Below are 144179 nucleotides of genomic sequence, written 5' to 3' on the forward strand. Positions count from 1 at the left end.
TTTGACCTTTTGTCTGTAATTGTCCACCTCAATTCAAGTTTCTACAAAATCTCTGAGTTTGGTATCCAACTCCAACAATGCTTCTTCTATCCTGAAGGCCTCATACTTATCTTTGACCTTTTGGTAAAAGCTTCTCTCGTTCTTCATCTTCAAAAATATCCAAGCATGCATCACTGTACAACTTTTTTGCTTCCAAAATTTTCTCTTGGGCTTGGTCCTTGAGCCTATGTATCCCATCATGCAATGTTTCCATCACTTTATTTCCCTTTGCAATCTTTTCTATCCAATCATCAATCATGTCTAGCTCGTCTCCGGTATATACATCAATCAGAGTGTGGTACCTTTGTCCTTTTATGGCCTGTAGAGTTTGCAAATCCTTGCTCCAAACTCGTACCTCATCCATAATACTGAAGTCTTACCTTAAAATTGCCACGATCTTATCAACATTCTCTTGTGTAGCATGTAATAACTTTAGACTTCCTGTAATTATAGTGACACCCCTATCCTCAAGGTTGTCTCGCCAATCCTGACAAGCTCTCAAAAATGGACTGAGTCGTACACCTTCCCCTTCTTTAAGAATGGTAGTCAAAGTCTCCTAAGGGCATTCAGAATCAAGAGGACCAATAACTTCAGCTAAATATCCATTCAAGATCTCAACTTTCCTTCGAAGTGCTCTGATTTCAATCTCATCATGTTCCATATGGTTAAGAACCTCCTTGAATCCCATAGTCATCATCTATCGAGAAGTATCCCATGTAGGCTTTCCTAACAAGATATCCTTCATTTCATACTCCTGAAGGTTGATAGCTTCTTCATCTGTACCTTTCAGAGGGTGAGCCACCTGTGCAAATAAGTCCTAGTTCTGAGTAGTAGTAATGAATGCAAATGGTGTTGCATCTTGTAATGGAGAGTTAGGCTTGTTCTAAATCTCTGCAATGTCACAAATATCATCCTCTGAAGCAAAGAATTGATGCTTAGCACTTCTCATTATTTTCTTCCAGAACCATCTCGGGATATGTCTTTCTGTAACCTTGGCTCTAGATGATGTAGGGATGCATTCAACTACCTCCTTCCCTTTGTCGCTCTTACTCAGAGTCTCCTATTGTGAGGGTTCTTCTTCTATAGTCTCAGTTTCTGTAGATCTTGTAGTTTGATCCTCAACTTCCTATGGAGGCTGTTGTATACATTCTACTACCTGTGCTTCTTTTGAGGGTTCATCAATAACCCTTGGTTCTAGTTCTCCTTGTAATGATAATTCATGTTGAACATGTTCTTCTAAACTCAGAGGTGGAAGTGTCACTGAAACCTTATCTACCATCATAACCTGAGGTGAAGATGGGGGCATTGGATGAGGACCTTGTGTCTAAAGTGGCATCTGCATCCAATCTTGCTATTGAAATTCACCTGTAGGAGTATCTCTAATCTTATCTCCAACCAATTTTGTACCCACTGGCATGAAATCAAAATCTGGAATGGAGATAATATCACCACCTAGCTCCCTTTGCTCATTCACCCATCGTTGTACTTTGTCTTCCGAAGAAGAGAGTTCTATTATTTTAGCTTGGGTGGGTGGTGGGGTATTTGTGAGATTCTTCTTTCTTTCCAATTCTGTGGCTTTGGCTAGTTGGGTTCTCCCTTGTAGAGGCACTTGCTCTTCCTCCCCATCTGACTCTGTTTCATCCTCTTCTAATTCTTCCTCGAGAATGGTTTATGGAATAGATGGATTAGGCACTAATCTTTTACGAACTCTTTGCCTCTTGTTCATTCTAACCTTGACCCTCTTTTGCTTCTATGGAACCATAGGAGAAGCGGGCTCTTCATGCATCAGATGAATGGATGTCTCTAGAATCTCTCCTCTTCTTGTTGGCTTGACAAAATAGGAGGCAATGGAAAATCAACCTGGATATGAAAAATTCCAGGCTCTCGGGGGTCCTGGGGAGTAGATTCATGTTGCTACGAAGAGGCCTGTTCTTCAACATGCTCTGTCTAGATCCTCTGAGGAGAGGCTCTCTTCCTCTTTTATTTCTTCTTCTCTGAAGGATGGTAGTATCCCACTAGACGATCAAGCTGGTAGATTGTTTCTGGCCTGATAGGAGACTGGAGCGCAAAGATAGGAACTATGACTTTCCTCCCCTTTACCCTTTCTGGGTGAGCATGTGCATGGAATATTACTGTATCCAAAATTGGATCAAGTGGAAAGGGTTTCTTGATCCAACTCTTTGTCATTCTAATGACATGTCTTGCTCGATGATTAATATAATCTCCTTCGTCTCTATCAATTTCTACATTTAGGATGGGCCTTTTGCCAACTTTATCTATATTGAATAAGGGATCCAATAGCTCCTGCGAATCCTGTAACCTTATCTCATCTAGGATGGTCAAATGGAAAGCCTTCTCTGCTAAATACAAAGTCATTCTACAATAGTCCTTGATACGAACATCATATTCATTTGTGGCATTCATCCAATGATCTTCAATGGCATCTTCATGGTAGAACTCTTTTCCTGCCAGATTTTCCACTTTACTTACATTGTCAAAGAATGGCCAGGGAGAGTTATATGCTTTGAGAGGATAATTTTTCCATTCCCATTTGAAAGTCAGGATATCCTGCTTTCTCTTTACCTCGTATGCTCCTATTACAAAAGGCCAATCCCAACAAGGCCTTCGTTGTTTCTTGATCCTCTCATAAGCTGACTCAATTTAGTCAAAAAATTTCCATTAGAACTAACTTGTCACTTGGGTATCTTGGGAGCTTCTTTGGATGGATGGATGCACCACCAACCCGAATGTATGTGAATGTTCGAAACTGTATGAAATATGCACCAAGAGCTATGATCTGTGCCTTGGCCTCATCAGACAATCTCTTCCCATAATCCCCTTCGATGAATCGAATAATGGAAAAGATGAAGACATCATTCACAATCCTGCACTCTTTGCTTTGCAGCGAGAGCCTTCTTAACTAGCTAAGGATAAACTATATACGGCCATGCATTAGGATCCTGCATACTGCCCTTCTTCTACAACCTAGGATAGTTGGTGGCTCTTGCTGCAAGTAGATATACCACATAAGAAGTCATATAGAACTTCTTGTCCTTACTGTCCACAACTGATCACACAAGTTTTCACTAAGTGTGGTGGCCCAATCCAGTGGCATCTTTGTGTGTTTGATGGTCTCAATGAAGTTAACCATGAATGGAGCGAGATGACCTGCTACAGGCAATCCCATAACTCTGCTCAAGAGAATGATTGAATATCCAATGTCATCCTTCATGTATCCTCGAGTCATATCTACTTTATTGATTGTCTTTCCTCGAGATGGCTTCTCAATGAAGTATGAGGAATATATGATGTCAATGGCCTCCTGGTGATGATCCTTATGCCACCTCTCGGCTGCTTCATATGAAAGCCTGATAAACTGATCAACTCTAGGTAGGTGAAAAACCTTCTCGATATTATCAAGTCGTAGATCTAAGACCACTTCCCCAGTGATTCTCTTTACCACCCTTTCCTCAGGAACAAAATGTTGAGATAAGGTCATAATCAATTTAGCTGACTGAATGGTCCTAGAATGTGATGCTACATTTACTAATCTAGACCGGATTAAGGCGGATCTCAAAGAAGATCTTTCAGTTGGGTTGTTACAAACCCTCAAAAACTCTCCCAAGTGCGTGTGTCCAAGTTTTGTGTCATTGATCTTAGAGTGTTCATCGTGCAACCGTGACTTCGGGGTTACGCCTTGGAACTTGTACACAACTGGTTTTGTTGTTGATCCAAATGTGGACGCCATTTGATTATATTACTTGCACATCACAAAGAGAAAAAGAATGATTAATTATTGGATATATATAGAACATTAAAAAAATGATCTCCTAGAACTTATTTAATTTGCTGTGTTTTTTTATTTTTTAAAATTTTTTTTTTGGGTTTTTTGACTTTATAAAAAAAAACTAAATTTAAAAAAAAAAAAGAATGGGGGAGGGTTAAAGCGCGGTGGTGGTAGCCCAAAGGGCATGGCGGTGTGGCAACTGCGCACTCGCTCAAGAGGGCGCAGTGACAACTGCACGTACATCCTAGAGGGTGCGGGCCTAAAGGGCAAGCGCAACGCTGTGCCGCACATCCAAAAACGGTGCGATGGCAGTGCCATGCTACACGCCCCAAATGGGTGCGGCAACGGCAACCGTGCACGGCCCAGAGGGCGTGCACAACAACACACCGCGTGCGGCCCAGAGGACGTGCATAGCAATGCACCGCACATGGCCCAGAGGGTGCGCGCGCATCCAAAAGGGCACGCACAGCATCGCGCCACGTGCTTCCTCTTCTATTCGCGCACGTGCGTGTGCGCTAGGGCTGCATGGAGGTGGAGGGGGGAAGGTTTCCATACCTTTCCCTCCTCAGCTCTTCTTCAAGAAAAATGAATGAAAAAAAGGAGGAAGGGGGTTTTATAACCTCCCTTCCTTCTTTGTCTTTGCAAAGCGTGCACACCTCGATATGCGCGCACATGAGATTTATTTATTTATTTATTTTTTTTTTTTTTTTGACTTATTAATTCTAACTTATTTAATCAAGTTTTTCTTCTCCTGACTCCTGACTACACAAATATGACTAAATGAGTTCTAAAATACATTTGGATATGTTTTCAATGTTATAGAAGACCCTTTAGTGTTCTTACCTATTGTACATCCTTGGCAAGTTCCTTCATGCTCAAGGGTAAGTTTTCTTAAACATATAACCATCTTTTCCACAATAGGTAGTGCATGGAAGTGTAGATGGCCCAATGTTCTACGAAAAATCTCAAAAGTACTTGATAAATTAAGGCTTTAGTGGGGGTTGTATAAAGTTTGTAAAGATTTTTATACTATACTCTAATGATTTTTGTTGTCTTGATGTTAGAGATCTTTGGCCATGCAATATGATATCCCTCATCTTCGAAGGTTGAGATAGAGACAAGATTTTGTTTGATTCCTTGAACAAATAATACATCATACAATTGTAAGGAAATGCCCAAGTTTAGCTTATAGAGAGGAAGTCTCTGCTCCTTCAATATAATAACTACACTCATCTAAGCCAATGATTACCTAATCAAAATAAATTACTTTATAGAAACAGAATCAAATGTCCTATAAACCCAATAATATGTTGAGATGCACCATTGTCTATTATCCATATGCTATGATCAGTGGGTGTGTGTGACTTGAAAGGGATGAGTAGAATAAGGAGCTTCTAAATATTTTCTGTAGAAACTTCGTTAACTTAAATAATAGAATCTTGGGACTTTGGTTTATATTTGCATTGATTTGAATATTGACCAAATTTATTATAGTTATAACATTTGACTTTTCTTGTTTCCTTTCTTCTTTTAGATGTAGAGTCATTTTGAAATTCATTATCTCTCTTTCTCTTGAATTTATTTGTCTTCTTTAAAAAGTGTAATGTCAGTGTATGAGATTCTTTATTTGTAGGGCCTTTGTTGATTCCCTTTCTAATTAGTCATGACTCTTCTTGTATGCATTCAGCTTGTGTTCAATCAAACTTAGGAAATTTTGATCTTGCACTAATTCCTTTGACAAAAGGTTCCCAAGAGTCATAAGTTTGTTTAGAGCTATCATTGACAATTATTTGATATCAATAATATGGGCTAGAGAGTTGGTCTCTTAGTTCTAAGATCTTCATAAAATAAGAAATTATTGATTCCCCTTTAACCATTTTGATGTGGTTTAATTTTTGTTTCAAAGCATATGTTTAGCTAGTATTATTAATTCCATACATGTGCTCTAATTTCATGAATATTTCTCTAACAATCTTAAGGTTTGCAATGATTGGCACAATGTGATCCTTAATAGATTCTACAATCAGCCTTTTTGCTTCAGTGTTATTTTTCTTCAAATGTGATAATTGTGATTCATTTGTGAGTGAATTGTTATTTTCTAGTGGGAAGTTATCTATGTCATTTTATTTTAATGTCAATCTTATTCTAAAATTTCAATTTGTGAAGTTTGAGGCACCTTGTAGCCTATCCTCAACCTTCAATCCATTTTCCATCTTGACAATAGAAAAACTAAAGAAGATATAAGATCATATATGTTTGATTATGGTCTTTTAAACTTGCTCTAACACCAATTTGATTTTATATCAGACATGTGTGTGTGTGTGTGTGTGTGTGTGTGTGTGAATTGTTAGGATTAAACCATAGACAGAAATAACAATTACATGCAAATATAAACAATATTAGGAAATAATAAATTACATAGAAAAAAATACAAGACACCAATATTTAACGTGGTTCACACAAACCCTCAGCTATGTCCACCAAATATCAAGTTTAATATTATTACAATCCAATGATTACAACCTGATTACAATCCCTAATCCCTAATAGATCAATAGCATCATAAGAAGCAATTTTCGCATCACACCTTATCGAAAAATCCCTAACCCTAAGCTTTTTTATAAAAGTATTTTTGCTACTTTAGGGTTATAGTTAATTACAATATATTAGCCCAAATTCAATAAAATAGGCCCCAATAAAATAGGGCCCAATTTTTTTAAAAGAATTTTGAAGTATGTACAGTACTTCCCTAATCAATCATCACAATCTAAAAATCTCCCACTTGGAGACTGATTAGGTTCCACATTAGACAATAATCTCCCACTTGGAGACTGATCCTGTAGCAATGTCACTACCACATGGGGCTCTCATAGGATCAAACCACCCTAGACTTAGTTGTTCTTTTATTTTGTTCAATCTAGAAGACCAATTGAAGCCGAAGAGGAATTCAAATTCTCCCTTGTCACTACCACAATCTAACAATCTCCCACTTGGGGACTGATCAAGCTCCACACTAAAAAAAAATCTCTCGCTTAGAGACTGATCTTGTAGCAATATTACTACCACATGGAGCTCCCATAGGATCAAACCACCCTAGACTTAGTTGTTCTTTTATTTTGTTCAGTCTAGAAGACCAACTGAAGCTGAAGAGGAATTCAGATTTTCCCTTGTCACTACCTTTGTAAACATATCCGCTAGATTTTCATCTGTATGTATGTTCTCTAGCTTTAAATTTCCATCATCTAAAACTAACCAAATGAAGTGGTACTACAACTGAATGTGTTTTTTCTTTAAATGTAGAGCAGAATTCTTCGTAAAATGAATGGCACTCTGACTATTTATCAACAAATAATTATCCTTTTTTAGATGTCTCAATTCTTCCAAGAACTAAAGCCATACATCTCCTTGGTTGCCTCTGTAGCAACAACATACTCTACCTCTGTAGTGGATAAAACATTCACCTTTTGTAACCTAAAAACTCAGCTCACTATAGCCCCACCAATAATAAATGCATAACCATAGTACTCCACCTAGTATCAATATCCTCTAACAAAATTTAAGTCAACATAGCCCTGTAAATCAGTGGTAGAGCCCCCAAAGTGTAAACACTTACAGGATGTTCCTCTCAAATATCTGAGAATCCATTTTACTGCATTCCAATCCTCTATTCTTGGATGACTCATATACCTACTAAGGACTTCCATCACATGTGCAATATCGGGCCTTGTACACACCATAGCATACATCAGGCTTCTTACAGTTAAAACATATAGTACTTTAGAGATCTTATCATCTTCTTCTTATATCTTTGGACACATCTCCTTAGTCAACTTTAAATGACCAGGTAAAGGTGTGCTGACAGCTTTAGAATTCTCCATAGAGAAACATTGCAACATCTTTGCAAAATAATCAGCCTAAGATAAAGTCAATTTCTTGTTCTTTCTATCTCTACAAATTTTCATATTGAGGATTTTTTTTATTACCCCCAAATCCTTCATAGCAAATGAATGTGCTAAGTAGTGTTTTAGCCCCTTAATGTGATCCATGTTAGGCCCAACTACAAGAATTTCATCAACATAAAATAATGTAGTTGTCATCATCCAACCTCTTAAAATAAACACAATGATCTAAATGACACCTACTATATCCATGGTCATGCATAAAACTATCAAATTTCAAATACCATTTCCAAGGTGCTTGCTTCAAGCCATATAGACTTTCTTCAATCTGCACACTAAGTTCTCCTTACCTTTGACCTCAAATTCCTATGGTTGTGCCATATATATCTCTTCACCCAAATCACCATGAAGAAAGGTTATTTTAACATCAAGCTACTCCAAATTCAAATCTTCAGTAGCTACAATACTTAAAACAGTACAAATAGAAGTCATTTTAATAGCAGGAGAGAATATCTCATCAAAATGTATGCCTTTTTTTGTACAAATCATTTTACAACTAACCTGGATTTAAATATTTTCTTACCTCCATCCTTTTCTTTCAACCTCTAAACCCATTTATTCCATAAAGCCCTTTTATCTACAGACAACTTGCATAAAGACCATGTCTTATTTTTGAGCAAAGAGTCCATTTTGATTTTCATTGTAGACTCCCACTAAATCTTAGTATCCACCCACACAGCTTCATCATAACATTCAGGTTCACCAACATCTATTAGTAAATGATGGGGACACAACCCAACAACCAGAATAGACACAATAGAAAGGGGAAATTATATTAACTGAGAAAATAAGCTGGTACAAATAGTGCAGAGAAAATAAACTCAAAACATGCCCTGCGGGCTTACAATGGCATAAATCTGGAGAATATTTCTCCTTTTAGCACCTCTTCTCAAGCTCCAATCCGAACTGCCTTTTACAATGCCAGAAATCTCCTTAAATAGACCCCGGAGGGTTAAGGACTAGGAGTACATTCTAAAAAGTGCTAGTAGGCATCCACCGACAAAATAGAAGGTTCCGGAAGCTGCGTTAGAAGTCGGTGCAATTCTAGAAGAATCCAGAAACGGTAGCCGAACTTCCAGGAGGCATAACTTTTGAACCGTAACTCCGATTGACGAACCGTTTACATTTTCGAAAAGCTCTCGAAGCGCTCTATAGCCCTATGGACGAGCTTTGCTCGTCCCCCATTTTTCGACCCTTTTTGAGGTCATTTAATGCCCCAAACCTGACTTTGAAGCATTCTTAGGGGGTCTCCAAAACCCGAAAAATTGCAATAACTTTCAAACCGTGGGGCCTTTTGACCTGATTCTTTTTCTGGAATGCTCTAAATCTTGATTACATTCATCTGGCCAAGTCACACCTTCTAGGTCACCAAAATGATGGTCAAATTGCATGCTCCTATTTTTTCGGGATTTTCAAATGCATTGATAGTTGAACTACGAGAGTTGGAACCTTTATTTGAGCCAAATGGGTATCCAAAAATGTAAAGACATAAAATAGAAACTAAGTCTAAGTACATTTTTTTGGGTGACACAGGATTGCCCTTATACCTCTGGATGCTCCTGCATCAGTAAAATAGAGTACAAAGAGGGAGAAAATCTTTATGGAGGTCTACTTAGCCTTGTTGATCGTCTAACATTCACTGGGGTGTGTGGTATTTGTTGTTGGCGATTGTTGCACATCATGAGGAATTTCTAGAACATCATTGTTTGGAGTATCGTCCAACACTACATAATCATCTTCTTTCTTCTCATGTTGCTGCAAAATATCTTTGTACAACACTTTCTCATTGAATATGACATCCCTGCTTCGTACAATTTTATGATTTTTAAAATCTCAAAGCTTATAACCAAATTCATCAATGCCATATCCAACAAATATACTTTTATTTGCCTTAGCTTCCAGCTTGGTTCTATTTTCAAAATCAACATGTGGAAATGCTTCACAACCGAAGGATTTGAGAAAAGAATAACTCACCTTCTTACCACTCCATACTTCCTCTAGAATACCACAACCCAAAAGAATAGAGGGACCTCTTGTTGGATAATGTTGTCCTTGATGTCACACAAATGTCATATTAGTCATTAGTCTCGAGTTCACCGAGCTCAGACAGTCTGCAATGCAATTTACAATGTTAATCGAGCTAACTCGGTCATCAAAGGAAATGTGGAAGACAGTGTTAACCAAGCTAACTCGGTCAACAAAGGAAATGTGGAAGACAGTGTTAACAGAGCTAACTTGATCATCGAAAGAAATGTGGAAAACAATGTTAACCGAGCTAACTCGGTCAACGAAGGAAATGTGAAAAGTCAGTGTTAACCGAGCTTCACTTGGTCTCTAAAAGTTAGTTTCCACCGAGCTCACTCGGTCATCAAATGAATCATGGAAAAGTCAGTGTTAACCGAGCTTCACTCGCTCTCCAAAGGATAGTTTCCACCGAGCTCACTCAGTTATCTCAGGAAACTTAGTACTTACCGAGTTCTCCCGACGATTGAAGGATTGTCACGAAATTCGCCATATTCACTGAGCTCAATCGGTCAACACAGGAATTATTTTCTGAACAAAGTTCACTGTGCAGAGTCGACCAGTATAGGGATTTGCAAATTAATTACTTCTAGCCGACTATTGTACTTGTTTGTTTAGTCAGTGATTCGAGCCGACTTAGATATTCTGAAAGGTATATATGGTCATTCCAGTTATGAATTAAATGTGTGAAAAAAAGGAAGTTATGAATGTGAATTATAGTATGAAATGATAAGGCGAATGTTGAGCAAAGTCTGATGAAGGATCAAATGTGTTGAAGGAGCTGCAAAGTTGTATTTGATCAAGAAGGATTCAGTCAAGCATAACAGAGATTTGCAATCAGCAAAGATAAGTTGTACCTTATGTCAGGTCACTTCATTATTGCTTTCCAACCATTGTAACAGTGTATTCAAAATCTCTTAACAGAGTTGGTTTAACAGCCATTCAATAAATCCTCTAACAAGGTGACAGTTTAGTTGAATTGTTCTAAAAGACCTGTAGCAAGGCCACTCCTAACTAGGTGATTAAATCCTTTAACAGGGTCACATCTAACAGTGTGTTTTTGTAACTTTTAACAGGGTTGGCTCCTAACAGGGCTCACTTCAGAAGAGTTAAAAACAGTATCTAGTTACATTGGTGGTTTTTCCCATATTGGGTTTCCACATTAAATCTGGTGTCTCCTGTGTTCTTAATTGCTAAATTGCTTTGTGCATGATAACATATCAGTTCTTAATATTTGTCATTTGTTGTATTATCAAGTTTTAGCACTTCATATTAATCAAATCGAGGAGATATTCAGACATCTTAGGGACTGTGAAAGTTTTTGGAGTAACTGATTCACCCCCTCCCCCTCTCAGTTACTCTATTCTCATTTCCAACAATTGGTATCAGAGCTTTTGGTGCTTGCAAGAAAAGATTTCAAGGATCTAAGTCAAAGATCAAGATGTCTTACAAAAGAGAAATTCCAAAACTCAACAAAGATAACTTCTCCGCATGGCAAGGATTGATGAGACTTCATCTGGCTACTGTTGGTGATACTGGACTAAAATACCTTGAAGAGAAATATGAAGAACCTCCTGGCACATTGTCTGTCAATGACATTGCTGAAAAGAAGACTCACAACAATATGATGATAGACATAGCATCCACTCTCATTTATGAAGAATTTGATGACATTAAGGATTGCACAACTACCTTTGAGATGTGGAACAAGCTAAAAAAGATCTATGGAGGGGATGATAATGTAAGAAGAGTAAAAGAATAAAGTCTAAGAGGACAATTTGATCAAATGAGGATGAAAGAAGATGAAAACATTGCAAAGTATGTTGAAAGAGTTAAAGCATGTGTGAGTGCAATCAGAGCATCTGGAGGTGATATCAAAGGAGAAAGAGTTATAAGCAAAGTTCTCAGAACCTTGCTTCCTATTTATGCAATCAGAGTTTTTGCAATTCAGGAAAGAAGGTGTGAAGCAAATCATCAGATAAATCTTGAGGCCATAGTTGGAAGACTAACTACATTTGAACTAGATAACTTTGATAACTATGTTCTAGCCTCCAAAAACATTAAATCAGCATTTCAAGCCAAGCTCTCACTCAAAGGGAAAAACAAAAAGGAGAAGGAATCTCAGTCAGAAAGTGAAGATGAATCAAGCCAAAGTTCAGACAGTGACCTCAAAGTGATTGAAGCTCTACTAGCAGGGAAATACTCTAAAGGCAGAGGAAAATACAAAGGTAAAGTTTCTCTAATCTGTTTTTCTTGTGAAGAAATTGGTCATATTGTAGCAAGGTGTCCAAACAAGAAAAACAATGATGAAAAGAAAGATTACAAATAGAATGGCAAGAAAGACTTCATATCATCCAAAAACAAAGGTAAGAAATCATGCTTCATGGTTGAAAATTCTAAAGATTCTGATAATAGTGAAGATGAAATTGTTTATATTATCGTTAAAGATGATTCTGACAGTAATGAGGAAGATAAAATGGCACTTGTCTCTCATATAAGTAAGAATGATACATGGATTATAGACAGTGGTTGCTCACATCATATGACCGGTGATAAAACTAAGTTTGATTAGTTTGAAGACTATGATGGTGGCAGTGTAAGGTTTGGTAATAATGAACCTTGTTTCATAAAAGGAAGAGGAAGAATCTGTCTAACCAAAGAACTTGTATGTAATAATGCCTATTGGGTTGAAGGTCTTAAACATAATTTGCTAAGTGTGGCACAGTTACTCAATACTGGATTCAAGGTGGAATTCATGCATGAAAAGGAAAGACTGTTGAATGAGCAAGGAAAGTTGATAGGATCTGGCACTCAAACTAAAGGTAACTTGTTTTATCTAGAACTTGGTGAATGCTCATGTCTTATTGCTCAAATTGAAGAAAGTTGGTTATGGCATAAAAGGTTGTGTCATGTCAATTTTGATAACCTAGTAAAAATAAGCAAATTCAAGAAAGTAAGAGGCATTCCTAACATTAAGAAACTTGAGGTTGGTCTATGCAAGAATTGTCAGATTAGTAAAATGGGTAAGACTAGTTTTAAAAGTAAAAACTATCAGTCTGAAGATATATTAGAAATTGTACATACTGATTTGTGTGGACCCATTGGAATAGAAAGCTATATTGGAGAAAAGTTCTTTATTCTTTTTGTTTATGACTACTCAAGAATGATGACTGTCATGTATCTAAGGAACAGATCAAAATCATTTGAGAAATTCAAATGGTATTTGGCAAGAGTAGAAAAAGAAATAAGAAAAAGATTAAAATGCTTAAGGTCAAATAGAGGTGGTGAATTCATCTCACATGAATTCAACAACTTCTGCATTGAAAAAGGTATTAAAAGACAAGTCTCAGCACCTGGAACTCCTGAACAAAATGGAATAGCTGAAAGAAGAAATAGATTCATCATGGATTGTGCAAGAACCTTGATGATAGAAAATAACATTTCTATCAAATACTGGAAAGAAGCCATTAGCACTGCAGTTCATACCTTAAACCGAGTACAGTTGAAAAAGGACTCATTCAAAACTCCCTATGAATTATGGTATGGCTACAAACCCAATGTAAGTTATCTGAAAGTATTTGGAAGAAAATGTTATATTTTGAAAGAATCTAGAAAAGAAAAATTTGATGTAAAAGGAGGTGAAGGAATATTTTTAGGATATTATTGCAAAAGCAAAGTATATAGATGTTTAAATCTATCCACTCACAAAGTCATAGAAAGTGCACATGTGAAAGTTGATGAGTTTGCAGACAAATCTGAGGAAGAAAGCAAAAAGGTACCTGAAGATTACAGAAGATTTGTTTACATTGAAACAGATACTATACCCAGCATACCGTTCACTCAAGAATCCTCAACTCCCGAGTCATCAGTAACCGAGTTGCAAAAATTTCAAACTGAGCCACAACAAACATTCAGACACTACCGAGCAAGTGTCTACCAAGTCTAAAGCGCCCGAGCCAATTCTTACTGAGCCAGAACAGCCTGAACATGAAATTGAAACACAAGGAGATAGCAATGAAACTCATTCAAGAGGCAAAGAACCTGTATTAGCTAAATATGTCAGAAGACATCATGCACCAGATCAGATCATTGGAGACAAATCTAAAGGAACCTTGACAAGAAGCAAGAAAAATACTTGTTTACTTGTTGATTTTGAACCTAGAAGCATTAAAGATGCATTGGAAAATGATAGTTGGATTGAGGCAATGAACGAGGAAATAAAACAGACAGAGAATAACAAGACATGGACTCTTGTACCCAGGCCTAAAAATAAGAAGGTAATTGGAACCAAGTCAGTATTCAGAAACAAGTTGACTGAAGATGGTAAGGTATCCAGAAACAAAGCCAGATTAGTATGCAAAGGATACTCTCAAAAAGAAGGCATAGATTATGGAGAAACCTTTGCTCCTGTTGCAAGATTGGAAGGAGTCAGAACCTTACTTGCATATGCTTCTCACAAAGGATTCAAAGTTTATCAGATGGATGTCAAGTCAGCATTCCTCAATGGAATACTGAATGAAGAGGCTTACATTGAACAACCTGAAGGTTTTGTTGATTCAGATAAAAGGAACATGGTCTGCAAATTACACAAGGCACTATATGGTCTGAAACAAGCCCCTAGAGCATGGTATGAAAGATCGCATAATTATCTTATTCAGATTGGTTTTCAAAGAACTAATGATAACAGTAGCTTGTATATAAAGGAAGGACCAGATAATAAGATTGTCCTGGCAGAAATATTTGTAGATGATACTGTCTTCACAAGGCATGATGATCTTTACAAAGAATTTTTAGAACAAATGAACAAGGAATTTGAAATGTCTATGTTTGGTGAAATAAAATTCTTTGTTGGTCTCCAAATTCAACAAAATAAGAATGGCATCTACATCACTCAATCAAAATACATCAAAACGATATTGAAAAAGTTTGGTATGGAGGATTGTAAACTTATTGGAACTCCTATGTGTACTGGATTGAAACTTACCAAAGATGATGAATCCAAAGAGGTAGATCAAACATTGTATAGATCTATGATTGAAAAATTGCAATACGTAGTTCATACCAGGCCAGATATTGTCCTTGCAGTTGGTATTGTTGCAAGATTTTCAGCAAAACCAAGAGCAACTCATCTGATGGCAATCAAAAGAATAATGAGATATTTGAAAGGAACTAAAGATTATGGTTTATGGTACAAATTTGGAGGTAATTTAGATTTGAAAGTGTTTACTGATGCTGATTGGGCAAGAAACCTTGATGACAGAAAAAGCACAAGTGGAGGAGCATTCTTTCTTGGAAAAATATTGGTTTCTTGGACAAGGAAAAAGCAGAATTGTACATCCCAATCTACAGTAGAGGCAGAGTATGTTGCTGCAGCAGTAAACTATTCAAATATTGTTTGGTTTAAGCAGTTATTGCAAGGAATGAAGATGGACATCAAAGAACCAGTTGTCATGTTCTGTGACAATACTAGTGCAATCAACATATCTAAGAATCCAGTCATGCATTCCAAGACCAAGCATATTGCAATAAAATATCATTTTGTCAGAGAATTGGTGCAATACAAGGAGATCAGATTGGAATATGTCCATACAAAAGAACAAATTGCTGACATATTCACAAAGCTTTTACCTAAGGATGCATTTTTGTATCTCAGAGGTAAGTTAGGGGTCATTCCCCTATCTGAAGTCCACTAAAAATAAGTTCTAGTGATGCATCAACACATACAGGATTGAAGATCTATCTGTTGATGCAGTTTAATCAGTAATTATTGCATATGAATCAGTACTAAAGGTACATTATAATTCACTTAACTTCAATTGTCTTTGGCATGTGTTGTCAAAGAGGGAGAGATTTTACTATCATATCCTTCTGAAATTTGTGAAGATTTGAAAAGTTTGCCATGAAGTCCCTTAACAGAGGGAGACTATTGAAAGAGGGAGAAGTCTGTTATCTTGTTGAACTTGTTTTCAAATTTTCATTTTGTTATGACATGTTGTGTTGCCATCAATGCCAAAGAGGGAGATTGTTGGATAATGTTGTCTTTGATGTCACACAAATGTCATATCAGTCATTAGTCTCAAGTTCACCGAGCTCAGATAGTTTGCAATGCAATTTACAGTGTTAACCAAGCTAACTCGGTCATCAAAGGAAATGTGGAAGATAGTGCTAACTGAGCTAACTCGGTCAACGAAGGAAATGTGGAAGACAGTGTTAACAGAGCTAATTCAGTCATCGAAGGAAATGTGGAAAACAATGTTAACCGAGCTAACTCGGTCAACGAAGGAAATGTGAATAGTCAGTGTTAACCGAGCTTCACTCGGTCTCCAAAGGTTAGTTTCCACCGAGCTCACTCGATCATCAAATGAATCATGGAAAAGTCAGTGTTAACCGAGTTTCACTCGGTCTCCAAAGGATAGTTTCCACCGAGCTCACTCGGTTATCTCAGGAAACTTAGTACTTACCGAGTTCTCCCGGCGATTGAAGGATTGTCACGAAATTCGCCATATTCACCGAGCTCAATCGGTCAACATAGGAATTGTTTTCTGAACAAAGTTCACCGTACAGGGTCAGCCAGTATAGGGATTTGCAAATTAATTACTTCTAGCCGACTATTGTAATTGTTTGTTTAGTCAGTGATTCAAGCCGACTTAGATATTTTGAAAGGTATATATGGTCATTCCAGTTATGAATTAAATGTGTGAAAAAAAGGAAGTTATGAATGTAAATTATAGTATGAAATGATAAGGCGAATGTTGAGCAAAGTCTGATGAAGGATCAGATGTGTTGAAGGAGCTGCAAATTTGTATTTGATCAGTAAGGATTGAGTCAAGCATAACAGAGATCTGCAATCAGCAAAGATAAGTTGTACCTTATGTCAGGTCACTTCATTGTTTCTTTCTAACCATTGTAACAGTGTATTCAAAATCTCTTAACAGAGTTGGTTTAACAGCCATTCAATAAATCTTCTAACAAGGTGACAGTTCAGTTGAATTGTTTTAAAAGACCTCTAGCAAGGCCACTCCTAACAAGGTGATTAAATCCTTTAACAGGGTCACATCTAACACTGTGTTTTTGTAACCTTTAACAGGGTTGGCTCCTAACAGGACTCACTTCAGAAGAGTGAAAAACAGTATCTAGTTACATTGGTGGTTTTTTCCATATTGGGTTTCCACGTTAAATCTGGTGTCTCCTGCGTTCTTAATTGCTAAATTGCTTTGTGCATGATAACATATCAGTTCTTAATATTTGTCATTGGCTGCATTATCAAGTTTTAGCACTTCATATTAATTAGATCGAGGAGATATTCAGACATCTTAGGGACTGTGAAAGTTTTTGGAGTAACTGATTCACCCCCTCCCCCTCTCAGTTACTCTATTCTCATTTCCAACACCTCTATTTATCAAATATATAGCAATATTGAAGGCCTTCGCCCATATGTTTAAGGGCAACCCAGCATGTAACCTCATACTCCTTGCATGCTCCATTATAGTCCTTTTCATGCGTTTAGCCAGTCCATTTTCCTGTGGAGTCTTTGGAATAGTTTTTTGTCTACAAATACCATTAGTAGAGCAATAATCTTCAAATTCATGACTACAATATTCACCACCATTATCAAATTTGAGACATTTTAGTTTTGTACCAGCTTCATTCTCAACCAAGCATTTCCATTTCTTAAAAGTTTGAAATACATCAGATTTTTGTCTAAAGAAATAAACCCATACTTTTTTAGTTGTATCATCAATAAATGTAACATAATAATCAGAGCCACCAAGGGAAGATCCTTGAGTGGGTCCCCATACATCTTTATGCACAAGCTTTAATCTGCCACTTTTCTTTTCCTTCCCACTCTTCATAAAACTCACTCCCTTTTGTTTTCCACAGACACAACTTTCATAAAAATCCATATTGACACATTTCAGACCTGGTAAAACTTTCTTTAAATGAAGTAATACCATACCTTTCTCACTCATGTGCCCAAGTCTGTGGTGCCATAGCATTGTATCAAAATCTACAACAGTTATTTGTTCTCCCTGCTCAACTGCAACAGTTGTTCTCAAATGTTTTTTTTTCTCTGAAATAATTAAAGTATAAGGAATATTGTGACATGTACAAAGATATAAGGTGCCTACTGTCACACCTTTTTCTACTACAAGGGAACATTTTGAAACCTTCCAATTTTGATCATTAAAAGTAACTACACAACCCTCATCACCAAGTTACTTTGTTGAAATTAAATTCCTACTCAGCCTTCGAACATGTCTTACCTCATGTAATAGCCAATGATTCTCATTCTATAGCTTAATCTTAATTTTTCCTTTTCCAACAATCTAATAGGGTTTATTGTTGTAAGAATTTACCTAAGGCAATAATTCAACACCAAGATCAAGAAGCTCAATAGATAGCACAAGAAAGATAAATAGTGATCAAATGAGAATGGATATCAGATGATTGGATATCAAATACTTGGATGAATACATCAAAAAAGTGTCTTGTATATAAAGGCAACTGATATGACTAGGAGTTAGCAAAGAGATAAGCATAACAACTAAGCACATCTCCACCGAGAGTGGATTATCCTCCATTATGCATGAATGTACATGAAACAGTGAGAGGATAAGAATGCAAAGGTGTATCTCATAAAGAAATGTAGTAAACTACATGTCCTCAATTGGAGTGCAAACTACTGTGTTGTCTACATGAATATGAATATGCAAACTCCTAGGTGTCTATATGACAACTAATATGAATATGCATTATCCTAAGTAAACTTAAATAAAGTGTAAATAGTAAATACTTATTTACACGAACACCCCCCATTAAGTGCAACTTAGGGAAATGTACTTAAGCCCACAAAAGCTTAAAATAATGCAAGATGGGTCCCAACTACTAGGTCATGTTAGGTATCCATGTACGAAATGCAAGTTCAAATAAAATTCAATGCAATCTCTCATAAAGCAGATAAAGAGGGAAAACCTCATGGGAAAAACCCTCCCCCAAAAAGAGAGATGAAAAAATAAGATGCATGGATGGATGGAGTAATTAAGACCCCCCCATTACAACATACATCATGTATATGCAATAGAGAAGTATGAGAAGAACAAAACCACATAAGAGGAAAAGGTCCCCCCCATAAGAGAGAAGTAGAAGAAGAAGAAAGGAGACAAGGTAGTCCCCCCTCAATATAGAATGTTAATCAGTGATAGCTGCTCCAAGATGAATGTAGAAGTTGATCCATGATTGTTGAACAATGGTCCTTGCCTTAGGAAGAAACAATGTCATAGGTATATACAAGATGCTTCCCCAATGTGTAGAAAGAATCCTGAAGATGAATGATCTCTCTGAAAATTGCTCAATCGTCCTTGTGTTGATACTAACAGTTGCCCCTTCCCACACTATTGAAAAGAAAAAGTTTAGATCTAGCAAGGATGGATGTAGAACATATCCCAAAGAACCAATTGTCTCCTCAAATGATAAAGAGACCTCTTGGAACTGTTGTACATAAGGATCCACGGTCATATCAACCTTGTAAGACTGATCATGTAGAGAATGGACAAGAGGGTCAGAGTGTTCCCTCACAACAACTAAAGAAGGATCTTCTTCATCAAAGAGAAGATATTTATCATCAATAATGTCCCCAAATCTGCTATGTAGGACTCCAAAAACAAACCTAAAATGTTTATGAAGTAGTCATCCCCTGATTTTGGAACTGGAAGACAAGGTGTACCCAACTGTACTAAATTACACTAACCTATCACTGTAGCAATGTATGCATGTGGAATGTGTTGATGTTATGACCTTGTTCTTCATCTATCAGAAGGATAACCCACAAGTGATCCTGTTGAATCACTATCATTGTTGTTACTATTAGTTTCCACAATGTATGAAGAATGGAGAGGATTAGAGGATAAGCTAGGTGAACTTTCCTCAAAGTGAACATTCCTCTCTATGAATATTGGATGAGTCTCAAGATCCATAAGTCTATATGCCTTAACACTTTCTTCATATCCAATGAAAGTACAAGGCCTTGGTGGTGTTGCCTTGCATTCCCTTGAAGATATGTGTACCCATGTTTGACATCCAAAAACTCTAAAGTATTTCACAATTGGTTTTCTTCTACACCATGCCTCAAAAGGAGTCATTTCATCTAAGACATTATGAGGAGACCTATTAAGGATGTGATTGGCACTACTTATAGCTTCTACCTAAAGTGATGGATCAAGAGACTTAGCTTGAATCATGTAATTTGTCATTGACTTAAGAGTTCTAATCATCATTGTTGCAACACTTGTCTTTTGTAGACTAAATTTTATTGGAGTCTGAAGATCAATACCCTCAAGTTCACAAAAGTCTCTAAGTCTTGAGTTCACATATCTACTTTCATTATCTATACAAAGAACCTCGATGGCTTTACTTGATTGCTTCTCAACATGACTCTTGAAGGCTAGAAACTCATCAAACACTTTGTTCTTGCGATCAAGAAAGTAGACCCATGTGTAGCATGAAAAGTCATCAATGAAAGTGAGGACATAGCAACCCTTGCTAACTGATGTCACTGAAAAAAGACCTATTAGAACCATGTAAATCAACTCAAGAACAACGTATGCTCTCCAAGACTTCCCTTTATCAAACTTTTCTTCTAGATGCATATCCATTGAACAAGTTGAACATTCACCTATAGGAAAGTTGATTATAGGTAGACCTTTGACCATATTTTTTGAGCTAAGATGATGAAGATAATAGAAGGCAAGATGTCTGTACTGCTCATGCCATTATTTACTTTGTGATTGTGAATGTGTCAACAAGGCATGTGAAGAAGACTTAGGCACAAAGTGGGAGAAAGAATAAAGCCTTGTGTCATAATTAACTTTACCTATTGCAACCAATGAGCCATCCTTAAGATATTTCACACTATTACTGAATCAAGAAGGAATTCAATTTTATTTCCACCTCCATAGTGAGTGATTTGGTAAACTAAAAGGAGATTAGTGCTAAGGTGAGGAACATAGAGAACATCTTTGAGCTCTCCATTCTCCATCTTAACTTTTCCTTTCCCTTCAACTTTCACTTGTGTATCATTCCCTACAAAGATGTGAGGTACTTTAGATTGCTCCAATGAAGAAAAGTGTCCTTTGGAAGAATCCATATGATACGAGGCATCCAAGTCAAGAATCCATTCCCCTAAAGAACTTGAACTTCCCATAAGTGCTTGCCCTTTTCCCTTTGAAATGGATAGATTTGAATCTTTGGAAGCATTTGGCACATTGATTTTGTTCTTCCTAAGTAAGTTTTCCAACTCATCTATTCTCTTAGTCTTGTAATGATGCTCATCATGATTTGGTTTCTTGCAATATGTACACTTGGTGAAGGTTTTGCAAATGGGGTTGCAAGCTTTAGGTTTAACCATAGAGGAAACTCTATAGTTAAGTGTGCTCATGCTGGAGTAGTACTGGGATGGGTGACCTCCCGGGAAGTCCCAGTGCTTCACCCCTATGAGCATCACCTAGATCCAATGAGTGCTAAGTGTTCCATTTATTCTCATGAGAGATGGATTCATGTTGAATCACTACTCATGAAATATGGGTCAATGAGTTCGACTCAAAAATCACACACTTAAATCCTAATAGCAATATCACAATGTACAAAATAGTTTATCTTTCTTGTTGTTATTTCCCTTCTTGTTGGAAGAAGAATTGCCTTGTTGTGAGAAGGAAGATTGTTGTGTCTCTGATTATGATTTTGGCTTCTACTGTTTTTTCTTTTTTTTGGTAAAACTTTTTTCACCTTGATTTTTTTGGTTCTCATTACTAGCCACCAATGCCTTAGACTTTGATGACTTCAGAATTTCCATATCTATCAACTCGGATTGTTCCAACATCAACATTTCTACAAATGCATCAAATGAAGGCTTAGTGAAGGCACTTCCCATGGTCAACTTATGAGTGTTGTAACTCGAAAAAAAGATGCATACTCTAAAGGTAGCCTCTTCAAGTTGTGATGAATCAATCGATCATCCTTCATGGGATAACCACAATCCTTAAGTAGTGCTCTCAACTCGTTGGCTTTGTTGACATAGTCTAGAATTGTGTCAAAATTCTTAGGATCTAAGAGAAGTAGATCATCCACAATTTGGAATCCCTTTTCCTCATCCACCTTACCATACAACCCTTCAAGTTTCTCCTAAGCACCCTTGGCATCCTTAAGGCTAGAAATGTGGAAGAAGAGATCTCTATGAACATGACTCCTAATAATTCCTAAAGCCTAGTTGTCTTTAACTTTCTGATCAACTTGTGCATTAGAATCATTGGGTTTCACAATTGTACCATCAACATATAGATTTAAACCTTTTACCATTAGTCTACTCCATACAATATCTTTCCATGTAGTATAATTATCTAAAGTTAAAAGTGGAGTTTTAGGTGAACCCATGATGCAAAAATTAAAAGAAGCACAAGAGAGAAAGAGAGACACAAGAACACAAGAGACCCCCTCAAATTACTCAATCAAAGAACCCCCGTGCTCTCCTCCCCCCCCCCCCCCCCCCCCCAAAAAAAAAAAAAAATGATTCTTTGGTACTTTATATTTATTGTGAGTACAATAGTCACCTGCCAATTTTAGGCCAAAGTGGAACTGTGATTTTTGATATTTACAACTAAAAAATATGAAGCTGTATATGACTCAATAAGATAAGACACAAGACCTCTCAAGGATCTAATTAATTACAAGTGCCAAAATAGGCAAAAAATGATCAAATTTTGAAAATACAATGTCCACTCAAAATTACTCCAAACTAATATCCGATCTAGAAAATAGACAAAAAATTATCCACTTTCAAAAAAATAGCACCTGAATATGTGTCCATATGAGCCCGAACGAATCCTCCAAAGTTGTAAGAATCAAGATTGGTAATTTTCAAAAAAAATTACGAATAGAGATCACAAACAAGTTGCACCAATGGGTAGATCACAAAATTCTATCCAAAAACAAAAAAATTGCTCAAGAAAAGGAGTCCATATGAGGGAGATATTGATGTTTGAAAATCACCTCTATAATTATTTTTCCTGAATCACCATCATCGCACCTCCAAAAATCAAATGACTCTAGATTTCACTTTATTGTCCAATTTTTATGAAACAAAAGTCAATTTGGGGTTTTTTGACCTTCTGAATGTGATACCAATATTGGATTTGTGCTAGCAAGCTCCAATCTTTGCCTGCAAAAAAAAAATCTCTCCAATGGCTATGCAATGAAACTCCTATAGCTCTGATACCATGTAAGAATTTGCCTAAGGCAATAATTCAACACCAAGATCAAGAAGCTCAGTAGATAGCACAAGAGAGACAAATAGTGATCAAATGAGAATGGATATCAAATGATTGGATGAATACATCAAAGAAGTGCCTTGTATATAAAGGCAACTGATATGACTAGGAGTCAACAAAGAGATAAGCATAACAACTAAGCACATGTCCACCAAGAGTGGATTATCCTTCATTGTGCAAGAATGTACATGCAACAATGAGAGGATAAGAACGCAAAGGTGTATCTCATAAAGAGATGTCTACAGTAGACAACATGTGCTCAATTGGAGTGCAAACTACTATGTTGTCTACATAAAAATCATATGACTATGCAAACTCCTAGGTGTCTATATGAAAAATAATATGAATATGCATTATCCTAAATAAATTTAAGTAAAGTGTAAATAGTAAATACTTATTTACACCAACAATTGACTACAGTAGACATGTGCTCAATTGGAGTGCAAACTACTATGTTGTTTACATGAAAATCATATGACTATGCAAACTCCTAGGTGTCTATCTGACAAATAATATGAATATGCATTATCCTAAATAAATTTAAGTAAAGTGTAAATAGTAAATACTTATTTACACCAACAATTGACTATAGTAGACAACATGTGCTCAATTGGAGAGCAAACTACTATGTTGTCTACATGAAAATCATATGACTATGCAAACTCCTAGGTGTCTATATGACAAATAATATGAATATGCATTATCCTAAATAAATTTAAGTAAAGTGTAAATAGTAAATACTTATTTACACCAACAATTGTCCCCCAAATAAATAAGAGCAAAATCCTCTTGGACATAATCAATAAAATAACCTCTATAGGGTGTAGCATGAAATGAAGCACCAAAATGTAAAACCCATAAATCATCAACAATTTCTAAAGAAAGAAGCAAAGCATCCTCTTCGGATTTGTTACTTACCACATTTGTCTTCTTGTTCCCTTATGGTTTATCTCCTTCATTGTTCTTTCTAGTCCAACAATCTTTCTTCTTATGCCTTGATTTACCATAGTACCAACAATCTCTTGGTCCTCTGGATTGAGACCTCTTCCCCTTTGAATTTCCTCTTGATTTTCCACAATTTTCAAAATTACTTCCTCTCTCAATCATTCTGTCTCGACTTTGTCTGTTCAAAAAACTTCTTGATGTAGATCCCCCTAAGGTTTTCCCATGAGTTTCCTCAATCAAAATAACATTGATCAAATCAACATATTGTAGGGTGTTAGATCTAGAGATAGAATTACTCACGACCATTACTAGGCCATTCCAGCTTTTAGGCAAAAAACTCAAAATCAAGAGAGCCTTAATTTCTTCATCAAAATTGATACTCACAGAAGATAACTAACTAGTAATAGTATTGAACTCATTTAAATTATATGCAACAGATCTACCTTCTACCATTTTCATATTAAATAAATGCTTCATGAGAAATACCTTATTTGAAGTAGAGGGATTTTCATACAATTCTGTTAGGGTTTCCATCAGTTCTTTTGTCGTCTTTGCTTTTGTAATGTTAAATGTCACCAATGGTGCCAGCATAATCAAATGCTTCCAAGTGCCTTTATGTCTAAAATATCCCAATCCGCATTGTCATAGTTCTCTGGTTCTTGATTTTTTCAACCAATAGCTTCCATAAATCCTTATAATAAAGATAGTCTTCCATTTTCATCTTCCATAACTAAACATTTTTCCCATTAAACTTGTCAACCTTTAGCTTACCCTTATCTGCCATTACTCCCACTCAACTATGAGAATTTCCTATAGAGGATAACTAAAAAAATGTCTTGGCTCTTATACCACTTGTTAGGATTAAACCATGGATAGAAATAACAATTACATGCAAATATAAATAATAATAGAAAATAATAAATCACATAGAAAAGGACACAAGACACCAAGATTTAACATGGTTCACCCAAACCCTGGGCTACGTCCACCAAAGAGCAAGTCCAATATTATTATGATCTAGTGATCACATTCTATAATCCCTTACAGCTCAATACCACCACAAGAAGCAATTTTTGCATCACACCTTTATGGAAAAATCCCTAACCCTAAGCCCTTTTATACAAGTATGTACAATACTTCCCTAATCAGTCACCACAATATAACACGAATTTTATATAAGTTGAATGAAATATATGAATAATAATAAATTGAGTGATATGTATTATAATGGACTTATATTTCAACTTGCACTATTTGAATGGTATGCAGATCATATTGCACCCTTATAAGTTGAAGATTATAGTCTTGGCTGTGAATGTAAATATGATAGAAGATTTTAGATAGGGTGCAGGTGAACCTAATTATAGGTGCAAAACTAATGTGTCGTATATGACACAATTCCACAAGCATAAAGGTTAGAAATTGATAGGCTTAGTTTAGACTTAGGTAGGAATGATTAATGTGAAATATTAATGGAGGAATTTAATATATATTAAAAGATATTCCTTTCATTAATATTATTAGTGTAACATTATTAGTCCCTGCCTATATATAGGTAAGGAAGTAATGTTCCCAGTGGCACCTATAAATTAATTTATATCTAAAAACATTCTAAATTTCTAAAGTTTTCAATTTAGAAAAATAACAAAAATTCAAAGATCTTCAAAACTTTGCATTTGAAGGGAAAAGCATTGTGCAAATTTCATTTGAAGAAGTGCTTCCACTAGGCACTGAGATGCCTTTTCCTTCAAATGTTGTAGGATAATATAAATCGAGTCATATGAATTATAAATCTACAAGTTAAGGGGCTTTTAAATTGGACATATCTTGAACAATCTGTAGATTTAAAAAAACCCTATTTTAGCCATCACCTCAATCATACAGAGGCTTAAGAATGACAAACTAAACTGCTTCTTCCAAACGGTATTGTGTTAGTTTACACTAAATTAGGGCATTTGCTTTTGGATATTTATATCCAGAGAATGAAACTTATTTCAAATTAGGTAGTCTATAGATCTTTGTTCCTATTATTTTTCATAAACTTATTTCCTAAAACATAATTGCCTTCAAATCTAAGCAAGATGGAAAGCACTTATCGTGGAAATGTAACTATATTTTGTCGTAAAGGCTTTTGAACTATGGCTCTAAGGAAAGTTTTTTGGATCTCATTTCTACTTGAGATTAGCCACTCAGCCTCAGATTAGGAAAGGGTTGGGTTCCCTAGCCATGCTCAAGAGACAGTGCTTCAAACACCACTTTCAGGACACCATCTAAACTATCCCTCCTAGATTACTTAGTAAGACCCACAGTGCTCTATGGTTTGGTGGTTTGGGGTCCTTCCCTTTTAGACTCTGATTAGGCTATGATTGAGTGTACCCAGGCTCTGCTCCTTTGTTGGATTATTAGGTGCCATAGATCTACCCCCCACAATATTATTTTGGTTGAGTTTGGAGCTCACTTATTCAGGCTTGTAGCCATTTTTGACCTAATCTGGTTTTCCCACTGCCTTCGTGGCTTTGTAGACTTGGCTAAAGGCCAACACAGATACCCTTACTTAGCCTACTAGAGCCCATTGTTGGTATGCTTAGGCTACTATCCTACTGAGTTCAGTTGGGATCGACATTGACTGCCTCCCTCCCTATCATTTCTCATTGGACGCTTCTGCTCATCTACTCCCCTCTCAGCAGAAGTTGAACAGGCATGTCAAACTTGACATTTATAGGCAGTATATCATATGGACCTGGGTGGATCCTCCAAGGGGACTACGTTCGAGGATGGCTTTCTACACCAAGCAGTTCTTAGATATTCAGGATGGGATTATTGTATGCCCTGAGTACTTACACAAATACTAGACACATGCCCTACATATCTCCCTTGGCTCCTTCAGGGTGGGCTCACACAAGCTCCAGATCCAAGTCAATCACCATATTGCTAGAGAGGATCGAGTGTGTAGACTTTGTACCTTACCAAAGTTAGAATTGAAGATCCATTTCCTTTTCAAATGCCCCATATACTATGAGATTAGAGGGAGATTTTATTATTTGTTTAGAGATTGTAGATCCCTCTCATATTTTTTTCAGGTACATAGATCAGCGTTGCATCGTACTCTATATCCATGAGTCCTTACAACTTCATGACCATACTTCACAGCTATCATTTCCCAAGAGTCAAACCCAAGCATAGCTTATTATGACCTTCTTCTCACCCTTAGCTCTAGCTTGGAGTGTGAAGCGACCGCAGTTTCCCTAACATGGGCCATTCGAGATCTGTGAGACCCCATAGGGGATCTCTTCACCAGTGACACTCCTCTCGTAGCACTCAACTTCATCAAAGGGTCTCTAGTAGCCACTCTAATCTGTCACTGTTAGACTTTTTCCCTATGAGGATGGATACCTAATCTTTTCCATGATGTCTCCTACTTTCTTCTTCATTTTTTATACTTGTTCTTTTTTTGGACACCGTTTGGTGCTCCATTTGTCTTCTTTCTTCTTGGTGTAAGCTTCCAACCCCATAGACCCATGTTGTGGTCTTTTGTTGGACATTAATAAAATTATCTTATCTATCTTATCTTATATTGTATGATGCTTTGTTTCTTTGCTTGCATTATGCAATTCACTAACTAGTGTCATATACTAAGGTTTGAAGAAATGTTACTTGCAAGAGAAGGCATTGGGATTTAAGGGTGAATCATGGGCATTTGTGAAGTGGGCTTTAGGAGTTGCCTTCATTGATGGTTTGGGTTTGTTACACTTTGGCAGTTCAAAAGATGTTATTTTCATGGATTGTGCTTCAAATTAGGTTGTTGATAAGCCATCAACATCTGACAAATGCTCAACTAGATATGTTCTTCAAGGTTTCTCTGAAAATCTCTCTATTTTCTTTTTAAAAAATTGTTTTCCCTATCCGACTATGGTGATTTTTGTAATTTATGAATCCTTTTATTGTTAGATTTCTATAATTTGGTTTTCCGAACCCCGTTGCTTTCTTGATTAGGGTTTGCACTCCTTACATATAATAATATTATATTTAACTGTTGTATAAAAAATTGCATAGTTAAATAAATATTAAATATTTATATAAGATTTTTTAAAGATTTTTATATCTTTAAATAATGTTTATTTAATTTTTATATTTTTAATTTATAAAATAATAATTTTATATTCTAAAATATAAAATTTTAATTTCTATAATATAAATATAATTTATTTCATATAAATATATTATTAAAATTTGAATTTCAAAGTTAATTATTATATAATGATATATCTAAACATGTTTCATTTTTTTTATGTCTAAATTGTAACATATACAATAAGAAATGAGAATTGCAAATACTTTAGCATAGAAGTGTCACATTTCATTTAGAGTTATTTAGTACATTATAATTAAAAAACAAGAGACACAAAGCATCATAGTTGTTGCCATATGTGTCGGATGCATTGTAGTGGGCATATTTGCATATTAATTAAATAAGAGATAAGATAAGATAATTTTATTAATCTCCAACAAAAGACCACAGCATGGGTAAAGTTTAAATTTTATTTGAATCACTTATAATTAGATTTATATAGAAATAGAAGGCTTGAGATGAAATATTTATTGTTCAACACTTCATTTTTTGTGAAACATATTTTTCCCAATTTAATTTGGAATCAGTGGCATAAGGATGTCTTAAACCATGTGCAGGTAAACTAATAAGTATATTAATCTTGATGTGAAACTACTTGAAAATGTGACTTGTAATACATAGGTAGTGGCAATTGTGCATAAGATGGTAATTAATTTTAAATTAATTAATCTTACATACTTTCCTTAAGATTATATCTTATTCAAATATTAATTTGTATTAGTTTAAATAATACTAAATAATATTTATATTACACTATTTATTATATATTAAATATATAATGAATATAATTATAATTTGACATAAGATATTAAAATAATTCAAAAATAAATATATAAATAATTTGAAGTACTCAATATTTGTATTATATAATACAATATAATATTACTCATAACCGCCTTGCAATTGAGTAGTGTGCTTTCTATGAGAAATTGCTCTCTCTCTCAATGACCTCAAGGAGACTGTCTTTTTCATGGTGGATGACAAGGCTCCTTGGTATGATGGTTTCCCCTATGAATTTCACAAAGTCTTTTGGGATTCCATTGGGCCTAATCTTCACAAGTTCTACTTGGAAGCATTTCACTCTAATCTTTAGGTAACATTATCAACAAGGGAAATATCGAATTCCTGAAAATATCTACAATTTGAGGCCTATCACTTTGTTGAATTACTCCTATAAGATCATGGCCAAATGCTTGGCCCTTAAAATTTGGCATCTCTTACCCCTAGTTTTTTGTCTAGAGCATATAGACTTTATGAAATCTCATTATATCCTTAACAATGTAATTTTTGTTTGGGAAGGCATGGAGTGGGCTTGTAGGTCTAAGCAGCAAGCTCTCTTTCTCAAAATTGATTTTGCCAAAGCTTATGATCACACTGAATGGCCCTTAATTCTTGCTATGCTAAAAGCTTTAGGATTTGGACATGTCTTTATACAGTTTGTGGAAATGCTTTTTGGTGATGCTTCTGCTTGCATCACCATTAATAGAAGACAATCTGAGGCCTTCGGCCTTTACAGATCTATTTGTTAAGGTTGTTCTCTAGCTCCTATTGTGTACATCTTGGCTGCTGAAGGGTTTGGTTACTTTATGGCCCACTTCATCTACTCTGGTCATGTTCAAGGCGTTTCTCTTCCTAAGTCCTCCACTCAACTTGTCAATGGACACTTTGTTGATGATTCCTTCCTCGCCCTCATTGAGGACAAAGGCAATGTCTCCAATGCGCTCTAATGCCTGGATGTTTTATGTTTGGCTTCTGGGTCATCCATCTAGTGGCACAAGACACATTGCTATAAATAATCATTCCTTCCTGCTCCACCTTGGCTAGCTCAATACCAATGGAAATTGATTCAATATGGTGAAATCTTTCACTTTTTGGGTATCCCTTTTTCTTTTCAAGCTTCTACAATGGACCTTTGGAATATCGTGCTTGACTTGACAAAATCTCCAAAAAGTTGGACTATTGAATTACTAAGCCTCTCTCCTTGGCTGGCAAATTCCAAGTTTTCTACAAGGTCTTGACTACTACCTGTAGACACCTAAATGATTACACCGCTTTAGTAATCCTATTTAGTTATCTCTAAAAACATCATTAATTAAAATCCTATTTAATTAAACTTTTGCCATCCCCTAGCTGATTAATTTAATTAATCATCTATAGTCCTAATTGATAAATCAAATAACCTATCATTTATCAATTAAATCCTATTCTTCTATCTAATTCCAAAATTCCCATTTATTAAATAAATATATTTGATAAATAAAACCCTCAAATCTAATAACCCCTAACCTATCATAAATCCTCCATTTAGCCTAATCCACCCCATCCACCCATACTAACTAAGCTTAGTCACTAACTCACCCCACCCTCATTAAATGCCATCCACTTGCAAATCTCTAACAAGCCTAATCTAATCCTAAACCATCTCTAATCCACCCCCTAAACTTGTCACATTCCCAGTAAGCTTAAGACTTTCCTAAGCCAAGCAAAGTCAACAATCTCAACTCCCTCCAAAATATCCCAACCACCAAGCCATGAATGCTCTTACAAAAGCCATAAAGACTCTTACAAGCCCATTCATTGCTCTTACAAGCCATTATGAAGGGTCTTTATGAAGATATTATCCCTTGAGCCTCCTTTGTTGACTCATCCTTGCCCTTTCCTCCACCCACTCACCTTGTGACATGTGTCACTCCCTGATTGGTTGTAAGGAAGCACAATCCATGTGTTCTCCTCTGATGCAATCTCAACCCTCCTTAACCATTTCCCCATCCTTGCATCTTAACCCTCCATCCCTCAAGCCCTTAGCCTATAAATTGAATCCCCTCCCAAGCCATTTCATCACAACCTTTAAGCCAAAGTTATAATGCTAGTTTGAGAACCAAAAGTCATCAACCATACCCTTATAATGCCAAATTGAGAGCTCACAAAGCTACCAATTTTCCATTACCCATCCAACATCTATTGAAGCAACTTTTGAGCACTTGAGCATACATCCCAATCCTTAGACTCATCTACCAAGCAAAGAGCTAAATCCTATTGGGAGAATCCATTCATTTGGCTCACATTTCCAATTGGAGTTTCCTCTTTAGTCTCTCATTTATGCTATGCTATTTTAGTTTGTAAATGCTTTTGATTTCTTAAATTTAGTGTTTCTAACATACTAATATAGCATATACATTTTGGCACGCCCTGTGGGACCCCACTATGGGTCATTTAATCATCTATTTCTATCTATATATTGTTTTTTGCTAATAATCTAATGTTTCTTGTTGTTTGAGTGAGTTGTAGGGTTTAATCTTGTTCTTGTAGGTTAAAGGAAGCATTGGGGAGAAAAAACAAAACTTCAAAAATTAAATTCTAAATTTTTTCTAAAGAAAATTCGTGTGTTTTAAACTCAGTTCCACGCAGTGTTGTCTCTGCAGATTGACGTGTTCGACTGGACGATTGTCGTCTCTGAATCCTGAACTGTCGTCTCCGAAGTGAATCCTATCGTCTGCGCAGATCAGCGTCTCTGAGTTTCAGCATCTCCGCCTAGCTTTTGTCATCGTCTCTGCCTCTAACCATCATCTCCACTTGGCCAATTTTCTTATTCAAAACACACTCTGTCATGTCCGCTGCCACTAGCAGTCAAACTATCGTCTCCGCTACCACCAGCAGTCAAACTGTCGTCTTTGCCGCCGCAATCCGTCAACTGTCGTCTTTGATGCCACCAGTTGCCTTCTTCATCAGACTGTCATCTGCGAGTTTTGGCATCTGCGAGTTTCGACGTCTGTACAGATTGACGTCTCCACAGATCAGCGTCTCTGAATTTTGGCATCTCTACCTGATGAAATGTCGTCTCTGCCTGTTTATGTTACATTTCTGTTTTAGCATATCAGTTCCTGCACTTTTTATTTTTATTTTTTTAAAATTTTTTAAAAAGAGTATAAATCAAAATTTGACTTTTAGTGGTTTCGTAGGATTTAGACCATTCTAAGCATTCTCACGCCTAGGAAAAACAACAAAAAAAAGTTTTTAAAAAAAATTTATAGTTAAGCTTTCATTTTGGAAGATTTTGGGTGACTAATCAATTTGCTTTTTTTTGTCTTATTGCAGGTTGGAGCAACAGATTTAATCATGTTTTTTAGGTTTTTCATGGAATGAACTTGAATGGTTAAACACATTTTTCATTGAATGTATGTTGTTCAAAACACACTCTTGAATGCCATGGATTAAAATCAATTTTCCTTGAAATGTATGCTTAAAACAAACAACTCAATCTTGAATGCAAAAGATCAATTAACCATTGCAATATCTCACACTTCAATTTTTGGTGCATTAAAAAGAACAAACAAATCTCTCTTTTGCATGCAACTTGGGCAAAGTTAATTTTTGAACACTTAAAAAATTTGTTAATTTAAAAACAAATCAACAAAAATCAAATTTAGTAGTTTCTTCATTTGACTCACCCTCTTTAATCACCCATCAATTTAACCATTTGTTGCAATCTCAGCGCCATCCATGGGGATGGGTCCACCTAAGAGAGTGTTAAGTGTTCCATAATCAGATTCTACTTAATTCGCTTTTTGAGGGTTTGTCTTCAACTTATAAAAAATTTTCAATGTCAAAAAATCTAGATTAAATCGATCACACTTCAAGTTTGAATTTTAAAATTGAACAACTATTGACATGGAGGGCCTCCGGGCGCGCGCTTGAAAACGATTTTTACACATCTTTCTTTTTGGGCTTAAAAAAAATCACACCAACTCTTGAATGCCTTAAAGAAAATTAATCGATACTTGACGTAGAGAGCCTCCGGGCATGCAGGTTTACTTTCTTGTTGACCCTAACTCTTCTTCTTGTTCGCATTCTTCGATCAATTTTGCTTTGTTGGCGCATTTCAAAGTTGGAATTGAACATTGTCTCTTAAACATGAGTGCTTGCAAAGTCTAGATCAACACACAGAAGAGTCAGTTGGTAAAAGAACAAACGTGTTTTTTAGCCCAATGTCATCCAAGTCTTCTCTCCCCTTGTCGTCTTTCGAGGTCATCTTGGGTGCATAAGATTAGGATCCAAAACCTTGTTTCTCTTTTTAGGAGGCCTGCTTGGGGATTTCATCACCCCTTGGGACGACCTCAACTCCAACGTTTCGGCGGAGTATAAAGATCAGGAGGTGAATCCAAAGACACCTCTCTTGGAATCAAGATTTTGTCACTCGGGCTAAGCCTCAAGGAACTTTATACCCTTGAGAAGTGAAAGAGGAGAAGTGGGTTACTGCTCCTCTCGGCTGTGTGACATATTTTTGGTTTCATCTACGGATTTGGGCCTCACGTACCTTGGGTATATCGAGGACTCCCTAGCTAAACCAACTGTCTGCCTTGTAGACAACCATCTAGGATGTTAATGTGTTTGAACTGACTGATCAAAACATTTGTAGAACATACACACTCCTAGGCGCAAGTATCACATTCTGAGAATCAAAAACTTCTATCTGGTTGTTTCTATCTATTGCTTGATTTTTTATTTGTTGAATGAATGTTTGCCAAACTTGGTCAATCCTAGCTTAGGGCATACTTAGCATAGTCACTGCCTATTCCAGAAGTTAAACAAGTTGAAGAAAAAACAACCGAGATCTCTCAAAGCCAAGCAGATTCAAGAATTCATGTCAGAGCAACCCGAACCCAAACAGAAGTTTCACAAAGTCAAACTCAAACCATCTCAGGCATACCAAGAACTTTCAACCAAGAGAAAGGAACTAACACCAAGCCCTCGAATTGCCAAACTCCACAAAATAGAGGATAAAGCTACTGACGAAGCCCTTCAAGATGCCTGGTTAGATCGTACCATCCAACTTAACCAACATCCAGGAGTTAACAATGCTTATGCCTTACCAACTAGCTATGACTTTTATGATTAGACTCCCTTGTTTCTCCACATCTTCTTGCATAAGTTTCATTTTAGAGTCATCTTTGTAGGAAAGCTAGCCATCTTTAGTCATCCCCTTAAGCAGTTTAGCTCATCCATCTCATTTAGAACCAAACCATCTAGCCAGCAATCCAAAAAATCTTCACATCCAAGCCTTCAAAATTGTTGTCACTTTGCCAAAAGTTTGCCATTCCTAACATCTTCCAAATCCACCAACCTCACCAAGGTTATCCCTTTGATAGAGCTTTGTCTAGGGTAATCTAGCTTTGTCACTTGTTATCCCTCATCACCTTGAGCTAAAGGTTGGGATCCACAAGTGGTCAATCTCGTGTTCTTCCTAAAGGATCATCAGTCTATCCTTAAGTTGACACAATCACCACCAAGCTTGCACATAGGAAAGCAGACCTTTTTTGCTTTGGCAACATATCTTTGAAGTTAGCATCCCCAACCCAATCCTCCTCAGGTTTTTGACATATAGCTTTGGCTCAACCTAGGAAATCATTTGCATAGAAAAACCTTCCCCCCTTTTTTGCATCCATTAGCATTGTTGCATCTCATCCCTAGGAAACAGTCTGCATTTTCATGCCACCCGTCACTCGCTTAGGCAAGAAGAAGAAGGAAACAATGGAGCCCTATCATTTGGATCCAATAGCATCGCTCCCGTTGAGCACTCAACCATCCTTCAGCCTAGAGAATGTTATACCATCACCTACTGACATTGAAGCTTTCATGAACCAACCGGGAAATGCAGTATTGCTAAACGCCATTATAGACAAAAACAAGGAAACAATCATGGCTAACTTTTGAAGGGACAACATTGGAGCCTTCAACTTTGGAAGACCTCCCCCCTTATCAGATCCATCTTACCCCTTGTTTGAGCAACTCCCACCACCCATAGGCTCTTATGATTCGAATTATCCTCAATATGTGTCAAAAGAAGAGCCTCAACCTACCCCATATGATCCAACAGACCCAAACATACTAGCCTCCACTCAAGTTGAAATCTCCCTTCCACAAGCCAATCCAGCCACCACCACTCTAGCATTGGTCCATACCACTCCATCCCAAACCCCCTTCGCCCAAAACACCTCACCATTCACTCCCTTCACTATTGTTGTTGCTGCTCTCCAACCCAGCCTTCCAAATCCACCCATCTCCCAAATCAGTGCTAGCATCTTTGGCCAACCTCAGCAATATACAACAGGGATGCCACCCATGGGGCCAAATAATCAACCCTTCATCACCCCCAGCTTGTTTACCTCAACTCAGAACACAATTCCATCATTTCCACTAGGTCCTTGGAGCTCAATGCCATCAGCCACAAATCCACAAGCTACTACCCTCACTCCACAAAGCTATCAAACCCCACTAGCTACTACCAATGTTCTGCCAAGCTTTCAAGTGACCCAAGCTCCTGCCACCACTCTACCAAGCTTTCAAATCTAGCCACCAAGCTATCAAACCCCATCAGTTCCATTCCCAAGCTTTCAATTACCACCACCTCCACCACCAACCAATCCATTACCTCCTATTACCAACTATTTTTCTATGCCACTTCTAGGAGGAAATCCAACACCACCAACCACCAATTACTTGGCCTCTTTTGCCATGCAGACACCTTCCCAGATGGGGGCACAACCCACATATATTGGTCAAACTCCTCAAATCCAAAGTCAAGTTCCACAAGCTCCTTGATCCTTTCCCCAAGCTTCACAATCATCTTATACCTTACCTCCACAAAGCAATCCATTTATCCCACAGCCAGCTTATGTTCCTCAATCCCAACCTCAAATCCAATATCAGCAGCAACCCTCGCAACACATGCAAAAATATGTGCCCCCTCCACCTCAGCAACCCATCATCCACCATTCTGTTGCCCAAGCCATGTATAATCCCTACCAGCGCATACCTCAAAGCCATCCATATTCCATTGCCCCATCTAGCACATAACTACCTCAGGGCACTCCTACATTGGGGGCACCCCAGCCATCACCCATTAATTCAGAATGGGAAGCCATGAAGACAATCTTGAAGAACATCCAGGAGGGAAATGATCCAAAAACCTTCAAGTTTGAGAATGTGTGTCCTTACCCATTTGACAGAGCCATTACCATGACACCATTTCCCAAGCATTTTGAGACACCCAAATTTGACAAATTTAGAGGAAAAGGAGACCCTATCACACATATCAAAGAATTTTACATGCACTGCCAAGAAGTGGCACACAATGACGTCTTCCTCTTGCGTCTCTTTCCCAAAAGCTTGGCCGGACCAGCTCTTGAATGGTTTTATAGAATACCATATGGCACAATTAAAAACTTTGTTGAATTGTCTAAGGCATTTGTAGCCCAATATGCCCATCTTGTCGAGATAGAGCTATCAGTAGTTGATCTTGTCCACACTAAGCAAAACGGTGGAGAAAACCTTCCCGAATATCTACAAATATGGCAAACCCTTACCACCCGCATATCTTGCACCTTGCCAGAGTGCCATTTGGTGATAATGTTTATTGATAATGCCCATCCTAGCTTGGCTCACCACATGACCATGAACTGTTTGCAGACCTACAAAGATATCAAAGAGAAAGGAATGATCCCTGAGCAAGGACTCATTAAAGATGGTGTGGTCAAGATTTACAAGGAAGCCAACCAAAATCAATCACATTCCAATGACAAGTCTAGGTATTAGAACAAAAACAAGCATGTTGCAACAGATGGCGTCACTGACACCAGACATGTGAATATTGTTGGTCATTCTCAAAACCAGTCCAACCCACAACATCAACCAAACAATCAACAAGCTATCAACTACCAACAGTAGAATAACCAAAGCTATCAAAACCACAATCCAAGACCCAACTTTCAAGGGTCTAGCAATCAAGCTAATGCCATCAATGTAGCTGTAGGACAAAATCCCAGATTCCAACCTGCATCTAGAAATTATACACCCCTTGGTGAACCTTTGGATGTCATTTTTGAGAAATTAGTCAAGGAAAACCTTATCAAATTTCCTCCTACCCAAAAAATCGACCCAAGCCAATCCAAAGCCGCATGGTACAAAGACAATGAGTACTGCAAATTTCATAGGGTCAAAGGTCACACTACCCTCAAATGCATGAAACTGAAAGATTATGTGTAGGACCTCATTGATCGCAAAGAAATCACCGTTGGTGCCCAAACCTCTCCCAATGCAGGCTTATAGATCTATCAAAATGCTTTTCCTCCTCACAACAACCAAAATCCTAGAAAAGCACCTATCCAAGCCAACAACAACAACACCAACAACCGCCAGCCAAACCAACAGCATGGGAAGAACAATGACCACACTTCATCCTATATAGACTATGGTAGCCTCATAGGTTGTATATCTGAGAAAGAGCCTTTTGTCAATGTTATCAATATCTGAAGACCAAACAATGAGTGTGCAGTCACCACTCGAAGAGCGCGATTTAACATCACAGCCCCACTAGTTCCACTAACACCATCAGCTCCATCAAAAAGCCAATACAATATCTTAGAACACCTTGGGAACATGCTAGCCCAAATCTCCATTTTAGACCTTCTTCGCACTAGTCCTATGTACAAGAACATCCTTGACAATGCTCTTATAGAATCTCGTGTCCCTTCAGATATCAACGCTACTAATTTTCGTAATCTTCTTGAACACCTATCCTCCTCATGTGCCCTATCATTCAAACCCACCGACATACCCATGGTCGAGCCAGATCACACCCTTCCGCTTCGCATAGCCATCATGGTATCCAATTTTGCTGTAAAAAGAGTAATGATAGATAATGGATCAGCCTTGAATATTTGCACCCTAAAATTCATAAAACAAGCTGAGTATAGTGAGGCAAATATCATTAGTGAGGTTATCACCATCAAAGCTTATGACAACTTGGAAAGAACCACAGAAGGAACTATTTTGCTGCCAATCAAGGTTGGGCCAGTCATCCAAGAGACACTCTACCATGTTATTGATCTAAACCTACCATTTAACATCCTCCTCGGTCGCCCATGAATTCATGCCATGAAAGTCGTTCCATCCACTTACCATCAGTGCATCAAATTTTTGCATCAAGGCACTGAGGTAACCATCCATGCCGATCCAGAACCCTTTGCTTACTGTAATGTGGTTGAAGCTTCATATACAAACCATTGCCCTGGAATTGATATCAGCACATCCATTTCCAGCTCATCCCACACTTGTAATGACCCAGAAACCATCCTCGCCTCCACCCTGTCAACCGTGATGATCAATAACAAAGGCTGTGGAGAGTATAGTATGTCAGATGCATTTGCTGTCGAGGCATTCCCACTTGATCCACACGCCCATGGATGACCGACATATCACAAAGCTAAGGAGATTCCACCTCTTCGATACAAACAGTTTGGCCCAACAACCTTTGTATCCTCGAAAATCCCTCTTCATGAGGAGCTCACTTTGGATATCAACAATTGGTTACATAAGGATGCACCTCAAAGAAATCAAGCACGCCTTGATCACTTCAGCTAGAAGTATCCCCAAGAACATAAGCTCATCACTGACAAATGGAACTATCAAGGTGGTGGTCTTGGACCAGAAGAAAGAGGCATGCAGTACCCCATCGACGCACACAAGTGGGAATCGAAGTTAGGTCTTGGCTTTGGCATACCCACAACTGAGGGCACCAATACGGACGGTCACGCTTTTTTGAACATTCACCATGACCTTGTCGAAATCAAAGACATTCCTGAGGAAGTTGAAAAGAGAGCCTACGACGATATCCTAGACCAAATCTCCCTCGGAGACTCTGTTCTCCAAGAACTATCCATCCATTTCATTGACCTACCACTCGCCCATCCACAACTCATAGATTGGGACCAACCAAGCGTCATACACATTGATGAGTTCACATCAGAGGAAGCACTTTTGAGATTCATGGGAGCCGAAACTCCTCACAAGCAAACAAAGCCAGATTTTGCCTATATCTACAAGCTAGATCCCAAGGGGTATTTTGGAGAAAATCCCCAACCTAATTCCAATACACCCAAAACTAGAACTAAGGTGAATCCGAGACTAGCTAAGGCAGCAAAGAGAACCCCTCAGCAAGAAAATCTAGAGTCACAAGTAGAACATGAGGATTTAGCATTACCTCCTCAAGATAATCAACCAAAGATATCTTCTATTCTAATTGAGGATACTAGAGAAGTCAACATTGGTTCTTCAGAGATCCCCAGACTTGTTCATATTGCTGCATCCCTATCACAAGACCAAGCTAATCTCCTCTTTGAGGTCTTAAGAGAGAATATTGGCCGATTTGCATGGGCATATCAGGACATGCCAGGACTTGATCCAGAGCTTGTAGTTCATCATCTTGCAGTCGATCCAAAGATCAAGCCCATCAGACAAAAGCTTAGAAAAATGTACCCCAAGGTGGCATTATTGGTCAAAGCTGAATTAGAAAGAATGTTAGCTGCTAAGGTTATCCGACCTATCGACTACTCAGAGTGGATCTCTAACATGGTCCTCGTCACTAAACCTTCTGGTGACATCAGAATCTGCACTGATTTCAGAGATCTTAACAAAGCTTGTCTAAAAGATGATTTTCCCTTGCCCAACATAGATATGATTGTAGATCTTACAGCTGGACATGAAATTTTGTCCCTCATGGATGGATTTTTTGGGTACAATGAAATCAAGATTGCAGAAGAGGATCAACATAAGACAGCATTCACTACCCCTTGGGGAACCTTTTGCTACAACATGATGCCTTTTGGCCTAAAGAATGTTGGGGCTACCTATCAAAGAGCTATGACAGCCATTTTTCATGATCTCATCCATAGCATTTTGGAGGATTATGTAGATGATATCTTGGTTAAATCTCACACCTTCATGGATCATCTTGCTAACCTGGAGAAAGTCTTTGATAGGTTAGCCAAATATCATCTCATGTTGAATCCTAAGAAATGTGTCTTTGGGGTCACATTTGGCAAGCTTCTAGGCTTTATAGTTTCTAAATGAGGTATAGAGAGTGACCCAAGAAGGTCAAGGCTATCTTAGACATGCCTCCTCCCCAGACACTGCGACAGCTTCACTCTCTTCAGGGAAAGCTTCAATCCGTCCGGCACTTCATCTCCCAGCTTGCAGATAAGTGTACATTTTCACATTTATTGAAGAAGGATAAGAACTTCAAGTGGGATCCTTTATGTCAACACAACTTCGATCAGCTCAAGCAATATCTCACCAATCCCCCTATCTTGGTTCCACCAGTTCCCGGTCGCCCCCTAATTTTGTACATATCAACAACACCTACTGCTCTAGGGGCACTTCTAGCACAGCTCGATGACTACGGTAGAGAAAGAGCCATCTACTACATCAATAGAACCCTAGTTGGTTATGAACTCAATTACACTCCTATGGAAAAAGCTTGTTTGGCAGTTGTTTTCTCAACTCAAAAGCTTCGCCACTACATGCTAAGTCATACCATCCAACTAGTCTCCAAGATCGACCCTCTCAAGTATATGGTCTCTAGAACAGCACTTACAGGCCGTTTGGCCAAATGGGTTATGCTCCTTAGTGAATTTGACATCCAGTATGTGGACAGAAAGGCAATCAAAGGGAAAGCTATAGCAGATCACCTAGCTAATGCACCTCTAATAGATGCATATCCTTTGATCACAGAATTTTTAGATGAGCATATCTACCTAATTGAAGAACAGCCCCCATGGAAGCTTTATTTTGATGGTTCATACACATCTCGTGGATCAGGGGTAGGAATATTGTTGGTCACACCTAAAGGAGATTACATTCCAAAAGCTTTTAAGCTACAATTCCCTAGCACCAACAATATAGTTGAATATGAGGCTGTCATAGCAGGATTAAAGATAGCTACAGAATGGAACATCACTGAGTTACAAATCTTTTGTGATTCTCAGCTCATCATCAAACAAGCCTTAAATGAATATCAAACCAAAGATGAAAAGCTATTACCCTACAAAGAGCTAGTTGATCAGCTAACCCAGCATTTTACAAAGCTTCAGTTTACACAAGTGCCTCAAATACAGAACAAAGCAGCAGATGCTATGGCTACTATCGGCTCGCTCTTGGAAATTCCCCAAGAAGTTACACAGTATGAGTTTTTAGTTGAGCAGCTCCTCACACCCGCCTATGCGAATGACGATTCAAACCGTGTTTGTATCTTGGTTGGTCCCCAATCCCCTTGGTACCATGAGATTCACGCTTACCTTAATGATGGTATCATATCCCCTCACCTCACAAGTACCCAATGCCAAAACCTCATCCGAAAATCATCCTGCTATGTTATCATAGCCAATACCCTATATCGTCGGGGTTATCACGATACTCTCTCTTGATGTTTAGACCAAATCGAGGCCGCGATGGTGTTAAAAGAAGTACACTCCAAACTTTGCGGTGCCCACATGAGTGGTATTGTCCTAGCACGACAAATCCTTAGAGAAAGCTACTATTGGCCTACCATTGAAGAAGACTCCTGTGACCTTGTCAGAAAGTGTCTCCCATGTCAGCAGCACGCAAATCTTGTGCACGCTCCAACACAGGATCTACAGCCTATTGCACCACCTTGGCCTTTCGCTTGTTGGGGCCTTGATCTAGTTGGAACTATCACACCTCTCTCATTTGATGGACATAAATGGATAATAACAGCTATAGACTATTTCACTAAATGGGTGGAAGCAGTCCCCCTAGTCTCAGCTATAGGAGTTCAGGTCTCCAAGTTCATCTTGTACCACATTGTTTGCCACTTCGGCATCCCATCCACCATCTTCACCGACCATGGAGGTAACTTTGAAAATCTCAACATGGAAGAATTATGTACTTCCCTCCGCATCCATCATCGCTTTTCTAGCCTATATTTCCCACAAGGTAATGGCCAGGCAGAGGCAACTAACAAAACCCTCCTCAAAATCCTAAAGAAAGTTGTTAATGATTCCGGCCATGATTAGCACCTACAAATAAATCCAACCCTATGGGCCTATCAAACTTCCTTCCGTACATCCACAGGCACAACTCCATACTCCCTAGTCTATGGTGCCGAAGCAGTACTACCTATAGAGGTTGAACTTCCCTCGCGCATATCTTTGCAAGGGAAAATATCAGATGAAGAATATAGAGTAGCTCGGCTCACGTAGCTAGATCTCTTAGACGAGAAGCGACAACAAGCCTATGATCATCTCACTGTCTACCAAACTCGTCTCAAAAGGAATTTCAACAAGAAGGTGCTTCCATGACACTTTCAGCCAGGTGACATGATCCTCAAAGAAAATATGAAAGTCCAAGCAAATCGAGAAAAGAAAGGTAAGTTTGAACCTACATGGCTTGGTCCTTATGTTGTCACTGCCTCCTTTGGCTCTGGAGCCTATCAGCTATCTACACCAGAAGGAGAACTCTTGAATGATCCTACTAACATCATTCATCTCAAGAAGTTCTATGCTTGAAGATCCTTGGTATACCCAGCTTTTGAAAAATGCAAAAAAAAAATAGTAAAGAGAAATAAGCGTCTAATGGTGAATACCTGGCAATTCAAGCGCCTTGGATAGGTACCTTGGTGAAAACCTGGTAATTCAAGCACCTTGTGTACTAAGACTAATCCATTATCTATCACTATCCTATCCTTCATCCATTCATCCACCATCCCATAACACACCTGCTTGTTCCTTTGGTCTGCCAACCAAATATCCAAAATCTAATGGAGCTTGTAAATACCTCCTGTACAGCTTGTAAATCTTGTACCTCAGCTTGTAAATCTTGTACCCCAGCTTGTAAATCTTGTATCATAGCTTGAATATACAAATCTTGTCCAAAGCTTCTACCATATTCCAGCTTGTAAATAATTTTGTATCCTAGCTTGTATCCTATCACATGCACACAAAGAATCCCATTTTCACTTAAGCTTTTCGCAAACCATCTACCTATCCACCTATCAACTATGGCAGACATCCCACCCTTCACAAACATTTCCATCTCACAAAACCCAAACATGAACAAACCTTGTACATTTTTAACATATCTTGGTCAGTCAGCTTGTACATTCTTTTTAGCTTAGTACCATTGTATCTATCCAGCTTTCATGTCAGTTCCTCCTTGATCAGCATCTTGCACACATCACACAACCCTTGGTTAGTTATTCCAATGCATCCTTTAGCTAGATCTCCTGTCACCAAAGTGTTATCTTTCTTAGTTTAGTTTGCCAGACACATCACTCATCCAGATCCATCAGCTTAGGTGCTCTCTGATAGATCCTTGTAGGATATAACTTTCCTCATGTCTGATCTTGGTCCTTTAGTACCTTGTCCTACCCATCTTGTTGGCAAACGGTTCTCTTTTGAATTTTTACTTTCTTTTGATTTGGAATCTTCCCTTTTGGGTCTTCAAGTATCTTTTCCAAGCAATCTTTTGTTCCCTCCTCAAGGTTTCCATGATCTTCCATATCATGGTATGCTGCGAATGGGGCAATCTAGGTGTAATTTCTTGATTAGGTCTTTTTTTTGTTTTTCTTTTCTGTTTGTGGGTTACCCAATGTCGGTTCCACTCTGATTCTCTCAAGATTCATGTGTGATGCTGGGGCAATCCTTGCGTGTTTGTTTTGAGTCAGTTCGTCAGTCCTCTGGACAGTTGGTGAAAAGGCCTTGATGTTCTTGGTAACCTTAGCAATTAACCAACAATCCTATAGCGAATCTAGTACTCAACTACATGGTGGTACTTCTCTTTGAAGTATCCCCCCGCTCAAAAAGCTTCAATGAAATCCCTTCATCTCCATTATCCCCCATCCATCTCCAGCATCTGTCTCTCCTACCCTAGCTTGTGCAACTGTATCTCTTTGAATCAATCACCACTCTTAGTCTTAGGGATCCACCGATCCAATCAATCCACCAAGCCTCATCTTTCAAGATCCACCATCCTAGTCCTAGGGATCTCCGAAAACCATCTTCCGCCAATCTGACTCTTTGAAATCGTGTTGCATCAGCTTTATCATCCCATCATCCATCTTCCTATCCTAGATTCCTTTGTATAGTGATATGCTCCTTCATCCTCCCCCCAATCCCGAAAGTCTTAAGTTTGCTTCCTCTTGTGCCTCTGATTCTCCCTTTATCATTCTCCCATAGTGAGAGTTTGAGCTAACTAAACCTCTTCTCTTAAGCCAATATGAGTCTCCTTGCTCATCTCGGATTCTTGTACTTTTCAAAAAGTCGTCGAGCCTCGCTTTCTCTTCCCGCCGCCTTCTTGAGGGGGCATCATCTAACTCTAGTCTCTCCTCTTCTTATTCGAGACTGGGGCAACCTTGTTGCTAAAACATCTTCCTCGTGTCGTCTTCATTTGAACTTCTTTGAAATAGTGTTGTCTCAACACTATGTCAAAGAGGGGCAAAATGTAGACACCTAAATTTGATTACATGGCTTTAGTAATCCTATTTAGTTATCTCTAAAAACATCATTAATTAAATTCTTATTTAATTAAACCTTTGCCATCCCCTAGCTGATTAATTTAATTAATCATCTATAGTCCTAATTGATAAATCAAATAACCTATCATTTATCAATTAAATCCTATTCTTCTATCTAATTCCAAAATCTCCATTTATTAAATAAATCTATTTGATAAATAAAACCCTCAAATCTAATAACCCCTAACCTATCCTAAATCCTCCATTTAGCCTAATCCACCCCATCCACCCATACTAACTAAGCTTAGTCACTAACTCACCCACCCTCATTAAATGCCATCCACTTGCAAATTTCTAACAAGCTTAGTCTAATCCTAAATCAAGCCTAATCCACCCCATCCACCCATACTAACTAAGCTTAGTCACTAACTCACCCACCCTCATTAAATGCCATCCACTTGCAAATCTCTAACAAGCCTAATCTAATCCTAAACCATCTCTAATCCACCCCCTAAACTTGTCACATTCCCTAAGTAAGCTTAAGACTTTCCTAAGCCAAGCAAAGTCAACAATCTCAACTCCCTCCAAAATATCCCAACCACCAAGCCATGAATGCTCTTACAAAAGCCATAAAGACTCTTACAAGCCCATTCATTGCTCTTACAAGCCATTATGAAGGGTCTTTATGAAGATATTATCCCTTGAGCCTCCTTTGTTGACTCATCCTTGCCCTTTCCTCCACCCACTCACCCTGTGACATGTGTCACTCTCTGATTGGTTATAAGGAAGCACAATCCATGTGCTCTCCTCTCATGCAATCTCAACCCTCCTTAACCATTTCCCCATCCTTACATCTTAACCCTCCATCCCTCAAGCCCTTAGCCTATAAATTGAATCCCGTCCCAAGCCATTTCATCACAACCTTTAAGCCAAAGTTATAATGCTAGTTTGAGAACCAAAAGCCATCAACCATACCCTTATAATGCCAAATTGAGAGCTCACAAAGCTACCAATTTTCCATTACCCATCCAACATCCATTGAAGCAATTTTTGAGCACTTGAGCATACATCCCAATCCTTAGACTCATCTACCAAGCAAAGAGCTAAATCCTATTGGGAGAGTCCATTCATTTGGCTCACATTTCCAATTGGGGTTTCCTCTTTAGTCTCTCATTTATGTTATGGTATTTTAGTTTGTAAATTCTTTTGATTTCTTAAATTTAGTGTTTCTAACATACTAATATAGCATATACACTACCCATGTGTATTATTCCTCCTATTGGGCTCCATCCAAAGCCTATTATTCCAAATTGGAGAAGCTTCTTAGAGATTTCCTTTGTGCTTCAGATTTCGAACATTGTGGCTTTCACAGAGTTGCTTGGGAGTATTGTTGCTTGCCCAAGGAAACTAGTGGTCTTGTCCTTTATTTCCACTCACAAGCAAGGTATTTCCTTGTGTACCAAGTGGGTTATAAAAGCTTCTCTAGTGATGAGGCCTGAAAGATTCTTCTCAAGCATTGCATCTCCTTCGATTTTCCAGTCAACAAGCTGACATGGAAGGGGATCGAGTTTCAAACCCTTCTCATCACCTTAGAACTTGTATAGATCTGAGGCTCCTTTGAGGTTAAGAGCATTTGGAGAGCATGGGATATTATCAAGTTGTGGCTTCAATGGGCTAGTAATGGTTTGAGACATGGGCTTTCCATGAATCAACTTAATTTGTGGCGGTCGCCCTTGTTTGTTATTGAGGGTGTGCCACTTACCAAGATTTAGGGTAACAATGTACTGTGTTTTTTCAAAGGTGGCATCCAACCACCAAAAGATATGTTTTGTAGAGTACTCATGAATCTAAGATCATGGGAAGATATGCAAGCCCAGTATCACCTAATTCGCCTAGATTAGTAGAGTTTTGACCTTCTAATCTTTGCTTTGCCTCCTCATTTGCTTCACAAGTTGGGCATTCAACTAGCCAAACCTTAGTGGAAGGAATAGAAGTGGTATCTGTGTACTCCTCTTGTCAATTACAAGTCAAAAATGGGATACCTATGGTTGGTGCCTCATTTTCCTATGGTTGAGTCTCTCAACCAGCATTGTCACCTCCAATCCACACAACAGAATTGGAGATACATGTTTAACACTATCTAGAAAGCCATTACTAAGCTAAAGATTGTACAATTTGTTTGGTGTGTTCTCTTCCAAGGTTTGCCTCTAGGTCCTCAGCTAAAGCATTTGGGTATTCCTGACCCACAATGTCCTTTTTGTGGGCAACCTGAGATTTTCTTCCGTATCTTTTAGTTATGTTGTAGAGCTCAACACTACTGGCTCTGGATACATGATTTTCTCAAGCATTTTAGGCCAAAACCATTTCCTTGGCATATGATTTTTTTAGTGCCTTACCAAATATCATTTAAATTCTCTTAGATTTGGCATGCTTCACTCTTTGGAAAGATAGAAATATTGTTCTTTTTACACATAATTTTCTGGATATAAGTAGTGTTATGTATATTAAGGCTTGCATATGAAATAATGCAATGTTACAGATCACTAGTACATTTGACCCCATTTTTAGACCAAAATTATCGACCATCTAAAAAAATGGGGTCAAATTGGTCATTTTATGCAGGCAATGTATATAATTTTTTTAACTAGAAGCCCATGTTGGTCGAAATTTTGACCAACACAAACTTACACTTTCCCAAAATTAAAAACAAGGTCTTTGCCGCGCCAATGTATATTATTTTTTTAACTAGAAGCCCGTGTTGGTTGAAATTTCGACCAACATGAACTTACACTTTCCCAAAATTAAAAACAAGGTCTTTGTCGCGCCCTAATTTCAGTCTTGCGTGACCGGAAGAAAGGTTGTGCGGTTAATTTTTGTTGTATACTGCATTTTGTGGCTCCATTACATGCAGAGGAAGGGTTTGAAGATTACGTGCCATTAGCATTTTACTGTGTGAGTTCCAGCAGCGTTTGGCAGCTTTAGTGCAACCTCTACCAGAATAGTAAGGTTCTATCTATGTTATATCTCCTCCTTTTCGTTGTTCAGCACATCATCTTCAATGTGATTGGAATTCGTAACATATAATTTTCCTCAGCGGCTCCCACCTTACATGCCTTGCGTGGATGTTCTGTTTATCGGTTTGGGAGTTTTCTTTTCACTGCTAGACACCTCTATTTTAAGCTGTGATCTTCTAGCCATTGGCTAGCTTCATGGTGGATTCCCCAACTACGGGTTTGATGCTTTGGATTGGCATGAAAGGTTTTCCAAAGCTTTAAGAGGTGCAAGATTTGATTCAAGTTGCCTCGATTTCAGGATGTCAACTAAAGCCTCTATTACATGTGCATCAATTAATGACTCTCTACGGATGTCATCAAGATCAAATTTTGCAAGAGCTTTTGCCATTTCCAATTTTGATTCAGCTGACCCCCTGCAAAGGTGATCAACCACTGGCTTGCACCAATTTTCCATCATCATAGCTTTAATGTTTTTCGGAGAGTCTGCCAGTTCATCTAACATTTGTTCAATTTCTATTCCCCTGTTTAAGCATCCATCACTTACATCATAATGCAAAAAGCTATTGAGATAGCTGATAATGGATTCTTTTCTTCTCACAATTACATAATAATTTCTATTCAACACTTATCCATAAAATGAGAATCTGCCAGTTCGAACAAGCCTTCAAGCAATTGTGATACTGGTGGCCCCACTATATTGGCTTCTCTTTTGACTATAGCTCCTCAATTATTCAATGCCTCTTTTCCCTATGTTTCGCTTTTAATTGTTTTCATAAAAATTAAGCTTGTAGAGTCTTCAAGAAACCATTTAGCCAATGGGTGAAAGAATGGCAAAATTATAGAAAAGAGACAGTTCAAAATAATTCACACAATTAAAACTATGCTAGAGTTTGTGTAAACTGATACAACAATTATGTACCCCATTTTCTTCAATACAGATTCTATTCACAAATAAAACTTATCTACATCAATTGTACCCTTGTTTATCCAATGTGCTCAAAAGTTTGAACCTCTTCACATTGATGTTGGTGGCATTCATGCCAGATCACTTAATGCTGATAAAGTTACAGACCCTTGCTAGTGTAGTCATGGGTTTTATCTCTTTTAAAAAATGTGTAGAGAATCCTCTTTCATTAGATAACAACCATCTTATGATCTCAAATCAACCCATCAATGTAGAGCAATTAGTCAAACCCTAGAGTGGGTCTGGCTATATGTAATAGGTCACTGAGTTGGGACAACTCATCATCCTATTGAAGATATAATGCAGGGTGAAGGCTTGGATAATTTTGTTGATGCTCTTGTTTAAAAATGGGAAATGGATGCAATTGCATCTTTTACTGATACCTCTTGATACTGGTAAATTCTTCTCATAAATTTTATGACCAGGCTACAATTTTCAATAGTTCCAGCAATGTCTTGAGGATCAAATCAATTGCTTGGCACTAACTCGTACAATTCAACATTTTAAAGTTTTTGTAGCATTTATTGTATCACTAAATATTTACACTTTAATCAGTTAGCTTTGATGTTATGTTAATAATGGCATTAACTATGGTCTTATCATTTCTATTTCTGTCCTTAGAGACTCAGAAATGGAGGAAATAGAAATACTCTTTAAGATATAGGAAAATATAGTAAATAACTCTCCTGGAAACCCATTTCATGTCTTCAAGCACACAAATAATTTGATAACATTCGCTTCTGTCAGTAAACCACCTATATCTATAGATAGAAGTGAGAAAAACAAAATCGAAGGCCCCAAACCAACACTTTCCTTATTCGCAAGTAGATCTATGTGACCAGATTCTCTATAAGCCCTTTAGAAGAGGAAACACTTATTTTCAAACATGGAACTAGACTAGGGAATGTACAGTGAGACAGGACTAGACCAAAAAAGCCAACAATCCATAGAATCAGAACACTACAAAGCAACAACCTCCGAACATGGAGAAATCTGATGCAGTTGTTCAAGGTTATTGGCACTTGCAATAAATGCTTTTCTATAAAATTTTAAACATGGAGAAGGTTAATATGGCATTCTTCTGCGGACCACAAGGGGCATCCTTCTTACTTAAATTTAAATGGTGGCAGAGTTTAGGGTAGTAAACATATGATAGTCCTCAATACAGGAAAAAAACCCTAATCTAGTAGTATCCAGCCAAGCATATCTTACATCAATATAACTTCAACTTTCAGGGGATGACTACCAAGTTATTACACAGAAAGTTCCAAGAATGTTGATATATATAAAATATATAGATTTATTCACTGAAACATAACTAGGACAGAGAACTCCTCAACAACAAATATGCCAGACAATAATCTAGACTGTAAAATCATTGTATGTGGGGAGTGTTGATGTGTGTTTTATGACCATATTAACCGTAGAATAAAATATTGGAGTATCTTATCCTCTCTTGATCAAAATTCCATGCATGCTAAGGTTACAAGTAAGATCACACAAGTAATTTTCAATGTTCCTTGTAGGTTGCATAGGCTCAATGGTAAATGTGATATGTTGTAGGTTATGATCCAATAGTAGGTTATGTTCCCTGTAGGTTTTCTAACAGTGTTATAGAACTAATTAACATCATTAGTTACATCTTGGGGTTTGATCCAGTTTTCGTTCATTCTTAACCTTGCAATTATCTTTTTCAAATCCAGTTTCCATTTCTTTTCTTTTTTTCTCTTCAATGTTAGTTTGTGTGAGTTTTGATGTTTTTTCTTCTTCTTCCTCATTTTCATATTTTAACTTAAAAATTTCCTACCTTTATCTATCTTCTTCTGTTCTATGACCTTAGCTTTCTTGGGTCTTGGGCCTTATGTGATGCAGAGAATCTACTCAGTGATTCAAATTTGCATGTTTCATTATTCTTCTTTGCAAAAATCAAGTAGAGATTCACAAGAACTTTTAATTTGCTGATGACAATAATGTCTCCAATACAATACAATAGCTTAATTGTCTCACTCCTTTTCCAAATGTTGAATTGAGACTTAAAATATTTTGAACTTCGAGTAGTCAAAATTTAAATGGACTAAATGACAGTAAACAGATTGTAATGCAACTGACTACTTAGAACATCTTTCTATAATTGTTTCCCATCAAACAATAAACTCTTTCAGCGAAGTCCATTTCAAATTCATTATGTCCTGTAATTCTATTAGTATAATATAACCATTAATATTTTCAATGGCATGGCTTCTTCAATGACATACCTCTACAAAATGGATTGCTCTCGGGTCCCTCTGAATGGCGTCATTGTCATTACAAACACACATTCAATTTACATATTGTGACCAATCTAAAAATCCCTTCAATACAGTCTAACATCCATACGAACTACAAATGATATTTGTTCCCTTTTTAATTATGACTGTGGCAACAAGTCTTTCGACAACATTCAACCATCTTCCATTATCTGGCTACACTCAATCCAATATGCACAGACCAGTTTGTCTGGAACTATTTTGGGTTTCAATGCATAAGAATGTTTAAGACTTAATCATTGCTTAACCAATTTTAAAGAGAAACTCGATGTATCACACTAGACTGTTGTTGTTCCCAAATTGGGACTATTTAAATCCGATGTAGAACTAAAACCAAATCTTGAAAAAGAAACCGATATCATAAAGCATACCCCAATTTCATATTCAAACATTTAACTTCTTGAAACCAATAACCGATACCAAGAATTGACTTGGAGCAAAACAAAATTGAGATCTTTGAAATTGTATTGTAATTGGTGATGACTTCAATCACAACTCTCTTTTAAACTATTGTTAAACCATTTCATACTCATCGTGACTAGCCACCAAGGTAAGAACAGAGAAATTATAGATAGCTTTAGTATCTTCAAACCAAATAGCAATTAGCACAGGTTTTGAATACAATATAGTTCCATAAAAAAAATTTACTCCATCTATGATGATTCAAAAATTTAAGAACATAGAAATGTGCATAAAAACAATGAAGAAACAAAAGATCTGAATAGAATTAAATTCTACCATTATTCCATTCCTGATTACATTGTTTCTCCACTTTCCTTGATTCTCAAATCTTCTCATACTACTACTATTCAAAAAAATTATATATATTCCTCTCGGGTTTCTTTAATTACATATATCTAAAGATATTCAAAAGAAGGTATTTCAATAACTAATTCTTAAAACTGACTTTTAACTTCCCACACCCGACTCATTATAATTCTAAATATATTAAAGATACTAGTAAAGTATCTTGGAGTTTATTCAAAACTCTTAACTTATAACCCCCAATTACATCATTAAATTAACTATATAAAACTAAGACTCATCCCAACATTATTAAAATAATCATTTAAAGTGCATTAGAATCCCAGATCTTGAAAATAATTGGAATCTCTGGATGCCCCTGTATCATTATGCCTTTGCCTTCTTCCTTGTAGCTCTTGTAGGTCCCTATTTAGCTAGTTTTTCTAGCTTAGCAGTAGGAGGAGTCCGGTCTCCTTGTAACCTTGTGAGGTTGAGGAGTAACCTCAACTTTTATTGCCAAAATATTAGGTGTGTCTACCACCTCTACACTCTTCGTAATGTTGTCCTTGATTGGTTTTATGCTTGTGCTTCCCAATTGAACCTTTATTGAAACTTTGCTTCCCTTCTTCATCACTTCCCATTATTCTTTGATAATGCCCTCCTTTTTTCTAATATTTTCCACAAATTTCTCTACCTTCATTTTTCTAGATCATTTGTATAATTATTCCCTTGTCTAAATTTCTCGTTATAAGTCCCCCATATTTATGCTTCCTTATCTCTAGGTGAGACCAACATAACCTCAGCATGTTTTTCAAGAAATTCTTGGCTAACCTCATAACCAAGAATGGTGAATAAATATCTCTCTAGGATCAATAGCCTCCATGCATGCCAAATTAGTTTCAACCATAAAGCAATTTATATCTGTATACTTCTCCACAACTAACCTAGGTATTGTATGCATATATTTCATCTCTATTTGAAATCCCTTGAACAAACCAAGAAGATCACAAATAATGTCACCTTTGTATTACATGTGGTAGTGCTAAGTTACCAAAGCATTTGTTGGTACATAATTAGTCAAAGCATGTGGGTGCATGTTTCTTTTCTTCATTACAAACACAAACATTTTAGTTTAATCCAATGGCTTTGCTCAATCATTTATTGCTTAATTGTTTAATGTTTAATGTTGATCATATGAGCCCTATAATATCTAACGCCATAGAATTTTAGGGCCACCAGCCGGCATTCCCACATTCCATATGAATCATTTGAACAATATAGGGAGATCTCTAGAAAATAAATGATTTTAGAGATAACTAAAATAAATGTAAGTACTTCAAACTTATCATTGTATATGAGCAATGTTAGTATGCTAATAGAAACCAAATTTAAATAAAGCTTCTACAAACTAAATAAAATTCATAAACTTCAAGATAGACTAAGATGAACTCTCAATTGAGAATATGAGCCATTAATGGGCTCTCTCAATGAGAAGCTCTCTTGTTGAGTAGCTTTGTCTAAATAGATAAGATGTATGTTCAAGCTTTATGCTTCAAAAAGGGCTTCAAATGGAGTTGGAATTTGGGTGTGAGTGTATGGTTTTGATGTAAAATGGCTTCTTAGAATGGCATTATGACTTTACTTCATGGATTGTGTTATTTTGCAAAGGGGAAGGATCCAATTTATAGGCAAGAGGCTTGAGGGATTGAGGGCTAAGATGCAAGGATGGGAAAAAGCTTATGGAGGGCTTAGATTGCATGAGAGGAGAGCACATGGATTGTGCTTCCTTATAGCCAATCAAGGAGTGACACATGTCACATGGTGAGAGGATGGAGGAAAGGGGAAGGATGAGTCAACAAAGGAGGCTCAAGGGATAAAATCTTCATAAAGACCCTCATAATGACTTGTAAGAGCAATAAACTAGTGGACTTCATAAAGTTTTATGGTTGAGATATTTTGAGGGTGATGAGAGCAATTTCGACTTAGACTTGATTAGGAAGGTTTTAAGCTTGTTTAGGCTTGTTCAAATGATTAGAGGATGGATTAGGATGGTTTAGGATTAGCTTAGGGATAGGCAAGTGGATGGCATTTAATGAGGGTGGGTGAAGGAGGAGATATTTGTTAACTTTGGCTTGGGTTAGTAAGTCTTAACCCATGTTTAGGGAATGTGACATGGTTAGGAGGGGATTAGGATTAGGTTTAAAGACATCTTCTATAAGAGTCTAGACTTTGGATGAGGATAAAGACTTTCTAGAATAGTCTAGAATTTCCTAGGATGAGGATGAAGACTTTCTAGAAGAGTCTAGAACTTCTTAGGATGAGGATAAATTAGATTTTTAAGAAATAAATAAAGTTTTATTTATTTCAAGGGTTTGGGTTGAGGAGATATTTATTAAAACTTTTTTAATAAACATGAAGATTAATATTTAATTTTAATTAAATATTTTGAGTTGGGGTTAGGGGTAGGAAATGATGGGATTAGCCTTTAATTGAAATTAAAGAAGGATTAGAAGATTTTGGAAGAGGTTATTGGTCATAAGGAAATTGGCCAAGTTTTGGGCAAAAAATAATTTATTTATTTATTTTAGGATTTTTGGTCAATTTATTAATTAAATAATTAATAAATAAGGAAATAATGTTTAAATAAGATTTAAACATTTTTGGGAGGGATTCCTTAATTAAATATTTTTAATTAAGATAAAGAGATTTAATGGCATAAAAATTAATTAATTAATTAATTAATTAATTAATAAATGATGATGTCATCAGAACTTTTTCAGAAAATAAAAATACTTTATTTTCTAAAGGTTTTTAGGTGTCTACAATCATAAGAAGGAAATCACTTATTATTTTCTTTTTTATGTTATGGATGATTTCAACTTTCAACTTCACCAAAAGACCAAGGATGCGTTGAAATATTTCACTATTTTGAATGCAATTGTAGTTAGTATATTCTAGGTTTAAATGTGTCAGATTATAGCAATTCTATTTTTTGTAGATACACTGCTAGATATTTTTTGTGTAGATATTTTGTATTCAACATTTTGATTTTGTTGATAAGTTATCCTTCTCTAATTAACATACTCTTTCAGATGGAAATAATTAACATACATTGTCTATAAATCCACATTTTGCAAACATCTATGCCTTATAGAAATTATAGGATCATTTTAGTTACATTTGAAAACAATAATCAAGAAAAACCATATGTGCAGATATAAACATTAATAACAAAATTTCCAATTTATTTGCAGATATATTTTCCTGTGAAGAAAGACCACGCTTGACAATATGAACGCTGAACAAAATGAGACAATGGCTGCATTGTGGGCTCAGTTCTGAAGAAAACCTAATAAATGTTATTGTCCTTGCAAAAAGTGTAAAGGGTTAAAGACTCGAAGAATTCTAATCACAACAGCCTAGAGTCATTGTAGGCAACATGGTCATGTTGAAGGGGGCCATGATTTTCGTCCATTGTTGAATGTGGATTTCGTATTGGAGGAACATGGAGGTGAATATCCAAGCTGAGGATAACACTCTCATGGAAGAAGATGATAATGTGCCAGAGGACATGATTGAAGAAGATGGTATTGGGGCAGGTGATGAAGAGGCTCACAATGATGGTACTAGCGAATCTAATAATGATGATGAAGATGGTCTTGATATACCTTTACTTGAGAAGGCACACGAGCCCTTATACGAAGGCTCCCAAACAACTCTGCTCTCGACTATAGTGTTGTTGGTGAACTTAAAGGTTATGAATAGTATATCCAATGTAGCAATGCCACGTATGCTAAGGTATGTCATTTTTGTCATCTTCAATGTTAGCATACAATTACTATTCATTATATTAACAATGCATATTTGTTGTTGTAGGTTGACTAGTGACTTTTTGTTACCACCATCAAACATTTTGTCTCGTTCATACCGAGAATTATCTAACATTATGGATCAGATTGGAATGAAGTATCAAACAATACATGCATGTCCCAATGATCACATTCTATATCATAAACAACATGAATTTGCAACAGAATGCCCTAATTGTCATAGTAGTAGATATCGGTCAGATCAAATAACAAAAAAAGTGCCTCACAAGGTTCTTCGGTACATTCTCATTATTCCACGTCGTCAATGGTTATTCAGGTGCACTAGCTTGGCACAATTTATGGATTACCATGCACGCAATAGAAGTCAGGATGACATTATGTGAATGCTTGCCGATGGTTCTGCATTTAAAGAGATAGAAGAAACATGGTCACATTTTAAAGAAGAACCTCGTAATCTGAAGCTTTCATTGGCAGCGGATGGTGTCAATCCATATGGAGATATGAGATCTGTTTACTCAGTGTGGCCTATTTTTGTTATTAACAATAATATTCCTCCTTGGATGTCCATAAAGAGGGAGCACATAATGTTGTCAATGGTTGTGCCAGGTATTTTTTTCATTTTATAGTTATCTAAATTAATTTATAAATAGTGCATGAAAATGGTCATAATAATAATGTAATGTTTATGTTCATTCAATTGCTAGGTAAATACCAAGTTAAAGATATGAACGTGTATATTGAGCCCCTAATTGATGAGTTGTTGAAGTTATGGAATGGCATCACTATGTATGACATCTCTAGACCGATAGGACATCGACAATTTCAATTCCATGCAATGCTTGTATGGACAATACATGATGCCCCTGGGCTAACTCATTTTTGTGGCATGTTATATTATTAATATCACATATTTTTGGTCTGTTATATTGCTTACACATTACTATCTGTTATATTGCTTACACATTACTATCAAATGCTTAAGTTGTGCATGATAATTGTACATGATCCACTTCTACATGATCTTTTAGGTCTTCAGACAAAAGAAAAATTTGCATGTCTAATTTGTGGTCTGAAGTTCAAATCTCGTCATTCGAAAACTTTAAGAAAGCAGGTGTTTGATGAGTTTAGACACTTTCTCCACAATAATCATAGGTATCGAATTGCTGAAAAACATTTTTTCAATGGAAAAGAAGAGACATCATCAAGGCCACAAAGAATGACACCTCATTTATGGAAGTTGGAATATGATCGACTAAATTGTTGAGGTAATATCCAATTTGTCGTCTGAAATTTAAAATTTGTATTTTGATATTGTCTTATATTTACTAATGTTGTAATTGATGGTTGTGAAGGTCATCAAGGCATCAATGACCAACTTCCTAGAGGAATGAAAAGTTATCCTACTTAATTTAGTAGGTTACCATACTACAAGGATCTCCTAATTGTGCATTTGTTTGATGCTATGCATATTGGATAGAATGTAACAGAGACACTATGGAAAATGTTGGATGGAAGGCGTGATAGAGAACAAATTGCCAAAATCTGTACCGACATTTATGAATCCAATCATGCACTAAAAGCTTCCATTGAATCAAATAGCAATGGAGACTGCATAAATACAAGTGTCCTTCCTTGGTTATTAACAGAGCAACAAAGTGATGCATTAAAAGGAGTCATAAAAAAACAAAATTTCCAACAGGATTTGCTGCAAATATAAGCACTCTTCTATCAAAGAAAGGTGATTTTGGGCCAAGGTTGAAAACACATGATTGGCATACCTTTGTCAAGGTAAGTCGTGTTCTCTATTTACAATATATTTGTAATATTGAATGTACTACCTATTGCATTATTTAATAATATATTGAAATGATCATTTTTAATGATTGCAGTTCGTCCTACCTCTATCCCTTCCACAACAGTTTGACAACAGTATTAAACAAATTATATGTGATCTTGGAAAATACACGAGGTTAGAAGTGTTTTTTCTTAGATTTGTAGCTTTTTCTCTTAAATCTATTGTAAAATTTTATTTGAAATCTCATTTATCTTGTTTTGCGTGTTGAATCTCTTTTAGGTGGTTATCATCTAAAGAAATTGACAAAAAAGATATAAAATATTGGAAGAGAAAAATTCCACTACTTATGTGTGAAATGAAAAGTGTTTACTTCCAACCTTTTTCAATGCTCAAGAACACTACCTCATACATCAAGTTGAGGAGATTGAATTGTGTGGACCTATACAAGCTAGATCAATGTGGATGGTTGAGAGCCACTTTAAATTTATGAAGGGCTTGGTTCGACAAAAAGCACTTCATGAGGGTTCTATGATAAAGGGATATATGATATACCATACCATGGTGTACATTACTGAATATTTTTCAAAGTTTGCAGCAGATATCTATGTAGATTGCATTTGGGATCCCAACTCTAATGACAAATTCAAAAGGGAGTACCTGACAAGGAAAGGTAGAATGAGGAGGTTGAGAGGTAATTATAATTTTTTTTTTTTAAGTTTAATAATTATTATTCATCATCAATATATATAAGTTGTTTGTAACTAGTGTAATTGTTTTCTTTATAGTTGGTTGTGAGTGGGATGCACTACACTTGTATATTGCAAACAATCTTGATTGGATGACAGTATGGATTGAACAGTCTCAAGAAAATGGTCGCTCATTAACATGGGATGGTGTTGTATCATTGGTTAAAGAAGCTCATTGTAATGGAGATCCCAATGTTACACAAATGGTACTTGATCTAATATATGGCTTAAGAGATGCAAAGGTACGCATAAGATTACTAATCATCACACATAAGTTTAATATCAACTCACAGATCGATGCAAATAATCTTGACATGTTTGAATAATTGCAGGTCAAACACCACAAAGCTATGTACTACTGTGGTTGTAAATTTCGCACAAAAAAGTTAGATGAAACGAAGAAAACATGTGATTCCGGGATAAGTGTTGTCTTCGCAGTCACCGATATTTCATCTAGAACTGACATACATCCTCAACAATCTGAAAATCGATACTATGGCATTTTGGATGATATACTTGAGTGCAACTTTAATTCATTCAAAATAGTTCTATTTGTCATCAAATGGTTCAGGTTACGACTGAATCGAAATGATCCCTATAGGACTATTATTGAACATGATAGTGGATTTACTATGATTAATACAAGGTCATTTGAGCCAGTCGGAGATGAGCCCTATGTTCTTCCAAGCCAATGCGAGCAAGTGTTTTATTTTGGTGTTCCACACAAACCAGGTTGGTCATTTTTTGTTAGACATGACCCAAGAGGAAGGCCGGTAAAGTATAATGTGATCGAAGAAGAAGAAATTGAAGAAGTAGAAGAGGAAGTAAATGATTATCAGGAACAACAATTACCCAATGATGAAGATGAAGAAGATGGTGATGATTTTGGTCATGCTGATGATAATGGTGATAATGATGATGATGATGTTGATGACGATCATGATCATGGTGATGATCATGGCGATGATGGTCATGATGATGATGGTGATAAAGATGATGATGATGGCGATGAAGATGGTGGTGGTGATGACGATGATCAAAGTGACAAGTACAATGATGGTGATGATGATGATGATGATGACATGGATGAAGATCGTGATGATCAATGAAATGTCCAGCTAGGATCAATGTCAACTATGATGGGGTCTTGTACGACCAAACTTTTTTTTCTAAACCATATGTGCACATATAAACATTAAGTAGAACATGTCAAATATTTTTTTAAATATACACATTAGTTACACTAAATTTTTAACTTGAGACAAATGATTTACATATACAATCTACTTTATTATTAATATTTTTTTTGGTAAGTCTATTACTTTAATTTCACTACTGATTTCTAAGACTTACTAATTTTTTTCACAGGGCGATATGGATGCACCATCTCAGACACCTTCAGTACAGGTAAACATTAAATATTGTAAATTTTAATGTTAATATGGAAAAAAATGTCTTATTATTATGTTCTTTTCTTTATGGCTTTGGAGTTTTTTTGATGAAATTTTACTAATATTTGATGTCACAAATGATAGGAAAAAGCTAGAATGACTACTGATCAAATGCGATCTGAAATACGGGCTTCATATCTACATAACATCGCCCTTAGTACTGACCCTGTGTTCATCACCCAGCAAATCAAGCAAAGATACACTGATGAACTTGTTAACATTATCATCGAGGCTGACAGAAGTGAGGAGAAAGAGGCACTGAGAACATAATTGGGCCGTAGAATCCAATCTTTGCAGGTAAGCAATAATTCAACTAAAGAAATAATAGAAGTTCAATAGATATGAATATTTTATACTATCTTATGGATCATGATCTCTAATTTTATGTGTACTTGTATAGACATTTGTGCCATTTGTGACATCACATGGTGAACATGGTGATGGTCGTTGCGCACAACCTTCATGTAAGTAGCACTTTGTTTGTTTTCATCAACATTATAACAGTTACTTTTTTTTTGTGGACATTTGTAGCTAGTATTCCATTTGATCTTTATCCATTGCAAATGTCTTTGCTAACAATATTGTATTCTTCAGCTTATGATGAAGTGCAGACTCCTCCTTCAGTTGCTGGTCCACTATTGCCTAGTGCATCGTCAGCAACAAGGGGCATGCAGACATCCTCATCTATGCCCACTAGAATTGGTAAAACCTTGTTTTTCTATATTTTGTAATGTATTTGTACAAGTTGATGAACAATAAAGTAGCATATCAGTGCTTAAATGATGTCTATAGAAGCCTGCATACACACAAACACATGCATACACACACCATGCATACATACATACATACATATTTTGCATTCGTGTGAAGACCCTGCTTAGATGCAATGATTGCTATATGTTCCATTCATGAGAGATGAATTCTTCTGAACTAACTACTCATAAAATCCTTATAAACTATTGCAAAATCTTATTGTTAAAAACAGAACATGCAGTCTAGGAGATGCAATCCTTAATGGAATGCGAGGAAAAAACATTTTTGCTAGTCAATTTCTTCAATTTGATTATATCCATAAGTGTGCTTTAATTCATTTGGTGTCTGCTTTAATTGTCATGATGTTTCAGTTGATAGACCAGCAAAGAGCAGTACTGTTGAAGCTGATCCATTTCCTAGAGCAGTTCGTGTGATTAGTACTAGTTCATATGAAGGGACATTATTGTTGAATAAGAAAACTATGTTTCCGTTAAAAGAATGAAAGCTTCCAGGTGCTTTAAAATTGTTTTTATTTAAAGTGTAAATTTAATTTATTTTTATATTACTCGTTTTGGACTGATAAATCCTTTATGTTTTTGTAGGTAATAATGTTTTCTTTGACCATCTTTTTCATATGACATTGAGACTATTCGGACCCACCATACATAAAAGGTACGTAGTTTCATATCATTGCTATATAATTTTTCTTTCCTTCCATTTATTGTAATATATTAAAGTTATTGATCTAACAATCTATTTGTTTTTAAAAAGGTGGAATTTACAAGCCGTGGAATTAAAAAATTAGCTCATTGCATCTTTTGACGAGAAATTTGGAAAAAACATTTTTGACAATGGCCTACTTCTGAAAAGAGCAGCAAAGCATATAAAGACTGTGAGGGATCAATATAGAAGGGCTCTTAAGGATAACCCAAAGTACGACTGTCCTGTTATGATTCCACCAATGGAGTGGAATGAAATAGTAGAAGATGCAAAGGAGAAAAGGCTATGTGAAGATAGAGATAATGAAGCAACACAGGGCAAAAAGAGGTATGTCATGATAGTATTAAGTACATTGTAATCATGCACTAATTATTCATATTTGTAAATATATAATCTAAGATGTTTGAAATTGTTCATAGATTGCAGGACACATCTGTGGCTACAAAAGTGAGACTAGAAAAGTTTGGCCAACACAAACTTGGCTCTGGTGGCCATATGAATCTCCAGTCTCGAGTTGTAAGTAGGAGCAATGATATGAAATAATTTTTTTAAATATAATGTTGCAAACAATTTTGTCTAGTGAAACCATACATACAAAACTGATGATATTAAGCAAAAAATACAGGGCACAGAATTCAATGTGGAGGTCACAGATGAAGATAGAAAACTTGCCTTGAAGGAAGGCTATAAAGTCGTGGTTGCACGCCTACACGAAGAATCTGTAAGCCTTGCCCAAGAATCCAGTTCACCAAATGATATCTCACAGGTAAATTGGTTAGATGAAAAGTAAATGAAATTGAATAGTTGATCCTTTTCTTTTTTGGTATTAGTTTTGAACGTAAATTGACTGTATAACAATGTGCATAACATTTTATTGCAACCTTCACATCCTACCATAGAACCTGCTCATGACGAAGGCCATAATGTGCATTATAGTGGTGGAGGTATTAATTTTCTATTGGAAATTAACTATGCAATTATGAATACAATTTAACATCTTCAATTGCAATTTGACGTCTATCCTTTTTTTGAATATTTCAGAGCATGTTCAACATCATGCCGAAGGAGTGGAGCATGTTCCAAGTGTTCAACATGTTGACGTGGCAGCGGATCAAAATGTTAATGTACATGATGTGGCATTGTCAGGTAAGAAAAATGCATGTTATGTTGTACTAGCACTTAATTATAGAGTAGCAACAGTTAAAAAAAGAAAAAGAGTATGCCAATTTATCCCATTCACTTGTTCTTGCAACAGAGCCCCCTTTAGTGCAACAACCTCCTGCTCCTGCAAAGAGAAGGAGCCATCGTAATTTGACATTACACGTGCCAGAAGAGGAGGAGAATGATGCAAATATGGATGCTCCTATGAGCGATTTTCTTAAGAGAGCTCAGAAAAACAAAAAGAAGAAATGATGTTTTAAAAATCTTGTTTGATAAACCTTGTTCGATAATGAAAGAACTTTGTTTTAAGTAATTATGTATGAATGATGCATATTAATACTGATTTTTATTTTATGTAAATGAATATTGTTATGTCTTAATGAAGTCTTGATTAGTATTGTGTATTAATGAATTTTATATCATATTAATGAATGTTATGTGATTGTATTGATTGAATGTTATAGTTCATAAATGGATGAATGAATAAATGAAGTATGTAATTAGATGATAATGGGTACTTTAGATTGATGTTAGGGGGAGGGGGGTGAGGCTAGATAAGCTTCCACCTTCACGTGGTTGGCCTTGTTAAGTAGAGAATATTATAGTATTCTTGAAACCAAGTGAAGCTCAAACTAACATAAAATGGACACTTCGCATGTGGTAGGTCTAAAATGATCGACGACTATTGCTGCCCATAACATGAATTTGTGAAATACATTCTAATATCACCAGTTTCAACACTCTATTCGAAGCATAGGAGTGGTCTATAGTCTTAGCATGAATTTTGAGTAATGCCTCAGTCTAGATTGCCTCAGAAGTGGCTGGAAGAAGCCTACACAAGTCTGAGACTATGAACTCTCCCTGCCTTGGGCAAGAAGAACTTTCCAACTCTCTACTATTATGGAAAACTATAGAGTGGTGTGGCTGGTCTGCAACCAACCAATAAGTTCACAATTAAAGGAATGAGCCTTCCTTCGCCAAGGATTGCCAAGCAACGATCTCAAGTGTACCAATTTGATCAATGCTCCAAACATGTGAAAGTTAAGGTTTGAGGTTGGATAAGTGTGAAAGTTAAGATTTTTTTATAAAATTCCCCATACAGAGGGAAAATGACTTGAAAATTTTTAATTTTTGGTGTCTTCAAAAAACAAGGCAACAACTGATTCTAACTGGGGTCAAGGACTGCGAAGGAAGTAAAGAATGAACCCAGGATCTCCCAGAAACCAATGCATTATCCGATGGGCACAAGAGTCATAATGGGAGGCAACACAGAGTCTTACTAGGGAAACATGTGACAAGCTAAAAATGAGACCAGCACAAAATAATTTGGGGTGGATATCATCTTTGGGTCTTCTCAAAGATTTGGTGTCCCCCTGGACTATGGCCATTGAATCCTTATTAGCCTGGTCACATCACCACTTCTATATATACCAAAGTTTATAATAATTATAGAAAGCATGGATACATTTTGGGTATTTCAAGCTTGCAAATGAAGATGAGATTTCAAATAGACGCACTTTCATGCAAGTCAGAGCAAAACCCAATAAAGTAACTCAAACCCTACTTTATGTTTCATCCTAACCAATGTTGATAAAATGTGCTGATGGATAATCTTGTTACAGGTTTATGTTAAGGTCACTTGCTAGATCTTTTCACCTTCCAAAGAAGAAAATAATTAGAGGTTCCAATGTTTAATGCATTATTGCAAATTTATCATCTTTAATGAATTCCCAACCCAAGTAGTCTATTACACAGCCCCACCTTTGACAATTTTTTGAATACTGTGATCATTATGCTTAACATGGGCTAGTGACATTTTTAATAGTTGTAAATGCTCATTCTTGAGCATATTCTAATTGGAAAATCTCAATGAACAAATACATGTGATTTGTAGATTTTAATTATAAAATTTATTTTTGTATAAGGAGTTCAAATTAAATTTTCCAAACCAGTCGGAGGAGCTAATTATTTTGTCATGTTATCACAGTTTTGGTTCATAGATAAATTTTATGAAATCATCTCCTAATACCAAGTGGCAAAGTTGATTTTATTAGAAGGAATAGACCAATACTTTGGGAATAGACCATTACTTTGGGACATTGTCAGCGGCCTTAAAGAGGCGACTTGGTGGGGCAGATTGGTGAGCCTACATAGAGAGGCCAACTTGGTGAGACGAGATGGTGAGTCGACTTGGTGAGATGACCTGGAGAGCTAACTTGGTGAGAGGACTTAAGGAGTCAATCCTTATTGACTGAAAATCAGTGGTTAATTGTCTGCAAATTTGGTTGGAGACAACTCCTTGTGTTTTTCTAGAGCTTGGACCAATTTAGTTGCCTCTTTGTCAGTAGTCTTTGATTATTACCAAGCCGAGCGCTACATTTGTCTAATTTCACTGCCATGTTTATGGTGACTCACTACAAGTTATGTTCTCTATTGTTTATTTGTATCTTGAATCCTTCTCCCCAATCCTCAACCTCAATGTGGTTCCACTATCTGTTATCCCTGTCATATGTTAGTATTGTTTGATGTTTTAATTTTGTAGCTTCTATTGTTAGTATTGTTTGATGTTTTAATTATTTTCTTCATGTATTTGCTCAATGTAGGGGGTACTTCATGATGGAACTACAGTGGCAATAAAGAAACTTTCTTCCAAATCATTCCAAGGACAAGAAGAATTTTCCACAAAGAAACTTTTCATTAGTCATGTGCAGCATCAAAACCTTGTAGCATTAAAAGGGTGGTGTGTGAAGGAGAAAGAGAGAGTACTAGTTGGCCGACACTCCAAGCTTCTCCAAGACACACACTGCACAGATAGCTTTAGTTGCAAAGAGTTCACACGTCAAAGACACCACGCTGTGACAGATTAACAGTAGCTGGTGCACGTTGGAGTAACTGGGAGTTAGGAGCCCTGAACTGAGATCATTAAAGACATGTCGTAAATAGCAGCATAGTTCCTCTATTATCTGTGATTTATACCAGGTTCTCTTTATCATTTGTTTGTGTTGGTAACTTGTGTTAGTAATGTAAACATAGATTAGTTTCTTGGGATACAGTCAGTGATTGCTCCTTCATGGTTTCGGATAAATTAAATGTTGTATGAGCTCTGCTATAGTGGAGAATAATAAAAATTCAGAACTGTTATCTCTTGAGTTTTCATATTGTTTGCACATTCCTTTGGTCTTGTTACTATGTTCCCATGAGTGATTTCTTACAGTAGTATCCAAGCTTAAGACCTGGGTTACATGCTAACTATTTGACAAAATACTTCTAGCCCAAACTTGATCTCCTTGATCAGAGCAAGCAGGGATTATTACATTGTTCCTGATATCAGTTATTCACATTTCAATTTTATGAGTTTCATTGGTACATTCAGCATTACAAATTTGATTCTCATATTTAGAATTGGCTTAGTTTGATGAAGTTTTAGTACTGTCATTTCTTTCCAACATATTATCTAAAATTCAAACTAGAAGAATCACTTTAAAATCCCACAAGAAATTGCATAATAGTGAGGGTTAGTCATTGTCAAAGTGTTTGATGAAATGTCAAACAACTGAATTGGAAAGGAAATTGGTGCTTATTGAAGCCATACCCAGTTGGGATTATTACATACCATTGATCTTTATGTAGTTTTGACAGTTTGCTTGACCACTTAGAACATTTTCATTTATTGTTCTATATGGCTCATTTGATATTCACTGTTTCAAATCATAGACTAAGGTAGTTCATTTTATTGTTTGAATACTTAGAAATTATTTGATATTACCTCGTTGAAAAGGCTTATTTGCCTTCCATTCTGAATGGATAGATCTTATATGTATCAGTCATTGTAAAGAAGTAAAAGTTGTGCTTTCATTTTCATAATCTAAATTGAGATAAGATTGATTTGTTCAGAAGGCTTTTGAATTTCTTGTTTAAATGTAGACCTAAGTCTTTGAGTGTATAGACAAAGTTCAAGCACATGCATATGCACGTGTGTTTCCTTTTATTGGTAATAACATTTCCTTTTGCAAATTGTGTTTTGGATCAGATATAAATATCTGATCTACTTAGTTTTATCTGCGGGTTGAACTTTTACAAGATGTTGCAATTGATTGTCAATTTTCCTAAATGTCTTATATTATTGCTTTTAGTTATCAATTGACATCAATCTTCTAAAATATATCCAGGTTTCCATGTTGAAGGGAAGAGTAAATATTGTTGGTGGCACACCAAGCAAGTATTATGGTACATTTGAATCCTTAACTCTTAGGCTCTAAAGCTTAAAAGGACAACGTTGGCAGAATTGCTTTTGTTCAATCTCTCACTCTTAGCTGAAGAGATTATCTTAGACTTGTGCTTCTGAATGAGGTTGCAAAAATGACTTGGGTATGGAAAGCCCTCTATTAAGAAAACCAAAAATGGTAATAGATGGAAAGTAACCATGCACTTGAAAATTTACTATCAACTTTTGCCTCACACTTTGTAATCTATCATTATGAAAAGACTGTGATAAAAAGGTTGCCAAAAAAAGCCATATGTATACACAAGATGCTAAATGAGTGGTGGAACCACAGAAACCTAAGGAAACAACTGATAACCGATTGAGGAAGAGTGGGAATATAAAATATGTTAAAAGAATGGTAAATGTTGTAAAAAATGTTATGAAGAGGATATGAAGAGAAGAAATCATTTATTGTGCATGTATACTGAACTAAAAGGAGAAATCATCTATATCTCCATCATGTAATCTCAGTCTTTATATCCATTTTGTAATCTCAATCTTGTTAGTTTATGTTTCCATTATTTATTTTTACATTTTGTTACAGTGTATTATTTGCAACATAGCAATCTCCTTATTGTTTCCCCACCATATCATGTTTTAGTATTTTACCACTTTTCCTGTTCTTTGATTTTTCTTTTTATAATCTCATGTTCTCTTTTAATCGGTTATCATTTATTTGCTTTGGTTTTTCTGCCCCCTTTATCATTTTGCCTCTTCATTGATGCTAATGCCAAGTATCTTTGCCCTTCTAAAAGTTGGAATGATCACTAAAACATATATAAGCCTTTTCAAAAGGTAGTTGTATGGGTTGGAAGCAAGTTATTGCACAAGATTGAATGCCAAAGCTGAGTTTTTGACAGATTTCATGCTGTTTGTAATCTTCAATCATGTGAACAGTCATTAGTTCTAAAATTTCTTTGTAAATAGGGGTTAGTAATATGTATTAGCTTTGTTTTGCATAGGTTTTGATTGCATTTTATTGAGCCTCATATGTATTTTCTTCAAGGTCATTGAATGCTACCTGTTTTCCTTCATAACTTGGCAATTTTTACAAAATACAATCTATCTCTGTTTTTGATGGCTGAAAATTGATGAAACCTTGGGGAAAAGAAGTAGATTCATTATACTTTACAATGCAAAAGGTTGGAGCTAAAAACATTCAGTTTGTGAATTTTACCAACAAGCCCTAGGCGGGTTGACAGTGAATCCGGCTAGAAATGAATGGCTTAGAAAAAAAAAATTGAACAATTTTTTAGTGTTTTATTTTCTCAAAAAGGGTTTGGAATATATTAATATCTTATTGGTACTGACCAAATGAAGATAAGTTACAAAAAAGGTTTTTTTTTTTAAAGTTTGCAACACTACTTTCGTTGTTGGGTCATTGGGGATGGGAATCTGGATAACCAGGTCATCCTAGTAAAGTTTTCTGCACAGTAGCCCCCTAACAAATTTGTTGGCCATTTCAGGTACCATCCACTTTGTTTCTCCAATTTGGGAATGGCAAAATGGTCATCCTGTGTCCCCGTACCTTATACTTGTTTATTCAAGAACCTATTGGCAGTTATTGGCTAATCTCTGTTTTATTTGTTTGAAAATTTTATTTGATATATGGAGGGATTTACTATGTAGTCTTTGATGTTTCAATTATCACAATGAGTAGCACATCTTAGCAGGCTTATTAGGAGGAAAAGTTCATTTTTAGTATTAATTCTATTATTCCCATTCTGGTCTTTTGGTTTAGGTCGGCATCAATTTTATTGAATTCTATTTTATTATTGTTTGCTTGATACAAATCAACATTCAAAATTTCAAATAGAATCCTCTTTTGTAGATTTCCCATTTTTGTTTTGATTTATTTTGGTGATATTAAGGAAGCACTGCCTTACAATTATTGATTGCTCATATTCTAAGCTTGGCTTTGGAAGAATTGTGCTTCATTGACTAGACAGTTCAGATCTTTGTTGAACAACTCACCAATTTTTCTCGACTTGGGAGTACTCTCAAATCAAAATGAGAGTCTAATTACTCTTGCAAAAACTTTCCAAGAAGTTGTTGAAAAACATGTGACAATTTTTTTACTACAGAACTCTCGAGTAAATGCAAAAATTTGGGAGTTTTTCTTGCAATGAAAAGAAACAAAATTTTTATTGGTGGTACAGGTTTCTGAGACCTTCATTTGGGCTTGGCTGCCCTTTTTAATGTCCCTGATATGGAGCCAAGGAATTATAGGACTATAAAATGAACAATTAAGTACAAGGGAAAGAGCTTAAATTACAAATTTGGACTCTTAATTCCCCAAGGTTAGAAAATTAATCGAATAGTAAGGGAATGAATGAATATTCAAATAATAGCCTGAAAAGCTTAAGTCCCGGCAATTATTATTTTAATTGCTCATTATGTCGATTGGTGGGACCATGCCTTTCATTACAATGTTATGGCAACTAGGAAGTGTTGTTTTGATAATTAAAATCTTTGAATAAAACTTTGGGAATTATCTTAGTTGCCAATAGAAATCAAATCTTCTTGTCATCCAAGATGGAAACCACAGCTTTTTGCCTCAAATGTTTTTTTTTTTCCTTTTAAGTTAGCAATTGGAGTTGGGAAAATCATCTATCTATCTATAAATTTTGCTTTGCAAGTTTAGATATTGCTTTTCTAGGACGAAACCCTTGGAAAACTAAGGATTAACGCAAACCCAAGTTGATAATTAAAATCTATGAATAAAACATTGGGAATTATCTTAGTTGCCAATAGAAATCACTTCTTTTTGGCATTTTTCCTTTAATGTTTTTCTTTTCTTTAAGTTAGCAATTGGAGTTGGGAAAATCATCTATCTATCTATGAATATTTGGGAAAGGATTGCAATAACAATTTCCAGACATAATAGGTCAAACAATTCCCAATTTTCAAGGTGCTATTGAAGAATCAATTTGAAAAGAAATTGTTGCATGTTTGACCTATTCCTACTACAGGTAAACCCACTATTTTTACAGCCAGTTGGGCATTGCCAGTGGATTCTTGGAGTTCACTGAATGATAAATAAGTAGGTGTTGGTTGCTATGTTGCAGCTTTCACATCTTATATCTCTATGTTTACCCCTTGTATTAGTCACTTAAAAATTTCAGTAATTCTGCCAGAATATTTCCAACTAGTAGAAGTAATTGACTATTTTGCCAACAAGGGTATTATCATTAAGAAATGTCTGCATGATGCATAAATCCTTCATGACTGTGAAAAATGGGTTTTGTTTGAGATAGTTTTATGAATTTTTAATATTCCAAGTAAGAACTATTAGAAGGAATATTTCACCCATTGCCCTCAGACCCCTACAAGGTGCACTATTCCTTGATCCCATATCGGGGTCCCCACTCCCAAATCCAAATAAATTTTTTGATTACAAGGGGACAATAGGGAATATGGATAGAACTCTTGAGCGTGCCTGCTAAGATGTTATTATTGCACAACTTGCTAATAATCTCTTTAGATGAGACAACTTCTACATTTGATATGGCTAATGAAAGTGGCCTTATAATTCTTAACTCATTTATAGTTGTTTTTTGGTCAATGATATATATTAAATTCTATTTCTTCTTTATATATGATGAAAAATTGTAGTACGCAAAAAGAATTTAGTAATGTGTGTTTTTGAGGAATAACATTTCTGTATATGAAAATTTTCAGGAAAATTGTTGAGTTTCATGCAGAGTCCTATATTTTTAAATATTTGACCTACCAAGTTATTCTCAAGTCCAAGTTTTTCAAGTTTCAACTATGTTAGTGAAATAGGATCGACTAAGCTATCTGAAAATGTCTTCTTAGATTGTTTGAGAGACATCTCCTCTTTTGAATCAGCTCCTCACTAAGGACGGTTCAAGTGGGAATGAAATATTTTTTATTATTTCTCCCCCACAAAGTAAAATTCACACTTTTATATCATCAAACAATTTTGTATCGCATTAAATATTCTTGTTCTTTTTTAATCATTTCTTTTTAACAATTTTGTGTTGTCATTATCTATGTCAGTGAGATTAGCTAGGTGAAAGTCATCTATAGTTTGATGGGTAAAGACCTTTTTTCTTGCAATCGTTTTAATGAAACTCAAGATGGAAAATACATGTAATATGTTATTCTGAAATGTCCTATTGATTTTTATAATAATTTGGCAATGGACAATGTGCATTTGAAACAGCAAATCAGGTTGCACATGTGAACTGCGGGAATTGTTGCACAACACTTATGTATCCATTTGGAGCACCTTCTATAAAATGTGCACTCTGTCATTTTGTGACAGCAGTTGGAGTAAGTTAATTTTGAAATTTTAATTATGTAATTTGTATTTGAGCAATTTTTTCACTTTGAAACAAGTTTCATTGCGATGTTGGGTGTTTTGTTGTAGCAATCACATTTCTCAAGACCCTGTTATGTTTGAGACTCATTGATTATTGCATGTCGATCTATTGTTTTTGCTATTTGTGCATCCTATTTCATTCCTCACTACTAGGTCATTTTCTTATAACAGATGAACAATATGAGGATGCCTCTTCCTACACAAAGGCCTCCTATAGCATCTATGACACCCCCATCTTCTAGCTCACTGGTGAGTTTTACTTAGGATTATGTTTAGTATCTGTTGAGTGATGAGTTGTGAACTGTGTTGTTGGACACTTATGCATTATGATATCCACTGGCTTCAGGTCCTGGATTTGGTTAAATATGAGCATTGCAGTTGACAATTTTTGAATTCTATCGATTTTGGACATATCATTTTTTATTGCTTTGGAGGCATTTGCCAGCTTTCTCATTTTTAATTATGTTCAGTTTGCCATGTTTTAAAAGTTTGTTCAGTACATGCATCTGCGACTATACCAAATTTTCATATATATATATATATATATATATATAGCTTTGCAAACTATGATTTAGTTGACAAGAGCATAGGTCTGGAATTGCTATATTCACTTTTTTAAGTCACTAAAGGTATGAATATTTCCATTGTGATTTGAATCCTGTTTTATCTTCTCTGCAACAAGCACGGTGTAATTTAGTCCTATGGAGTTGCTAATGTTGGCAGTGCATTGTACACTACTAAAACTATGTACGTGCACCCGGGGTAGGGGGGTTTTAAGGCGGGTGCGTGCACCCAGGTTACACTGAAAAGTTTAAGTTAAACAACAACAATTCAGAAAATGAAACATCAAGGATTTAGAAAATTAAACAAGAAGAATTTTAGAAATGAAATAACTATAGGAAAATGAAACAACAAAAAATGGAAAACTAAGAACTTTAAAACACTGGACATTCATTTGAAAATTAGGAAAAAAAATAAAATCATAATTTATAAACCCTACTGTTTGCTTAAAAAATCTTTTCAACAAGGTGACAAATCTTCCTCCTCTTCTGCTTGCTGCTTGTCACTCCTCTTTGACATGCAATTACTTTTTGATCTAGCAAATATGAAAAGAACCATAAAAATGTTTTTTTTGTAGATTTGTGGTGCTATTTACCATGAGATAAGTTGGCAAAATTTTTTGATTCCCACTGAGAAAACTGTGAATTTCTTCCACTGATTTGATCCATGAATCCATTGCATTTTGTGCTTTAACTGCATCCTCACGTGAAAGCTTAAGCCCAAATTGTTCACCCATACTTGCCATCGTCTCTGGGCTCATATTTTGCATCATCGTTGTAAACATCTACAAAAAACAGAACAAATCACCTATTACTTAGAAATAAAAAATAACTTAAAATCAAACTTTGGCAATCTTTCAAAATCAAATTAAATTTCTGTCTCATAATAGTTAATACAATCTCAAGAATACAAACCTGAAATATACTGTCTAATCAAGGGTAAACGTGGTATAAATCATGCAAAATTTATCTAAAGCATTTGCACCCGATATAAGCTGTAAATACAAATACTGGATTGCAAGATAGTGGACTATTACAACTCTAAAAATGAAACTCATAATGCCCAATTAGCATTTCAGATTATCATCAAAACACAATTGGATCAAAAAGGAGTCTTGTTCTCATGAAAGGGACCCACAGGACATTTAACAGTGAATAAGTTGTAAGGATCAATAAGTTTACATGAAGACAGCCTACACAGAATCTGACTGATTACAACTCATAATGCATTGTTTTGGAGAGGATGTTTGAGTTGTAAGAGGCATTACAACTAGTAGTTATCACACAAGAATGGAATTTAAGGCCCAATTTTAAGTCAGAGCAAGGGAACAAAGTGAAGAAAGCGTTGATGATCCCAAACATCTCATCTCTATCATAACTCCAATCTCATAATAGTCAACTATGGGGATGCTATTGCACCTAACCTTAGAGAGATATAGGAGTATGTTGATAGTAAGTTTGACTAAATGAAAATCACTAAAGAGCAAGACCTCACAACACAATTTTATCGTGAATATATTTTAGCCAATAATTTTATTTATTTAAGAAAAAGCTACTCTTTCCTACTGCCTACTGGCACTATTTTATGTTTACCTCTTATGTCCATGTATGGCAATACAGATTATGTTGACTATACTAAATGTTGCAATTTTTTTATCAGAAATTCATAATTGTACTCTATTGTTGGGATTTCCAATTGTGTGCCTTGGGTATGACTATGCATGCATGGTTGTATTCATTAGCATCTAGGATTGTTTGGGCCTTGTGTGTACTCTTACGGTCTTGAATCTACTCTGTCAGTTTTTCCATGCCTACAAAATGGCCTTTCATGTGGCTCTTACTCTCTCTAAAGGAATATCAATACATGCCTTATGGCAGTCTTGTTGCTAGACCAGTAAATTTCAACATGAGGGCTTTCACTTGTGTGTTTGCTGGCAGCCAACTGTAAAATGAATGTTTAATTTTATTGTTTAATAGGTATAAACATGGTATCTGTCTGAATGGAGCTGATTGTCGATATAGGCACCAAAAGATGCCTCCTCCACTCCTCCTGTAGAAGAAGTTTTCCAAAAACTTCAGCAGTGGGCGACAGTGACAAATGGTTCCTACCCAAATAGATATCCTCAGCACAGGCAAAACAATTATTATTATCAAGCAAAAAAGGCTCAACCTTCACCTAGTGCTTCTCAAAGACTGCTAGGAAGTTCACCTTCAGGTGACAAGCCCAAGAATCAGGAGCAGAAAAGGTGACAACGTGTACCACAGTATCAGACAAATCAGAGTCAAGGCCAGCCAGTGAACCCTTCAGCAAATGGATTCTCAAATCAACTGAATGTTGTATCTGCTGCGTTGCCACTGCCACAAGGAATTTCTAGGTTCGTTGACACAACTCAGTGCATGGTTGTTCTTCTATGGGACTATTGTATTGCAATTTAATTCCTAAGTCCGTGATGTATGCGTACTTAATTGTTTGTTACCTTTCCTCAAGTGATGTTGGGGGTGTGCCATTGGAATTGGTTGTTAGAATTATATTGGTGCTCGATGTATACATTTCAGCTTTAGAAGTTCTTATATGTACCAATTTCATTTTCTGTGCTTCATTTAAATGTGCATGGATACCAATCAATACGAAGATATTATAAATTTTGTTGTTGGAGCATTATAAGCTTTTCCTTTTAAATAATAGTTATACAGCTACCGAATCTGATGTCTGTGAAACTTCTAAGTAATTTAGTCTGTTCCAAAAAGTTTTATTATCAGAGCGACAGAGTTGATTGCAACTCATTCTACCATATTGAGAATAAGTGTGGGCATTAGGTTCTTTTTGTTGTAACCCGTAAGCCTGCCTTTAGTCTGGAGAGATTTCCATTCTATATACATTTGATCACATTATTACATTGAATTTCCTTTTGCTAATTGGGCGGTGTGGGTGGTGAAAAATCATTCTTCTTTTAGAAGCTCTCATATAATTCTCTTAAATATTGGTTATTTTGAGGCAACATTAATTATTGTTTTTGATTAAGACTATATTGATTATTGTTATACCAAGCATTTCATACTATTTATTAATGGGTGTAACATTGTGATTATATCATGCAACCATGGCTGAGTATGTCTTCTATTTATTATGAGTAGCAACAAAGATATCTATTTTATGCTTCTTTTCTATTCCTCTATGTCCTCAAATGTATTAAAAATAGCTAAGGGCACTCTTAAATATACTTCATAGGTCTTCTCTGGTGCATTGGTTTTTATTTGAGTTAGTATTAGTAACAGATAGCTTCATAATTGTTACTAATATTATGACTTATTGACATTAGTGGTCAAAAGCATTGCAGGATACAGTAAAGATCTTTGTAAAGCCACAAAACCCTTATTTTTGGGAAATGTGTTGTACAGGCAGTATCAAAGGTCTAAACCAGCAAAACCCTTTACATAGTCCAAATGGGTATCCTAAATTGTTGTTTGTCTTGTAGGTTGTTAAGAAAGTTTGCAAGATAATGATCAAAAACCTACATAGGAGGGCTAATTACAAAAAGGGATGCAAAGAAATATACAGCTAGTTTGGAAAGCGATTGGAAAAAGGAGTTTGGAATTATTTTTTTTGGTCATTCTAGGCCTAAATAAGTTAGTCAAGAGTATGAACATCTCCTACAATGCTAGATAAGCACAAGTACAAGACTTGGCAAAACAAAACTTAACAACCATGTTTACACAAGATAAGATAAGTTTGTGACTTGGTGAGTTGACCTAGGGGGCAGACTTGGTGAGCGAACATAAAGAGTCGACTTGGTGAGCGAACATAAAGAGTCGACTTGGTGAGCGTACTTGAATTGTCAGCTTGGCGAGCTGACTAGGGGAGTCGGCCTGGCGAGCTAACATGGCGAGTCGACTTAAAGTGGCGAGTTGGTGGGGCAAGTGGGGGTGACTTGGTGAGCTGACCTGGAGAGTTGGCCTAGGGGGCGGACTTGGTGAGTGAACTTAGAGAGTCGACTTGGTAAGCATACTTCAATTGTCAGCTTGGCGAGCTGACTTGGGGAGCCGGCCTGATGATCTAACATGGTGAGTGGGCTTAAAGTGGCAACTTGGTGGGGCAAGTTGGCAAGCTGACTTAGCGAGGCCACTTAGAGATGCGACATGGCGAGCTAACTTGGTGAGAAAGCTCGATGAGTGGACCTAAAGATTGACCTTGATGAGGCACTTTGGTGGGGTGACTTGATGATCGAACTCAAAGAGTCAACTTGGTGAGTATACTTGAATAATTGACTTGGTGGGGCAAGTTGGCGAGCCGACTTAGCAAGTCCACTTGGTGAGGCGAGATGGTGAGTCGACTTGGTGTGGCGACTTGGCGAGCTGACTTGGTGAGTGGACTTAAAGACTGACCTTGATGAGGTGCTTTGGTGGGGTGACTTGATGGGCGAACTTAAAGAGTCAACTTTGTGAGCATACTCGAATAGTCAACTTGGTGACATGACTTGGTGGGCTGGCTTGGTGAGCCGACCTGGCGTGCATACTTGAACAGTAAACTTGGTGAGCTGGCTGAAAGAGTCAACTCACTGAGGTGACTGGGTGGGAGTGACTTGGCGAGCTAACCTGGAGAGTGACAATTCATATTCTACAAATTTGAGACGTTGGAACTTTTGTGGATGTGCAGGCCATTGGAACATACTGTAGGGAGGATGATGAACTTATTCTCAACTGTCAAACTCAGGCAAGTGATACAAATTGTAGAATCTTAACATATGGTTGTTCAAATTTTGTATCTCCTAAATGATTTCCTTTTAGCGTATAACTTGCTGTGCATAGTTGCCAAGTTTTCTTATTGTATCAGGCATATTAATGAAGAAGCATATTAGTTACTGTTGATATTTTTTTAGGCATTCTATAAAATAGTTCACATGCCTTGCTTATGATATGAGATTTTGCATGCATCCTGCACTCTCTCATCCGTCTGATGATGGATTACGGAGAGTGATCTAAAACGATGACGCTAAAACACACACAATCAAATCCAAAATGAACTTGCATTACAAATGGATTGTGGAAATCTGATATTGTTGATTTTGCATGCATGTCTACCAGGACAATCTGTTGTTTGAACTCTTGCAAGGTGATCTTGTATCCCTGGCCCCTTTTTTGTGAATATGTAACTTTAATACTTAATTAATAGAGAAGGGACTATTCATCAAAAAAAATATAACTATATAGATTAAATATGTAGTTTATTATTTATAAATTATATAATAAAATATAAAATTAAATTGAAAAACTTTGAACTTTTACTTTAGAATTTAAAAAAATTGTAAAAATTTGAAATTATTTTAATTCTTAAAATTAAATAACTTTACTATCTTATTATAATCATTTAATAAGTCAAACAAATTTTAGACTATTTTATAAAAATTATATATTTAAATTAATATACAATTTTAAAAATATACTTAAAATTATGACTATATAAGTAAATAATTAATGTATAATTCTTTTTTAAAATACATATAGACAATAATTAAATATATTATATAGATTCAATTCATATCATGTATACTTTTTTATATTTATTTATAAAATAAATATCTACTTAAAATATTAATATAGATACAAAATTCATCATTACAATTAAACTATGAAAAAAAATAAAAACTCATAATATAACACAAATAAAATCATTTTACATTAACATGCTAGATATCTTTTGAGTGTCACAACTTCAACTTCATGAAACGAAAAATTAATTATTTTCAAATATAATACTTTAGAAATTTTAAAAGTAAATATTATATGACTAGTTTTATGCGACATCTCATTCACACATCTTTAACCGTGCATTTATAAAATAGTATATTATATTTGTTTCAATGAGTTAATGCTCTTCCTACTTTTTATGTCCACAAAATTCTCGTATATGTTAAAAGTTAGATATTTGTAATTATAAGTTAAAAGATATTTGTGTGGTACAATTGTATCTAATTACGCCAATAGATGTTCTATACAATGGGAGCACAAATGCAAATCCCAGCATAGGAATATGGTAAAATAGATTCTTTGTCAATAAAAAGAAAAGAGAGCAGTTACAAATTTTTAAATTAAATATAAATTTAATAAATCATAAATTAACAAAAAAATCTTGAAATAATAGTTGGCCAAAATAATAGAAAGTCAAATGGAGGCCGAAAAAATAAGTCCCGAAAAATAAGACCAAAAAAATAGGGGCTGAAAAATAGGACTGCAAACAAAGGACCCAAAAAAAGGGGTGATATAATTTCAGTAAAATTTTAAATATGAATTTGTTTTTTAGAAATATATTTTTGCACGTAATGGTTTTTTTTTTTTTTTTGGGGGGGGGGGGGGGGGGGTGTGTGGACTAGGGGAATTTGAAACAAATTCATGGAATGTTAAGATACATCCATTGGGGAATATGGAGAGCCTCTCACAAGTTATAAAACAAAGGCTCCTCATTTTGTGTTTTTGCAAAGAGGAAGAGGTGAAGATTATTGGAGTAGATTGGTGTTTTTGAACAAGACTAGATTGAAGTTTTGGAGTTATTTTTGCAGGTGAGATTTTTATTTCATTTTTAATTTAGATTTAGATTTAGATGTAGATTTACTTTCAAAATAAGTGATAATATTCTACTTTGATTTAGATTTCAATTTCAATTAGTTTCATTTAGATTTAGAATTGAATTCAAAATTGTTGAGACATGTATGTAATAGCTTAGCCTTGCATGTGTGATTTGGATTTAAAATTGCACTCAAAATCTATTTGATTTATATATTTGATAATACTTTTTACTTGCATGTTTTTGATTAAGTAAAACAAGTTTTGAAGGGTGTCTGAAACCCTGTACAAGTCTAAAGATTTTCAATAAGTACAGAAGCAAAAGTACAACAAACAAAAGAGAAACTGGTCACCCCCCAAACAAAGGGTAACCAAGGTGATAGAAAAGTCTATCACTAGCCAAAACCAAAGAACCAACTAGAAGGCAAAAAATCAAACTGAGAGCTAGATACTACAATGGAGCTCACGATTTGCCCTTTGATTTAGAGCCTCCCTTGCACGATCAAAGGTTCATTTCTAAAGGAGAAGTCAATGGCTTAGTTTTCTTTCTTTTTACCGTAGTCCAACCATCCTCCACCTTAGCTACCTTAGCAATCCAATCCCCAGAAGAAACTAAACAATGGAACCCAAGGGAATCAAAAGCAACAACAATCTCCCTAAGAGAGCCCATAGCTAGCTGGTCCCCAGTAGGACTAGGAGGAACATCCAATACAAGGGCAACGGCAGGAGAGGGAAGAAGGTCCTGGCCCCCAACTAGACCAGGAGGAGCATCCGATATAGGGGCAGGGGCAGGAGAAGAAACAAGGTCCTAACTAGGAGTCTGGACTTCCTCCACTATCATCGGCACCAAATGATCATCTACAAGGGAATCATCTGCAAGGTCATCCACTAGATCCAAAGGCACATCCATGGACTTAACCACCATATAGTGCTTAGAACAGGCCCCTGACCACCAGGAAGGTGGTCGCCTTGATTTAGTCTTCACAGCAGCACAGCGAGCAGCAATGTGACCTGTCATATGACATTTTCTACAGCAAAAAGGGATACCTTCATAATCCAATATTTGGGTCCAAGAGCCTCTCGAGGATTCCAAACAAACCTTCTCTAAAAGGCCCTTTGAAATATCCATCTCTAGAATTTGTGCACATGTCGAGTGGAGAATATCCAAAGGTCTAAGTCCACATATAAAAAATCACCGATAGCATCCCTAATAGCTTTGTAAACAAAATCTAGCCAGAGATACATCGAGAGATTCAGAATTCAGACCCAGATAGGAACCTTGTTAAAGGATTCTTTTTACTTGCATGTTTTTAATGTGCTTGTTTCAAATTAGTTTTAGATTTGCATGTTTCGTTTTAGTTTTAGATTTGCATATTTCAAAATGGTTTTGGTTTGCATATTTTAGATTTGTATGTTCATTATGGTTTTACATTTGCATGTTTCAAAATATTTATATTTTAATGTTTCGTAATTAATTTTATCATTAATATTGATGGAAATGTCATTGTATCAATGATATTTGTATTTTATTAAAGTTAATAACTTATTTAAAATAGATGAATCGTATATTTTGTTATTATTTAATAAGACTATACATGAGTTTTATTTAATTATTTTTCATTAAAAATATATAATGTTTATGTTTGTAATATTTGAAAAGTGGAAGGCAATGCTATCATTTTTCAAATATTACAACCTAAATGTTTCATTTAGAATGGTTTTGATTTTTGTTTATTTTATTTTGGACATTATTCATTTGAAAGAATTAATGTTAATTACTAATTATTTATGAGTTTGTGAGCTACTATATGAGTAATGGATGTCTCGAACAAAGAATCAAACATTATTGATACTAGCTTGATTACTTCAGTGACCTCAAACTAAAGTTGTGGAGAACGCAAAATTGTCAATTTGAATATGTTGAGGAAATGGCAATAATGCAATAAAAGATGCGGAAAAATTCAAATTCCTTTGTGACACGTCTATAAAAGTGGATGGGTTCCCCTCAATGGTGAAAGAAGTCTTTCACAAACATTGTTCAAATAAATGTTGCCATGCAATCCTAATCATTAAAGAATGTGACATGTATTTATGTGATTATAGAGAAATGTTTTATATATAGTTCATTTGTGTCTCTAGTTCCAAATGTATGATTAGTTGTATTGGAAGCTACGTTTCCCATTGTTCTATGTAACTTTCATGAAGAAGAAAACAAGAAAAAATAAATCTATTTTTACAAAAGATGTCTTCAATGGATGTGGCTACTAAATATGTTAATTGAGAAATAAAATTGTAAGTCTACATAGATATCTTTCATGACAGGCATATTTATTGATTACAATTCTTAATCATTGTAATAAAACGTGCATTAGCATTCTCAAAAATTCAATAATATATGATGTTCTCACATCATCATGGAGAAATATTTTCCATAAAATTGATCTTCTTATATATTCTTTCACACTTTTTACATCATCTAAATAGTTACATTGGAACTTATAATTCCCCTTTCATGAACAAGATAGAATTAATTTTTTTCACTATTTGAGTCATGTTTAAAACCTATATCCCAATTTTGACCATAGTTCTACTCCAAATACTCGAACACGACACCTAAATCGCATACTTCCCTTAACCATGTCCTTTATTTTAGTGTAACATTTAGCCACTTATTAACCATAACCATAACACTAGGTGTTCTATAAATGAAATTGTAAACCTTGGATCCTAAATCTAACCCTAATCTATATGTGACTATACTAAGCATTTAGTAAATTATATACCTAACCTTAACCCTATATATACTACTAACTAGAATACGTGTGTGTGTGTGTGTGTATATATATATGTATGTATGTATGTATGTATGTATGTACATGTATATATATATATATATATATATATATATATATATATATATATATATATATATACACACATGTGTTTATATATATATAGGGGAAATATGTAGAGACAAGAGAGGGCTCATATTATGTTTTTATAGAGAGATGTTTTCAATAAAGATAGATATTAGAGATAAGGGTGTATATAGGTATATGATGGTGTATCTAGAGAGAGAGAGAGAGATTAGGGGGTGTATCTAGAAAGTAAAGAGGGATAGAGAGAGATTAGGAGGAGGTATCTAGGGAGCAGAGAGAAGGCGGGGGGGGGGGGGGGGGGGGGGGGGGGGGAACTAAAGCCAATCTCTAGAGAGAGGTCCAACGGATGGGAGAGGAAGTACATTATTAAAAAAAAAAGTTAACATGTGTCACAATAGCACTAATCATGGACATTGTAACAAGACTAACCCACATAAAAAAAATAACCTGACAGTTACCCTAACACTAGCCTAAAGTGTAATAATAGCACTAACGTCAGCTATAATAAGAGCAGTTACTCAAAAAAAAACCTTAACTACAATAATAATACAAACCCTAACTCTAACTCTAATCCTAACTATAACTCTTAACTCTAACTCGAATTGTAAATCTAATGCTAATGCTAACCATAACCCTAACTCTAACTCTAACTCTAATTCTAACCCTAACCCTAACCCTAACTCTAACTAACTCTATCTTTAACTCTAGCTCAAACCCTAAGTCTAACCCTAATTCTAACCCTAACCCTAATTCTAACCCTAACTCCAACTCTAACTCTAACTCTAAAACTAATGCTAACCCTAATTCTAACCCTAACTTTGACCCTAACCCTAATATGTGTTATAATAGCACTAATCATGGGCATTATAATAGGACTAACCCACATTAAAAGATTAACCTAAGAGTTAGCCTAACACTAACCTAAAGTGTAACAATAGCACTATTGTTAACCGCAATAGGATTAGTAACCTAGAACATAACCTTAATCACAATGATAACACAAAACCTAACTCTAAGTATAATCCTAACAATAACTCTAATTGTAACCCTAACCCTAATGCTAACCCTAAATCTAACCCTAACCCTAACCCTAACTCTAAATCTAAATCTAACTCTAATTCTAACCCTAACACTAACCCTAATTCTAACCCTATCATTTATTCTAACTCTAACTCTAACTCTAATCCTAACTCTAAGTTTATCTCTAATTCTAGCCCTAACCCTACCCCTAATTCTAACCTTAACCCTAACCCTAATTCTAATTCTAAATCTAACTCTAATTGTAATCCTAACCCTAACCCTAACCCTAACTCTAACCAAATTGTAACCACAACCCTAACCCTAATCCTAATTCTAATTCTAATTCTAACTCTAACCCTAATTCTAACCCTATCCCTAATTCTAACTCTAAATCTAACCCTAACTCTATCTCTAATTCTAGCCCTAATACTACCCCTGAATCAAACCCTAACTCTAACTCTAACTCTAGTTGTAACCCTAACACTAACACTAACCCTAACCTCAACTCTAACTCTAATTTGACCCCTAACCCTAACCCTATATATAACCCAACTCTAACCCTAATGTTAATTTTAACCCTAATTCTAATCCTAACACTAACTGTAATTCCAACCCTAACTCTAAATCTAACAATAACCCTAACCCTAAGCCCAACACTAACTCTAACTCTAACCCTAACTCTTGCTTATAGATGAAGTACAACATATATTTTATATATGAAGTACACGCTTACACACGAGCATGAATTCTAGATTTTGGAAGGGGCAAATTTACACAGCTCTTCCCCGAAGCAATTCTTCCCCTCAATCTACACAAGACCTTTCTTAGTTCCAGTGGTTGACCTTGATGAGACACACACTTCGAGCTCTGCTTGTTACCAGTCACGCCAATGACATGAATTTTGTATATAATGATCTTATCTAGGCAAAGACCCATGTTTCATATTCTCATGAACCATCTATTCTCTAGGCAATGCATGATTGTTTGATATATCTGGATAGATCAAGCTGACCAGACCCTAACTCTAACTCTAATTATAACTGTAACCATAATGCTAACCCTAGCTCTAATTATAACCCTAAATCTAACCCTATCCCTAATGCTAACACTAACTCTAACTATATTGCAACTCTATTTCTAACCCTAACCCTAACTTTATCTCTATTTCTAACCCTAACCTTGACCCTGACTCTAGCTCTAACTCTAACCCTAAGCCTAACTCTAACCCTAAATCTAACCCAACCCTTAACTCTACTCTTGACTATAACATTTACATAATAATTCTCTTAAATTAAAAAATAAAATAAAAGTTATGCAAATTTAACAATATATATAAAATTAAAAAATTAAATGTTGAAGAATAATTTTATAGTAATTTTATACAACTATAATTAAAAACTATTTAATAATTTAATGTAATTTTATACAACTACAATTTTATAGTAACTTTATGCAACTATATTTTAAAAAAATGAATAATTTGATACTAACACACACACACACACACACACACATAAGCTAGTATACTAATTATCATAGTACCTGTACTTAATAGATTTAGTTTATCTTAGTTTAAAATTAAAGTTTCCTATCATGGTAGGAACTAATAATAATAATGAAATATAGAAATTTCTTCCCAAAAATTTTAAGAAAATATTTTTTTTAATGTCTTAATTTTAACCTTTCTAAAAGAAAAATATATATTTATCAACAATCTTTTTTTTTTTAAAAATATTTCTCATCATATTATTTGAATTTGATTCTATTTTACTTATGCATTTGTTAGTCTAAACTTTGAGTCGTCATTATATACTTCTTCTCTTTTCATTTCTCTTCAAAGTCACAGTTTTCGAACTATTATTGTCCTACCTCTTTTTCGTCTCACCCTATTGAGTGTGCCCTTCATGAGTTATATTGATTCCTTTAGAGGTCTCTATGTAGTTCTAAGTATATAGGACTGAATCAATTGTGAAATACCTATGATCAAGTCTTTTGAACCAATTCAAACCACTTTGTACCAAAGTTCAAAAGAGTTCAAACCTATTCCATTTAAGGTTTTTGTACTAACGCTTGTTTTGCAGGTGGGACCTACCAAATAAGTTGTGGGTTGTATCTGAACCACTTTGTACCAAGGTTCGAAGAGGTTCAAATGAGTTCCAATGTTGAAAAATGGCGCCGAAAAGTAAATTAAATGATTAATGGTATAGCTACCTTTAAAATGTGAAAAGTGGCATTCCAATAATGATGGAAAGGTTGTCTCGGAATCAATACCATGGAGTATGGATGATGGGTTAGCAGCGCAAGTGAAAAAGCCAAATCTTCAAATGAAAGCTAAATCTAAATTATCAGAGAGATATTATTGATGATTAGGACAATTTTCTCAAGTGATCATGTAATGAAAGGACATCATAATTTATTCAAGAGTTTATTCTACATTGGGATTATCTCATCATTAAGGCTCAGATATTTAGTGGTACTTTCTAGGTATGCAAATCATTTTAAAACCCATTTCGAGCCTTCTTCTTTTTTTCTAGTCTGTAAAATTGAAGGTAACGGTGGACAAAGAAAAGCAAGTGTTTCTTCCTCAGTCAAATAGAAAAAGGCGTCAGCCTTGCTTGAACCAGTCACCTAGGCACCACTACTCCATCCCATGGCTCCTAGAATGAGATCCAAAACTAAGTATGTGGCACAAGTTTAGATAGCAGTTCAAGAGCCTGACTTCATGGATCTGAAACTAGACAAAGAAGACAACCCTATAGTACCTAAAAACCAAGGGATATATAGAGAGGTGTCTGATAGCATGAATGTGGTTCAACAAGGTTTCATGACACCTACTAAACAAGATGAAGGGACGTCAACCACAAGTGTTATTCCCCCTTCACTATCTAGCTCTGTAAACAAAAAGCGTAGCATGAGACCTGTCTCTTTGCCAATCAAAGATATAATGACTAAGTATGCCACTCGCACTCCTAAAACCAAAAAGGTAAAGAATAATGCTCACTTGACCAAAGACCCTACTACAAGGAAGGTGACTGCAGAGATAGCACCCTATAAGCAGAAAGGAGGTGTGCATGAGGTGGACATTGAAGATTTTCGGGTTACAAAAATGGAATTGGGAGTTCTAAGCCAGGATACCAATAACCCTCTATTAAAGTTCTCAGTCGATCAAATGTTGAACCAATCTGAACAAGATAGTCAAGAAAAGAGGAAATTATAATGGTTAGTTGTCACTTTGGCTGAGTACATCGGTTCTCTAATGAATGTTGGGGCACTTCCCCTAATCTAGGCTCCCCAATCATTCGATCCTAACTCCTCTGATAACAAGCAACTATTAAAGAAAATGCAAAGGGGAAGACTCTTCTTGGAAGCGATGAACACCTAGATAGGAGTTGTCATAGAAGAAGGAAATAAGTCCATCCAAGAGTTCACCGCTACCTATGCAGAACGAGAGGTGTTGCTCGAAGAGAAAGAGACCCTCATACCAGCATGGGAAGCAGATGAAGCTAGATGTGGGGTGATAGTGTTTCAAGTGCAAGAAGTTGAAAAATACAGAGTGATTAAGTTCCTTGCTAAAAATCCTATGAAAACCATAGACCCTTACATGATCTATATATTGAAAAGCAATATGAATTTAAAGCCACCATAGAAGAGGTACAAGCAATTGAGAAAGAAATTAAGGAAATGCATAAAGAAGTTTTGAAAGACATGCAAGTAATTACCCCCCAGCATAGCACAGCTTGAGGAGGGCAACACAAATTCAGAGAGTTTGGTGAAGAGTTTCCAAGACGTTGTAGCTAAGATTAAAGACAACAATAATCCCACACCCCAAGGTTTCACTACAGTAGCTAATGTGGAGTCCATGTTGCACTTGAGAAGGGAAAACTTGCCTAGACAAAGCAGGAGGATCAAAGAACTCAAATGGCAAAAAGATATTATAAGCAAAACTGCTAAGTTTGAAACCCATATTCTCACACGACTCAAGAATTCGCGAGTGTTTTCAAGAACTGAAAGCTAGTCAAGCAAGCCACAGTTAGGAGAGGATAAGCCCAATGAAGCCAATTAGTTGCATGGCATGTTAGTTTTGAATTGGTTGTCTTTTGAAGACATTTGTCTTAAACACTAGTTTTTTAAGTTATTATTGTAACCACTTTGTAACCGAGAGAGTTGGGTTTTGATGGATGCCTCTTGTAATTAATTTTCCTCCATACCTAAGAGTATGTGAGAGTTCTTTAAGTACTTTATAGAAAAAGTACACAATATATGACAATTTCTAGTTTCTCCCATATTACATTTGCTTGTATTCGGGTTGAGCTATATTTGCTTTTAAGTTAATGATCTATTACCAACAAAAACAGAAGAGCAGATGCAATACATGGTGCTATGCACAAAGTCCAGCTGATACAACTAGATCAGCAATACAAGCAAAAGATTATAGACAAGCAGGTACTGTCAAATATAGCACTGAAAATCCAAAAAGAACAGTTGTCGAGCTACATATTTCAAAAGAGCTCCAAGCATCTGTTGTGCTCAAAGTGGCATATCACTTGTGGAAGCAGCTCCTGGATTATGAAGGTCTTGCTTTATGTTGTTTAATGTGCAGGTGATATCAAATAGGCCATGTTGCTGTATACTATTGCGGAAATATACCAAGATGGTCTTCCCTCCCATTTAACTGTCCTAGGTTCATTGTAAGAATCTACATGTATTTGAAGCCCTCACATGTAGGCTGCTTCTCTTACAAAGCCCTCTTTTGGGATTTCCTCAAAATCCTTCTTTGTCTTATGAGATGTTAAATAAGAAGGCTCCTATAATGGATGAAGTTATTCCCACATCCTCCTCAATTCATGCTGTGTAGGCTCCTTAAATTCTTTCGCTATCTTCTCAGAATTTAGAAGAGAGCACCTTTGCTGGATATTGTTTCTCCTCCACCACCTTCGGCAAGATTAGGAATGAATCAGACTTCGGTTTCCAACTGGAAATTTGTCAAAAATTAGAAAAGAACTCTTGTATGCTTTAGATCCAGTGGTAGAAATTCAGAAGGCCTACTATGACAGTTCATAAACAGCAGTGTTCTACTTTCTAAGATTTCAAGGGCCCCAATAGAACCCTCTCTGATTAATCAAAAGAAAAATCAAGTTTTGCAAAAGTAAAAGAATGTCTTTGTTGGGAGGTTTTCACACCATTGTCCCATTGGAAATGGGGACCCCTTTTTTTGCCTTGGTAGCTCGTAGTTGTCCTAGGAAGTTTTAGTTCAGTGGCAATTCTCAAGTCTCCGAGTCTTAAAGATAAGTTTGAGCAACTTTGGATCACTGGGTACTCAAGTTAGTCAGGCATATGAGTGAGAGTTGTGCCAAGCTAATCAAGAGGTGGAACTGAAGTCAAGAGATTTGTGACAAAATGAATTAGAATACTTTGAAAATCTTTGTTCCAGTATGTTGTGCTAATTCCTGAAATTTGGCTGAGTCTAGAATTTTTTAGAATCTCCCAAAATCTAAAATATCCATTATAACTCCTATAAATTTGAAACCGTTCTTAAGCATACTAACAATATTTTTATAAAATATAACTTAAAAGTATAAAGTATAAGAAATTAAAGATATGATGTTTATTTTATATAAATCCTCCACCCTCTAAGCATAAAAAATAATTAACACTTGCCAAACTTGAGCTCCATGATCAAAACTTGCACAATTACTCAAAAACCTTGCCTGATCAGAAAAAAAATCTTATTTAAAAAATCCTGCACAATCATTCAAAAGTGATATCAATCAAAAATGATGCACAGTCGCTCAAAAAAGGCGCACAATGAAGAGAAAACAATGCACTAATAAGAAGAAACCATGTCAATGTTCAATGTGTGAACACTAAGTCCCGGCGAGCTGCCTGGCCATATACCAAGTTCGCCTTGGAAGCAATTTTCAAATGCTAATATTAATTATTTATCAATCTTAAAATTGCATTCAATTGGAGGGTCGACCTAATTAGACAAGCTAGGGAATTTGATTTGAAGCAATGCAATCTAATTGAACAAAAATTATCCTCCTAATGGAAGTCGGCCTAGGGTAAAGAGGCACCTCTTAAGGATAAACACCTATAAATGAAGGTAGTTCATTTCATTTCGAACACAAACCAAGGCTAGACAAACAGATCGAAATGCCGACAAAGCAGACCAGTCACAGGCATTCAGCAAATTGTTGTCAAGTTTCACGTCAATGGTCCAAATTTGAAAGAATATTCAAATTGCAAACCTTAGCAACATTGAATCTAGGCTGTAAAACTTATAATTTTCAAGAAAATCAGAGGTATAGGGAAGCTGCAAATTGTAAATCTGGGAAGAAAATCAGGTGCAAATTGCAGATCTGGGCTTGGAAAATCAAAGTTTGGGGTGACTTCATACTAAAATCAGATCCTATACACCCAGATTTGTAACATCAGCAGCAAGGTAAGTATCATTTCGTGGGGTGTTTCATGGCAAATGAGAGGCTACAAGCACATGATTGATGAAATTTTGAACTTCATGGGAATGAAAATCAAGTGGTGATGAAATGGTGTGAATCTGAACTCTTCATGTCCTTCGATCATGATTAGAACTTACAAAATAAAAAATGTTTTAAGTATTTAGATTTCACTCAACTCATTGTCATAAACTTAATACAAGTCTTTTCATGTTTTCCAAGGGAATAAAGAAGGAGGTGTTCAACGATAAGAAAATGCAAGTACAAATAAATTATAAACAGAAGAATGGGAAAAGCTGGATGGTACATCTGCAAGCATAATGTTCAAAGACGAGCGTTACATGATTCCAAAACCAGTGGCATAAAAGAGTCTTCAATACGAGTCACCAATTATTCCAGCCTTTAGACAAGGTGAAAGCAAATGAAAGTGCAAGGGAAATGACAAAAATCCCAAGGCTTAAAGGAAGGATGATGGCAATGACAGGTTGACATGAGAGAAGAGGAATCACCACAATGATCAACGTTGTATATCCAAATTTGTTAGAAACTTCAACCAAGGGTGATGATTGAAACACAAATATACATATCTCATGAGGCGAGAAAGGTCAAAATGCAAATCCAAAATCAAGGTCAAGGCATCAAAAGAGACATTAAGTTTTCAAGTACAAGCAAGTTCATGAGAATATTTCCAAAAGGTGGAGAAGTGGAATTAAAACAAAGATTGCAAGATAAGAGTATTGATCTGGTGCCTATCCATTTCCAGCCAATAAGAAAATTCTTGTTGCAGGTGTACAAAATGATCTGATCATTTTTTGCCATGTGTATATGTGGAAGATATCTAGTGCCTCTACATAACCTATTTTCTCATTGGTCAATCAAGACATTGTGATTTTCTTACTGACCCAAAAGGTCGTATTTTTTTAAGTAAATGGATAGGCATTTAATGCTTGTAGCTAGTAATTGGATTAGGGCATTGTTGGAGAAATCTCAGTCCTTAATCTTGATTTGATCTTAGCCCTTTAGGGTATTGAACAACTATAAAAATCGAAGGACTTCTCATTTCTATCTCATTAGAATATGATTAGAGGTAGAGTTGACTAGGAAAGACTTGGAGAAATTGTTGCCATAATGCTATCAAAGTAATTGCTAATTAATTGTTGGTCTTCATGGTGGATTACTTGTGGTCTCAAGTATTGCAGTTTGTACACTTCCTCACCTAGATTAAAAGTTTATTTGATATTGAATAGAAGTAGTAGTTAAATGGAAGATATTGTTGAATGATGATTAGTGGTGGAACTAGTGTACATATCTTTTGGTACTTGCTGCTGGTAAGTAACAGTGCAAGGTTAGTCTAAGCCTAAGTTGCAAGTCTTTAACTTCTATTGGAAAAGTTCATTTAGGTTACGCCTATATAGGATATTTGAATGCATATTGACAATGTGAAAACCATTCCTGCATCCTCAGAAGATAGCACCCTCCTATGTATAGCTGACACGACAAAGTAAGGACTGGTTAGAGACTCACCACATCATCAGGGTTGTCTTATATTCTTAGAGTTCGATAGAATTTCTAAATCCTTGCAATTTGTTTGGTTGGAGGTATTTGATACAGTCAGTGTCCATTAGATGAATCGTGTAAGTCCCTTTGTAATAACCAATATATCACATCAATATAACTGAGTTGAGTCCACGATAAGAACTAGAAGTAACCTTGGAGTTGTCATTTGATCACAAAATCCATGTACGTTGTTTAGCATATGAACATCCTTATTCAAGAGAGTTGGAGATTTGGTGTTTCATCTGTAATACTAAGTACTCGATTCTGCATGTTGTAGTGGCATAAAACTCACATCAACAGTCCTATCTTTGGAAATATCCAGGATTACCTTTTACTCTGCTAAAATTCAAGAAGAGACCTGGCTAAAAATTTCAGTCAAAAACTCACAATGATGTTCTAAATTTGCAAAACTTAAACACAAGTCCTCACTTAGTCCAGAACATCAGCATGACTATAAGTTTACAGATCTTACACAGAGAAAACCATACCTTAATGGATCCTGGATCCTGGATCCTCATTATCCTAACTTCAATGTTACCCTAAATCTTGCAAAATTATAATGCTCAGAAAACCACAATTCATATCAGAACTCGAATACAATCTTAATCTTGCTTAACTTATGCACAGGACATCCTAACACTGTTCACAGCTACAATATATAACTTAACTGCAAAAATTTAATTAAGATTCTTTGACTGTGATCACAACCCTTCGTATTACTTACTAATTACCATGAGTTCTGCAACACTAAACGGGGAAATTCTGAATTTGATTAGAATTTTGACATGAAACCAAGGAGCAACTTCATTTGATTTAAAATTGCCAAACGTAACAGAAAAATCCTTGACTTCGATTAGAGCTTCACCAAAATTCTGCAAATTTACAGAATAGAAACCTTGACTTGAGTCAAAATCTTCAATATGAAGTTCAATCTTGTAATAATCACACAGGGAACCCTGAGAATAGAAGTTTGATATGCTCCGTTTAATATGCCTGTAAATATTGCAGAAGAAATCACAAAGACAATGCTTAGTAGAAATTTATCACGATCTTAAATTTTTGGAAGACTACGTACAAACCCTGTCTGGGGCCAGAGTTTCAATATGACCTTAGATACAGCATAACAATAGAAAGCAGAAGCCAAAACTCAGCTCAAAGGATCAATATGATCTGAAAAGTAGAAGAAATGGTGATCCCGATCCCAGGGAACATCCAGTGTATAACATTCTATGTTCTTAGCATTCATGCGTAATGTTCTGAAGAAAATAACAAAAAAGAATCCAAATACACACAGAAAAGGAGAACTCGGACTAGGTAAGATATGGAAATGTCAAAGAAATTTATTAATCCCCATGTTCAATACAAGATACTCTCTCAAAAGAGGTGAATCGCTAAAGACTATCTATTTTCACTTCCTTTCCTTTTTTTGTAATCTTTTGTATGCATATTAAAAACAACGCTGCAGACCAACAAGAACCTGGAACAATTATAGAAAATGAAACTGGTGTGCACCTAAAAGTAACTCTTTGCCTTACCTCAGTTATGATCGTCTTGGCTCCTGACTCCTGATGTAATGGCACAGTCAGGCCCTGTCCGCGAATAAAGAAAACAGGGAAAATGAAACTGCTGCATCTATGAGTAACTCGTTGCCTTCATTCACTTATGATCGTATTGGGCCCTGAAAATTGATGGTCAAAAAGAACAGAGCTTACACCAGAGAAAACTGGTACTGCCAACTCTCATGTGCCGCTGGAATTGACTGGGCAAGTATAGGTGGCGACCAGGGTAGAACCTGACTGACTGACACGTTGATCTTGTGAAAATACAGACCTTACAACTGAGTTTGGAATTAAGAGGGCGGTGCAGTAGGTGAACTGAGTAGACCCTGAGTTACTGGTATTATGCTAACGCAAGCCATGGAAATTAATAAGGCATTAGCAACAACAGAACTTCTTAAGTCGCTAATCTACTCAATCTTACTATGACGGAAACTCAACTTAGACCCAAAGTTAATTTCAGATAAAGTTTTGGAAAACTTTGACATTTGCAGTGTTTCAATATAAGCTTACATTTATATTACTTTCCTTGGCAAGGATATCTTACTTAAAGTTACAAATGCGCCCTTTGTATACACTCCCAAGGGTTAGGCATCGGGGAGTCGAACTAGGATTTGATAATCCTTTAATAATAACATATTATTTAGAACAAATAATTTCATACAAATATATTGGCCGAAGCCCTTCTGGATTTACTGCGCTCGTGTTCTTCCAAAAAGACTTAGCGAACACTAAATTTCGCAAACTTCACTTCTTTACAACATGACTCGGATAAATCGATCACACCTTCAATACAATCTCATATTTTACATTCATTACCCAGAAGAAACCCTAACGTAGGTAAAAACGCTAGGCGGATTAAGCCAGAAAAGCACGAAACTACAAAGGACCGTGGAAATACTGACTCTAAATGAACTAATTCTGTAAGTTCTTAACTTTTTCTCGTGGTTGTTGCTTGATATGAGCAATGAGAGTTTTAATCTTTGAGATAGCGTTAGGCTTCTGAGGAGGGCATTTAACCAACGCTTTTTGTAAAAACTCCATACCTAAATCAAAGTCACCCCGCGCAATAGCCGCGCAAGCTGATCTGTAAGCTCGATCTGCCTCCTCTGCATTGTAAGAATAAAGAACTCCTTCCAGACAGTGGGAAGCCTGCGCGTACTCTACAGCCCTAATTGCCTTCTCGATTTCCTCCATAACTGCATCGCACGATTTCAACTTCGCTTGATGCAAAATTGTTGGGTCAAATCTGGGCTTTGCCTTGGGCTTCCCTGACGCGGCAGCCATTATATATTCTTCTTCGTACCAGGAGAATTTAACTTCTTCAGAATTTGCAGTCACGAGGATTATTAAATTTCCATGATCGCCTTCAAATTGGAAAACAATACCCTTTCACATATTAGACATGAGACAAGAACTGGCTAGAATACATTCCTACTTTTCCTCCTGATAAGAGGCCCGCCATGTACCGTCGGAACGAAGGCATCTCTAAAATCGGCGTAAACTTCCGACAGAGTTCCTTATTAACTGTTTCTGCATGTTTGTCCCAAAATAGATCAAGATTTCAGTAAGGTTACTAACTATACTACGGGTGGGGTCATATATATTTTAGTGGGTGGTGCTGAGGTCTTATATATTTGGATATTATTATTTTGACTTTAATCTTTACTAGTTTAATTGTTTAGTTGAATTGATTGAATACAATTGGTGAGTATGATGGTTGATGGTTAGAGGAGATAATGTCATACACGAAGATTCAAACTAACGGGATCTAGGAAAGTATTGAGATGTTTCCATCAAGAAAAATCTATTGTGTTACCTCTACATTCTATGTTGGTAAACAGATTTGTCACTATGAAATGCTTTCTTAAATTGACCTTGTTCAACTTATGAATAGTGACAATTATGCCAAAAGTTGGAGTGATCGCAACTAATCACTATAAAAAATGCTTATTAACCATGACCTTGTGATCATCTTGCAACCAAGCAATCTAATACGAATGTGGGCTTCTCTCTCTCTCTTGAGCTTTAACTTTGTTACAATCTCCTCTAATACCAAATTGTCAATGCTCCCACCATCAATAACCACATCACAACACTTATCCTTGCACTTATACCTAGTGCAAAACAAACTCTTCCTCTGATCTAATTCCTTCTCTTCATTTATCAGGGCTCTCCTAACAACACGAGATTTTCCTCTCTCCACATTATCTGAGTGCTTAGACTAGGCTTCTTCATTTACATGTGTAGCTCTTGCATTACCTTCAACTCACCTATTTGTCCTTCCTTAGTGTTGATGACATTTATAGGCCCAATGGCCTTCTTCACCGCAATGGAAACAAGTTCCTCTAAAATTACCTCGCCCTGGTCCTTATCCAGGTCTTCCTTTTCCTCTTCCTCTTTGGTCTATGTGATTTTGATCATGGGAGTTGTTGAAACCCCCATTTCTCTAATTTTGGCTAGTAGCCACATCTTTATTTTTCTTTTGGTCCTTGTTTTGACTTCCAAAGGACCTACCACCACCCCTTTCTACTTGGTCTCTATGAAAATTAACACTATTGCAGCCACTGATTATTAATCGTAATACTCACTGGTTGCAATAGTGTTAATTTTCACATGGTATCAGAGTAGTGTTGAGGGTAGAAAAGTTCTACCCTAGGAAAGAAATTAAGGGTTTATATAACCTAATGTGGTCTCTTTAGATTTATTATTGCTTTAATTCCTTGAGATGGCTTCGATTGGTTTGAGAGATCAGGACGAATTGGATGGTGCCTTGAATTTTGGTGTCTAGAAGGCCAGAATTTCTTTATTGTTGGAAGAGAATGGTATCAAGGATTATGTTGCCAATGTTGTACCTATACCAATAGATGTGACACAGCTTGCAACATATAAGAAGGACGATGTCGAGGTGAGGAGGATTATCCTTGATGATGTCAAGGATGATATTGTTCCACATATCTTAGAGCTAGACATTGCAAAGAAGATGTGGGATGCCATTTTGAATCTGTACCAGAATGCTACCAGCAATAGGAAGATGATTATTAGAGAGAAGATGAAGAATACTCGGATGAACTAGGGAGAAGATGTTACAAGTTACTTCACTAGGCTTAGACTTGTCAAGGACAAGTTAGTAGTTGTTGGAGATAGTCCTAGTGATGACGAACTAGTGAGAATAACCCTAAATGGGTTTTCTAAATAATGGAGTGTCTTTGTTCAAGTTTTCAGTGGATGAGATACCTTATCGAGTTGAGATCGACTATGAACTAATTTCACTCAGGAGGATTTTAGATTAAGTCTTGTCAACAGGGCCAACAAGAATGAGAAAAGTGAGGTAGAATAGGAGAACGTTGCCCTAGCATGAAAAGGGAAAGCAAAGAATGGATCTAGCAAAGGATCAAATTCACAAAGTGAGAAGAAGAAGAAGCTTTCTAAGGTCAAGTGCTTTGGATGTCATGAGTGTGGTCACTATGTCATTGATTGCCTAGAAAGTAAGAAGGCAAAGAAGCATATGGCAACTTCAACAAGTGCAGAAGAACTCTCCAATAGAATGGAAGATGAGTTTGCATTTATAGCTTGTATGGTGAGCTAAACCTCACAGACTATCTGGTATATAGATAGTGGGGCATCATTTCATATGACAGGAGTTAGAGAGTACTTCTCCAGTTATAAGGAGGAGAACACCAATATCCAGATTTCTATGGAAAACTTGTCCAAACTCAACCCAGTTAGGAGAGGGATTGTTCAGTTTCAGAGGGAGAATGGAAAGATAATTCCAGTTCATGATGTATTGCATGTGCCAGGCTTAGGTATGAATTTGATTTCTGTATTTTTTGTTCAGGATAAGGGGTATAATGTACTCTTTAGAGGGACACGTGTGTTGATTAAGTGCAAGGATTGGAAATCACCCATAATTATCAGAGTTAGGAGTGGTCACCTTTATAAGTTACAAGTTGATACTCCTAAGGCACTCATGTATTGCAATCCTAGAGATCTTGGAGAGCTATGGCATAGGAGGATGGGCCATATTCATTATGGAGCACTCAAATTGCTTTGTGAGACTATGATAGGTGTTCCACAGGTGAGCACAGAGTATGATGATGTATGTAATAGATGCATATTGGGGAAGTTTGTGAAAACATCTTTTCCAAGGACTAACACCAGATCTGAAGGTGTTCTTGATCTAGTATATTCAGATGTATGTGGACCGATGTTGACAAAGTCTCTCAGAGGATATAAGTATTATGTTACTTTGATCAATGATTTCTCCAAGAAGACTTGGATATACTTCTTGAAGACCAAGGATGAGGTTTTTAGCTAGTTCCAAGAGTTCAAGGCTCTTATGGAGAACTTGACAAGAAAGAAGATAAAGGTCCTTCGATCAGACAATGGAGGCAGGTACAAAGGAAATAACTTCCAGGAGTTTTGTACTAGGGAAGGAATCAAGAGAGAGTGGATTGTTCCTTACAATCCACAATAGAATGGAGTTGCTAAGAGGAAGAACTGGTCTATATCAGAGGTGGCAAGATCTATGCTACATGACCAAGATATGCCTCACTACTTATGGGTAGAAGTGTGTAGTACAACAATCTACATTTAGAATAGGGTTCCACACAAGGTATTAGGGAGGATGACACTAGAGGAAGCTTTCATAGGAAAGAAGCCCGATGTCAACAATTTTAGAATATTTGGGAGTTTGGCATATTGTCATATTCGAGGTGATATACATACCAAGTTAGATCAAACTGCAGAGAGAGGGTACTTTGTTTGGTACAATGAAACCCCAAAGGCATATAGGATTTTTATTTCTAGCACCAAAAGAATTATTGTCAAACATGATGTTAAGTTCATGGAGGACAAGGAATTTAGAAGGTCCAAAGACTTGCCGGTAGATGATCAACAAAGCACAAGTACAATTACTAGTACAAGTGCAGGCTCATGTGGTGAAAATTCACAGAGCATGGAGAAACAAGTGCACCAAGAAATGCATCTAGAAGACTTAGAGGTTGATATTTCATCCTCTGTAGTTAGCAATAGGATCCGCAAGGTTCAAGAGACACTAAGGGATACTCAAGAGTTTGTGGGAGCTCCTAGGAAGAGTACTAGACAACAAAGACAACCAGCCAAGTTCAACGACTATGTGGCATTAGTTAATAAGTTGGTAGATAGTGAGCCTTTCAGCTATCAGAAGGCTACAAAGCATCAGGCATGGTGAGATGCTATGGTTAAGGAGTATTCCTCAATAATGCAGAATGATGTGTGGGAGGTAGTTCTTAGACCAATAGATAGGGCAGTTGTTGGATCATGTTGGATCTATAAGAGAAAGCATGGTGCAGATGGTAGCATCGAGAAATATAAGGCAAGATTCATGGCCAAGGGGTTCTCTCATAAGGAGGGACTAGACTATGAGGAGACATTTGCTCCAGTGGCCAGGTATACTTCTATACAAGCTATGATCTTGTTTGCAGCACAGATGGGATGACAGATCCATCAAATGGATGTCAAGACAACATTCTGCAATGGTGAGTTAAAGGAGGAGGTATACATAGAGAAACCAAAAGGCTTTGTAGACACAACAAAGAGATCCATGTGTGCAGATTGAAAAGAGCATTACATGGACTCATGTAGGCTTCCAAAGCATGGTATGAGCACATTGATACATACTTGCAGGAAATGGGCTTTGTGAAGAGTGAAGTGGACGCTAACCTCTACTGCTTGGTGGTTAGTGGTGAGATTCTCATTATTGTTCTTTATGTGGATGACTTGTTTCTTATACATTCACTAGGGATCATAGAGGACTACAAGAGGGACATTGTAGAAGAGTTTGAGATGAAGGACTTAGGACTTATGCACTACATTCTAGGCATGGAGGTGTGGCAGACAGATGGAGATATTTTCCTTGCTCAATGGAAATATTGCATTGAAATCTTGAAGAGTTTCGAGATAGAGGATTACAAAGCCATGTCTACAACCATGATCACAAATTGGAGGAAGGTAGATACATCTAAGGAGAAGGATGTAGATCCCACTTTATACAAATAGTTGATTGGTTTGCTTATGTATTTGGTCAACACTGGGCTAGATATAGCATTTGCAATAAACTCTCTTAGTCAATTCATGGTTGAACCAAAGAGAATCCATTGGACAATGGCCAAGCATGTATTGCGTTACTTGTGTGGTACAGTTCAGTATGGGATCAGATATGTTTGAGGTGAAGGTATCATGTTGATGGGCTATACTAATGTAGATTGGGTAGGAAGTACAATGGACAAAAGGAGCACTTCAGGGTGTTGTTTCAATTAGGGATTAGGAGTTGTATCTTGGTTTAGCAAGAAGCAAAAATATGTGGCTCTAAGTTCAGTAGAAGCAGAATACATAGTAGCTAACATGGTGACATGTGAAGCTATATGGCTTTGAAAGTTGTTAGTAGCCTTGTTTGGTCAGAAGGTTGAGACTACTGTGATACACTACGACAATCAAAGTTGCATCAAGTTGTTTGAGAATCCAGAACTTCATGATAGGTCTAAACATATAGACATCAAATATCACTTCATCAGAGATTGTGTATAATGGGGGGTTATTCAGCTATAGGACATACCTGTAGAGGAGCAGGTAGCAAACATTCTAACTAAGGCATTGGGGAAGGCTAAATTCATCTTCTTCAAAGATAAGTTAGGTGTCATGCAGAACAACTTCCTCACTAAGAGGGAGTGTTAGTTTTAGGTAGCTTAGACAGTTGTTCATCCATATGCGATTAATTAGCAAATATTTGTTAATTAATTGACTCCTTCTAGAAGCAACTAGTGACCTATTGGTTAGGTTGTTTTAATCAAGAAGCAACTAGAAACTTCTTGGTTAGGTTGTCTTGATCAAGAAGTAACTAGAAACATCTTGGTTAGGTAGTGTTGGTGTAAATATGTATTTATTATTTACACTTACTTAAGTTTAGTTAGGTTAATGCATTATTTTATTATTTATTTTGTGAGACACTTAGGAGTTTGTGTATCTTTATGAGTTGTTGTGTTGACAACACAGAAGTACACAACTCTAATTCAGCACACGATGTCTACAACACTGGAGTTTGCATCATTCACTGAGTTGTCATGTAGACAACATAGTTATTTGCACTCCCTTTTTAGCACATGTTGTCTACAACATAAATTTGTGTGTTACACCTTTGTAGGCTTATCCTCTCATCATCGCACTTACTTATGTACTTAATGGAGGATAACCCATATCTGGTGGACATGTGCCTAGTTGTATGACTTATCATGTAGTTGATTCTTAGGCATTCTAGATGCATCTTAGAGGCTTTTATATACAGGCACTCCTAGTGTACTTTCATGCATATTGAATTGAATACATATCGATATTCCTGATCATACTCTTTTTGGTCTATAGTTGTGCTTGTATTTGAGTTCTTAGTTCTTGGGTGAATTTTTCCCTAAGGCAAATTTTTACATGGTATCAGAGCTATACCAAATTCTTACATGGGATCTGAGCTTGGAGAATTTCTCTTCACATATCCATTTGAGACCATTGTTTCTTTAGCACCTCAGCCCGAATCCAGAGTATTGTAGAAATTAGGAGTGTCTTGAGCCAGAATGGACCTCACCATTGCATCTGGAACATCGATTCAGTACAAATCAGCTATAAATTTGGCTACCTTAGGCCAAAGTCGATCATGAGGCAAAAAAATTTTGCAAACTGGCACCCAAAGGCACCGATTTAGAAACGGATATGATCTATTCGATCTACACATTTTAATTGTTTCAGATCTGAATTAATTTAATCTCTGCAAATTTTTTCGAATTTCTATTTTCAAATTTTTTTTGCCTGGTTGGGCTAGCAGAGAATTTTTTTTGCAAAACCGGGCAATCACACCTTGGCTCTACAATTTGGGAGATATAATCTTGATCTAATAGGCAGGCATATGGGATATTACACACACAACGCATGTGGGATATTACTCATAACCCTGGTGCCAATTTTTAAGGTTTTTCGGCCCGCAAACCAGCCCTAGCGGCAATTAAATATACCTCTTAGCTACTATCCAAATTCCTGCCTTCAAAACATCCCTCCACAATGGCAATTAAACTTTTGGCGCCACGTGGCGCTTCTTGCAGGGACCCACGACCTTCGTACATCTACCACGTGACAAGACAACTGCTCTCCATGTAAGCATCGAGTGTTGAATAGTCAGTGCCACATGCGCAAACCTGTATGCCACATGGATGCAATAGACCAAGCCACATGGAACTTCAACCTACACAACATAGTGCCACATCGGACACTCCCTATCAATGCCACTTGTGTATAGAGGAGTCCAGTCACTTGACACGTGGCCTATCCACGTCAATCACACGTTAAGTGCCATTTGGACAGCCTAACTTGCCATGTGCACTCTGTTGTACGGTGACACACAAACATCCATGTTAGCCAACCGTACATGACATGTGTCATCTTTACAATTTTTGTACGTCAGTATAGATGAGTCAGCATCCATATTGCCACATCATCTAGGGAGGCTAATTTTTTGCCTATGTCAACATTTCACTATGTTAAATTTGGTAGTCATCTAACTATCATTTCCTAGGATTTTATAACTGCTACAATGGTCATTTGACCGTCAAATTTAAGCTAGCAATTTTCCTTCCAGACCCCTCTTCAGATGTAATTTTGATTTGGTAGCCTAACTTTGAGAGGCCATAACTCGAACATTTGGACTCCAATTCAGGTGCAATTTTTATTTCTATTTTTTGAGTAGAATTTCCTAAAATTTTCAATGGTGGTTTTCTTTTATAGTTTTGGCGTAAGGATTTTTCAAAAATTGTATTTTTTTGGGACTGTACCTATTCAATCCTACATTTTTCAACTTCAAACACTCCATACGGGTTCATTTGGACACTTTTTTAGGTTTCATTTTTTTTGAAAGTGTGTTATTTTTTGTCTACTTTCTAGATATGCAGTCAAATTCTAGGGTTGTGTGGACAAAAATTTCACTTTTAGAATTAGGGCTTTTTTGCATTGTATTGCTTTCATTTCTTTTCTAAATTGTTGTACATCTCAACTACAGTGCTTAGTGTTAGATTTGGGCCTCAAAAGGCAGTTGTAAAAAGCAAAATCAGAAGTCCACTTTGTTTATTTTGACAAGTGGCCTATTGTACACACACTACATATAAAGTGCTAAAAAGCATCTTTTTTTTTTTTTGGGGGGGGGGGGGTGTCTTTTGATTGAGTGAAAAGGGGGGGTGTGTATTGTGTTCTTTTGTCTCTCTTTTATGCTCTTTTTCTTTTATGAATCATGGGTTCACCTAAATGTCCACTTCTAACTTCAAGCAATTATTCTACATGGAAAGATATTGTATGGAGTAGATTAATGGCAAAAGGTCTAAATCTTTATGTTGATGATACAATTCCAAAACCCACTGATGCTAAAGAACTCATTGATTGGAAAATTATAGACAATTGAGCTTTACGAATTATCACAAGTTGTGTACATAGAGATCTCTTCTTCCACATTGTCAGTTTCACAAAATCCAAACCTACTTGGGATAAACTTGAATCATTGTATGGTAAGGTGGATGAGGAAAAGTGATTTCAAATTAAGGACGATCTGCTTCTCTTGGATCCAAGGAACTTTCACACAATTCAAGATTACATCAACAAAGCCAATGAGTATAGGGCACTACTTAAAGATTGTGGAAATCCCATGAAGGATGACAAGTTGATTCATCACATCCTAAAGAGGCTACCTTTAGAGTATGCCTCCTTTTTTTTCAAGTTATAATACTCATAGGTTAACCATGGGAAGTGCTTACCAGAAGCCTAAATTTGATGCATTTGTAGAAATGTTGATTGTTGAACAATCTCACTTGATAGATTTGGGACTTCTCACGACATCAAAGACCAAAGCATTAGTGGCTAGTGATGAGAACCAATCAAGCCAAGGAGGAAGAAGTTCTAACAATAGCAAGAAGAAGTAGTGCAAGTAGAAATCACAGTCTGAGACACAACAATCCTCCTCACAGCAAGGCAATTCTTCTTCGAACAAGAAGGGAAGTAATGAAAAGAAGGATAAACTTTTTGTGCATACTGCAAAAATCCAAATCATGATGAGCATCATTGCAAGACTAAAAGAATTGATGAGTTGGAAAACCTACTCAAGAAGAACAAAATTCAAGTGCCAGGTACTTCCAAGGATTCAAATCCAACCTCTTCAAAGGGAAAAGGGCAAGCACTTATGGCCAATACAAGTTCTTCTTTGGAATGGATACTTGACTTAGGTGCCTCCTATCATATGGGTTCTTCAAAAGGAGACTTTTCTTCATTGAAGCAGTCACAGGTACCACACATCTTCGTGGGAGATAATACTAAAATGGAAGTTGAAGGGAAAGGACATGTGGAAATGGACAATGGGGAATTTAAAGATGTTCTCTATGTTCCAAATTAGTTTACCGAATCACTCACTTAGGAGATGGTCATAAAGTTGAGTTCCTTCCAGATTCAATAATGGTGTGAAGTCTTCGTGATGATTCATTGGTTGCATTGGGGAAATTCAATCATGATAAGAGACTTTATTCCTTCTCCCACTTTGTGCCTAAGTCTCCTTCACAAGCCTTGATAACTCAATCTAATTCACAAACCACATTATGGCATGAGCGGTTCAGTCATCTTGCCTTCCACTATCTTCAGCAACTTTGCTCAAAACACATGGTCAAATGTCTACCTAACATCAAATTTTCTAAAGGTGAGTGTTCATCATGTTTAGTGGATATGAATCTCGAAGAGAAGTATGATAAAGGCAAGTCTTCAAGAGCACCAGTTGTTCTCCAGTTGGTTCACATGGTTTTAGCAAGTCCTTTTGCAGTGACCTCAGTCAGCCAAGGTCGCCACATCCTCTCTTTTTTTTATGACTTTTCACGTTTCACATGGGTCTACTTCCTTCATCACCAAAATGAAGTTGTTGATAAGCTTTGAGCCTTTAAGATTCATGTTGAACACAAATCTAGGAAAGCCATCAAGGTTCTACGGATGGACAATGAAAGTAGATATGTGGACAAAAGACTTAAAGACTTTTGCAAACTTGAGGAAATTGATCTTCACAATCCATTAGCATTTAGTCCACACAAGATAGATATTGCAGCTATGAGGATTAGAACTCTTAATCCCATGGCAAGTTGCATGATAAAAGCCAAGTCTCTTAATCCAACACTTGAAGTTGAAGCCATTAGTAGTGCTACTCACATACTTAACAAGTCCCCTCATAATGCCTTAGATGGTAAGACTCCTTTTGAGGCATGGTGCAATAGAAAACTAGTTGTGAGTCACTTTAGAGTTTTTAATTGTCCAACATGGGAAAAACTATCTTCCAGGGGATGCAAGGCACCAACACCTAGGTCTTGTACTTTCATCAGTTATGAAGACAGTGCTAAAGCTTATAGACTTATTGATACTCTCACACATCAAATTTTTGTGGAGAAGGATGTACACTTTGAGGAAAGTTCACCCAACTTATCCTCTACTCCTCTCTGCACATCATACACTGTAGAAATTGATAGTGACACCAACGATAGTGCTTTAATAGATTCAGGCATGTGGGGGTCTATCGACAGTTGCAGTGAGAGGTCATGGTATTAGTATAGTCCACATGCATACATTGCCATAGTGATAGGTCTAGCAAAGCAAGGTACATCTCATCTTCCAACTCTAGCAATCGAAGAGGACTACATGGTAGACATTGTAGGTTTGTTCGTGGAGTCACATATAGCAAACTTGGGAGATAGCCTTGATGATTTGCATCTTCTCTTTGATGAAGAGGATCCTTCTACAGTTGTTGCGAGGGCTCACTCTAACCCTCATGTCCATTCTCTAAATGATCAATTTTCACAGGTTGGCATGATTGTGGATCCTTATGAACAGTAGTTGTCAAAGGTCTCTTTATCAATTGAGGAGATAGATGATTCATTGGGATAGGTTCAATAGACATCCTTTCTAGATCTGCATTCATTATTTTTAGTATAGTTGGAATGGGTGACTATTAGCATCAACACAGGGACACTTGAGCAGGTTTTAGGGCCACTGTACATCTATAGGATTATACCTTTGCCATTGTTTCTTCCAAAGGGGAGGAACACCATTCTGCACTCTTGGACTAGCTTCTTCCTTGGACCAGCAATCGTTGGTCGGCATTCTTCATTGGTGGGGGTTAGGGGGGGGGGGGGGGGGGGGGGGGTGCGTGGGGGGCTAGCTTGTCTCTCTTCCTCTTCTTTCTTATGGGGGACACTTTTTTCTCTTATGAGGTCTTGTTCTTTTCATTCTTCACTTTTGTATATACTCAATGTATGCCGTAATGGGGGGTTCTTTATTACTCCATCCATCCATGCATCTAGTCTTTTCATCTCTCTTTTTGGGGGAGGGTTTTTCCCATGAGGTTTTCCCTCTTTCTCTACTTTATGAGAGATTTTATTTTCATTATGTACATGGGTACCTAACATGGCCTAGTAGCCAGAACCCATCATGCATTTCATCCTAGTTGTCGTAAGCTTAAGGGCATTCCCCTAAGTTGCACTTAAGGGGGGGTGTTGATGTAAATACGTATTTACTATTTACACTTACTAAGTTTACTTAGGTTAATGCATTATTTTATTATTTATTTTGTGAGACACTTAGGAGTTTGTGTACCTTTATGAGTTGTCATGTTGACAACACAGAAGTACGCAACTCTAATTTAGCACATGGTGTCTACAACATCGAAGTTTGCATCATTCATTAAGTTTTCATGTAGACAACATAGTTATTTCCACTTCCTTTTTAGCACATGTTGTCTACAACATAAATTTGCATGTTTCACCTTTGTAGACTTATCCTCTCATCATTGCACTTTCTTCTGTGCTTAATGGAGGATAACCCATATTTGGTGGACATGTTCTTTGTTTTATGACTTATCATATACCTAATTCTTAAGCATTCTAGATGCATCTCAAAGGCCTTTATATACAGGCACTCCTAGTGTACTTTCATGCAAATTTAATTCGAATACATATCGATATTCTAATCATACTCTTTCTGGTCTATAGTTGTGCTTGTGTTTGAGTTCTTAGTTCTTGGGTAAATTTTACCCTAACGAAAATTCTTACATGGTATCAGAGCTACACCAAATTCTTACAGGTAGTATAAAAGGGGGGTGTGTCAATGGAGGCATTTGGGGAACTGAATAGAAGAACACAAGTTGTAGAAGCATTTGTAGTGATAAAAAATGGTCTTGCAGTGTTAGCAAGAGTGCAATGATAGCGTTGGGGATAGTAATGGGGAATATCAGCAAGAGAAATTAGGATGTTGTCTAAATTCTACCAGTGAGAGGCAAGAAATTTTGTATCTCTTGATTTGTTGAAGTTAATATATTTTCCATCTACAGAACTAGTTTTCCCCTAGGGGTTTTTCCAGGGACAATTTGTCCAAAAATATTATGTTCATTGTGTTGTGAATTTCTTTCCATGTTTTATTGGTGAAGTTGCAGTTGTATTATTTTTCAATATTAGCTATGAATTTTTTTTTGATAGTTTAATAATCATTTAAGATAGGAAATAAATGATCAATGACTATAATAGTGTTAATTTTCACAATCTCACCCTCTTTCTTTTCCTTTTAACCTCTTGTTTAGCTTCTCCTCAACTCTCGAGGCAAACTGGTATGCCTCTTCAATACTGGTCATTCTAACTAGACTTAGCTCCTCCTAAATGCTTAGCCTTAACCCATTAAGGTAATAAGAAACCATCTCCTTATTTGCTTCTACATGACCTACCCTAACGAGGACTCGATAGAACTCTTGTGTATTTTTTTGGACAAATTTGTATCCCTTGCTTTAACACTTGCATCTTCTTAAACAAATCAAGATCATAGTCAACTGGGATGGATTGTTTCTTTAATTTATCCACCATCCTATCCCACCTCATTATCCTCTCCTTTCCTCTTTGATTCTTATCTATTTGGACCTCCAACCACCAAATTTAAGGACAAACCCATAATCTGGCAGTTACAATCTTTGCCCTCTCAAGATATTATACATCTTCATACTCAAAATACTTCTCCATACCATTGATCCAATCAATTAACTCTTCTAGATTAAGGTTTCCAAAAAATGTGGACACTTCATTTTTTGTTCTTTTCCCAAATTTGGAAATAATCATCACAAGCCTATCAGTCTCTGGGTCCCTATCCACTTCTTGGACTTCTTCAACCTACCCCTCTTCTTTTATTCTTCCTCACTTTCATTTGTTTCCCCAATATCAATCCCTCTTCATAGTTGCTCTTGCAAGGCTTCCACTTGCCTCTAAAGGGCTCTAAAACCCTCTTCTATAATACTCATAGCTTGTCCACCATGGTTCCTTCACGGAGGAATTTTCACACTCATCTCTCAACTCACAAATAATCCTAGTGCAAATTTCCTAACAATTGATGATCTATTTACACACTTAGGAACTCCTACTCTAATACCACTTAATAAGGGCACAACTTGAGACAAAAAAGAACACAACAATAACAACAAAAAATATATTATCTGAAATGGAGAGCTATTACATTCATTATAATCTAAACAAACTCAATTATATGCCCAATGGGCTTCAATATCATCAGTTTCTAAAGAAAAACCCCTTCTTACAGTACCTTCTCCCAAAACTCCCCCAAAATTGCCTTTTCATTGCAAATGTGGGCCTTAAATATCCTATTTTAGGTTTGGATTCATGATCAAAATTTACATTTTGAAACTTGGTGATTGGGTGCCGAAATAGAGGATTTAAAATTTAAATTTAATGTGTGTGCTAAAAATGGAAAGTTCCATAAAAGTATTACAACTTCTGAGAAGCATAACTTTTGATCAAGGAATCTAGTTGACAATTTGTTTACACCATCAAAAAGCTATTTGAGTGTTCTACTATGCTATGGATTGCCTATAGTCACTCCCAATTTTTAAGGGCTATACAAGGTCATTTAGTGCCTCAAATTTGACTATGATGGTTTTTCAGGAGGTCTCAAAAAACTTAAAGCTGTAACAACTTTCAAATGGTGAAACATTTTGACTTGATTATTTTTCTAGAGTGCTTAAAACTCAAATTACACTCTTACCATAAACTCACACCCTCCAATATTTCATCATTATGGACCTCCTACAAAATAGCCCATTTTCTCTACATTTTCACATCGCCTTAAAATTTTGAAAACTAAGCTAGAAAAGTAGTAGAGGAAGTCTAAGAGTTGGAATCTCTAATTTACCCAAATGGGTACCTAGAAATATAAAAGCATCAAGCATAAAATATCACTAGACATATTTTTGAGTGATGTGGAATTGTCCAGACACCACTAGATGCTCATGCATTAGAAAAGATGGAGAAGATCATATCTCAGCCATAAACTTTCGAGTATTTAGAAGAACTAAGAAATGGTTGGGGAATTAGAGTTTTGGGAAAATGATAATTTTTATTTCAGAAAGCTCTATAAGTATAAGTGTTAATTCTCCCTTACAAGCCCATGCTATTTTTACTAATAAACCTATTGCCAATTGTAAGTATTGTCAATGTTAAAACTAGAGGTTCAATTGTTAAAAAGTAAAAGAAATATAATTTAAGACATTACCTTGCTCCCACTACCTAATGTAGAAGCGACCATAGAACACCTCAAACCCTTTGAGCATCATGTTTGTGTTGATTGCAACACCAACCCATGCCCCTCCAAAAAAGGGAAATTCAATTAGTATCCCATAGTGGTTGGAGACTCATGAGTAAGAAGAGTAATATGATTCCTATCTCCCTTTACATAGAGGTTGTGGCAATTAAATGTCTAGGAAAAACACCAAAATCTAAGAAGTTCAAGACCACTTTTAGGCTGGATTTTGACCTAGATCTAGGGATTTAGGTTACAGATGTGAATTTTCCTTAACTAGATAAAGAGGTGGAGAATGCTTTAATAAAGGAATTTGTAATTGAAAATGTGGATCTTGGAACCACGCCAAGAGTTATGAATGTGCTTCATCTAGAAACTTCTACTAGAAAAATGGTCACGGGACCTAAAAGGATGAGAAATACAAAGAGAACTAAAACAAATTGTACAGAAAATGGGTGACTACATTGAAGTCATTCACCACTCTAGTCTACAACCACTATCATAATTTCCCTTTTTTTTATTTTTAAATTGGTAATTGGTGAAGCCTAGATTATTTATTATTGTTGAGATTAATTATTATTATGTCTTAATTTTGATTATGTTTGAACCCAAGACCTCCCGAATGAGAGGCTCATTATTTCCCTTATTTTTCAATCCCAAATTCCCTAATAATCAAAAGATGCCAAATCATCATTGAAGTGTTTAATGACTAGTTAGAAGTTGTAATTAAAGTTAGCTCTAAGTATATTACCAATTTAAGACATGGTTGTACTTAAAGAGTTAGAGTTAGATATCATCTCTTGGAAGAAAGAGGAAACCAAGTGGATGGTGGTGATCATGCAAATGAATGAGGTTTGGAAGTATGGGCTCATCAAGTTCCTAGCAGAAAAGATTGTGACATGACTTAATGACAATGTTCCATTTGTTTGCAAGAATAACATTAAGTGGAGTGATTTAGTTGTGAAACAAGGTCATGAGGAGCTTTTTAAGTTGCTGAAAGAATTAATAGAGCTTACACTGTCAGAGTATAATGATTTAAAATGTTTCAATGCCAAGTGCTTAAAGGATGATGCTAAAACCATAGAGACCATTGATATCATAATTAAAATTCAAAGAGAAAATTGATTTTGTGAAAGAAACTAAATCCTTGACAACTAAAGACTTCTCTGGAGTGGCCAAGATCAAGTCCCTACTAACCCTCTACATTGATCAAATAGAGACACATATGAACAATGTTGAGATAATGGGTGTTGTAAAGATTGCATAATATTTTTATATTATATTATTTTATTTTATTATGTAATGTTGCACCTAGGAGCACCTAGATGGATGTGCAACATGTAGAGATTCCCATAGAATATACTTGATGAGTTATATTGTAACATTGTGATATTATTTGATGTAATTATTTAATATTGGGTAAATAAAAATTAAATGTCCAACATTAAATGTGAGGTCAAGGGGTTAGGTAGCACATAGTTCATGTAATACCACTTGGTGGTTTTGTGGGACTTGCTACTATATAAGCAACCGCAAGGGTGGTTGTAAAGAAAGAAAAACGGCAAAAAGGAAAGTCAAGCAAGGCAAGGCTTGATAGGTTAGCCAAAGGGAGCATTTGTCAAGGTTGGAAAAATGGCATAGGATGTAAGGATTCATGCTTGTTCACATGGATTGCTTGGTTGTGGCTATGGCTTTGAAGGGTTCCATGGTTGTATTGTAATGGTGTTTTTGCTTAATAATACATGGTGATGGATGCTTTTGGAGGTTGGGTTTTTCCCTCAATGTGGGTTTCCCAGGATATATCTTGTGTCACATTTTTGTGGGTATGTTGTCTATTCTCTTGCATGTGGATTTCAGTTACATATTTATATCAGATCTATGATGGGTTATGTGGAAATGGTTATATTCTTTGTTGCAAGTTTCCTTGCAAGGTGACATAGTTCAAGAGGTATAAGGAAGTGTGGAAGAAATACTTTTCCACATTGGACTCCCTAACTAATAGATAATTCAAAGTTTCTCCACGATGCACTTAAAATGGAACACACCATCTTACTGCAGTAAAAAGGGCCAATTAGTGAGCTCCTTGGCACCTCCATAGCCTTGATCATATTACTAGATGTTGACAACTTACTTTAATTTCTCTACATATTGCTTAATTTAATCATTTTAGTTATGTGAAAACTAAATTTTAATTTGGGGTAGAGTTAAGTAACTTTATTTTTAAATATAGTAACCCTATGTTGAACACTTATATGTTTTAAAAAGACTTTAGAAAGGCTTGAGAGTTTTGGTGGCATATAGACTTAGTTTTCATATTTTGATACATGATATTTTGATAAAGTCTTTTTATCTGTGAATAGAATAAATGTATGATTATTACAGACTAAATCTATGCATTTGACTTGATGAGAATAAGTCTCTATATGGATCTTTTTTTAGTGCATTAATTGTTTATTTCGTTTGAGATTCATCATGTATCTTAATGAATTTGGTTGGTTTATAAGTTCATTTTAATGGATTTCATCAAAGGTTAAACATAGTATGTGTAATTGTTTATTAATATTTCTTATATTAAAGTTTACATTTATGACATACCTATGTGTGAATGGTCATTCTCTTTACTACTTTGTAGTCTTAAGGGGTCTCATTTTGTAATAGGTTATCTTAGTGGTCTCATGTCATAATAAGTTTTTCTAATGGGCCTTATGTTATAATAGATCATCTTAAGGGGTATTGTGTAATAATAGATAATATTAAAGGGCCTCTATCATGATATGTTCTACTAATGGCTATTATATTATAATAGGTTATCTTAAGGGGTTTTATGTCATAACAAATACTCTTAAGGGGTCTTATGATGTCATGTGATCTTATGTCCTAATAGGTTCTATTATGTCAAAACATGCCCTATTATGTCATAGAAGGCCTTACTAAGGGGTCTTAAGAGGATTTATGTCATGATAGGGACTCAAAATGGGTCTTATGTTGTAATAGGTTGTCTTAAGGGGTCTTATGTCATAATAGGTTCTCCTAATGGGTCTTATGTTACAATATATCACCTTAAGGGGCACTATGTCATAATAGGTCCTAGTAAGGGTCTTATGTCATAATAAGTCCTAATAAGGGTTCTTAAGGGGTTTTATGTGATAATCTAGGGATTGTTAAGGGATCTTGTGTCATAAAGGGTCCTACTAAAGGGTCTCAGGTGTCTTGAGAAGCTTTGGTTGTCTTATAAGGAATTAGGCTACACTAATAAGTCCTAGGATAACATTTTAGCATATGAATACACATGTATAATATTGGAAACATCTAGAACATATACATACATTTAAACATAATAGAGAGAAATTTAAATATTTAAACATTTAACTATACATAACCATAACATTTAAATATATGTAACATTGGTATCAAAATGGGTCCAAGGATGTAGTAGGATGTATCAAAGGGTTATTAGTTTCTTAAAGGGTCAAAAGATGTCCTATAATATATTAAGGTGCATCTTATAATGTCTTAATGAGTTCTATGGATTTCTTAAGGGAATTTATGTCATAATAGAGACTCTTAAGGGATTTTATGTTTTCATGTGGTTTTATGTCCCAATAGGTCCTATTATGTCATAATAAGCTATGCTAAGGACTAGTGATTAGAATCTCATAATAGATGTAAGGAAGCAAAGGTGCACTAAATCATTTCCTACTCTAATCTTGAGAGGAAGATTACACAAATTCAACTAACTATTACAAAGATTTCAATGGATAAACAAACATTCATAAATTAAACATCACAATAAGCACATAACACAATGATTACCGTGGTGAAACCCTTCTTGGAGAAAAACCCAACCCTCCAAAACCCTTATAATGTATTACCAAATCAAGATGAGTATAGTACACTTGCAATACAAGTTCTTATAGGAGTGTATCATGACAACTTGAGCTCAAAGAGCCACATTCTAGCATCCAGTCTTGCAAACAGAACTCAATGATCAAACTCCCCCCCTGGATATCCTTATATAGTGATTTTACAACCTAGAAACCACTTGTGGTTTTACAAAACCATGAGCAAAACTATGCCACATGTTATCCATTCTTGGCATTTGTGTCTCCAAGATGGGAAAACAACCAAGTTAAAATAGTATTCTTGTCCATAATTGTGTCCCCTACTCTAGACCCTCATAGAAGTCATGTAATGAGTTTTGTATACTCTAGAAATTGCCCAGCTATATTCTACTAGGGAAAAGACACATTTTTAACAACTTAGTATACCTTTCTCCAACACATAAACATGTGGAAAACTCTCACAAACAAATTATAGAATTTTTTGGAAAAAACTTGCAAGGTTGAGACATGTATTTCTCAACATTCTCCCACTTGTCGAACACCTTACAAGAGTTAGGGGAACCAAAGTGTCATAGAAATTATTGCTAGGGGCCGAGAGGCCCATAGACTCTAAACATCGTTTAAACTTCTCTATGCTCATAGGCTAAGTTAATGCATCAACAACATTCGCCAAAGTTTCTACCTTCTCTAGCTTCACCTTGTCATCCTTGACCCTATCTCTCACAGAATGATATTGTAAATCAATGTGCTTGGTCCTAGCATGAAATGTCAAGTTATTCACTAGGCAGATTGCACTCTAATTGTCACTACACCCTAATTGAACTCTATATCTGAACACAATCTCTTAAGCCAGATGGCTTCCTTACAAGCATGAGTAGCTACCATATACTCTGCCTCTATAGTGGATAAAGAAACCACAGTCTATTGCTTTCTCACCCAATTGATTGCACCACCACCCAACGTAAACACATATGCACTGATGGATCTTCTTCTATCACCATTGCCAACCTAGTCTAATCCACATAGCCTTGAATATCCAAGGAATGCTCGTTTCCAGTCCCATGAAAATATATAGAGTACTCTGAGGTACCCCACAAGTATCTAAAGACTCTTTTTACTACATCCTGATGTGCTCTTCCTGGATTAGACATGTAATGGGAAAATACTCCCACTACTTGGGCAATGTCTGGTCTTGTATAACCATAGCATACATCAACCTTCCAACAAAACTTTGGTATAGTACTTGACTTATCTCTTCCATCTCCAACGGTGATGTAGGACACTATGAGATAAACATATTTGTTCCCATAGTAATAGGAACACTCAATGGTCTACAATCTTACATATTGAATCTTCTCATAATAGTACTAACATACTTACTCTAGCCTAGCCAAAGCTTAATGTTTTTTCTATCTCATATAATCTCCATTCCCATAATGATAAGGAGGTTCGATGAACCAATCACAAGCTCATGCTACAAGTCTTCTTAAAAGACTTCTACGGTGTCTTCACCACACCACTTTTTACCTATATGATTTTTATTGTCCATGGATCCCCTGGCATCTCTATCAAACCCAACCACCAATAAATATTCACTAATCAAACCAAAGCTTGATGTATTCTTGCTTTTCTAGTCATAGCCCTTAAACCACCTTAAAGGATCTCAACCTCAAAATATTTTAATTAGACTTACAAAGGTTTGGAGATGTCTCCAAGCACTTTAATTCAACCAAGTAGGGGTGTTAGGAGTATCTCCTATTTTTCTCTTCATCCAATTTCACCAATTTTTATATAACAAGACTAAAAGGCTACTAGCCCCAATTAGGTCTCCTACTTTAAGAAAATAGGGATTTTATCCTAGTTCTTCCAAAGAAGCCCTATATATTTTCTTTGGATTCTTGAATTATATTCCAGCCCCTCAAGTATTTTTGGGGTCTTGGGGTCACCACCTTCCATACAATATCCTAACTCAAATTGAGTGAAATTAAGGGTTTTTGGGCTCTTACTGGCTTTTGTGGAATTTGGAAAATTTTAGGCCAGTAAATGGATTGGTGTGACAAATTCCTCTTTAAAAATTATTTTTAGTACTCATATATTCAAATCCTAAATGAATTTTGACTCTAGTTATGCACCTCTGCAAGTTATGTTGTCTGCAACTTAATCTTCCCTAGCCGAACTCATTACAGGCTTGCCTAAGGAAAGACATTAAAAATAGCTCCTCTACATTTTAGGGCCCAAGATCCTATATTATATATATAAATGGAGTCTAATAAATATCCCCAAGAGGCCATTTAGAATGGATGGTGGGAAAGTGAGTTAGAACCCCATCTTTGCAAACTGTCTGGACAAAACGAGTAGTAGTGCCAAAACAAAACTATTTACAAAGGAAAGTAAATATGCACAAAATTCTTAATTAATGTCACATAGAATCAAGAAAATATCTAAAATACTCCAAATATGTTTTATAGTTTGAACCTCAATCCTCTAACTACCCATCATTATGGAAATACACATAAAATGCACAAAAATCACTTCAAAACTCCAATATTCAAAACTTCTCTCTATGCAATGGGTGTCCAACCCTATATTTAGGTTAGGGCATGTCTTATGTAGGTTGGTTAGGTAGTTACTTACCCCTTAGGGCTCCTTTTCATTGATTTGCAACATTTGGATAATGTTGTCTGAGCAACATTTTAAAGTTGCAAAGTTGCATAATGCAACTTTTACATCTCTTTGGCAATTTCTTGCAAAACTTAACTAAATGAGTTCCAATGCTCATTAAACCTTACCAAAGACCTTAACCATGGTTGAACTAACCTACCCTAGACCCTACTGACCTCATGTTTATGTCATCATTAGCTTTGTGCAAATTAGTAGGTTTAACAACTTGTTGATCCCTAATTGCACCTACAAGTGTCCTAAGACTCTTTGAACAAAACCCTGTTGCACTCCTACCATGGTCCACATGAACTTAAACAAAATACTTCCAAAATTCCCTAAGGGTACACACACAACAAAAAAAACCTTGAATTGACTAAGCAATCCTTGGGTGCTCCTACACCATTCTCCCCCTCTGCACAACTTTCAAGGAACATGAGGAGAAATGAGAGACAAATCAATGCCTAGCTTCTTGAAGTTAGCTTCCTCTACCCATGTAGCTTCATATTATGATTTCTCATTCCACTATATCAGATGCTCCATATATACCTTGTGTCTAGTTGATTTCTTCACCTTGGATTCTAAGATTCTCTCTACGTGTAGCTTAACCTTGGGAGGTAAAACCTTAGTACTCACATCCTCCAATAACTTTTTTCTATTATGACTCATCTCTAATAGTGGTCCTTTGAATTTTATTAATTCAACCACATTGAACATTGGTGAAATACTTAAATCTGCAAGAAGTTCCACCTTATATGCATTATGTCCATAATTGGCTAACAATTTCCATGGTCCTACTTGTAATCACCTAAAAATGGTCATCTAGACAATTATCCCCCTTTCTCATCATTTGGCTACATTAATTGAATCATTTGCCTAGGCCAAATTGCTAAAATCAATTTATTTTATTGTAACCTATAGTTTGACTATATTATCCTAAGTCCATATTTGATTAAAATAATATGACCCCTTTTAATTAAACTAAAAGACCCCACTCTTCCAACCCACTCAATGTGAACACATAAATTCCTTTTTCTATTTACAAATTAAAAGAAAAGGCTTTTGTTTCACATGAAAATTCAACTCATTCTCATTGGTTGACTTTCTCTTACACATGGATCATGCCAAAATTCAACCCTCACCCTTGATTATCCACTTCTTGATCTTGATCTCAACCGTCCGTCTACCTTTAAAAGAGAGATCTCTCTCCTTCTCAAGGCATACACTTCTTGAGTACTATTATGTTGTAGGTTTCTCAATAGATCTTCCTAGAGCTTGTGGAGAACTTCAACTTCTTATGTAATTTCTCTCATTACCATTATCATATTAGCTTAAGTTCATTTGCAATTAGTTTAGTTCTCTTTGCAATAGTTTAAATCACTTAGCTTAATTAGAATGGCTTTGTAATACTCTCATTTGCTTAATCTAGTTGCATTGTGCATCTCATCCTAGCATATATCATACTTGCATTACATGTTTGAGGATTCCTTTTGGACATTTACATTATTCTTCTTGTCTAAGGAACCTCCCATTGCATGGTTTACTAGCAAGGTTTCTATCTCCAAGGCTCAACTGAGAGCTCTTCATATGCTTGAAAAGATACCTTTTCATCCATGGATAGGGAGCTCTAAGCCAACATTAAAGCATTCCAATTCATGGCATCTCTTGGATAGAAGGTTTTAGAGGAGTGCACTTTCTTATTGTACATTTTTGGTGCCCATCGTGTGGTTGAACATTCTAGTTTTGCCTCCTAATTTGCACTTTTCCTTGCATTTTTGGCTTGTTGTCTAGTATTTTTATTTTTGGGATTGTGATTCTCGAGCAATACTTTCTCAGTATCGTATGATAGTCTCAGTACTGTTGTGCGATAATTTTCCAGTAAAAGTATCACACACCCATATATAACTCTATCACACTAGTATACAAAGTTTTATCACTCAAGTTTAAGGTAAATATTGCACATAACAAAAATATTGTACCCCTATGCTGGAAAGTATCGTATGATATTATGTCAACAAAAAATATTGCCCAGCCTGAAACTTATTGTTGTTTGGGTTCTTTAATCAATTTTTTTGGTCTTTGGAATTTTGTTCTTCAAGTTTTTCAAGTATGTTACTATCTCACAAGTTTACTATAGGTTTTCATCTTAGTTTTGAGACTAACCTTTGTTGGACTAACATTTGTGCTCGTAGTTTTTTGCCTTAAATGCTTGAAAAATTGCCTTCAAAGAACACATGGCAAAGCTTCAAATGCAAAAAGGCTACTAATGATTGTTTGCAAGGCTACCTAAAAGAATAAAAACCAAAAAATTCATGTATTTCCCTTATTTTGTGTGCAACAATCCTACTAATTATTTATCTTTCATAGGCACATAAGACTTGTGGTTGTGGTCTCTTAGTGGCAAGAAAGTATGCTCTTCACCCTTGTGGTGAATTAGAAATCTTGACCCACCTTTAGATTTTGAAAGCAAGAGGGTTAATTGAACTTGTTTGACATGTTTGGGGGGAATAATTGGGATAGAAGAGTATGCTCTTCACCCTCATGGTGAATCAGAAATCTTGACCCACAAGAGTGGATCCAATATGTTTTAGTCTAGCATCCTTTAGAGGGTCTACTCTTGAGCAATCAAGAGGAATGACCAAAGTGGGGACAAGTGAACCTGACTATTTTGACTCACTATAAACTCAAGGCTACCAAGGACACAAAACCTTGGTAGACGTAGTGCTTATCTTCACTTAGTGTGAGTACTTGTGGGATTGAGATAATGAGAAAAATGCTAGGCAATAGTGCTTAAGGTGCTCTTGTGACCACGAGGTTTGTTACTTGCTGCAAGGTAAGGTGTCCTGTAATTGGGTACAAGAGGAGTACTATGAACATAAGCCCTTTCTAAACATTCCAGGCTAGTAACTACCTAATTTTGCTACTCAACATCTTGGTGCAAGGATCAATCCTAGTGGATTACCCTGATCAACCCAAGATTTTACACTCACCATTTGTGTACCCTTGGTAATGTTAATGGAATCTCCATGACAAAGCCAATATTCTTATGGGAAACCACTTGGTGTGAGGTGACGGGGCACTTAGTGTGGGCCAAGTTGAGCAATGAACCATGACTCCTAGGTAGATCTACTTGGCAAGTGTTTTCAAATGTGTTGGACCTATGTAAATGTTTTTATAAATTAAACATCTCATTAGAATTGGTAGTAATTTTCTTTGATATCACAATTGTGTGTTGGCAAGGTTTCTTTGTCCTTTTTCCAACTGTTAGACATGAAAATTACCCTTACTGTCAAAAAACCATGTTGTTCTCTGATGAAAACTAAGGTCCTATACTGTTTACTTAATACTCTAGTCTAAAAACATTCGACCAAAAAATCAAAACATAAGTTTTCTTAGCTCAAACTATCTTTTTTTCGTAGTTCACTATCACTCTATTGTATGACCTTTTGAGAAATATCGTAGGACACTTCGTACTAGAAAAGTATCATCTATCTATTCTGAAGTCTATCACCTAACAATATGAAGTCTATCATCCTCTTTAAGAAAAAATATCAGTTGGAAGAAAAGTATCGCCCAACTACTGTCAACTCTATCATACGATACATTTTGTTGTCCTAATATCATTTGGTTCTTTCATAAATATCACCTAGTTTTTGTTGCTTCCAAAATAGAATTAAAATTATGTCCTAGCTGATATAGGGGTGTCGTCACTTCAACCTACCTAAATTTGGTCAAAAATCTCCATGTTAGGCATTGTTCTAAGTTGAAATGATGGGTTTAATTTTTCAAGTGTAATCTTAAAATATCACTAATGGTCACTTGTCAAAATTTGGTTATCTTTCTATGCTAGCTACTTGCTATTGATCTTCTTGCTCACTCTTGTGGCTTGATTCATTAGTGTTGTAAATTCTTGAGCACTCTTGACAAGCCATCTATTTTATCTTTGACAAGTGATCATTCTTGACCTTATGAGCTTCAAGTTAGAAAGACTTTTCCCATACTATTAAATGAAGACGTACCATTACATGTCGGTCACAACTAGGTTCCAAGTTGGTAAAGGTAGTCATCCTTCTTTCACTTTCGAACAATTGGAAATCCCGCTGAGACACCCTCATGGACAACCTTGTGAGGAAGATCTCATCCCTAAAAAATCACAAGAAGCAAATACTTGGAATAACCTTATCTATAGCTTTGAGAATCCATTTGGTACACCTTTTGATACACCTAGGGTTGAAGATAGCATCTCGCTTAGTATGCATCCTGAGGAGAGGAAACACCTATTAGAAGAAAAAGCCCACATAGAAAAAGAAAGAATGCAAAAGGTCACACCTAACACCACTAGAGAAATATCCTACCATCAAGCTAGGGTTGATGCTCATGCTAATGCTCACAATGTTGAACATAGACAAGGATACCATAGAAATCCTTTGACAACATTCTTCTTGATGGCAATGATGAAAACAATACACCTCCTAGAACTCCAAGAATAAATGACAAAGGGTATCCATCACCACCTAGATGCTCACATTCACACCATGAAAGTGAGGCTAATGACAAAATCACAAGTGAGGATTTGATGATATTTCAACAAGACGAGGTCACCCAAAGGCTAATACTCAAAGTCTTAGAACAACATGGGGACTAATACTTCCAATACATGATAGTGAAGGGATGAAAAATCCCTCAAGACTTTGATGTGCAAAGAATAATCTAAAAATGAGAACCTACTAAAGCTAAGATCTTGAGATAGGAAATGCAAGAACTCATAAATCAACTTGCACAACTACAAGTTTCCAAGGAACAACCCAAAACCAGTTTTGTTGAATCAATATGTGCTCCTTTTGATAGGAGTCTTTACATGTTTCCATTTCATAGGGATATAGAGGTTCCTAAATATGATAAATACAATGTAAATGGTGATCCTCATGATCATGTGAGACACTTTTACACTCTTAGCATGAATTTCATGCACAAAGAAACTTACCTTATGAGGTTATTCCCTAGGAGTTTGAGAGGCCAAGCTATGGAATGGTTCATGAAACTGTCAACAACTTATTACTATGTTGGATTTGTGTAACATCAAACAGAAACAAGGTGAACCCTTTGCAACATACCTCCAGTGATGGAGATCTTTACATTCTAGATACCCTCGACAAATTCTAGACATCAAGAAGATTAGTATTTTTGTCAATACACTTGTACCAAAATTCTACTTTGACCTTAGAAAACAGTTCTTCACAGCCTTCAATGCCATGGTTGAAAGCACATACTCCATTGAGGATGTTGATATTAGAAAAGGTGACATTGTCTTGAATTAATACAAAAGTGGCAACGGAAATGGCAAAGACAAAAACAAGCCTTGGAATAAGAACAAATAATTTGTCAATGATGGATTAGTGGATGCTTCTAAAGCCAAGGATTCAGCCTTTAACCTGTTTAGTCTATTTATGTTGTGAAACAATAAGAGACTTCAAAGTCTCTAACATCTAATAAAACCAAAAATAAATCTAAACCAAGACATGTTTATACACATGGTAGAATCTTACAAAGTGGTCTTGAAGACCTTAATTTCAAATAAACTGGCCATGCTTGTAGACAACTATCTACCCTATGACCAACCCATCAGACCTACTTGGTGGAGAGAGGATTGTATCTGCAATTATCATAGGAGAAAAGGACATAACACTGAAAATTTATTTAAACTCAAAGATGTTATCCAAGATCTCATCAATGTCAGCCAAGTTGTAATGGATGGCTTAGTAAAAAAACTCTAATCACAAAACCTTCAAACAACCATTATGAGAATATGAAAAAGGAGAATCATCTAAGGCTAACAATAAAAATCATGATGCAAAGATCAACTACACATACACTGACATTGAAATGTCATAAACATGATAGAACCTATTAAATATATTTGCATGATGGGTCCTAAATTTGACAAGGAATCTAATTATGATACAAATGATGAAAGACCTAAGGTAGTCCTCAAAATGTGCAATGCTCAACAACAACATAGGACACTTGACCTAAGGTAGTTCTTAGAGTGGTGGAACCTTCCTCCTCACGTGGTGAGACACTTAATGTTGTCACTAGGGGGCAATCTAAAGCTATCCTTAAAAACACAAATGATCCTAAGAATGCCTCATCATCCAAACAAGAAGCCACCCTAGCTATATCCAGCTATGACCTTGTCAGTTAGTTACAAAGAACCCCGACACAAATATCTGCCTTGCATAAGGAAATTCTAGAGAAAGCTTTATGCACAACCAATGTCCCCACAAATATTGATGCTTAGTGATTCCAAGCTATGGTGAACCATATATCTTCACCAAATTACCTCACATTCTCCAAAGAAGATGACAAGTCACTCAGTCATACCCATAACCTAGCCCTACAAATAGAAATCCAAATCTTCCATACTCGCATTCATTGAGACTTAATAGACAATGGTGCAAGGTTAAACATCATCTATTTTAACATTATTCACAAGCTAGAAATGTTTGAATTCGCTATTGACCCTAGGTGAAAGATTACCATCAAAGCCTATGATGAGGTTGAGCAACTTTCTAAAGGTCTTATTGTGCTACCAATCTATGTTGGTCATGTTGAAAAAGATGTGTTCTTCCAAGTTTTAGACATCCCACTAGCATATAATTTGTTTCTAGGAAGACCTTAGATGCATGATATGCAAGTAGTACCATCTGCATACCATCAGTACATAAAGTTTCCTTTTAATGGTACTGAGATAGTCATTCCTAGGGAAAATTCAATGTATATCAATACATTGTTTGTTGCTAAAACATTCATCCCTCACAATCACTCTTCTCATGATCTCAAATCGTATCTCCAAGACTGTGAAAATAAATTTAAAATGATGAGCCTAGGTATGGGTGAGTACAATCTGGACTCTATTGCTGCTCTACTAGTTTCTTCTTGATCTTACAGGAAACATTCTAAAAACTTGAAGCCCTTGACTTCTGCTATGACCATTTTTGGCACTTTTGTTCAATCCTCTATTCCCTTAGAAGTAGAAAAAGAGGACCAAGCTATCAGAGATTGGATATATAGAGAAGAGGAAGATGTTGAGGAAGTTACGGTCACTACTCCTATCTCTCCTAAACACTATGGAAAGTGATACAAACTTCTTTAAAAATGGGATACTAGAGCCAATGGTCCTTAGCTAGTAATAAGAAAGCCCTTGTGGAACCCTTAATTCATACTAAGGGTCGCAAAAACATAGATATTATCAACCTAGGCTTTGGGCTAGAAGATGAACTACCAAAGTTCAATAGAAGGGATCCCATGTTTAGTGAATCAAAGGATGATGATCCGCCCTTTGTTGCTACTACTCTAAAAGAAGAGGATTCCATGCCTCCCACTTCCCTAATTTGAGGAGGAGAACACATGATTACCTCTAATGATGTTGAATCTTCTACCTCTAAATGACACCAATCAAATGAATCTGATCATGAAGATCCAAGCAGAGGAAGTATAAGAGAGAACATTGATCGCTTGATTGTTAAGAACCAAAGTATGGATTCTGGTGAATATGAATGGGGAAGTCTCTCCAATGCATCTTGTGAAATAGGAGTAGATATCATCCATGCCTATGCTACCCAACCAAACATAGTTGAAGAGTCTAGTCTAGGGTCTAACAAGTTTGGTTTGCAAACTACTTTAGTGGATCATGTTGATCCCTCTAGGTTTCTTCTTGATCTGGATTCCTTTGGAACTTTCACTATAGGCTCAACCACTTGTGTCACTAAAGGTGACTCCTTCCATATCAGGAACCTTGAAGCCTCCACATCCCTCTTGTAATTTAGTCTGATCTCATAGATTGGTTTGCTCAATACCAAAGACTTGAAATCTCATCCTTTCATAACAACTATAAGATCACTTGCTACCTCAATGCCATTGAACTTGTGATATCTTCCACTAGTGAACTTGTGGTTAACATGACAAAAATAAATATCAAGTACATTAGTCATAAAATCCAAAGAAAAACAAAAAATAAGCGGTCATATGGCAAAAACCATTTTGTGGCAGTATCTGAACCCCAAAAAAGTAAAAATAAAGACATATCTAAAGGTAAAAACCTCTTTGAGGCACTTGAGGATGAGGTACTTGGTAGTATGCCAAGCTATTTTCAAGATTGATATTTGGTTATTATCGAACCCACATAGCCTATTAACTTGGGTACACAAGAGTCTCCCAGAATCATTCATGTGGCTCAATCTCTATCGGTTGAAGAAAAGGAGAACTTCACTAAATTATTTCAAGAGAAGAAAATCAACTTTGTCTAGACCTACTCAGATATGCTTGGCTTTGACACTGATCTCATTATGCATCATCTATCTATTTCTCTTGTGTCAAGCCTATTAAGTAGAAGTTGAGAAAAATGCATCCACGTGTGGCTCTCCTGGTTAAGGCAGAACTAGAAAAGTTCTTAAGTGAAAAATTCATTAGAGCTATTGATTATGTAGAGTGGATCTCCAATATTGTACTTGTGTATAAACATGATAAGTCCATTCCTGTGTGCACCAATTTTAGTGACCTAAACAAAGCATGTCTTATGGATAATTTTCTACTACCTAGCATAGATATGATAGTGGACATGACCGCAGGCTATGAAATATATTCTTTGATGGATGGCTTCTTAGGTTACAACCAAATCAAAATCACCCCTAGAGAACAGGAAAAAATGACCTTTACATGTGCATATGGTACCTTTTATTGGAATGTCATGCCCTTTGGGCTAAAAAATGCAAGAGCTACCTATTAACAAGCCATGACTACCATCTTCCATGATATGATGCACAAAAATATGAAAGACTATGTTGACGACACATTGGCCAAATCTAACAAAAAGAGATACACATCTTGATGACCTTAGTTTGATATTGGACCACACAAAATAATTTCAGCTTAGGCTAAATCTGAAAAAGTGTGTCTTTGGTGTCACATCAGGAAAATTGTTAGGCTATATCATATCAACAAAAGGCATTAAAGTTGATCCTAAAAAGGTGCAAGCCACCATGGAAATTCCTCCTCCCAAGAATATCAATTAATTAAGGAGCCTTTAGGGACATCTACAATCCATTAGGAGGTTCATTTCTCAGTTGGCTAATAAAGCTCAATCTTTCAATAAGAACTTGCACAAAGGCTCCACATGTATCTAGAATGAAGATTGTCAACTAATCTTAGATCAAATCAAAAGGTATTTGGCTAAACATCCAGTATTCATGCCACCCATACCAAGAAAACCTTTGATATTATACATCTTAGCTACAGATTCTTCCCTGGGAGCACTATTAGCACAAAGTGACAAGACTGAAAAAGAGCATGTTATTTGTAGAAGTTGATAAAAAAACAACTTCACAATTTGCCAAGAACACCTGCATGCAAATAACCTGTTGCTGAAAAGAAACCAAAAAGGGAAAAAGTGAAGCCTAGAAATCCTAATGAAGTGAGAGTAAAATATATTCCAAGATAATGAAAAGATATATATTATTAGAATACAAAGAGAGATCGTCATTATAAAGGAGACTGATACCCAAAAGGTAACGTAAAGCTCTTTAGGGTATTTAACACTTACAAGATAATTATTAAATACAAGAAGAGAATTAAATCTAGGTTGTATCATAATAATTAATAAAAGATATTAATTATTAGATACCTAAAGTTTAGCTTAAGTGAATTAGAGTTAATTAGAAAATATTTAATTACTCTAACACCCCCCTTAAGATAAACTTAGGGAGTAGCTAAAAACCTAGAAACTACTATTGAAAGAAGATTTACATCCCAACAAACAAGGCCTGATGAGGTACCCAAGCACAATCAAATCTCTATAAACCAAAGAAATGGAGAAAACCCAATGGGGAAAACCCTACTCCAAAAAGAGATAGAACAAGCATGCTAAAAAAATCATGAAGGAAGGAAGGCCTCAACAAGACCCCCCCAAGGACAACTTTCATAACCCCAAGCATAAACCATGACTGAAGATAGTGTGGTGATGCAAAAGGTTTGGTAAAGATGTTAGCAACCTACACATCAATGGGAATATACTCCAAAGAGAGAACACCATCTTGAATCTGCTGACAAATGAAATGCATATGAAGATCAATTTGTTTAGTGCACTAATGCTCCACCAAGTTGTAGGAAATATGAATAACACTCTGATTATTGCACCACACAATAGCAAGATGATTAGGAGGAAAACCAAACTTAGTCATCAATTGCTAAAGCCATAAAATCTCCTAACTAGCAAGCACTACTGCTCTATACTCAGCCTTTATAGATGAAAGTGTATGAGCATGTTGTTTCTTGCATGACCAAGTGATAGGACTAGAGCCAAGACAAAAGACAAAGCTAGAAGTAGACTTTCGATCATCAACATCACCAACCCAATCTGAGTTAGTAAAGCCAACAATCTGAGGAGTCCTAGATGTGTAATAAATGCCATACATAAGTGTGCCCTAAATGTATCTCAAAATATGTCTAGCAACTTTCCAATGACTCTCATGAGGCTCGTGTGGAAAATGAGAGACAAGAACAACTACAAAGGAGAGATTAGGATGATTATGTGTCAGGTATTATAGGTTGCCAACCAACTATCGATACAATGTAGGATCCACTGAAGGTGAAGTGCAAGAGGTAGACAAGGTAACACCTGACTGAAAAGGTGTGGGAGTAGGCTTGCAATCAAGCATGTCAAAGTGTCGAAGCATGTCAAGAGCATATTTTTGATGGTAATAAAGATCCTAGTAGAGGATTGAACAATCTGTAGACCAAGAAAGTAGTGTAACAGACCAAGATCAGTTATCTCAAACTATTCCATCAATGCATGCTAAACATCCTTAAGCATAGAGGATGAGCTACCTCCGAGGAGAAGATCATCAACATATAGAACAAGAATCAAAACCTCAACCTCAAAATTTTGAATGTATACTGTAGGATTAGAATGGTAGTGTGTGAAGCCTATAGAAAGAAGAAAGGAGTCCATCTTCTCATATCAAGCTCGAGGGGCCTATTTGAGACCATATAATGAGCGTCAAAGTTTGCAAACCAAAGAGGAATCTTGCATAAATCTTGGAGGCTGCTCCATGTAAATGTCCTCTGTAAGATCACCATGCAAGAATGCACTCTTCACATCCATCTGAAAAATGGGCCATCCCTGAGAAGCTGTGAAGGGTAAGACAAGGAAAATAGAATTCATCTTAGTGTGATGGCCAAATGTCTCAGTGTAATCAATACCCTCAGCCTATGAAAAACCCTTCACAACAAGATGTGCCTTGTACTTATCAATAGAACCATCAGCAGCAAACTTAGTATGATATAACCATTTGCATCGCACTAACTTTCTTCCATTAGGAAGAGAACAAAGATCCCATGTATGATTCTTCATCAAAGAAGAATACTCATCCTCCATGGCACTGTCCCACTTAGGATGTCATGTCATAGCTACAAATTTCTAAGGATCATCACAAATAGCATGATTTAGAAAACTAGAACCCACAATATGAGACTGGGTGTGACAAAAAGTGGAAGGATCACCAGCTAGAGAGCCTGCAGCCTCAACTATAACATAAGCCTATTTAGGTATCTATGGAGGATCCTATTGTAGAGGTAAATGGGGATCACCAAGATCATCATCCTCATCATCCATAAGAGAGACTAGAAAGGATGAGGAAGTAGTGATAAGTGAAGTAGACTTTGGAGGTAGGGTATCGACTATAGGAAGGCTCTCATCAAAATGGATATCCTGTTGAAATAGGACCTCTCTAGAATCAGGATCAAACATCCTATATGCCTTAAAATCCTTGCAATAGCCAACCAAAATGAGGTGTCAACTCTTCTACTCCATTGCTCTCCTCTAGGCATCAGGTACAAATGTCCATGCTGCACTACCAAAAACTTGGAATAAAGATACATCAGGCTTGACATGAGACCAAGCCTCCTCAGGAGTCATATGTCAAACTACCTTATGAGGCATCTAATTTTGAATATAGTTGGCACAATTGTCTGACTCTACCCAAAAAGATGAATCTATGGACCTATATTGTATCATACAATCAGCCATCTCCCAAAGTGTTTTGTTCTTTCTCTCTGCCACACCATTTTGCTAAGGGGTGTAGGGCACTAAAGACTAATGTTGAAGACTATGTTTAAGGGAAAAATCCTTGAAAGCTTGGTTCACATACTCCCGCCCATTATCTGTGTGTATATGTTGAATAGAAAGACTATATTGCTTCTCCACAATTGCCTTGAAGACTCAAAATGAATCAAAGACATCAGACTTGTACTTCAAAAAGTACACCCATGTGCACCTAGAGAAGTCATCAATGAAAGTAAGCACATATCTAGCACTAGAAAAAGGAGTAGGACATGAGATGAGGTCACTATGAATCAACTCCAATGGTGTCAATGCATGAGTAGCTCATCCATGTGGAAAATGATCCCTATGTTGTTTGCCAAGAGCACAACCCTAACAAACACCATTTGTGCAGGAAATCTAGGGAAGCCGAAGAACAAGTGCCTGTGTATTCATCTGCTGAAGATATCTATAATTGACATGGCCCAAACGCTCATGCCAAAGTCTTCTTATTGAATCTACATGTGCTACAAGATAGGAACCTATGCCATTAGAAGACTCAAATCCATCAAATTTTATAGGAAAATGCAGAGTCAATACTCCCACTAGCCACAATCAACTCAGAATCATGTAAGTATTGAATAACCACATCATGTGGTGAGAACTCAACCATCTTACCAGAGCCAGAGTGGAAAATTTGATAAATAGACAATAGGTTTTTTGAGATATCAAGGACAAAAAGAGCATGCTGAAGAGAACCCCTAGCTAGTGCAACAGAACCAAAACCCAAGACTAAAAGATCTGATGAGTTCCCACCAAAAATCTATGAAGTAGCACAAGGAGAAAGTGAGGTACTGAGTGTGAGTCAAATGTTGAGGGGTACCAAAATCAAGAATCCAACTAGGCCCAAAAGTCATTGCTCGTGTAGTAAGAACATGACCTTTCCTCATAGGGTAATGAAAACTTAGGAGTAGAAATGTGATGCTCCTACATGGCTTCCTCTAAAGCCTCCAAACATTTCCAACACCTAGAAATGGGATGACCATCCTTTCCACAAAAATTGTAGGTATTAACTAATTTATTATTGGTCTTGGAGGAGGTCTTGGGAGACTTTGAAGAAGATTTACCCTTGGAAGGGTTAGCTGGAGGTCTGGGATCAATTTTTGGTGTATCCTTCATTGGTTTAGCTTTCAATTTTGGTTTCCCCTAAGAAGACTAAGCAACCAATGCTTGGTTGGAAGAGCCATAAGCATCCACCTATTGGATCTTTGCCTATTCTTGTGTCAACCAATCATAGAATATCTCAAAAGGAGGCTTTTGATGTATGTTGCCCAAAGCATCCATAGTGGAGTAGAAAGTGGAAGAAAAGATCTAATACTATCCTCACAACTTTGAGATTATCAAAAAAATACACTCATCATATGTCTTATTTTTCCCACATCCCTATAAAACTAAATGTAGAGATTTGAACTTCATCAAGAAGTCCTCAATGGTGGGAAAGATGGTAGGTGTCAAAGAAGTCAACTATGCATCAAGCTGAAGTGCCCAAAACTTATTAAATGTGCCAAACAAGTTGTAAAACTTGGTCCAAATGGCTCAAGGAGTGGTCAAATCATCTAGGTGAAACAAGAGACTATCAAAGATGTTTAGTGCAATCAAGCCCATGGCTTCATCCATTTTATTTTTGTGTTGAAGAACCTCAAAGGGGCACTACAGGACAGGTTGATTTTCATCTAGACATGACCATAAGCCACTTGACATAAGAAGTAAAGTCATGTGTGCTTTCCAATTGTGGTAGTTGTGTGGTATCAGCCGAGCCACAGAGGGGTCCAATATTGAGAGAAGGAGATAGAAGTAGAAGGGTCATTTCTAAATTAAATTATAGAAATGAAAATACACCCCCCACAATGTGTAAATTTATCCCTCATAAACCAAAGAAATAACTAAGGAAAGCACAAAAATTGAGAAGAAAGCCTAGACGTAAATGCAGAGAGGGAGGAAATTAAAGCCTCTACTTTAATGCCAAAAATAGGAGCTCAAATGGTGAGTCATAAAATGAAACTAGCATCATCATCTCTAGCTTGAAACTAGCTTTCTGGTGATATTATTTTTTTCAAAAATAGAAACTGTATGCAAAAGATATGGTCGAAAAACCAATTGCCCCTCCAAAGAATGAGCTCTATAGAAAAAAAATTCACGGTCGTATGGCCATCAAATGGTAGTCAGCTAGAAAAAAATCTAGCTGCTAAAAAAACCACCCTACCAAATTTTTTCGGTGACCAAATGATGATGTCACTATCAAAAAACTAACATCACCTAACCAAAAAATGATGTCACCACCGATGACAGTGATAGGCCACCACCAGTGGCTACTAGGTGGCAAATCGGTGGCATTGACAATTGCTGAGAGGATTTGTGCTAGTGGTGGTGGTGGGAAAATGGCTCACCAGTAATGGTGAGAGTTAGATCAAGCTGTGGCTGTGGTGGTGCACCGGTGGGGGTAAGGCATAGGTTGGGTGCAAGCTATGCACTGGTGGCCATCAAGTGAAGCTCTTTAAAAATGTTTTAAAATATTTTTTAAAATATATTTTGAATTCGTATAGTTTGGAAGGAAAGAATTTTTTTCAAAGGCTATTGTGGCCAAAATCAATGAATTTTATGTGGACTATGATTGTTCCAGGCCTTCTAAGCACAATGGCAACATCCATTTTTGTCCGAAGTGCACTAGAAAAAAGTGCCTCCTCTGGATTGAAGAAACATAACCACAAAAAGTTAGGTTTTTTTTCTTTGAATCATGGCTTCAAGATCTCCAGACCAAGTAGCATCAAGGAAGCTCTAATACCATGTAGAAGTTGAGAAAAAATAACTTCACAGTTCGCCAAGAACACCTGCATGCAAATAACCTATTGCTGAAAAGAAACCAAAGAGGGAAAAAGTGAAGCGTAGAAATCTCAGTGAATTAAGAGTAAAATATATTTCAAGATAATGAAAAGATATATGTTATTAAAATACAAAGAGAGATCATCCTTATAAAGGAGATTGATACCCAAAAGGTAATGTAAAACTCTTTAAGGTATTTAATCATTACAAGCTAATTATTAAATACATGAAGAGTATTTAATCTAGGTATTTAATAATTACAAGATAATTATTAAATATAGGAAGAGAATTTAATCTAGGTTTTATCATAATAATTAATAAAAGATATTAATTATTAGATACCTAAAGTTTAGCTTAAGAAAACTAGAGTTAATTAGAAAATATCTAAATACTCTAACATTATTTACTACATTAGTCGCACTTTGGTGGCTTATGAGATGAACAATAGAAGCATTGAGAAGGCTTTCCTTGCAGTGGTATTTGCCTTCCAAAAGATTAGACACTACATGTTGGCTAACACGGTCCATCTAATTACAAAGATTGATCCCCTTGAATATTTATTAAATAAAGATTAACTCATTGGACATCTAGCTAAATGGATGATGATATTCTCTAAATTTAACATTTAGTACGTCAAACACAAAGCTATCAAGGGGAAGTCATAGCTGACCAGCTTGCTAATTTCCATTACAAGACACAACTCCTATGCAGATCAAGTTTTCTATTGCTTCTATTATGTATGTCTTTGAAAGAACCTAGAAGATGTTCTTTGATGATTCTCACACCCAGAATGGGGCTGGTACAAGCATTCTATTTATCACACCTCATGGTTACAAAATCCCTAAGTCCTATAAACTCATGCTTCCTTGCACTAATAATATAGCAGAGTATGAGGCCTTAACAAATGGGATTATAATGGATTTAGAATGGAGGATCACATAGTTGCATATCTATGGAGATTCTCATCTTGTCATAAACCAAGTAAATAATGATTATCAAACCAAATATGACAAGTTTGTACCCTATAAAAAATTGATTGATGCTCTACAGGACTATTTTACATTTGTGACATTTCAACAAATTCATGGAGCTGAAATTAAGGTTGCAGATGTTATGGCTACCTTAGCATTTGTTCTTCAGTTACAAGAACATGAATCACATTTTTGAGTTTCTGGTGGAAGAATTACGTCACCCCGCTTATGAATCCTTTGACAATCATGTGATCTGCATTGTTGTCAGTCATGATTCCTCACATTACTTCACCATTTTCTCATACATGTGTGATTAGATCATTCTTGAAGATCTCATGCAAAACCAAAAATGTCGACTCCTTCACAATCCCTAACACTACACCTTGGTCTCTAGTGACTTGTATAGGAAGGCCTAGATGGAACACTTCTTAGATGTCTAGAACTAAGAGTCTTAAAAAGCATTAGTTGAAGTCCATGATGATATTTGTGGGGCATATTCCAATGGTCTTGCACTCGCTAGGAAGCTACTTAGGGCAAGCTACTATTGGCTAACCATGCAAGCTGATGTTGTTCAATATGCTAAATCTTGTAAGAAATGCCTACTTCATGGTAACTTGATTCATGCTCCTAGACATGACCTCATTCCTTCTATTACATATTGGCCATTTCAATAGTGGACCTTTGACTTGGTAGGAAAGATTCATTCAAGTTCATCTAGTGGTCACAAGTTTATCATTATAGCAATTAAATACTTTACAAAATGGGTTGAAGTTGTACCTCTATCTGCTACTATAGGCAAGCATATTACCTTATTTATTCTCAACCACATTATCTGTTGCTATGGCATCCTATCCTCCATCATTATTGATAATGGAGGATAGTTCAAGAACAAGGACCTAAAACATCTTTGTAAGAAACTCATGATCAAACTACACTAATCCTTAATAAACTATCCCCAAGGGAACAACCAAGTTGAGGCCTCTAATAAGACATTGCTCAAAATCCTACATAGAACGATTCACAAATCAAGTAGAGATTCAAACCTATAGATCAATCTGGCACTCTAGGCCTACATAAGCACTATACGTACTCCAAAAGGGGCTACACTTTTTTCATTATTCTATGGTTCTAAGGTTGTCTTACCCTTAGAAGTCGAGATTCACTCACTACAAGTCTCCCTACATGGGTTGATAACTGATGTAGACCATAGGGCTATGAGGATAAAAGAGCTAGAAACCCTTGATGAGAACCACAAGGCTACTTTTTATCATACAAGGGCTTATCAAAAATGGATGTCTATTACCTACAATAAAAAGGTTTGCCCCTATGAGCTCCAAGTGGGTAAGCTTGTGCTTCGAGAAAATCCCAAAAACCAGTAAAATAGGGAACAAAAAGGGGAATTTGAGCATAACTAGTTGGGTCATTACATTGTTACAACAACATTTAGATCTAGTGCATATCAACTTTCTACTCCTAAAGGGGAACAACTTGTTGAGCCTATCAACCTTCTAATTTGAAGAAATTTTATACTTAAGGCTCATAGCTCAGCTATTTATATATATCTATTGATCCCGAAAAAATCCTAAATTTTGGAAAATGTCCTAAAAAATGATCATCTTAGTAAAAACCTAGAAATAGGCGCTTTGATGTATCACCAAAAACTCAAAAATCTCAAAAAAAATCAAAAAATTTGCAAAAAGTCCTAAAAAATCTACCAATCATTGAAAACTTGGAAGCAGGCGCTACTTGACATTCGCACACCTATGTCTACCAATCTCACTCATTTCACAACACATTTCTTAGCTTGGAATTGTTTATTGTCCTCGTCTTGAGGGCATGGTTGTTTAGCTTATTAAGGTCATCTTGTGCATTAGGGTTTCTTTGGCAACTCATGCAAAATAATGTTTCTTAACACTACCCCCCTTGACATCGAATGTTTCTCAACACTTTCTGAATACTCTACCTACAGTCTAGGATGTTGCAATATTTCTCACTATCAGATTCAAGTCTTGAAGAAAATGGCCATGTGATATACGCACACACTTGAACATTAAACTTGCTAAGCTATGATGAACTTCATCTTCTTTGTGTGCTATCTATGATAATTTCTTTGTTGAGTGTTACTACCCTAATAGTCTTTCGAGGATGTCATGGACTAGAATACTGGGAGCATGGGGCATGTTTTACTTTTTTATTATTGTGAATATACTTTGTTAGTCTATGATGTTTAGAGAATTCATGCTTGTCTTACTTGACACTTCGGACCTACAATGTATCATCCTTGCCTGTTTTCACAAGATCACAGTCAGGGGTTATCCTAGAGCCTATGCCTTGATAAAGGTGTAATCTTGCTATGCTAAACTTGGGGAATCTAACTACGTTAGTCATCTTGACTTACATGTATTTGATGCTTGGGTTGGATTCCCATATTTCTATCCGACATAGATCATACTCATATCCTCATAATTATACTAGTGATGATTTTATGATCTTTTGATGTCCCTTATAATGCTCAATGATGAAACTAGAGCCTAAATGTTTTGTGTCCCTTGCAAGTAAACCATTTTGCATCAAAGGTACATTCTACCTTACTCTTGCATTTGGCATATGGGGAGAGCTCTCTCTTCATCTTTCACGGACATGTCATCTAACTGCTTTCATCTTTTCTTCACTTTTTTCTCAATGATATCTTTCACTTTCTTGATCTTTCACGTCACCTATTTGTTATCTTGTCATCACAAGGGATTAATCTAAACCATCACATCTAATCTATCCAAGTATCACATTTTCAAAACATGAGTCTATATCACAAACATGAGAGCTAAACATATCCATGAGCATATAAACACGAACATAAAACTAAGCATACATAATCATGAGCATAAGCTAAAACATCACATGGAAACATAAACTCAAATGTTGAAATATCTAACCATCAGATGACATCAATGAAACAAATCCACAAGTACATCAATCGAATCCAATATCTCATATATATCAAATATATCACAGTACATATACAATCCAAAATCTAGATGAGTGTCTTGAAATACATATGGTACAATAAAATGGCACAAGGACATCAACCTAGACCTACAACTGGCTTACTCCCTCATGAGTATGTTGTGCTTTAGGAGGAGTCGCTGGTGCCCTCAATGGTGGTTGATCTAATTTTCCAACCCTCTACGAGTACATAGGTGTAGCAATATACACCCTGTAGTAGTAGGCTACCCTTGTTGTCTATCACTCCACCTCCCATCTAGCCTCTACCAAATCATCCCTCAGTGCTTGCTCTCCCCTATCCACCTCTACTCAAGCATCCACTAGTTATTAGTCTCTAACCACTATGGTCATCCTCAACCCCTGCAGCTCTACCTTCAAGGCCTAAATCCTTGCATCTCAATCATCCTCTCCCTCTCCACCAATAGGATGATCCTATCATGGCTTTTCTCATTCTACCTCTTACATCTTAGTAGGTGCTCCTCCTCCTACTCCTCACTCTCCTCCCTCACAGTTTGGGCCCACATCCACCTCCTCCCACTGGCTTAGGAACTACTACGAACCTCCATGCATCTACCACCCTTGCCTATGCCTACTTTGTCATCTCCACCATCCCTCTTGTCTTGCTACCATAGGTGGTGCATCTGGTCATGTCAACCTTGAAAAAGGATGCCTCTACATCTCATGCAAATATGTTGGGTTTGCCCCGACATCTGTTAAGTCTAGATGATAATCCCAAGGCTCTGACATGAGTGTTGTTGTATCTCTCTGGGTTGTCTGATAATCCAACATAGGTAACCAAACTTGATGAGAGTCAATTATTACCCACTTTATACCATCTTTTAACCCATTTTATATACCTTCATACTCATTCTTGTACTTTATTCTCATTCTATTCTATCATATTTTACCACCTTTTGTTGCATATGGTTAAATATATATAAGTGGTGTTTAATGCAGTTTTGGGATTAAATAATAGGAATTATTTATTCATTATTTTTACTAATCAAAATTATTAATGTCATGGTATATATAGCTTGCAAAATTTTGATTCGTGGTTGCAAATCTGTTAGAAATGCTTTAGAATAATTGAGAGAGGGGGGGGGGAGGGTGAATCAGTTATTCCAGGTCCAAATGTCCAATTCAAACTTTTCATCAACTAAAGTGTGCCCATCTAACTATTTATTTATCTAAGCTTTAACTTTCCTAGTTAGCAAGTTATCGTAAATAAGCATGCAAACATAACACATGAAAAGATAAACACATAACATAGTGATTTACATGGAAACCCAATTTGGGAAAAACCACCAGTAACATACTACTCAATTCTCACTCTTCTGAAGTGATGCCTTATGAAAGGCCTACCCTGTTAAAGGCTACAACACACTATTAAATGTGACCTGGTTAAAGGGTTTAACCACCCTGTTAGAAGTGGGCCTAGTTAGAGGACTTTAGAACATTCACTTAGAATGCCACCCTGTTAAAGGATTTAAAAATGGTTGTTAAACCAACCTAAGTCCATAGGATTTTCTTTTACCCTAACTGATACAATTGTTAGAGAGTAACAATAAGGGGTCTTGACCTGATTACAACATACAACTTAACTTGCAGATTTCAGATCACTTCTTCAGCTTTTCTCTATTTGCCTAGCTTTCAATCTCTGCAGCTCTGATAGCTTTCCCTCCTTTCAAGATTTGTTTCCTTGAGTCTCTATGCTCAATGCACCAGTGCAATCTTCTCTTTTTGACCACTTATCAAAGCAGTCTTTGTGCTCTATTCTTCCTTCTCCTAGATGTCTTCTTCTTGACACCCTTCAACCACTTTGCAATTTGGCAATCCAACAACTCTTACTTCTTGGTCTGTGAATCCTTAAATAGAAGTCTGGAATTTCTTTTCCCACTTGATTCTTCCCTCCTTTGATTTCAATTTGAATGGGTTAGGTAGGATTCATTGAATCTAACCCACATTTTGTTCCTTCTAGAATCCTCTTGAATTCACTCAAAAACAATTTACATAAAGTTTTGTGCCACCAGCTCATCATCCTTATCCTCCAATTGGTTTACCAAATTCAAGGTAACAAACTTGTCAGCTCAGATCTTGGTGAATGTTTGACTTTTCAATAATGCAACAGCTTGGCACTATTGAAATTCTGGTGCTCAACACATACTGTGTTACTCGGCATCAACTGTGTTTTATTGATGCTCGACACCTTCTATATCACTCGACACTTGAACTTCACTCAGCACCTAAAGTTCACTCGACACCTAAAGTTTACTTAGCATACATTAGATTTTTCATTTGCTCAGCTCTAACTAAAAATTTGCTTGGCTTGAACTAGCTTACTCAGCACCTACTAATGAACTTAGTTTAAGCTTTGCACTCAACCTTGTTCCAATGTATTCCTCCAAAGTTTCTAAGTGTGACCAACCTTTGTATCTTCAAGTATGTTATCAATACATCATTTAACCACTGTCTTAGTTGATCCTTGCACTTCATTACAAAACTATAACTCAACCTTTCCCTTAGGTACTCTTGTTACATCTTGTTGATTAAATCCTCTTCATCAATCAACTAGGTGACAATACTTGGATCTTATAAGTAATTGTCATTCCTACAAATAGCAGGTTTGACATCAATGACAAAATAATAATTGAAAACATTCTTTCAACAACAATCTCCCTCTTTCAATCAATCTTCTTCTTACAATGATCTTTTTCAATCAAATTTCCAACAATTTCCCTCTTTGACAGTAAACCTTTTCAATCAATTTTCCAACAATCTCCCTCTTAGGCATTGATGGCAAACCAAACTGATCAGATGTCAAAAAGAATGAGATTACACAATTTCTTTCTTAATCTATTATCCTGATTGCTTTACTTCTACTCCTCCCTCTTAGCTGTTCTATCCTTTTTCTTTCCTTTCTTACATTCTCTCCCTCTGTATGCATTGCTCATCTTCTGCTATTTTGGCATCAATATTACATCATTCTCTGATTAGTTTCTTCATTCTTCTTCATCTTCTCCCTCTATTGTTGATCAGTTTCTGCTAACTTCTCCCTCTTTAACAACAATGTCAAAGACATATTATCTCAACATCTTAACATGCAAGTGTAACATTTGCAGGTTCTTTCGATTTCTCCCTCTCTCACCTTGTTTATGACTGATTTGGAACTTTATTACTTTAATTACTTCAGGTAAAATCCTAAAGTAAATATCCTCTGCATCAATGTGTAATATTTCAATAATAAATGTATTTGATGCAGGGCAATCTTGTTTTATCTTAAGTAGCCTTGGCTAGGGGTATCACCCCTAACTTGCCTCTAAGATACTCAAAAGTATCTTTGGGTAGTACTTTTGTGAAGATGTCAACAATCTATTCCTTTGAGCTGACATATTCCATTCTCACTTGCTTATCTTTCACCAATTCTCTTACATAGTGATACTTGATTGCAATATGCTTTGTTTTGGCATGCATCACATGATTTTTAGATATGTAGATGGCACTTGTATTATCACAATAGAATATCACAGGCTCATTTATGTCTTCCTTCATACCTTGCAACAGATGTTTGATCCATACAATATTAGTGCAATTGATAGCAGCTACAACATATTCAACTTCTACTATTGACTATGAAGTACAACTTTGTCTTTTGTTGGTCCAAGTAATCAATCTTTTACCTAAGAAAAGTGCTCCTCCATTAGTGCTTTTTTTGTCATCAATATTACCTCCCCAATCTACATTAGTGTAGGCTCTCAACTCAAATTTTTCACTCCTCTTGTAGTACAAACCAAAGTCATTAGTTCCTTTTAGGTACCTTAGTATTCTTTTCACTGCCATCAAATGATTTTCCCTTGGGTTTGCAAAAAATATTGCCACTATTCCAATAGCTAATGCAATGTCTAGTCTACTATGTACAACATACTGTAACTTTCCAATCATTAATCTATACATTGTCTGATTCACTTCAACTCACTCATCATTCTTAGATAACTTATGTCCTGTTACCATTGGTGTGCTGATTGGTTTTGAGTCTTCTAATCCAAATGTCTTGAGTATCCCCTTGATGTATTTTGATTGGGTCACAAATATGTCATGCTTCAATTGATGTACTTGCAATCCAACAAAGAATTTGATTTCTCCAAACATTGACATCTCGAACTCATGTTTCATTTGTTCAACAAAATCTTTGCATAGAATGTCTTTTCCTCCAAATATTATATCATCAACAAAGATTTCAAATATCAAAATGTCTTTACATTTTTCTGCCTTGATATACAAATTGTTTTTCTCATCTATTCTCTCAAATCCTATCTTCACAAGATATTTGTGCTATCTCTCATACCATGCTCTAAGCGCTTGTTTCAAACCATAGAGTGCCTTATGCAGTTTGCAAACCATATCCTTGTTGTTGTCATCAAAAAATCCCTCTGGTCGTTATATGTAGACTTTTTCTTCTCGTATACCATTCAGAAAAGTAGACTTCACATCCATTTGGTAGACTTTGAAACCTTTGTAAGTAGCATATGCAAGTACTATTCTTACTCCTTCCATTCTTGCAATAGGGGCAAATGTTTCTCCATAGTCTAGTCCTTCTTCTTGTGCATGGCCTTTGCAAACTAGTCTAGCCTTATTTCTTGTTATCTCACCATTCTCATCAAATTTATTCCTGAAGACACATTTGGTACCAATTACATTCTTATCAGCTGGTTTGGCAACCAAGGTCTAGGTTTTGTTCTTTTCAATATAGTTTATCTCATCTTCCATAGCTTTATACTAGTCATCATCTTGTAGTGCATCTTTCATTATTTTGGGCTCAACCTTGCTCAACAAACATGATTCATTCCTTAGTCTATTCCTTGTCATTGGTTTGGCATCCTTGTCACCAATGATTTTTTTTGTAGGGTGATGTCTTCTTACATACTTGGCTAGTCTTGGTCTTGTCCTTTCCATGTTTGATCCTTCAGCTTCAGAGTCATGTTCTTCTCCATCTGATACTTCATCATTTCTTTCATATATACAATTTTTAGAATCAGAATGTGCATTTTCTTTAACCTGCAACTCAGCTTCTAAATGCAGCTCAACATTCACTGGTTGTCACTCAGTTGATACTAAAATTTGTTGTTGATTCTCAACTTGATTGGCAACTTCATCTTCAACAGTCATTCCTTCATAGAAGTATACAAAAGATCTATAATCTTCTGATTTCTTGGATTCATCAACTTGGACTTCTGCATACTCATCAAAATTTACATTTGTACTCTCCACAATCTTGTGAGTGTTATTATTCAAACACTTATATGCCTTGCTTCTAGTGGAGTATCTAAGGAATATGCCTTCATCATTTTTTGCATCAAACTTGTCATTTCTAATATCTTTAAGAATATAGAATTTGCAACCAAATATTTTGAAATGTTTTATGTTAGGTGAGTGACCATACCATAATTCAAAAGGTGTTGTATTTATCCCTTTCTTGACTTGGACTCTATTTAGGGTGTAAACAACAGTACTTACAGCTTCTCTTTAGTACTTTAAAGAAACATTTTTCTCCATCATTAATGTTCTAGCATAGTCTATCATTGATATATTCCTTCTTTCTACAATACCATTCTGTGGGGAAGTTCTTGGTGCTAATGTTTGTTTGTTGATACCTTTGTCATTGCAAAATATCTCAAACTCTTTTGATGTAAACTCTCCTGCTCTATCTGATCTTAGGCACTTTAGATTCTTTCCTATTTCATTTTTAACCCTGGCTAAGTACCACTTAAACATTTGAAATGCATCATATTTTTGCTTTAAGAACATGACAGTCATCATCCTTGAATAGTCATCAACAAATAGTATTATGTATATTTCTCCTAGGTAGCTTTGCACTTCTATTGGTCCACATAAATTAGTATGAACTAGCTCTAGTACTTCTTTGGAAGTGTAGGTTTTGCTTTTGAAGCTTAACTTGGTCATCTTCCCTAGTTGACATTGTTTTCACATTATGTTTTCAGGTTTATTTAGCTTGGGCAAACCTTTGACTTTCTTCTTTTTGCTGATGCTAATCAGATTGTCAAAGTTAACATGACACAACCTTTTATGCCATAACCATACATCATCAAATTTAACAAGAAGACAAGTTGCATCTTCCATATCTAGGTAAAATAGATTACTTCTTTTTTGTTCACCTTTTCCTATTAGATTTCCATCAGTGTCATAGATTTTGGTAGTTTTGTTTCCAAATTCTACTTTGTAACCTACATTGCCTAATTGTGATACACTCAACAAATTGTAGTTCAATCCTTCAACATTGTATGCATTATCACATGAAATTTTCTCTGTAAGTTTAATTGAACCTTTTCTTTTGATTTGACATGGAGCATCATTTCCCAATCTAACACTATTTCCATCATATTGAGTAAAGATAATAAACTTAATTTTGTCTCTTGTCATGTGATGTGAGCATCCACTGTCTATGATCCACTTGTCATTCTTGTTCACACAAGTCACCAATTTTGTTGCTTCATCTTCATCTTCATCTTCATCTAATTCATCCTTCATGGCTACATAAACTACTTCATCATTGTTCTCATCAGAATCTTCTTCAATAATGTAGCATCTTTTGCCTTTGTCCTTGTAATCTCTACTATCATCTTCTCTCTTGTTCTTGTACTTGTTTCCTTCTTTGTAGTTCTTCTTCTATGTACACCTTGCAGTAATATGACCTACTTCATTGCAATTAAAAAAAATGAAAGGCAACTTAACTTTAAATTTACCTTTGCCTCAATGGAATCTTTTGGCTAGTAGTGCTACCAACTATTCCACATCTTCCTTATTTGTGTTGCTATCATTGGATGCATGTTTTCCTTTTCTACTTTTCTTCTTTGATTTCACCTCCTTAGTGTCTTTCAATGTCAGCTTGGCCTTGAAAGTAGATTCAAAGTTCTCAAGTCTGTAGTTATCAAAGTTGGACAGTTCAAATGTAGTAAGTCTTCCCACTATTCCTTCAAAGTTTAGCATGTTTCCTTGTACACACCTTAGCTCTTGGATGGCTGAAACTCTAATAGCATAGATAAGGAGTAGGATTCTCAAGTATTTTCTATTGGTAGTCTCTTCTTCCAATTGACCACCCAGACTTCTTATTGCACTTACCACTTCTTTCATTCTAGAGCCATATTGAGCAACATTCTCTCCTTCTTCCATTTTCATGTCATCAAACTTTCCTTTGAGGCTTTCTCTCTTTGCTCTCTAAACATTCTAATCTCCTCCATAGATATCTGATAGGGCTTTCCACATTTTGAATGCAGTATCACAACCTTTGATGTCATCAAATTCAACATAATTGAGTGTAGAGGCAATCTCCAACATTGCCTAATTGTGCTCCTTCCTTTTGTTCAAATCATCTACAGAGAGGGGTCCTGTTGGGTCTCCATGTTCCACTCTAATTGAAATTTTTGCATGATCACCTATTGATCTAAGGTGCAATTTCATTAGACTCTACCATGCAATGAAGTTGTCTTTGTTGAGCTTGGGAACTTCTCTCTTGGACATCTTGATCTTCCTACTTCTAGTACCTTGAAACTAAATCAGCAAATGGCTCTAATACCAATTATTAGAAATGCTTTAGAATAAATGAGAGGGGGGGTGAATCAGTTATTCAAGGTCCAAATGTCCAATTCAAACTTTTCATCTAGTAAAGTGTGTTCATCTAACTATTTATTCATCCAAGCTTTAACTTTCCTAGTTAGCAAGTTATCATAAATTAGCATGCAAACATAACACATAAAAAGATCAACACATAACACAATGATTTACATGGAAACCCAATTTGGGAAAAACCACCAGTAACATACTACTCAATTCTCACTCTTTTGAAGTGATTCCCTATGAAAAGGCCTACCCTGTTAAAGGCTATAACACACTATTAAATTTGACCTAGTTAAAGGGTTTAACCACCTAGTTAGAAGTGGGCCTAGTTAGAGGAATTTAGAACATTCACTTGGAATGCCACCCTATTAAAGGATTTACAAATGGTTGTTAAACCAACCTAAGTCCATAGGATTTTCTTTTACCCTAATTGATACAATTGCTAGAGAGTAACAATAAGGGGTTTTGACCTAATTCAACATACAACATAACTTGTAAATTTTAGATCACTTCTTCAACTTTTCTCCATTTGCTTGGCTTTCAGTCTATGTAGCTCTAATAGCTTGCTCTCCTTTCAAGCTTTGTTTCCTTGAGTCTCCATGCTCAATGTACCAGTGCAATCTTCTCTTTCTAACCACTTATCAAAGCAGAGTCTCTATGCTCTGTTCTTCCTTCTCCTAGATGTCTTCTTCTTGACACCCTTCAACCACTTCTCAATTTGGAAATCTAGCAACTCTTAATTCTTGGTCTATGACTCCTTAAATAGAAGTCTAGAATTTCTTTTTTTACTCAATTCTTCCCTCCTTCAATTTTAGTTCAAATGCGTTAGGTTGGATTCATTGAATCTAACCCATATTTTGTTCCTTCTATAATCCTCTTGAATTGGCTCAAAAATAGTTTACATAGAATTCTGTGCTGCTAGCTCATCATCCTTATCCTCCAACTAGTTCACAAAATTCAAGGTAACAAACTTGTTAGCTCAAATCTTGGTGAATCTTTGACTTTTCAATAATAATGCAGCTCAACACTATTGAAATTAAGGTGCTTAGAACATACTATGTTACTCAGCATCAACTGTGTTTTACTGATGCTCGACACCTTCTATATCACTCAACACTTGAACTTCACTTAGCACCTGAAGTTCACTCAGTACACACTAGATTTTCCATTTGCTTGGCTCTAGCTAAAAATTTGCTCGGCTTGAACTAGCTTACTCGACACCTACTAATGAACTTAGTTTAAGCTTTGCAGTCAACCTTGTTCCAACTTATTCCTCCAAAGTTTCTAAGTGTAACCAACCTCTATATCTTCAAGTATGTTATTAATACATCATTTAACCACTGTCTTAGTTGATCCTTGCACTTCATTACAAAACCATAACTCAACCTTTTCCTTAGGTACTCTTGTTACATCTTGCTAATTAAATCCTCTTCATAAATCAACTAAGTGACAGTACTTGGATCTTATAAGCAATTGTCATTCCTACAAATAGCAGGTTTGACATCAATGACAAAACAATGATTAAAAACATTCTTTCAACAAAAAAATCTTCTTGTCGTAGTCTTGAATTCTGTAGAACTTCTTGTCATAGTCTAGAATTTGTAGAACTTCCTATTGCCTGTCAGACTTCCTATCACCTATCAGACTTCCTACCACTTGATAGACTGCCTGTCATTTGTCAGACTTCTTGCCACCTAATAGATTTCCTATTGACTGCCAACTCTTCCTAACACTAAATTTTTCTGCTACACATGATTGGTTGATAAATAATTCAATTTCTACAAACCAATTTAAACTCATGAATGAAAAGTCAAAAGGGGTTTTATTTGTTAAAAGTTTGTTGGGTAATGTTTGAATACACAACCTCCCCCATGCTATTTTATGCCTCCACTGTTCAACCAAGCATGGATTTTGGTAACAACCCCACATCATATTCAGTTTAATAAAAATTGATGCCTATTAAAGTAAAGAGGAAGGTAGAGGGGTTTGAACTCGTGACCTTCCATTTCTAACGGTCACTTCTCCACCATTACAATTTATTATAACTTCACTATGTAATAAATAGAAATGGTCAAAAATAAAGTATTTGTACTATTGTTATATATTGTACAAAAAATATTATTAAGAAGGGGGATTGATTTGAGATTGAAATACAAACTTCTATCAGTGCATTTCATGTAGCAGATTCATCTACAATTTCTATAATGAATTTGGAGAAATAAAATAATATTGTTCTAATCAAGGCAACGTAGAAGATTGTTTGCTTTCCATCACCAGGCATCCTTAGAAGGCAGGATCCACTTCTTGGGATGGCTAGTGATTTTTTTAAGATTAGATGTGTGTTTTTATATTTTTGTGTGTTGTTATTTTTATTTAATTTTATAAATAGAATTATTATATTAGTTTATATATTTTAATTTTTGTAATTATAAATAGTTGGCATTAATTCATATTTGATTTAGATTTAATTCTAAATTTTAATTTGTGTAGTTTATTATTTAAATTTATGTTTCATGTTTTTCTTTACCGATTTTAGTTAAGCTCCTATTGTTGGGAAGTGACAGTTCTTGATGCTAGTTCTATTTTGATTTGTGATAGATTTCAACTTAGCTCCTACCGCCAGGAAGTGATAGTTCATGTTGCCAGTTTTGTTTTGGTTTTTATAGGTTTCCATCCATGTGTTCTAGCCACATCCATCTGCACTTGGAATGTTATCTTCATCCCTTGAGCATATAGCCACTATACCTTTCATCATTTTATGACCCTAGATTGATATTTAAATGTGAGATGAACTAGCTCTTATCAATTATTCTTCTCTTAATCTTATCAATTATCCTCAATAGTTGAACCACAATTTGGCCCTACATTTTTGGCATCATTTTTGGTGAAAGGTATTAAAGGAATGAAATTATAGTAAGGCAAGTTAGGAATAGTGCACCTTTGGAAGTGTATGATCATGTATCAGCCTTGCTTAGTCTAATACCTTAGGTTTGCATTGTAGTAAATCATTTAGGTGCATTATTTTCAATTTTGCAAGTAAGTCATAGAAGTTAGATCCATTATTTATGTTATAATATTTTGTTGTTGTGAGTAATTGGTAAAGAAAGAAAAAATTGAAGAAAAATGTTTAAAATGATGCATTTTCAAGGTAGTCCAAACACATCAAATTTGAAAATAAGAATTGGTGGAGGAATTGTGTAAACCAAAGGTGATGTTTTTACAAACTCTCTACCTAATGAATGTAACTTAGATGATCTTGATCTTCTATTGTCACAGGTATGTCCTATTGTTATTTCTATGTCTGAATAAGAGGATATAATTGATGAAATTTTAGAGCAATGTGATTTCTTGAATGAAAATTTAACCATTTGTTGTTCTATTTGTTACAGGAAAGGTAACCAATGCATATGCCCAAAAAATGAAGAACATCTGGTGAATGAAGTACAAGTTCTTTGTGAACCTCACCATGCTCATGATGCAAGTGAAGAATTATTGTTTATAAAGAGTGAACAATTTCAAAGAACAAATCAAGAAGATCAAGGTATGAATCATCACTCTTCTACACTAAAAAGACAACATGTTTCTTTAAAACATTATTTTCCACCTAGTATGCAGAACAAATGTAATCATGCATGCTCACAACAACCTATATATCCATCTTATATTCTACCATCTTCACCATTCCCATCCTACTCACCTACTCTATATCTAATACAACCCTTTTCATTATCCTTATTCCATTCATTTTATCCACAATCCACTCCAACATATCTACCAATGGAATTCATAATTCCTCATGAAGCATTTTATAATAAGGTGGATCAAATTGTATATAATGATGATATTTCACCGATCCTTTTAAATTATCTTAATGTTTATGAAATTGGTGAAATGGATAATGAATGTGATTTTTGTTTAAAAGAACTAGAGGAACATATTGATCAAATTATCACCCATCAATTTAGTTCTTCTTATCTACTTCTTAAATCACAAAATTTTGAGATATTCCACATACATAAGGAAACAAACCATTATGATTTCAGCATTGAAAACATATCTATGTGTGTTGGAATTAATCATGCACTAAAAGGTGATCTATTGTATACCTTAATGATTCAAGTGTTGTGTGTGATACCAAATGATATCTTACAAGATCGATTCCTTAAAAATGATTTAATATTCAAACATCAAGATCTTGGAAGGCCTATGAAAAAAAATTGTATTCCTCACACACTTATTGATTTGGGTTCAATCAATT

General features: G+C 36.1%; 1 protein-coding gene across 1 annotated transcript; it reads right to left on the reverse strand.

Moving 5' to 3' along the window:
• Window positions 1–91681: 91681 nt before the first annotated feature.
• Window positions 91682–92777, reverse strand: LOC149564420 (uncharacterized). The gene has a single exon (XM_089817978.1). The coding sequence runs from the start codon at window positions 92472–92474 to the stop codon at window positions 92103–92105; it is 372 nt and encodes a 123-aa protein (XP_089674104.1). The 5' UTR covers window positions 92475–92777; the 3' UTR covers window positions 91682–92102.
• Window positions 92778–144179: the final 51402 nt, after the last annotated feature.

The sequence above is a fragment of the Cupressus sempervirens genome, chromosome 3, assembly GCF_028749045.1.
Source record: "Cupressus sempervirens isolate cs-2001-9-10 chromosome 3, ASM2874904v1, whole genome shotgun sequence".
NCBI lineage: Eukaryota > Viridiplantae > Streptophyta > Pinopsida > Cupressales > Cupressaceae > Cupressus > Cupressus sempervirens.

Excerpts from the sequence above, each read along its gene's own strand:
- LOC149564420 (XM_089817978.1), bottom strand. The coding sequence starts at position 92,474 with ATGGCTGCCGCGTCAGGGAAGCCCAAGGCAAAGCCCAGATTTGACCCA.